Source organism: Haliotis rufescens, unplaced genomic scaffold (assembly GCF_023055435.1).
Source record: "Haliotis rufescens isolate VD_foot unplaced genomic scaffold, xgHalRufe1.0.p SCAF_30, whole genome shotgun sequence".
NCBI lineage: Eukaryota > Metazoa > Mollusca > Gastropoda > Lepetellida > Haliotidae > Haliotis > Haliotis rufescens.
Window position 1 is genome coordinate 663,530 of NW_025964002.1, and position 136,471 is coordinate 800,000.

General features: G+C 40.5%; 3 protein-coding genes across 3 annotated transcripts in view; 2 read left to right on the plus strand and 1 right to left on the minus strand.

The window, feature by feature from the left end:
- The first annotated feature begins 354 nt into the window (after window positions 1-354).
- On the plus strand, window positions 355-8,729 carry LOC124152203 (zinc transporter ZIP10-like). The gene is made up of 2 exons (XM_048380460.1): window positions 355-2,999; window positions 5,267-8,729. Exon 1 carries the CDS (start codon window positions 953-955, stop codon window positions 2,993-2,995), a length of 2,043 nt encoding a protein of 680 aa, XP_048236417.1. The 5' UTR covers window positions 355-952; the 3' UTR covers window positions 2,996-2,999; window positions 5,267-8,729.
- Window positions 8,730-9,107: 378 nt separating this feature from the next.
- LOC124152204 (probable methyltransferase-like protein 24) lies at window positions 9,108-61,103 on the minus strand. The gene is made up of 6 exons (XM_046525043.2): window positions 60,820-61,103; window positions 26,153-26,249; window positions 23,967-24,083; window positions 19,629-19,700; window positions 18,275-18,446; window positions 9,108-11,574 (listed from the first exon to the last, which is right to left on the minus strand). Exons 1-6 carry the CDS (start codon window positions 60,956-60,958, stop codon window positions 11,281-11,283), a joined length of 891 nt encoding a protein of 296 aa, XP_046380999.2. The 5' UTR covers window positions 60,959-61,103; the 3' UTR covers window positions 9,108-11,280.
- Window positions 61,104-89,101: 27,998 nt separating this feature from the next.
- The window catches only part of LOC124152205 (probable methyltransferase-like protein 24), a 48,799-nt gene continuing 1,429 nt past the window's right edge, over window positions 89,102-136,471 (plus strand). Inside the window, exons 1-6 of the mRNA XM_046525045.2 lie at window positions 89,102-89,203; window positions 124,340-124,430; window positions 128,652-128,768; window positions 134,781-134,852; window positions 135,291-135,462; window positions 135,813-136,095. Coding sequence (XP_046381001.1) covers window positions 124,351-124,430; window positions 128,652-128,768; window positions 134,781-134,852; window positions 135,291-135,462; window positions 135,813-136,095 — 724 coding nt within the window. The 5' untranslated portion in view covers window positions 89,102-89,203; window positions 124,340-124,350. The remainder of the gene's footprint in view (window positions 89,204-124,339; window positions 124,431-128,651; window positions 128,769-134,780; window positions 134,853-135,290; window positions 135,463-135,812; window positions 136,096-136,471) is intronic.

Here is a 136,471-nt window from a genome sequence, read left to right on the forward strand (position 1 = left end):
GTGTACTGACTCCGAGCCGACAGTCCTTGTTTTAGCCCCTTAATGCCGAGCACCAGACAGGGTAACGTCTTTTCGTATATGACGCGGCCGGGAATCGAAACCCGGACCTTCCGCTCTCCGGGCGGACGATTTACCACTACACCACGGAGGCGGTCAGATATCAATGAGAATACCGAGAAGTAATACTAACAGATCATCAGTCAGGTCGACATTGTGGGCTTACATCAACACAGATAACGAGATAAAGGTCAAGTGTCAACCCTCTTAACAGCCGATATCTGAACCCACTGATATCCCACTAGTTAGCTGGAGAGTCCTACTACGTAAGAATTGTACGATGGAAGACAGATTCACTCACTCACTCACCCACGTCAGGGTTTGTTGTTCGACCAGCAGATAAGATTACTTACCTACCTACTATTGGAGATTTAACGAGCAGATAATATTTGAACTAACCCTTTATCTATTTGTGACAACACACGAACTATTTCTCTTTACCGATAGCAGGCCGTGATATATCTGGAGTAATGTTCAAAATCGGCGTGAAGGCCATGCCACCCACCTGCCTTTTCCGATAGCGATTACAGATCCACTTTACTAAAGCCTGTGACTGTAGACTGCTTTCTGCCCTATTGCCCAGTGAAGCTTACACCTATTGTATTGCGCCTCTCCTGTCAACATGGCCGGCAGGGCAAAGTGCGTGCCAGTGTCCTCGGTGATAACTTGAGTAGAACTTTGTATACATTGTATAACACTTCTACCTCTCCCTGCTCACATAGATCCAAAACGTGGCTGTTCAGCAGGAAACCGTGACAGTCACCTTGTGACGATGATTGTATCACACTCTATGACGAGAAGAGTGTGTGAGTTGCACCAGATGTTCGTCACATGGTGCTTCTGTAAGTGCTTCTCCTAGGGGCTGGCCTACCTGCTGCACACCTTTGAGAAGGACATGGCAATGTCCGTCAGCATGGCGGCTGTCACAGCGTTAATGTCAGTACTTCTGTTTGGAGGACTCTGTGATGTGGGAGGAGCCAGACGTCACGGGACAGATACAGAGAGTCGGGGACGCCCAGCTGTACACATACACAAGCATAACGGCGGCATCGGACGCAGGAACTCCACTTACATCAAAGAAGAAGGGAAATATTTCCTGACGCAGATATTTGAGAAGTATGGCCGTGGGGAGAAAGAGATTCTCTTGGCTGACTTTGAATTGTTGTTAGAGCGAATTGGCTTCGAACCTGATAGGACTGATGATGCCCGCGAGATGGAAGACCGTGACATTGGTCCTAGTGCGAGCGCCGAACACGGAGAACACAAGGATCACGAGGAGGATGTGAACACACACGCAGCACGTGACGTGAACAACAGTCAAAGTGAACCTGCGAACACTGACTATAATAATAAGGCAAACACTGACTATAATAATAAGGTGAACACTACCCGCGACCATGAGGAAAACAGTGGCCATGGGGCGAAGCACAACAGAGGTCATGGCGACCATGGAGAGAAAGGACGCCATGAGCCAGAGAGTGACCGTGACCGTGACCATGACCGTGACCGTGACCACACAAGACGCACTGGTCACAGTTCTAATAAAGGCCGGAGTCCACGTGTTCGCAGGGATGTGAACTTTCAAACTGGACATAGGACACCATCCAGTGACCCATCAAGGCTTGGCAGTGGTGACGCCCAGTCTGTTGTCATCCACACCCACGACCTGCACACTGAATGCCTGTCTGTACAAGAACTCATCCAAATCTACCATGCTGACGAAAGAGGTAAGATTGGCAAAAAGGATTTTCTATTCATGGCCCCTGCCATTGTGTACCAGCTTGACAATCCCCACTGCCGCCGTCGACACGATGAGCCCCCCCACCACCACGTTGAGCCGGTGCCAACAGCCTCTGCAGCTGCTCGGGTTTGGGGATACAGCACAGCTGCCATCGTCGTCATCAGTCTCGTCGGCTTGTTGGGTGTGGCTGTCATTCCAATTATGCAGAAATTCTTCTTCAACCAACTGTTGCAGTTCCTCGTGGCCATGGCGGTCGGTGCCCTCACCGGGGACGCCATGCTCCATCTGCTACCCCACGCCATTACCGGCGGGGAGACGGCAGCAGGTGCTGACGAGGATCACGACCACGACCATCTGGACAGTGTGTGGAAGGGACTTTGTGGGCTGCTAGGAATCTACTTCTTCTTCATCGTTCAGCGACTGATGGTCATCCTGACCGGGGCGAGGAACAGGAGGATGGCAAGGAAGAAGGCGAAGGCAAAACGTGCATTCAGTGATGAACCAGATCTGTCTGCAGTTGCTGTGAAAATGTCCTCGTACAACGAGTCTGATTCGGAAGAGGACGGTGACATGGTGACAACTGTAAACAGTGAGGCCCAAACGGAACAAGCAGTGCCACTGAAACAGGAAACAACTCAGAAGGTCAGAGGTCAGTCAGCCACTGGTCACTCCCGCTCTGGACACGGGCACTCCCACCATGACGGCCCTCTGTCCGCTTCTGTCTCCGCTGTGGCGTGGATGGTCATCCTGGGGGACGGCGTCCACAACTTCAGCGACGGCCTTGCTATCGGGGCTGCATTTGCTAACAGCATCTCTGGGGGAATCAGCACCGCCATCGCTGTCTTCTGTCACGAACTTCCTCACGAGATCGGGGACTTCGCCGTGCTTCTGAAAGCTGGCATGTCGATCAAGCAAGCGGTTGTCTACAACTGTCTGTCCTCCGTGCTGTGTTTTGTTGGGATGCTGATTGGTGTCGCGCTGGGAAACATTGAGGAAGCTTCCATGTGGATTTTTGCATGTGTTGGTGGAATGTTTATCTACATCTCTTTGGTAACCATGGTACCGGAACTGACGTCAGTGGATACCGAGAATCCTCTCCGCGACCTGTTCCTGCAATGTATGGGCGTGTGTGTTGGTTCAGGAATCATGTTGACCATAGCTGTCTACGAAAAGGACCTACTGAACATTCTGGACTGAACAAGTAAAGGATTTCAACACCATCCATACTTGATGTGATGTATATATTATTTATACAAAATGCTGAAGGTTAGGTCAGACTCTGTCTCTGTCCCCGACCCCGACCCCGACCCCGACCCCGACCCCGACTCCGACCCCGACCCCGACCCTGACCCTGACCCTGACCCCGACCCCGACCCCGACCCCGACCCCGACCGCGACCCTGACCCCGACCCCGACCCCGACCCCGACCCCGACCCCGACCGCGACCCTGACCCTGACCCTGACCCTGACTAGAACCTACATTAAAGAGTTTGACAATGATTATATTTATGTTTCTTGGTCTTTTTTGTTGACACAATAGGAAACATGATAAGGATGATCTTAAGTTAACATCTGTTTACACATTTCGTGATCATATTCAGTTGTCCTTTTCACATATCTATATCCACATATCTGATGTCCCAAATGTTAAGGCTTGACGAGATAACATAATATTACATGTGAACATCCTATCGTGTTACTTGTGTGTGTTTGCCAGGGTCAAGGCAGGTTAGATAAACACTCGTCGGAGCATTGTTAATTTTCGCTTCATTGTGAACGACCATTCTTCCCTAGAGGTCTGTAAAGGAGCTCTGAAGTGATTTATGAATATGTGGGTTAGAATTGAGTGAGTGAGTTAAAAATTAATGTCACATCGGCAATATGTCGGCCATATCGTGACGAGAACAATTTACACACGAATAATACATACATTCAGACTATATAAAACCTGTCAACAAAGGGCAGACAAACACCTAGAGTATCACAGAGTTATATATTACAACTAGCATATAACCATTCAAAGATACCACTAGACATAACAATACAATATAGAAACGGGCTGTAGATCACCAGCAGCCAAAGTAAGGCCACCTTACTTGGGACCATGGGGACTTATTATATCTCTGCTACCTGCATGGACCCCAGCAGGATTTACACCATCTCATCGTCACTGGTGATAATGGACCAGGTGATTAAACCAAACAAATAGTCTTCGATTAAAACACTGGTAGACACAATACTTCGAATGAGGTGGGCTTACATACCCTCTCAGGGGGACAACAATTTTACGCTACTTCAACCCCCATCAAGGGCATAGCAAAAAACAATCTCAGTTAATAATCAGATTCTACCAATTTATTAAATGCGTAACTTTCTATATCAAAATTTAACAATTAATTCAATTTCTTAAAAAAAAAAGAATTAGAGGAATACTTATCTGATTAAAAAAATCCCTGATGGTATAAACTTTGAAATACATGTATTTGTCCCTTGTATTGTAAAAATTAACACAGTCAAGCAGCACATGCTTGACCTTTATTCTGTCATCAGAGATATAAAATGAAGGATCCTTACCTTTCAATAAATATTCATGAGGGTATCTACTATGACTAAGACGACATCGTCGTAAAATGATCTCTTCAAATCTGAACTTACAACCCAAGTAGGTGTAACCGATATGTGGTTTGATTCGTGTAACGTATATATACCTACTTGGATGTCCCACTTCTTCTGTATGAGGTCTCTGATGTAGCATCTGATCACAGGTTTATATTCGCTGCATAGAATTTGAACCGGTGTCACGGGTTTGATGAGTGCTGCTTTAGCAAAATGGAACAGTTATCTGGTAGTCGTTGTGATATAGTCCTGGATCCAATGACAGTGGCGCTGGCAACAGCGTCACCATCCTTGGAACCATCTGTAAATATAGATTTGTAGGTTTTGTATAAGGATCTTAAATGAGTATATTCTTGTTGATGAATTAACCGATTTGTTTCCGATTTCATCAAGTTAGTGAATACTTCTCCAATTTAGCTAAGATCCATGAAGATCCGGGTTAGAATTGGTCTTCAGCAACCCATCCTTGCTGTAACAAGCGACTACGCTCGTAAGAGGCGACTAACGGGATCGGGTGGCCAGGCTCGCTGACTTGGTTGATGCATGTCATTGTATCCCAATTGCGTGGATCGATGCTCATCATGTCAATCACTGGATTGTCTGGACCAGACTCGATTATTTACAGACCGCCGTCATATAGCTGGAATATTGCTGAGTGCGGCATTAAACAACAAACAAACAAACAAACAATTTAGTTTAAGGTTAGGCCAACCTCTGGTTTTACTACCTGCCATGGCGGAGGAGACAAAAGCTGAGTGGGGGCTATATTTTCAAGATTTATTTTAGCTGCAGAAATATGAGATTGTAACCTTCTTCCAAGAGGAGGACTAAGAGATGATTTTTTTATTGTAGAGTTCTTCATAAAGAGGATGAAAAACACAGTCAAAAGCTGGATTTGGATGAAAAATTTAGACGACGTTGCTTAAAGGATGGCTCATCCGACCCCACTTACAGACTATGAACAGGAGATGTTCTGAAAGCTCCAAGGCAAAGCCTCAGGCCTTGGTGATGAATAGTATCTAGTTTCTGTAGATTACTTTAACAGGCACCACCATAGACGACGGAACCGTCATCAAGTTTGCAAGAGTAAATTCTGATCCTCCCCCCCACACACACTTTGAATTAGAAACTTTCAACAAATCAAGTGCCTTCAGCTATTTAGCTTTAAGGTATTTTATACGTGATAAAAAGACTAATTGGCTTTCGAAAATTAGTCCCAAGAACTTGGCCTCCTTTACTACTTTGATAGGGTTGCCATTCATGAAGGTTCAGGGTCATTATATGGCTTAAAAGGTCTGCAGAAATGTATACAGTTAGTTTTTGATTTGCAAAACGTAAACCCGTTTATCCGTTTTCAAGGGACCTTTTAAGAATTTTAATGAGACACATTGTATGCATATTTTTACCACAAGAAATATTAAAATCATCCACGAAAAGTGATCCATCTACTGAAAGGCTATCATTTTTAATACTAAATAAAGTGACAGACAAAATACTGCCTTGCGGGACACCCCGATCCTGATTATAATGATAGGACAGGATGGAACCCACTGGGACTTGAAATTATTTGTCTGATAAAAACTATGATATAAAGTAAGGTAAACGCCAAAATAATGTACATTTTTAGAATAACGTATTTCCAGGTAATACTGTATGCTTTCTCAAGATCGGACAAAACTGTTTGTTTACAATAGCATTTTGACAAAGCATTCTAGTCGTACTAAATGGAAACCACGTTGAATATTTGTAATTAGATTATTGGTTTCCAAACACCACACTAATCAATTATTTACCATTCTTTTCATGGTTTTACAAACGCAACTCCTTAAAGAAATAGGTCGATAATTAGAGGGATCTGTATGATCCCGGCCAGGCTGGTGTCTATATTTGATCAAATTTATCCAAAAGTATCCCATGATTCGGGTAAATGTTTCAAAAGCTGGTAGTGTATGATATCAGCTCCCGTTGCTGTGTCATGAGCTTGCCCAAGGGCAGTATGTAGCCCATGTAATGAAAATACTTCACCATTATCAGAAGTAAAATTTACTTTTCTTCATTTCTGTTGTTTCTGATATTTTTGTTACCTCCGGGACATAATAAGACGTTGAAGATAGTTTTGCTTACGTTTCTCCTAGATTATTGGCAATATCAGTTTTATCAGTTGATAACGTGTCACCTTCCTTAAGATGATATGGGTGTGCGGAAATTTATTTTGGAGACATAGTTCCTCCAAGATTGTTTAAAAGGACGTCGTGCCTTGGCTTTGTAATTCTAACCTTATCAAAATAATGAACTGTAGGATGTTGGCAGAAATATTTTCCCGCCTTTTCCCTACATTTTCGTGCCTGTTTGCCCTGATTGTTAAACCATGGTTTGTGAATATGTGGATCTGCAGAGGAATTGTTTCATCAGTAATTTCATTCAGGATGTCCGAAAACAACTGTATCAGATCTTGAACATGTCTGAAAATGTCAGGTTTTAATCTACCAGTACATAATAACATATATAATGCTCAATCAGCATTTGTAAAAATCCACCTTGTTGGTTGATGGTCAGTGGAGTTAACAGTTTTAAGAATAGTAGGCAAGTGGTCACTTCCACAGAGGTCAGCGTGGACCATTCAAATCCGTTTTAAAGGTTTGAATCTGTGATTGACAGATCAAGTGCTAAAAACGTTCCAGTGACAGGATGTAAATAAGTGTTTGAGTCGTCTTAAAAAGTGCAGAGATTATTGTCAGAAATAAAGTCTTCAAGGCTTTTCCCTTACTGTTTGTATTTGGACTTCCCCCCGTTGGACTTCGCCCATGATGATACAGGGCTTTGGTAGCTGATCCTAGAGAGTCTGAAGATCAGACTGCCGAAGAGTATTCGAAGGAGGAACATACAAGGAGCACAATGTAAGTGCAATGTGCAGTGTAAGGCGGAGAGCAACTGCTTGGAGATTTTTATTGAGGGGAACAGTGCCATGGATGATGCCTTGTTGATGTGATTAGAGTGAGGCGCTATATCAGTCTGTGATTGTTGATGTGACTAGAGTGAGGCGCTATGTCAGTCTGTGATTGTTGATGTGACTAGAGCGATTGGCTATGTCAGTCTGTGACCATTAGACTCGCCACAGATGACCATTAGACTCGCCACAGATGACCATTAAACTCGCCACAGGTGACCATTAGACTCGCCACAGGTCACCATTAGACTCGCCACAGGTGACCATTAGACTCGCCACAGGTGACCATTAGACTCGCCACAGATGACCATTAGACTCGCCACAGATGACCATTAAACTCGCCACAGGTGACCATTAGACTCGCCACAGATGACCATTAGACTCGCCACAGGTGACCATTAGACTCGCCACAGGTCACCATTAGACTCGCCACAGGTGACCATTAGACTCGCCACAGGTGACCATTAGACTCGCCACAGATGACCATTAGACTCGCCACAGGTCACCATTAGACTCGCCACAGATGACCATTAGACTCGCCACAGGTGATCATTAGACTCGCCACAGGTCACCATTAGACTCGCCACAGGTGACCATTAGACTCGCCACAGGTGATCATTAGACTCGCCACAGGTGACCATTAGACTCGCCACAGGTGACCATTAGACTCGCCACAGGTGACCATTAGACTCGCCACAGATGACCATTAGACTCGCCACAGGTGACCATTAGACTCGCCACAGATGACCATTAGACTCGCCACAGGTGACCATTAGACTCGCCACAGGTGACCATTAGACTCGCCACAGGTGACCATTAGACTCGCCACAGGTGACCATTAGACTCGCCACAGATGACCATTAGACTCGCCACAGGTGACCATTAGACTCGCCACAGATGACCATTAGACTCGCCACAGATGACCATTAGACTCGCCACAGGTGACCATTAGACTCGCCACAGGTGACCATTAGACTCGCCACACGCACGCACGCACGCACGCACGCACGCACGCATACCATTTAGAAAATCCTTAATCCGCCTCTGAATGGGCCTGACTTTGCTGTTGGGTTTATACAGTGGCGAAATAACTTGCAATTCGACAGTCATGTGTTTTTTGCGTGCCCAAGGGACGCAACTCTGCACAGCGTATTGCGGGACCTCTGACGACTTGCCGACCGTGCCAAGTGGCGTAGCTACCATGTAGCACAAAAAACAAACAAGTGCTTACACTTTGAAATCTCCAGAAAAAAATAAAATAAAATAAATAACTTTAAAAAAAAGTGTATTAGTGTGTTCTTTTTTCAGTCGTTGGTTATATTTACCTGATCTTTTGTTAATTTACAGGTTGACCCGCCTACCAGTGTCAACATTGTCGTTGGTGAAGTGGTTCGATGTTGTTGTTTCATTGTTACATTTCGCGAACACCTGGTGTCATCACTGTCCTTCAGTGGTCCACTCATATAATGTTCACATCTATTTTGCCCTTTACGTCAAATGGAATCTGTTTCGGTGGACAATCTAGAGTGGTTATTCTCTTGTATTGACAATTTATATTTTATGAGGATAACTAGGTTTGATCACAATAATCAAACTGTTTGATACTTGAAATGTGTTATATACAGAACGTGGTAAGGATATTTCGTAATACCTCTGCTTTTGTTTGTGTTTGATAAGCATTGTGAGTGTTTCAGAAAAATAAGTACTGCAATATGATTGCTCTTGAAATTATAATGATAAAGGATGCAAGATTTCACTTCACCTTTAATATGACATAAATACCTGTTTACATACAAAACAAAAATATTCAAATATAGGGACCGACCCTTAATATTCGGGGGTAGAGGTGGGACCCTAGAAAAGGTTGTCCTATAATGCCTTGAAAAAATACTGTTGTGCTTCAGAGTTTTGAAAAAAAGAATATTCAGGCTCATCAGCTTTAATTAAAAGATGTCTGCTTGATGTAGCTGAAAAAATATCTCTCACACACACACACACACACACACACACACACACACACACACACACACACACACACACACACACTCATCCCCCCACCACCACCCCAATATCAAGTGGCCGGTCCCTTACCACAATGGAATACCACACCCGAACATTGTGCATCACCCACATGAAATCAGTCAGTATAGGACTGGAGAGTTATGCTGAAAAGATGAACATCGCCTGCTCGACGACGACTTGGGAGAGACTAACCAAACATCGACCAACATGCTTCTGACGTAAAACAATATTCAGTTAAAACACGCGCACATTCATTTTCAATCCGCTACCCAAAATGCGTTGGTGAGGCACAGTTTACTGACTGGAAGCAAATAATAGAACAGACACAGTCCATGAAATGTTCCTCACTCCAGTGAATATATCCAGTCATTAACTATTTGTAAATATCTGAGATACAATAATCTGTCTACTACGCGAGTGAACGAGGGGAAAAATGTGAACTCGTTTGGCTACAAGCTAGTTGTATTGGAAAATTGGTTGCTTCAGTTGTCAGCAATATAATTGGCGAATATTTCGAAACAAACAGTTTGTTTTCAGAACCACGTTAAGGTTTTAGGCGTAGTTTTTTTTCTGCCATAATCTTTAAGAGTTACAAAAAACAAAAATGTTTTGTTTATAGGAAGTTTTCTGTCCAAAATTGTTTTCTTGTTATTTAAATGACTTGGACGAATATTTGTCCAAAATTACAGATGATGGCATCGGATCGACATCGAATACATCTTATTCCGTGGGTTTGAAAACATCCTGAGTGAATGTTACTCACAGGATTAATCCCACATAGTTATCAGCAGTCAGTGTGGTCATACAGAATTCCTCTACAATTTGCAAAATGCCATTATTGGCATCAAGCAATACCCGTCATCGAGGTCATTGGTATTACAAAATGAGCACATTATTTCACTACGTGCTATGCCCGTCTACCAACGTCTGCTGGAATCTATGGATGCAATCTCTTACAATTGTCATAAATAGGTGGCGTGGCCGAGTCAGGGGATGTTCTCAGTACACAACATAGTCCCTGAAGCGCCTGTAAAAGATACCCTTAGAAGTGCCCTCTGCAGGGAACACCCCTGTAAGTGGATCTGAATGTGTTTGCGTACAACTGAATTCATCCAAGATAAACTTGGAAGACATCGTTGATTTCAAACGACCAAGGATATTCAGTCAATTACGAATATTTATATTCAACGTAATGTAACAATATGTTACACATAATTACAGCGGGGCAGTGGGGTAGTCATGTGGTTAAAGTGTTCGCTCGTCACGCCGAACACCTGGGTTCGATTCCCGACATGGTTACAATGTGCCAAGCCCATTTCTGGTGTCCCTCGCCGTGATATTGCTGGAATATTGCTAAAAGCGGCGTAAAACCATACTCACTCACTCACATAATCACAGCTATGTTTCAGATTAATCAGTTACCAGCTTGGACGAGAGCTGCATTATGCTGCATTACATCTGCTGTGTGCTGTCCTGTGTGAGCCAGCGATTGTTAGATTGAGACACGATGCTATGTGTTAGATGGATGGATGGATGGATGGATGGATGGATAGATAGGTAGATGTAATTGGTGTGTGTTCAACCAGAGATGTGCGTTCTCCCCGCCCAAATACATTGCTAGCGTCAGTGTTGGGAACATTATGTGCAATATCGCGCGTCTGTTGCGGGAGTCAATCAACACCGACCAGCCCATGTGGTCAGTGTTTCAGTCGCACCGACAACACGGCTGTGTCTAAATGATACATTTCCACACTGAACGCCTACGGGCCAAAAAGTATTAATGGAGTTTTTAAGTGCCTTTGAAGCAATAGCGTGACTGAGTTAAAATAGTGTATACAGAAGCAAGAAATGGCAGTGACAAATCTGTATACAAGGAATTGAAGCAAGTGTGCAACATTCATAAATCTGTATACAACGTATTGACGTAATTTACATCTGCCTGGAGACGCCAGCCTCTTTCTCGGAAGTTCTTTTTGTGGAAATCAGATCTTATAGTGCGAAACCCTGTTTCCTTTATTGCCATGACAGTTTTATAGAAGCCGACGTACTGGTGTTTGCTGGGATAGGCCGAGAACAAGTGCCACTCAATACCAAACTGCCGGACCGCGGAGAGAAGGTCCGATCTCACCACGTCCTTCAGAGCCGGCCATTCACTGGACTCTACGTCCATCTTCAGGTAATCGATGTGCTTCTGGAAGAAAAACATCCACAGCAATTAGAAGTATGCACCCCAGAGCAACAACACATTATTGGTTCCATCACTTTTGTGGCTTTTTACGCCCAATGGAATATGTATTAGAGACTTATTATTCTCCTGTCTTCACCATCCCACGACGCAGCTTTCTCATCCCATGACACAACAGTTTTCCCATCCCATGACGCAACCTTCCCATCCCATGACGCAGCTGTCCTGACGTGTCCTAACAGAGACATCGTTGTTGTGCTCTCTCCTTATTATCTGAGATATAGAGTTCGGCATACATTCTGAATGGACACGCACTAAGAAAACGCACCTGTTTTAATGTGGTACTTTGCCATGGGGCTATGGACCGTTACACTCTTGTCACATTACAGGGGGCGGCGTGGTAGCCTAGTGGATCACACGTTGTCTCCCACGTCCAGGGCACAAACACCCAGGGAACATGCGTACAGGGAATATACATACAGAGAATAAACACCCAGGGCATAAACGTTCAGGGTGTAAACATACAAGGCATAAACATACAGTAAATAAGTGAGTGAGTGAGTGAGTGAGTATGGTTTTACGCCGCTTTTAGCAATATTCAAGCAATATCACGGCGGGGGACACCAGAAATGGGCTTCACACATACAGTAGATTAACATTCAGGGCAAAAACGTATAGGGAATAAACATTCAGGGCATAAACATACAGCTTAAAAACATGCATGGTATAAACATTCAGGTCATAAACCTTCAGGGCATAGACACCTAGGGAATAAACATTCAGGGCATAAACATACATCGCGCATGACACAAACACACACAGACGGTACACAAACAAACAACGCATAAACACTGGACACAAACACGCGACAAGGACACAGGGCACACTCACTCACTCACTCACTCACTCACTCACTCACTCACTCACTCACTCACTCACTCATCTCAGGAGTTGTTTGGTCAAGGTTATAGCATCCATAGCATCAGTAAACCTTTCCAAAATATTTAGTCAACATTTGGAGGACATTTCCAAATTTGACGCACCAGTGACAAAAATGACGTCTGATGCACATCCCTATACAGCAGCATCTAGCACCACTCATCATCTTATTTTTTATGGATTAGAAGGTTGAAGCTACTGTTCGACAGTTTTCAATTTAAGCTACATTTGAATATATTTATATTTCCCAAAGACCGCCTCCGTGGTCTAGTGGTAGAGCGTCCGCCCGGAGAGCGTAAGGTCAGTGGTTCGATCCCCGGCCGCGTCATACCAAAAGACGTTAAAAGATGGTACCTGTTGTTACCCTGTCTGGCGCTCGGCATTAAGTGGCTAAAACAAGGACTGGTCGGCTCGGAGTCAGTGTACTGTGTCTTAGTAGGGTATTTATGTTAAACTGCGGCATGGTATCTCAGTGAGCTAGCACTATAAATCGGCATCAGTCCGGACTAGAACAAGCAGGCACACACACGTACACGCACGTCGCTATATAAGTGCAATAATCTTGGACGCGACGTTAAACCCCATTTCACCTCACCTCATATTTCCCAAGACTGATATCTTACATCTGATATACATATGGAGGCACGGGTGGCCCAGTCGTCTAAGGCACCGCAATTCGCTGTGCAAGGTTGTGTCCCTTGGGCACGCCAGAAACCTATGATTGTGGGTTTGAATCCCGGTTTTCCCGGATTATGTTTCTAGGTTTGTCAGCACCATAACCGTGCTCGTGGGTTTCACCGAGGTGATAAACATCTGAGACCTGCATCACTTCGGGCTTTCCTCCCACATTAAGCTGACACGCCGCGATAAACTGGTATAATGTAAAAAGCGGCGTTAAACACAATCCACTCACGCACACTGATGTACATGTAAGGTGGATATTAGACATTAGATTTGGCTACATGGCAATAGACACGCATTGTAGCAGTTGTTATAGTATATATAGTCTGTAAGTTGCTTCAGTTTCTGTAAGTAAGTACCATATCTGTTTCTGTTGCAATATATTTTTCGACTTTGTATACAGATGATAGATAGCCAATGAAAGGTTCAACATATGTTTTTTATACTTTTAATACTTGATATGTGAATAAGTTTTTTAGCAAGCTGTAATATGTTAGTACGTAATTTCATATTTTTTTAAAAACAAACAGAATGAAAAAAACTGTAATCTGAAACATCTTGAAGGGACTGATTTAATTGTTCCAGATCTCTCCAGAAACCATTTATAACATCACATTCAAAATAAACATGGAATATACTTTCACTTGAGTATTTAAAAAAAGAGCAAATATCATCATCAATAAGTTTCATTTTACACAATTGCTTCTTTGTATAGATAATCTTATGTATAAATTTATACTGAAATTCTATAAATTTATTGTCTCTTGTGCGTTTTCTGAAATATATCCAGACCAAACTGTCTGTTAACTGCCATTTAAAGCATACATGGAGTACATTACCAGTTATAATTAAGATATCATTAAATTATCTTCCTCCTTTATTTTGATTCGATGTTAATAGAAGAGTCAGACATCAGCGTAGACCACCTACTTTGTTGAGGGTCAAATTGTGGGCGTGTTTCCACCTTGTCCTCCATGATGGAAGAATGTTCATCAACAATTTGTTTAACTCTAAAAACGTACCTTCAATGGCATAGTTGTCATTAAACTGCAGGAAATTCATAAAACCATTTTCGTTGCATGTGTTTAAATTGATTTATCTTCTTATTTACCCAACTTTGTATGACAAACTCGGAATCTTTAAAGCCACAGAGGTTCCATAATTATTTTATCCAAATCAAACACATCAGATATTTCATGCTTACTGTTGACCTCTCCATTATGGGTTAACGACATGATAATGCATATTAATTCCGACATAGCACGTGTACCACTCGTGACACTTAAATAAACTAACGGGCGGTGGCTGTCGGGTTTTAGTTGCTAACCAAGCGTGTTTGTTGTCCACGGATGGTATTTGAAATCCACTGTCTTGACCCGGAAACAGAATTTCTGGATAAAAGAACCATTGTATGCTGTGTTTATTTCATTTCACATTTCAACTAGTGTCCGATAGGCGAGGTTTCCAGTTTCCTTCGGTCCGGATACGCGGAGTTCCACTGTACAGTTACAGTATACAATGACGTTTAATATTTAGATCTGTCTCCTGTTCTGTATTCTAGATCTTTGGAACACAAGTAATGACGCCTTTATTGATCGAAGTAGTAAGCGAATTCTTCACATATATAAGTGTCTTTAATACATCTGAAAATCTTTCTTTCTAAACATACTTGAAAACTTCTACAGGGAAGCCATCTATAGCGTGCTCTTATTGTACTTCATGGTAAATTTATCATTTCAATTTCATCCATAATAATTGGTTCGTCTAATATGTGAGCAGTTGCCCCATCTAAAATAGGAGTATCTATGTTATCGAGAATATCTCAACCCATTCCATTATAGTCTTTGTTGGTCGAATATAAGGAAGCATAAAATTTTCTTTGTCCAAGATCAACTGACCTTCTATTAAAATAATGATATTGTCCATGTTTATTCGTAAAGTTCCGATTTTCCAAATGACAAAAATATTGTCTTGCCCTTTCTCCTTCATCGCACCATTTTATTCGATTTCTAACAAATATTCCTTTAATTTCTTCTTCTTTAAGAAATGAAAATTCAATTTTGTTTCGAGAGTTTTCTCAACAATTAATGTTTTGAAAATTATCTCTAATCGTATCCTCGAGGTCATTTATGATACGTTTCAAAGAGTCAACCTTTTTCAATTATGATATAAGTTGCCAAGGAAAAATGTTTTTCTCCTAATTTTCATCAAAAGTGTTTCAGGAAATAGTGTATGACTCGCGGTTAGATCAGTATTTAAACTCTCTATCTTGTTAATATCATTTTCACTGTATTTTGAAACAGCCTATATTCTTAAAGTCTCCTTTAATGTTGAAATAACCATGTTTGCATACTCGGTAAATGTAAACTTCGCGCGATGCAGAGACAAAACATGGTTCAATGTGAATGTGCTGACCTCATTGATATGCGACATCGCCCATTATGTGCCTCGCCCCTGGAATCTTCTTTCATACAGAGCCATATCTTTCTTTTCGTTCCGTGATTTGTTTACATAACCTGAAAATACCCTACCGGCTAGCACACAGCCGGCCACAGCATACGCGAGCAGAACACACCCACCCAGAATACACCCGACCAGAACACACCCAGCCAGAACACAACCGGCCAGAACACACTCGGTCAGAGCACACACGTGCACAGTCAGAACACACTCGGTCAGAGCACACACGTGCACAGTCAGAACACACACGGTCAGAACACACCTACCCAGAACACATCCGGCCAGAACACACCCGGCCAGAACACACCCAGCCAGAACACATCCGGCCAGAACACATCCGGCCAGGACACACCTGACCAGAACACACTAAGCCAGAACACACTCGGTCAGAGCACACACGTGCACAGTCAGAACGCACACGGTCAGAACACACCTACCCAGAACACATCCGGCCAGAACACACCTACCCAGAACACACCTGGCCAGAACACACTCGGTCAGAGCACACACGTGCACAGTCAAAACACACACGGTCAGAACACACCTACCCAGAACACATCCGGCCAGAACACACCCGGCCAGAACACACTAAGCCAGAACATATCCGGTCAGGACACACCTACCCAGAACACACCTGGCCAGAACACACCCGGCCAGAACATACCCGGTCAGAGCACACACGTGAACAGTCAGAACACACACGGTCAGAACATACCCGGTCAGAACACACTTACCTGGCCAGAACACAACCGGCCAGAACACACTCGGTCAGAACATACCCGGTCAGAGCACACACGTGAACAGTCAGAACACACACGGTCAGAACATACACGGTCAGAACACACCTACCCAGAACACACCCAGCCAGAACACATCAATCATACCCGGCCAGAACACACTCGGTCAGAACACACCTGACCAGAACACACCCGAACAGAACACACCCCACCAGAACACATCTACCCAGGACACACCCGGACAAAACATACCCGAAAAGAACACACCCCAACAGAACACACACGGCCAGAACACACCTATTCAGAACACACCTACTCAGAACACACCCGGCCAGAACACACCTATTCAGAACACACCCCGTCAGAACACACTCAGCCAGAACACCCCTGGCCAGAACACAACCGGCCAGAACACCCTCTGCCAGAACACACCAGGTCAGAACACATCTGGCCAGAAGTCACCCGGTGAGAACACGACCGGTCAGAACACACTTACCTGGCCAGAACACAACCGGCCAGAACACACTCGGTCAGAACATACCCGGTCAGAGCACACACGTGAACAGTCAGAACACACACGGTCAGAACATACACGGTCAGAACACACCTACCCAGAACACACCCAGCCAGAACACATCAATCATACCCGGCCAGAACACACTCGGTCAGAACACACCTGACCAGAACACACCCGAACAGAACACACCCCACCAGAACACATCTACCCAGGACACACCCGGACAAAACATACCCGAAAAGAACACACCCCAACAGAACACACACGGCCAGAACACACCTATTCAGAACACACCTACTCAGAACACACCCGGCCAGAACACACCTATTCAGAACACACCCCGTCAGAACACACTCAGCCAGAACACCCCTGGCCAGAACACAACCGGCCAGAACACCCTCTGCCAGAACACACCAGGTCAGAACACATCTGGCCAGAAGTCACCCGGTGAGAACACAACCGGTCAGAACACACCCGGCCAGAACACATCTGGCCAGAACATACCAAGCTAGAACACACTCCGCCAGAACAAAATCGGCCAGAACATACCCGGCCAGAACACACCTGACCAAAACACATCTACCCAGGACACACCTGAACAGAACACACCCCACCAGAACACATCTACCCAGGACACACCCGGACAAAACACACCCGAAAAGAACACACCCCAACAGAACACACCCGATCAGAACACACCCCAACAGAACACACCAGACCAGAACACAACCGGACTGAACATACCCCAACAGAACATACCGGGCCAGGACACACCCGAACAGAACACACACGGCCAAAACGTACCCGGCCAGAACACACCAATCAGAACATACCCCAACAGAACACACTCTGCCAGAACACACCAATCAGACCATACCTGGACAGAATATACCCTGCCAGAACATAACCCATCAGAACACATCCGACCAGGAAATACCCCAACAGAACACATCCCAACAGAACACACAGGGCCAGAACACACCCGGTCAGAACACACCTACTTAGAACACACCCGGCCAGAACACACCCGGTTAGAACATACCTGGCCAGAACATACCCGGTCAGAACATACCTGGCCAGAACATACCCGTCCAGAGCATGCTTGGTCAGAACACCCCCGGCCAGAACATACCCGGCCAGAACACATCCGGTCAGAACACACCTACCCAGAACACACCCGGCCAGAACACACCGGAACAGAGCACACCTGGCCAGAACACACCCGGCCAGAACACACCCGGCCAGAACACACCCGGCCAGAACACACCCGGCCAGGACACAACCGGGCGAAACACACACGAACAGATCACAGACGGGCAGAACACACCTGCACCTTAAAAAAGTGAGACGGGTACAACCCAAGTGAACTCACATCGGCGTGTCCCAGCATCGCCTTGATAGTACCGAGACGTCGGACCTTCCATGTCGTTGTCTTGTTAACGTAGATGTTTTTAGTGGGGACAAACATGTCGTCATCCGTCCCGGAGAGGCCAATATCGTGGAAGTGGACGTTGTCGCTCCTGTTGTGGGACTTCTTTCCAATACTGAAACAACATGTTGTTTATTGTTGTTTATTGAATATAATGACAACGATCAAACCTTGCAAACCCAAACCCCGTAACCGGGTTAGAATTGGTACCCAGCAACCCATGCTAGTCTCCCTGTGAAGATACCGGGTTAGAATTGGTACCCAGCAACCCATGCTAGTCTCCCCGTACAGATACCGGGTTAGAATTGGTACCCAGCAACCCATGCTAGTCTCCCCGTACAGATACCGGGTTAGAATTGGTACCCAACAACCCATGCTAGTCTCCCCGTTAGGATACCGGGTTAGAATTGGTACCCAGCAACCCATGCTAGTCTCCCCGGGAAGATACCGGGTTAGAATTGGTACCCAGCAACCCATGCTAGTCTCCCCGGGAAGATACCGGGTTAGAATTGGTACCCAGCAACCCATGCTGGTCTCTCCGTGCAGATACCGGGTAAGAATGGGTACCCAGCAACCCATGTTAGTCTCCCCGTACAGATACCGGGTAAGAATTGGTACCCAGCAACCCATGCAAGTCTCTCCGTGAAGATACCGGGTTAGAATTGGTACCCAGCAACCCATGCTAGTCTCAACGTGGAGATACCGGGTTAGAATTGGTACCCAGCAACCCATGCTAGTCTCCCCGTACATATACCGGGTTAGAATTGGTACCCAGCAACCCATGCTGGTCTCTCCGTGAAGATACCGGGTTAGAATTGGTACCCAGCAAACCACGCTAGTCTCTCCGTGGAGATACCGGGTTAGAATTGGTACCCAGCAACCCATGATAGTCTCCCTGTGAAGATACCGGGTTAGAATTGGTACCCAGCAACCCATGCTAGTCTCCCTGTGAAGATACCGGGTTAGAATTGGTACCCAGCAACCCATGCTAGTCTCCCTGTGGAGACACCGGGTTAGAATTGGTACCCAGCAACCCATGCTAGTCTCTCCGTTGAGATACCGGGTTAGAATTGGTACCCAGCAACCCATGCTAGTCTCCCTGTGAAGATACCGGGTTAGAATTGGTACCCAGCAACCCATTCCTGTCTCCCCGCGGAGATACCGGATTAGAATTGGTACCCAGCAACCCATCCCTGTCTCCCCCTAGAGATACCGGGTTAGAATTTGTACCCAGCAACCCATGCTAGTTCCCAAGCATTAAATATCATCGTTATATGTCTCAGGTAATCAGTCCTACCTTGGATCAAAAGAGTGAACTTCACAGCCAAGTCTCCCCATCGCGTCATCAAACGAAAAGTCGTTCCAGATACTGTAAAGGTTTCAAAACACAACATGAAACATTTTATTTATATGGTCAGAGGGAAGTTGTTCCTTAACAAAATATGTTTACATTGAATATATGTATCCCACCTGGATGTTAAGGGTTGCCTTGCATTGACAATTTACTTGAACTGGGTCGATATTTCTACTGGTGGACTGAAGTCGCTGTGTTTTATCATAAGCATTTATCTATGTTGAGTCTATCACGAAAGAAATGTTTGGGTCGATACATTAAAACTGCCCTCCACTGTGTTGCAAAACGAATTTCTATACTTATAAGCAGCAGAATCTCTGCCCTTGTACGCAGGAGACGTAATTTCAAGTTTACCTATCGTTTTATTTGTTTCAACAAAGCAGTAAATGCTCTATCGTGGTACAGCTTGTGTATACCAAACACCAGACGTTAGAGGTGGGAGAGAGTTGAGACGGGTCCAGGACGGACGTCTCACACTTACTAGGTCCTTGTATTGACCCTGTCGGTCTGTGACCTTCCTACCAGTGGAATCTTGTGATGTATTCGGCCATGTCGGTCTGTGACATTCCTACCAGTGGAATCTTGTGATGTATTCGGCCATGTCGGTCTTTGACATTCCTACCAGTGGAATCTTGTGATGTATTCGGCCATGTCGGTCTGTGACATTCCTACCAGTGGAATCTTGTGATGTATTCGGCCATGTCGGTCTGTGACATTCCTACCAGTGGAATCTTGTGATGTATTCGGCCATGTCGGTCTGTGACATTCCTACCAGTGGAATCTTGTGATGTATTCGGCCATGTCGGTCTGTGACCTTCCTACCAGTGGAATCGTTTGATGTATTCAACCATGTCGGGCTGTGACATTCCTACCAGTGGAATCTTGTGATGTATTCGGCCATGTCGGTCTGTGACATTCGTACCAGTGGAATCTTGTGATGTATTCAGCCATGTCGGTCTGTGACATTCCTACCAGTGGAATCTTGTGATGTATTCGGCCATGTCGGTCTCTGACATTCCTACCAGTGGAATCGTTTGATGTATTCGGCCATGTCGGTCTGTGACATTCCTACCAGTGGAATCTTGTGATGTATTCGGCCATGTCGGTCTGTGACATTCCTACCAGTGGAATCTTGTGATGTATTCGGCCATGTCGGTCTGTGACATTCGTACCAGTGGAATCTTGTGATGTATTCAGCCATGTCGGTCTGTGACATTCCTACCAGTGGAATCTTGTGATGTATTCGGCCATGTCGGTCTCTGACATTCCTACCAGTGGAATCGTTTGATGTATTCGGCCATGTCGGTCTGTGACATTCCTACCAGTGGAATCTTGTGATGTATTCGGCCATGTCGGTCTGTGACATTCCTACCAGTGGAATCTTGTGATGTATTCGGCCATGTCGGTCTTTGACATTCCTACCAGTGGAATCTTGTGATGTAATCGGCCATGTCGGTCTGTGACATTCCTACCAGTGGAATCTTGTGATGTATTCGGCCATGTCGGTCTGTGACATTCCTACCAGTGGAATCTTGTGATGTATTCGGCCATGTCGGTCTGTGACATTCCTACCAGTGGAATCGTTTGATGTATTCGGCCATGTCGGTCTGTGACATTCCTACCAGTGGAATCTTGTGATGTATTCGGCCATGTCGGTCTGTGACCTTCCTACCAGTGGAATCTTGTGATGTATTCAACCATGTCGGTCTTTGACCTTCCTACCAGTGGAATCGTTAGATGTATTCGGCCATGTCGGTCTGTGACATTCCTACCAGTGGAATCTTGTGATGTATTCGGCCATGTCGGTCTGTGACCTTCCTACCAGTGGATTCTTGTGATGTATTCGGCCATGTCGGTCTGTGACATTCCTACCAGTGGAATCTTGTGATGTATTCGGCCATGTCGGTCTGTGACATTCCTACCAGTGGAATCTTGTGATGTATTCGGCCATGTCGGTCTCTGACATTCCTACCAGTGGAATCTTGTGATGTATTCGGCCATGTCGGTCTGTGACCTTCCTACCAGTTGAATCGTTTGATGTATTCGGCCATGTCGGTCTGTGACCTTCCTACCAGTGGAATCTTGTGATGTATTCGGCCATGTCGGTCTGTGACCTTCCTACCAGTGGAATCTTGTGATGGATTCAACCATGTCGGTCTGTGACATTCCTACCAGTGGAATCTTGTGATGTATTCGGCCATGTCGGTCTGTGACCTTCCTAAGAGTGGAATCGTTTGATGTATTCGGCCATGTCGGTCTGTGACATTCCTACCAGTGGAATCTTGTGATGTTTTCGGCCATGTCGGTCCGTGACATTCCTACCAGTGGAATCTTGTGATGTATTCGGCCAAGTCGGTCTGTGACCTTCCTACCAGTGGAATCTTGTGATGTATTCGGCCATGTCGGTCTGTGACCTTCCTACCAGTGGAATCGTTTGATGTATTCGGCCATGTCGGTCTGTGACATTCCTACCAGTGGAATCTTGTGATGTATTCGGCCATGTCGGTCTCTGACATTCCTACCAGTGGAATCGTTTGATGTATTCGGCCATGTCGGTCTGTGACATTCCTACCAGTGGAATCTTGTGACGTATTCGGCCATGTCGGTCTCTGACATTCCTACCAGTGGAATCTTGTGATGTATTCGGCCATGTCGGTCTGTGACATTCCTACCAGTGGAATCGTTTGATGGATTCGGCCATGTCGGTCTGTGACATTCCTACCAGTGGAATCTTGTGATGTATTCGGCCATGTCGGTCTTTGACATTCCTACCAGTGGAATCTTGTGATGTATTCGGCCATGTCGGTCTTTGACATTCCTACCAGTGGAATCTTGTGATGTCGGTTATTTGTGAGAGACAGGAAAATGGAACTGTGATTTGAGTTAGACTGAAACAATGTGTCATTGGCCAATGGAACTGGATTTGAGTTAGACTGAAACAATGTGTCGTTGGCTAATGGAACTGTGATTTGATTTAGACTGAAACAATGTGTCGTTGGCTAATGGAACTGGATTTGAGTTAGACTGAAACAATGTGTCGTTGGCTAATGGAACTGTGATTTGAGTTAGACTGAAACAATGTGTCGTTGGCTAATGGAACTGGATTTGAGTTAGACTGAAACAATGTGTCGTTGGCTAATGGAACTGTGATTTGAGTTAGACTGAAACAATGTGTCGTTGGCTAATGGAACTGTGATTTGAGTTAGACTGAAACAGTGTGTCGTTGGCTAATGGAACTGTGATTTGAGTTAGACTGAAACAATGTGTCGTTGGCTAATGGAACTGTGATTTGAGTTAGACTGAAACAATGTGTCGTTGGCTAATGGAACTGTGATTTTAGTTAGACTGAAACAATGTGTCGTTGGCTAATGGAACTGTGATTTGATTTAGACTGAAACAATGTGTCGTTGGCTAATGGAACTGTGATTTGAGTTAGACTGAAACAATGTGCCGTTGGCTAATGGAACTGTGATTTGAGTTAGACTGAAACAATGTGTCGTTGGCTAATGGAACTGTGATCGGAATGTTTGTAACCGGAATCCAGACTATGTCCGATTGGTGGAGTTTCTGTATCGAATAGTTGTAGGTTTTGGTAATAATTAAATATTCCTAATGGTGAATGAGTTGGGTCCTTCCTTTTGTTGTTTGAGACACTGTGACGCCCGTAACAGTATAGAAGGAAAGTCAGTGAAAAATGAATGTATAGAGCTTATATTGAGGCTTAAAACATTAAAGAATTGGTTCTCAGGCAATGGGTTTTGAAAATATAGTGTGGGCCGGCGGTGGATGTTTTATTGATGTTCAAGCTAGAATGTAACCAAATTTGGTTTACAATAATTTCGGCGAAATCACGTTGTTCTTAAGTATTGTAGCATTTCACTGCCGTGGTCATGTATTCGGGACGCGGAATATGTGAAGATTTTTATTTTTTTTATAAATGGAAATAAAAACGAAAGGACTTTTTTTTCACACACGCACGCACGCACACACACACACACATACACACGGGCAAACGCATACATACACATACACACATGTACACACAAAAACACATACATACACACACAATTACACACGCAAACGCACACACACAGTCACGCGCACACGAACACATTTACACAAAACACATATACACGCACACACAAACAAACACACATACACTCAATAACGCACATATACACGCATACGCATACACATACACACGCACACATACACAAACACACGCACACACATGCACACATTACGTCCACGGAATATTTGTAAGGATATGCTGTTTCTCACCCAAATGAATACACGAGACAAGGTGGCTTGATATTAAATAGTTTGTCCATGCAGACGTGCCAGTTGCCTTTTTTCACCATCTCCCCACACAGATACTCCGGTGGCTTCTCCCAGTCCCTGCAACAACAACAACAACATCAGCAACAACAACAACAACAACATCAACAACACGGGTGAGCAACACACAGGTAGCCTGTCACTCACATACAAGGGAGCGCCTGTCACTTACATACAAGGGAGCGCCTGTCACTCACATACAAGGGAGCGCCTGTCACTTACATACAAGGGAGCGCCTGTCACTTACATACAAGGGAGCGCCTGTCACTCACATACAAGGGAGCGCCTGTCACTTACATACAAGGGAGCGCCTGTCACTTACATACAAGGGAGCGCCTGTCACTTACATACAAGGGGGCGCCTGTCACTTACATACAAGGGAGCGCCTGTCACTCACATACAAGGGAGCGCCTGTCACTCATATACAAGGGAGCGCCTGTCACTCACATACAAGGGAGCGCCTGTCACTCACATACAAGGGAGCGCCTGTCACTCACATACAAGGGAGCGCCTGTCACTCACATACAAGGGAGCGCCTGTCACTCACATACAAGGGAGCGCCTGTCACTTACATACAAGGGAGCGCCTGTCACTTACATACAAGGGAGCGCCTGTCACTTACATACAAGGGAGCGCCTGTCACTCGCATACAAGGGAGCGCCTGTCACTCACATACAAGGGAGCGCCTGTCACTCGCATACAAGGGAGCGCCTGTCACTCACATACAAGGGAGCGCCTGTCACTTACATACAAGGGAGCGCCTGTCACTCACATACAAGGGAGCGCCTGTCACTCGCATACAAGGGAGCGCCTGTCACTTACATACAAGGGAGCGCCTGTCACTTACATACAAGGGAGCGCCTGTCACTCACATACAAGGGAGCGCCTGTCACTTACATACAAGGGAGCGCCTGTCACTCACATACAAGGGAGCGCCTGTCACTCGCATACAAGGGAGCGCCTGTCACTCGCATACAAGGGAGCGCCTGTCACTCGCGTACTCGGGTTGTAGTCAGGGAGTCATTATTTGAATATGGGTAAATATTTTTAATGAGTGTATATTTTAATAACATGCTTAGGGAGGTTCTGCATCATGGTGATATCTCATATACGAAATAAACGAGTTTATTCTCCTTGCAGTGTTTTATTGTACGACAAACAACGTTCACTCGATGGCTTTTCTCACATAGATGGCCTGTGGTTATATTTGAGGAGATTTGATATTGTTTGGCCCCACAAGAGTTCACGTGTTAATTATGATCTAATTAAGATTAAAAGGATCATCCGACATCCAATATATTACATTCTGACGCTATATATAAAGTTTGACACACATTACGTCATACGCTTATAAAATATAAGTGAAGATAAAAAGAATCAGATTTAGTAGTCAGTAGTGTTTGTTTGTTTGTTTGTTTGCCACCTAATGTCTCACTCTGCACCTATGACTTCAAGAGGGACGAGGCTTGCCACTATTACGCAGCACTGTTGTCTCATTCTATGCATACCGACAGCCTCCGTGGCCTTGTGGTGGAGCGTCCGCCCAGAGAGCCGAAGGTCCGGGGTTCGATACCCGTCCGCGTCATACACGTTAGACGTTAAAAGACGTTAAAAGATGGTACTTACCAGTGAAGATCCGTGGTAGAAAAGGTCTTCAGCAACATATGCTTGTCGTAAAAGGCGACTAACGGGACCAGGTGTTCAGGCTCGCTGACTTGGTTGATGCATGTCATCGTATCCCAATTGCGTGGAACGATGCTCATGTTTTCAATTACTTGATTGTCTGGCCTAGACTCAATTATTTACAGACCGCCGCCATACAGCTGGAATATTGCTGAGTGCGGCGTTAAACAACAAACAAACAAACTAAAAGATGGTACTTAGTATTACCCTGCCTGGCGCCCCGAAATAAGGGGCTAAAACAAAGACTGGTCGGTTCGAGTCAGTATACTGTGTGGGGTATGTTAAACTGCGGCATGGTATCTCAGTGGGCTAGCACTACAAACTCGGCATTAGTCCGGACTAGTACAAGCAGCCACACACAAACACACACACACGTGCATACACATCGCTATATAAGGGCAATAAGCGCAACGTTAAACCCCATTTCGCCTGACCTCTATACCTACCACTTCAAGAGGGACGAGGCTTGCCACCACTCCGTTATCCTTAAGGGATCCTTCCCAGTTTTTCTGTTCTGTTGTCGGTTTTGCAGCTGATTTTCCACTGGAAAACAAGTCATCCGTTCAATAATCACTGATGACTAACTGATATATTGTAATGAAAATTAATGAGTGGTGGGTTCTACCGGTAGAGCAGGACATGCTTACCCGCGAACACCTGGTGTCATCACTGATTTCACAGGCCCATTCATATACTTTTCTTTCAGGTCCTGTGGAATGTTTCAACAGAAAAGTATTATTCTCTGTCGTTGGTGTTTTAAATATCCGTGTTAAAAGGATGACCCTCAGGATTTAGCACCGTAACTTCTCCTGGGGACAAGTGACCAAATATAGAGAGACTTGAACACACCACCTTCGGATTGTTAGGCCGACAAGCTAACCGACTGAGCTGCATCCACACTGTTAAATTGAGTTCAAAATTACTTTCATTTACCCATGTCTTAACGGCTACGGAAATGAACGGACACTTACGGAAGTTACGGGTAACCATGGCGTCTCGTGACTTCAGTTTACGGACACTGATCAGGATGCCCTTTTGGCACAGCCGACCGTTATCAACAGGATCCTGAGTGGAAAGGAATGAGCTGATATGGCCGAAAGGAATACGACTCAGGACTGACAGGGTATTAAATAAATGGCTGGGTGGTTTTGTGACAGAAACGTGTGGGAGGGAAGACTTTGTGGGTAATGTGGATCTTAGTTAGGAAAAAGGATGGCACGGCATTGCTGCTGATACCATGAGGGGGAGTCGGCACATATCTTCTGGTTTGGCTCCATCAAACGTCCATCTGTTCCCACACAGACCCGAATGGTGTGTGTGTCACGTGAACATCCGGGGTTGAATAGGTCTTTAGCAACCCACGCTTGCCGGAAAAGGTGACTGCTTGTGACTAACGGGATCGGGTGGTCAGGCTCGCTGGCTTGGTTGATGCATGTTTTCGTATCCCATGTAGATCGATGCTCATGATGTCAATCACTAGATTGCCTTGTCCAGACACGATTATTAACAGACGGCGGTCATATAGCTAGAATTTTACTGAATGTGGCGTTAACCAACAAACAAACACGAAGACAATCCAAGCCGGAACCCATTTCGACTCGAACGATGAGGTCATAGCTGCTGCTGAGAAGTTTGTGGATAACATCGTGGGCAAAAGTGTATCAGTGGATTATGTGAGGCTTAGAACCTATCTATCAACACTTCGTATCTCTCTGATACGAGCCACCAACACTCCTAGTCTGTTATACAGACCCTGAAACAATTATATCCAATACAGCCCATGTAAGTCGATAATGTTTGCCAAGTCTAGTTTACTGCAGTATCAGGAAGTATCTGAAAAAGAAGAAAGTCTCTGGGCTTCTTTTTATTATCACTATAATTTAACTGTTTTTTTCTGTTAAATATGTTCATTTCAGACACTAGATGTCAGTCTACACCACCCCCTCCTCCCATAACCCGTCAGCCCTCTATTCGCCAGGAACGATCACGAATGGTTTAATCGTAGACCCGCGCGAATGCATTGTACCTCCACACGTGGCGAGGTGCCGGTGCCCCTTCTGTCACAGTGATGAATACAGTTTGTGTTCACTCCCTCTGACATCGACGCCCTGATCTTGCATGGGGTAATGTATCCGTAAGTTTGTTGAAGAATGAACGAATGCTCCTTGTGATAAAGCATGTTCTAAATAACCAGCGAACCTAAACGGGTCAAGCATTTCATCACAGTCGAGTTTCGTTGTCCATCCAGTCTCCAGTCACGCTCTGACCCACGTAAGCAAAACGTGGATCCACAAGAGCTCGTGTCTCTGCACAAGACCAAATAGCGTCCATTCCAATTTGGAATGAACGTTGGAATGCTTTGGAAAGATCGCTCATTCCAAACTTTCCAAAGTTTTATCAGTAATTTGAACAATAAAAAGACTATGAATTAGGGGCTTTAGGGGTTGCTTATATAGTAATTTTGAAATTTTGAGATTTGGAAAGAATGCCAAGAGTGGGTGGGGGACGAACTAAGGGAGCTGTGTGTGTTGGGTGGTTGTTAGATAAGGTAGTTTTGGTTTTATTATTTTATTTGGGGTTTAAATGCGACTAATTAGTCCTGTTTTAATTAGGTATAAACCTAAGGCTTTGAATTTTTCTAATTTATTTTATGGATTTAGGATTGATTCTAGTGTAAGTCCGGTTTTAAGATTTAGGGTGGTCTGTAGTGTTGTTTGGTGTGTTTGGTAGTGTGTGCAGTGAATGAGTACGTGTTCTGGTGTTTCTTGTTGATTGGAATGTGGGCAGTTTCCTGTTGTGTGTAGATTAGCTATTTTACGATGATTATTTAGTTTGGTGCGGCCTGTTTGTAGTTTAGTAATTATTCTGTCGATTATTTTGGATGGGTGTAGTATTTTTGGTTTATTTAGGTTTTTTTTGAGTACTTTCCTGATTTGGCTATTTAAGTTTTGGTATATATTTTGCCATTTTTTTGTTGATTTTTTGTTTAGTGAGACTTTTGATTTCTGATTTTGAGCTGGGTAAGTTTAAGCTTATTTCTGGGAGTTAAAGGGATAATTTTGCTGCTTTATCTGCCTTTTCATTTCCAAAGATTCCTACGTGGGCGGGGGTCCAAATGAACTCTATTTGTTTACCTGCCCTAGTTAAGTTGTTTGAGCTATTAAGTATTTGATTTATTAGTTTGGGGTGGTTTTTAGTGTTTTTATTTTTGAGGGCTTGTAGTCCACTGAGGGAGTCGGTTAGGATGAGGATTTTGTTTTTGTTTTTTAGATTGCTGATTGTGTAGTGCTGAGACAACTACTGACTGATATAGAAGATTTAACGTGCGCTTTCCGACTGCAGCGTATTTCGCACACGGGCCTGGCCGGACCATTTAGTGTATTCCGAAAAGGGTGAAAGTGGTGTGTGCAACCCAAAAGGGGGCTTTTAGGGGTTGCTTATATTGAATTTTTGAGATTTTTAAATTTGGAATAAATGCCGAGGTGGGTGGAGGAGGGAACTAAGGGAGCCGGTTGAGGTGGGTGTTTGTATTTTTATTGGATTTTGGATTGGTAGATTAATTAGTTTTTAGATGCGCTTAATTAGGTCTGTTTTGTTTAGAAATACGCCTAGGGCCTTGAAGTTTTCTTGTTTATTTTGAGGGTTTAGTGGTTCATCTAGAGTAGGAACCTTATTTAGATTGAGGGTGGTTTGTAGAGTGGTTCTGTGTGTTTGGTAGTGGGTGCAGTGGATGAGTGCGTGTTCTGTGGTTTCGGGTTGTTTGCAGTGGGGGCAGTTGCCTGTGGTGTGTCTTTTAAGTTTTTTTAGGTGGTTATTTAGGTTCGTGTGTCCTGTTTGGAGTTTTGTAATTAATCTGTCAATTTTTTTAGAGGGGTGTAGGATTTTAGGTTTGGCTAGTGGTTTTCTGAGCACTTTTTTGATTTGGCTATTTGAGTTTTGATATTGATTATGCCATTTTTTGGTTATTTTTTGTTTGTTTACACTTTTAATTTCTGATTTTGAGATGGGTAGGTTTAGGCTTATTTCTGGTATTTTAAGAGATAATTTAGCTGCTTTATCGGCGCTTTTGTTGCCGTAAATTCCTACGTGGGCGGGGATCTACAAGATGGTTATTTGTTTGCCTGCTTTTGTTAGGTCGTTGGAGCTTTTAAGTATTTGGTTTATTAACTTAGGTCGATTTTGGGTATTTTTGTTTTGGAGGGCTTGTAGTCCACTAAGGGAGTCGGTGAGAATTAGGATTTTATTGTTGTTTTTAGATTGTTGGTTATGCAGGGCTGAGGCCATGCCCATAAGTTCGGCCGTGAATATAGATTGGTTGTTAGGGAGTCGGTAAGATTGTGTGGATATAACTGGTTGTGTGGTATGGACTCCGAAACCTGTGTGGTTGGAGATCGGGTCTGAAGATCCGTCAGTGTATATGTGACACCCATTTGGCCAATTTTCATATATGTATGCAATTGTGGTGGTTTTAGCTATGTTTGGGTCGGTTTGTTTATTTATTTGGTTAGCTAGCGTTGTGTCTATTTTGGGTATTTTGAGTTTAGGGGTGAAGATATTTGATTTTTTGCAGTTTTGTTTAAGATTTTTAATTTGGTGTTCATTGAGGTAGTTAGTTATTCTTTGGGATATTGGGGTGAGGGGTGTTTGCGAGCTAGAGTTTGGTTTCTTGGGCTTATGTTTTGGTTAATTATGAGACAACTAACACTGCAAAAACGAAAACGTCGTTTTTTCCGTATATGGTCATTGGACGGAAAAACGACGTTATTTGGACGCTTTCAAACCATCGTTTTTCCGTCCAAATAACGTCGTTATTTGACATCGGAATTTACTGGGAGAGAACGATATCATCAAGCTCCTCCCTTTCTTGATTGGCATTGTCAATCAAGCAACAGCGTCTACCGGTATTCCTACTTCTCAGATTTCATTGGTATGTTCTCGCGTGTTAGATTACAGGCCCGAGTTTGACGCTGTACTCGAAGCGCTTAGCGGAAGTACTGAAATCAATCGTTCTGCGCATGCGGATTGCTTAATGCCTTGTCCAAATTTTCCGTTCTGGGCATGCGCGATTTCGCGTATTGTTTCCACTATATGTCACCACTATTTAACAGTGATTCATAAACACAGTCTCGTGATGAGTTCGGAATCGTACAATGTCGCTTTAATTTATGGCACGTACTTGATCGGCGCGTATTTCCCATTCACAAATACAATGATAACGGTAATAATTTTAGTCAAAATAATTAGGAAAGCGCAAGGCTCAGGAACGTCTGAGTATAGGAAAAGGATTTATACTTTCGAAAGTTATATACTCGTCAAATACGCAAAAGAATATCAACCTGCTTTTAAAACTTATTTTTGTAGAAGGTGATCTTGGTGTCTATTGCCAGATAGTATATGCATATACATTTTCCAGATATTGCTTATTTTAATGTTTATTAATAGTTTTAAGGTTCGTCTGCCTAATTGACGGGATTCCACTTTCTCATTTGTACATGACACTTAAACAGTGTTCTGTTACTGTAAACAGATTAGTTTCAAATTCCAAACTTGTGATATCTATTCAGACTAATGCTTAGTCTCTAAAACTGTATAGTTTTGAAAGAAACAAGTAACTCCATTTAAATTGAAGAGTCACATGGAAGTGCACCAGAATTATACACTGTATTCCGGACGATTGTGTTCTTTCATCTACTTTTAAATGTTGCCTATACACTAATCTGGACGTACTAGACATTGTTCTATTTATGTCATCCTATTATATATATATATTTATATCAGATATACATTAACGCATGTTACCATTCTAAAGTCATACTCTCATATAACCTTATATTGTTCATAGTATCAAAGTTTATTCAACAACATCAAGAACAGCAATTTAAACTACTGAAACACCCAAACACAAGGCTGTTATCAAGCGCTGGTGCAGACGTGATGCATCGTAAAAAACTGTATCGTGATGTCTTCAGAAATACAATTTCTTGCAACATTTATACTACGAGAAAGTAAGCCTAAAGCTTACTCACCGGTGGAACGTAGACAATATCGCTAATACAGATATCACGTATTTGAATGTTAATACTAAAGACAACACTCATTATTTTTGCAGTGACGATATAACACTTATACATGTTTATTGGTGACTTTCATCAGTTTTGCTATTAATTTTAAAAACTTTGTTTTCACATATACAAGTAGCAATACCCGACTAGCCTGTCATACATACTTATGGGGCAGTTTTCAATCTTGTACTGACTTACTCTGGTGTTCCTGAGGGGAGGTTATTGGCTTGGGTGTTATACCCCGTTTTTCTGGTAATCCTATTATTACTTTATTTTTATCTAATGACACCCTGTTCTCTTGATCACGGCTCCGTGACTATCCATAACAATTAAGATGAACATTCAGATCAAGTACATGAATGAGTTTGTTTTGACGCCACAGTCAATCAAAGACCAATGCTGTGCGGTTTGATTACACACTTCTATCAGGTCGAACATCATGGATCTTTTTCAACCTAAAGAGAATCATAGTTCATATGCTAATCCATCTATTGCCTACGAAAACCGTCCCGCTCAAGATGACCTTACTTGTTGTTAAATCCATTCAAATGCGCTGAAATGTGCGTGTCAAGGACAGCTGATGTCCGATGCTGAAGAACCGTGTTCACAGCTGACCGACTTGGTATTTTTCTGCACTGACAGAAACTGGATGTACTGACACACAGCTGTTATAGATATTTAACTAACCCCTGATCAAATAGATGCCCTTCGTTAATCTCTGTGTGGAGTACCGTATATACCTGTGATAACGATACCGGTGGCGATGCTGATGCTGATGGTGGTGGTGATGATAATGATGGTGACGGCGATGCGGGAACACCGCATGGATGACCTATTCCTGCATAGATATATCTAGATCGGTGACGCTAAGCCGGTGACCCGTACTCAGATCCGGACATACCAGTGAAACAGGTAGGCACTCACTCACTCACTAACTCACTCACTCACTCTGTATCAATCTATCAATCTATCAATCAAACAATCAATCAAAATGGAAATCGAGTGACGGATGCTTGACTCATTGTAAGTCTTTGTACGCCATTGTATCGTTGCTAGTGGTACCAGTGACCGGTTTGGGCTAGACGAAGCATTGACGAAGCAAAGAGTTTAATCAGACGTCTCCTTGAGGGAGACTGGTATCACACCTGTGATCCCTGGCGATAAGAAATATGACATTGCGTACCAGGCCAGCAGTTAGACATATCAACGTATAATTGTAAATTCTCCTCGGCGTAATATATATCTTGCAGGTGTACGTAAACAGGATGTGTTTGGTAACTTGAGCAGGAAGCACAAGTACACGAAGGGATGGTATTTCAGATGACAAATGAAAGAAGACGAAGAAAGAAGAAAGAAAGATTGTGACCCAAATTTAGTGACTGGTGGCCGTGTCGCACACACGAATTATTATTAAATGTATCCTCGAGAGTCAGTAAGAAACTAGAAATAACTGCCTTTGTTCTGTAAATCTCACCAAGTTTCAGCTTTCGTCTCTTCCTTTGTGAATGAGGTTTCACATTTGTAAAATGATCTCTGTTATCTGTCTGTACCATTAACTTAACTGCCCTCACCACCTGCAGTTTTCCCGTCCCATATTACCAAGCAGGTGAACCACAAGGAAGACTCATGAGTTATACTGTGCCTACCACAATAAGTTGTGAATACGTAGCCTTGCTGTGGCCAAACATTTTGTAACAATTTGGCAAACTTTGATATGTAAACAGCACATATAATTCAGTTTTATTTCATCTTAACATATCAGTTGAATCCCACTTGACCTTTGAAGATCCGGTTAAGAATAGATTTACAGCAACCCATGCTTGCCGTTATAGGCGACTATGCTTGTCGTAAGAGGTGACTAAAGGGATCGGGTGGTCAGGCTCGCTGACTTGGTTGATGCATGTCATCGTATCTCAATTGCGTGGATCGGTGGTCGTGATATCAATCACTGGATTGTCTGGTCCAGACTCGATTATTTACAGACAACCCTCATATAACTGGAATATTGCTACGTGCGGCGTTACACAAAGAACAACAAAAACGGAAAAAAACGGATCCTACTTATTTTGTGGATACCATAACAATAAATCAAACCAATAGATCGTTTGAGCTAGCTAAATATAAAAAAATAGTCGCACGGTCTCACGTGAAATGTTCTTCATGAATACTGTAAATCATGAAATTAACGCAATAATAAGTCAGCACATTAATGCGAGTATAGAAGAACCCTGGCCTCAAATGCGTCATGACATTTATGAGAGTAGCCTTGCAAAAATCATTGTAGTCATAAAAACGATTTTTACATATATAAATACATACAGAGGAAATGCTTAGCATTTATCTTTTAAGGAAGAATGTGGGACTTGCTTAATACATATGTATGTGACATATATGTATGTACATTTGGATGAATATAGATATACCTCCTTATAGATAGTGATCGTAGATGATTGTAGAACGTGCACGAAGAAAATGGAATAATTATGTGAGTAATCGGGTAAATACCACGTTTAGCAATATTCAGCCATGTTGTGATATTGGTTTCCAACATACAAGATGGACCATGAAATTATGACTAGAATTTGGACCTGGCTTTCTGGTGTGATGTAACACCCCATAATATAATGTAGAAAAAGAGCTAAAAGCACGAATAAAGATCACGAGATGAAACTTATGTATACATCTGGGCATATATTTGCGTAGTATTACTACGTTAATTCATCAGTATATTTGTATTTTGCACAAAGGATATTGTAGATCGACGCTTACATGCGCATATAACCTATTCACCAGTGCTGTAATATTTAATTCATTTGTCTTTTGATACATATAGATAGGAACATGGAGAGGCTGTCTGAAGAAATATAGACACGCATGGGATCTTTTGGATAGTTGTACTTCACGGTTAGACAAACGCTTAGTCTCTGAAAATACATTATTTTGGTTAAAACGAGAAACTATATTTAAATTTAAAAGGAGCCCAAGTGATATGGAAATTTCAGCCTAAACCCGTTGAACATCTAGGCTTTGTTTCATTTGGGGCTATAGCATTGCAGTAAGGCCTGGGCGGAAGGGAACATAATTTGGTTCAGGGACTGTGAGACAAACTGCATCACGGTCTGTATCGCCGTCATGATCTTTAGAGCTACGAAATTAGAGCCATCTGAGACAGCCACTCGACACCTGTTTGCACCCATCAGATACCAGTCACTACTGTCACTACTCCTCTCTCCAAACGAAAAAAAACCCGAAAAATGTCGGAAGTGTATATTTTTAATCCTTCTAATTTACTATTTAGATACATGATTTAACTTAAAAGTAATTATATAGATATCTGTGATGCTGGTACCGTTTTGTCGCCATTGTGTAGCTATTGTGGAGTTATTATGAATATCAAATACATGTCTTGAAATATTGACTTGTAAAAGAGTTAATCAAAGAACCATATGCAGCCATTTAATTGGCGTGTATGGATATATTATCCATTTACTTATACACACTTATTATGGACATATACAGCATTTCATTGTACCTTATTATTGAAAAAATACCCGTGAAGATCCGGGTTAGAATAGGCCTTCAACAACCCATGCTGGTACTAAGGCGACTAACGTAATCGGGTGGTCAGGCTCGCTGACTTGGTTGATGCATGTCATCGTATTGCGTAGATCGGTGCTCTTGATGTCAATAACTGGATTGGCTGGCCCAGACACGATTATTTACAAACCGCCGTCATATAGCTGGTATATTGTTGCGTGCGGCGTTTAACAACAAACAATCAAACACAAACTACTATTAAGGAAGAGTGCAGGACGACTTGCTTTATACATATATATGTGGACATATATGTATGGACATTTGGATGATATAGATATACCTCCTTAAAGATTGTGTTCGTAGATGACTGTAGAAAATGGAATAATAATCGGGTTAATACCACGTTTAGCAATATTGAGCCATATTGCGATATTGGTTTCCAACATACAAGACGGACCATGAAATTATGACTAGAATTTGGACCTGGCTTTCTGGTGTGATGTAACACCCCATAATCTCCGGTAGAAAAAGAGCTTAAAGCACGAATAAAGATCACGAGATGTTACTGATGTATACATCTTGACAATATATTTGCGTAGTATTACTACGTTAATTCATCAGCATATATGTATTTTGCATAAAAGGATATTGTAGGATCGACGCTGACATGCGCATACCACCTATTCACCAGTGCTGTAATATTTAATTCATTTCTTTTGACACATATCGACACGAGAAACTATATCTAAATTTAAAAGGAGCCCAAGTGGGATGGAAATTTCAGCCTGAACCTGTTGAACATCTAGGCTTGTTTCCTTTTGGGCTATAGCATTGCCGCAAGGCCTGGGCGGAAGGGAACACCTGTTTGCACCCATCAGATACCAATCACAACTTCTCTCTCCAAACGAAAACAAAATACGAAAAATGTCGGAAGTATATCCTTCCAATTTTCTATTTAGATACATGTTTTAACTTTAAAGTAATTATATGGATCTAATGTATTATTGGTATCTGTGATGCTGGTACCGTTTTGTCGCCATTGTGTAGCTTTTGTGGATTTATTATGAATATCAAATACATGTCTTGAAATATGGACTTGTAAAAGAGTTAATCAAAGAACCATATGCAGCCATTTAATTGGCGTGTATGGATATATTATCCATTTACTTATATACACTTATTATGGACATATACATAATTTTATTGTACCTTATCATTAAAAACATTACCCGTGAAGATCCGGGTTAGAATAGGCCTTCAACAACCCATGCTTGTTCGAAGGCGACTAACACGATCGGGTGGTCAGGCTCGCTGACTTGGTTGATGCATGTCATCGTATCCCAATTGCGTAGATCGGTGCTCTTGGTGATGATAACTGGATTGTCTGGTCCAGACTGGATTATTTACGAACCACTGTCATATAGCTGGTATATTGCTGAGTGCGGCGTTTAACAACAAACAAACAAAATCTATTATTAAACACCTTCCAACAATGAGAAATTAAACTTATATTTCTATATATTCTGTTATATTTATAACATAATTTGATTCATAATTTAATTATTGCGTTGCTTTCTTCCCTGTCATTCAATGTACATGTTCAACCCCCTAAACTTTTAATATAAGTTCATTTTTCACAAATGGATACGTTAATGAGTTGCCTAGATCTCTCGTTACCTACTCACACGAACAGATTAAAATAATTTGTTTTACTATCATATTTCTGTTTATCTAATTCATAATACGAAATTGATAATTCATTTATCACAGTATAGGTCATATTCGTTTATATCACTATCTGATGCTAAGGTTTTATTGCAGAAATTATAATTAATTCAAAATGTAGAAAGATACACAATTTGCCATTATTTATTAAACTGTACAAAGTATAATATAAAGATCAGAATGCCTTTAACGGGTAGTATTTAAGAAAGAAATATTTGTCGATAAGTCCCATTTTTCAGATATGCCCTTCAGTAGTATTATTGTATATCTCCAAAGAGAGGTTTACATTGTAGTTATCATTATTTGTGGATAATTCAAAAAGCAACATAGAAAATATATATGCTACCATGACGAAAGAATACAGAGTATACATAACTCGCAATTATCCAAAAGAGATTTCAAATCACAATAACATATCTGATATAAAGAGAGGTGGTAATGATTTAATCTCTACATTGTGCCCTTGTTCGTGAGCCCTTGTTCTATTCAGCAAACAGCCCCAAACCGAAACTCCACAACATATCCGATTACACTGATTCAGGCTGTCCCAGTTCTCCATGCGATACTGACGCCCGTTCGTCTCCCAGACCATAGAGAATAAATTTAAAAGGAATCCAGCTCAAGTCTAGAACGATTTGGCAAGCCTAGATTGCCTAAATTCTATCCATGAAAGTAAGCATTAATAAAAAAAATATTGTTCTTGTCTGCTTCAGATTATATTTTGTAGAGACATATGTTTAACTAGGAAAATTGTACTGACACCGGCGCTGTCCCTATTGAAGCTATTTATAAGAATTTCGAATTGTCGTCCATTGTTCGATGTCAATACATCGATGACAAGTGAGGATATCATAAAGTAATCGTTGATGCCGCGCTACACTATAATAAAAATTATAATCAAGTTGACTGGTGTGTACATTACTACAGTGAACATTTACATGATCATGCCCTTATAATCAAATGCCGTAATGTCAAATACTAATATATTATTGTGTGATGAATTTAACTGCATCAGTGGTAACATGTGATATTAATATTCCATCAATTTCTCTCCTGGTTGGTCCATCCATGTCTACAAAATGAACATAATACAATTAAAATGGAGCCTAGACCAATTCTTAATTTCAGGCTAGGGCTGTGTAAATCTAGACTTTCCCAATCGTTATAGATTTGAGTTGGTCTCGATCTCATTTTTTACATTATTCTCTTGGGTCAACGCAACAGCTCATACCATACACTAACAAGACCAGATTGCCCCCCGCCGGAGCTCCTGGATTTTGGTTATATCAACTAACATGGCAAACTCTGCTCTTAAGTAAACAAGAACCTAATCAGCGAGGGGTCCTTTATCATCCCTATGTGACTGCTTATAAAAATCTGATATCTCTTCCCAAAGACCTGGTTAATAATATATTTTCTGCTGAATATTCGAAACAGAGTGAGTGAGTTGGTACTACATATGTTTACGGTTCTATTTTAAATGACTGCAGCGCCCCATTATGAAAACAAATTGTTTTAACGCCGCTCTCAGCAGTATTCCAGTGATATATTACGGCGGTCTGTTGTATATGAAATAAATGCAAATTGAATCTTGAATCTTGAAAGTTGTAACATTTCCGCTAATAAGTATCACATGCAGTATACAGTATATCAACTGCAATATACTGTATACAACATTCAGTATACAGTGTGTCGGGAGGTCCGCGCTGGGCTGGAGCACACATTTCCTACCCCTCTCCCTTCGGCAAACACCTCATGAGGGTTGCAACGAGGTCACAGGTCAGGCGTGCACTCGTCAGTTGTCTAACGCGGTCAAGAGTAAGATCTTCTGGAAGACCACTCCCGTTTTTTATACACATTTGTGATGGGGCGACAATGCGACAACGAGACATATTTTGACCTTGAAAATGTCGCGTTACGGCATCGTCGCCCTTTTGTAAAATAAAGAAAAGGATTATTCAAAGAGCGACAATGCAAACACGCGACAATGCGACAAATGGCCAATTGTCGCGCTTTTGTTAATTTTGACACGTTTTGCTTGTTTTTGTAAGGGCGTCAATGCGACAATGCGACAATGCGACAACGCGACAATGTCCCTTCCGTGATCCGTGCAAATAAAACTGAGTTATGAAATAGAAGTCTGACATGCCAATTAAAAGATAAAGTGTTGCAGCTTCTGATTTCATAGATCTTCAAGAAGGATTATCAATAATAGGATGGGTGATGAGTTCAACTGCATGCCGATTCTATACGCTGTGATTAACAATAATGCTCCGAGTCAATACATTTTGTCAAAATGTATGACATGTATTACGTGAATGAACATATTGTTTATACTCGTCCATGTTTTTGACGGACAATATAATTTACATGCTCGGTAAAAGTGAGGACGGGCATCACTGTGTGTTTCCGTGCTTTGTTCAGGTGAACAATTGACTTGTCCTTGCATGTGTTTGTGACGGGTGCCACTTGTGTGGCAGGATACGCTCACCTTTTCCCGAACGCCCGTTGGATGGCCTGAACCAATTCGGATTTTAATCCCACATCAGTCTGTACACCGTGATATAACTGAAATACTGTACAGTTGAAAATGGTGTTTAATGCGATTACCGTAGTGTGTTACTTCAACTGTTCAAATGTTGTGCAGTGCTGTTATGTAATATGTAAAAGAAAGCATATTCAATTATCCAATTGATTTGAATAGTGTGTCAGTGTATTTTATTAACGCCCCAAACCGTAATTTAAACATATAATAACAGATCATATACACGCATGGTGCCTTGACTTACTGCTAACTTTAATAGGCCATCCCGGAATAGATGAGGATTACCTCAGTAAGTCAATTACAATGTCAGAGCGTCGTAATACATTTACATCAAGTACAATACGTCAAAATGGCCGACACGATAAACGTGACGGGAGATATTTCCGAAGTTGTTAATTAACCTGTGGCTATTTCAAGCCTTTGTCATCACTTATCTATTAGCCGATCGTTGAAAGGTGATTGTAAAGATGTGTCAAATAGATACTAAGGTAAATTCATAGATTGCTGTTGATTGTCACTACGATAGTTTGGATGTTTTTTTCGTTTGTTTTTTTTCTCTGGGATGGGTTGTAGCGAGGGTATCCTTAAAGGGGCACTGATCTAACGCAATTCCCCGGGACTGGTTGTTGCCTTTGTTATTGTTTTTTCCCAGTGAGTACCCGGATGTATAGCAGAAATCTAGACTAGTTCGCGACCTCTGCTGCGCAATTCGTAAGCGCATCAGTCACTTTTATGGGTAGTAATAAGGGCGTATGGTCACATTGATCAACAAAATGAAATACAGTTTTCGAGATAATAAGGAAATGTAGGTATCTTTGTGGGTAGCATCGGTAATGGTGACGAAGTTTTGATAAGTCACTTGCTTGGTAATTTTGCGATTTTCGTTAACACTATTTTGACTTGCAACACGAAGTAAATATTTCTCCTGAGCATTGCTTTTTTTATAGTGTGTATATTTTTTTACTGTCAAAGTGTGTAACATTTTCAAATTAATTTTAAAGTCTAAATATTCAGTTATTTTACAAAGTGACAGAAAAACATTTCCATCTGTATTATTATGATAACGAATTCCAAACATTTTGATGTTTAATGTCATCACCAAGAGACTGAAAATGTTACGTTGAAAAGTACATGTCTATGTTGTGTGGCTTCTTATCCTACATAATAATCTGTTGTAATGTTTGTAGGCCCTTTTGATCATCTTAATCAATCTGGACAGATTTTTTAGTCAAAATGACTGAAATATTTACACATTTTATAGATTGCCTGAGAGAATCACATTTTACAAATTGACGGTAATATATACACGCTTACAAAGGAAAAGACCTGTGAAAAAAACGTCTATCGCGCATTGAAGAATTTCCCAACCAAGACGTAGAGAAACAAGACCGAATCGGTTCAAATGAAGGAAAACAAAATGCAAATACCATAATTGCAACCTACCAAATTTATGTGTATAAATTTTAGGAGCTTCCTTGTTCGAGGAATGTATCCGTGAATATCCACACAAAGGAACAATATCCCACACGTCTGCAGCTGTACAAAGAAACTTATTTGATGTCACGTGTCTCTGTAACAATCAAATATTTTAAAAGATATATATCGTTTCGGGATATTATAACCCGTATTCGTTTCTCAACTGATCACTCGGATTGTTTCAGGTGTTTCACATAGGTGTCAAGACTCAAGGGTCGGCTGAGAAAGCCCACGTGACAACTATTTTCATAACGCCCACGGTTCCTAAAAATAACAATGAGCAATCAATCAACGAATTATCAGTTAACCCTTTGAACAAAGTATGTTGTTTTCACATCGGCACTTCACGCCATGATATGAGTGTATTCCCTTTGTTTTAGTAAACCTAGACATGTAAACACTCACTTTTGACATATCCACTGTGCAAGATAACAGTGATTAATCAATCAACGTATTTTCTGTTAATCCTTTGATGACTAGGAACGATCTGTTGATTTACAACAAAAAAGTAAATCAACTGATCATTCACCTCTTGCTGGTCTGCCACGTGCATATTACATAACACAACTTTCACCTCACTTCAAACCTGGATTTAGATTGAATAATTACCCCAGACACAATAAATGCCAAATGGGAACCTTTGTCAGGTAATCTAAGTGGTGCTACCACTAATTGTACCTGTAATAAATTCATTAACTGAGCATCAAGTGAATGACGACAAATACACAAGTGTAGGGTTATACGAGAAAACGTGGATGACAACAAGGGATTGGTAATCGTATTATCGACGGAATCCGACTATAACTATAACCATCTGGGGTATTTCCAAATGAGGACATCCGATGAGCTCAGCCGTTCTTTTTGTCTGTTTAGGGTGAAGAAATTAATTAACATGCGCCCTTTGTCGAAATCTTTATAGATCACAGTTAACCAATCAGTGTTTATGCAAACATTCGTAAAACAAATATTGCCTCCAGCCTCCAAGTTTATTTAGCTGTCCTTGCAGACGGTAGCCCAGTCTCCGGTCACGCTCTGTTGCGTTGCGTATCATCCGGGTACTCACGGGGAAAAACCAATAACAAAGGCAACAACCAGTCCCGGGAATTGCGTTAGATCAGTGCTCCTTTAAACGGGCATGCAACCACGCTTCTGTATGAATTCGTACCAGGGAATTCCAAGGGTTTTCCCCAGGAATGTGGAAGTAGTCAGTGTTTACGCCATTTCAAGAATACAGTCACGTGAAGAACGTCATGTGACCGACCTCTCGTCCTAGCCGTATATCTTGTAAACTTCACATTAAATTTTTTGTTATCATTATAACCAAATGAAACACAACCCATAATTCGATAGGGGTAACTGTTCATAGCCGAGGGATATGTTACCACAATAAACTTGGTAACATTGTTTGGTTTGACTTCTTGGCGCGTGCCTGAATTCCATTTACATGTTGCATATCCTAAAACTGGCTTATCAGCAAATCTCGCTGCACTGCGCGCGACAGATACTAGAGCAAGGCATGCCAGAAATACGAAACCTAAAGCTTTCGAAAGGAAGCCTTGGGAATCACGTGCGTCGGGGGACCAGCGCCAGCTGATTGGCCATTAACAGCTGTACAAGGCGGAGCAAAAAGCATCGTTTTTCCGTCCATTTTACGCTTGAAAAACTCGACCATTTTCTGCACACTTTCTAGACGCTCACCAATTAATCAATTTTAATGAATTTTTAGTCGTTTTTCCGTCCAATGACCATATACGGAAAAAAACGACGTTTTCGTGTTTGCAGTGTAAAAGGTCTCAAGATTAAGTATTCGGCTGGATGGCAGCTGCCATTTAATTACAAAACAGACAGTCGTCTAGACGGCTCACATGTAAGTGCGCCGACATGTACCTAAGATCATAAAATGGACAATCTTTGGTAACGGTTATCTCCCAAAACCCCTACATCCCATTTCCCCTACAACCCAGTTCCCCTACAATTAGTTAAAACAACACGCGGCATTTACCTGTCTGGCATTATGAACTCACCTAAAGGAGAGATTAAGGTCTGGAGTAGAGGTAGTAGAAATGAAAGGGGTTGAGCTTTAGGGGATTAGGGGACTTAAAGGAAAGTAAAAAAAAGAAAGAATTAATGTAAGTGTGATGAAAGATGCCTGTATGATGAGAAGACAATTTTTAGAAATTACAAAAATAACAATAGGAAGAAACAATTATTACACTGAGAAACTGAGATGAGACGATTTACAGTTGAGATGAAAAATGAACATTTTGTTATAATGTATTATGAATTTTGAAAAATGAACATTTTATTATAATGTATTATGAATTTTGAATAATATCGTAATCGTAATTAAATATTTATCTCAATCTATTCGAGTTTCTTGGGTTGTTCCATTGTATGAAATAGGTAACAGACTAGGGATTAGCAGTGCCATGGACCGTGAACTTTGTTGTCTTAAGCTGTAGGGGAAATGGGATGTAGGGGTTTTGGGAGGTTACCTTGGTAACATCTAATTTATTGTTGTCTCACGCCAGAGCTGTGAAAAATTCTGTTCATTGACAGAGGAGGAGAATGTAGAAGTGAAAGCACAAAATGTGATAGAAAACAATTTGAAAATAGCAAAGTCCATTGAATTGGAAAAAGTACACAGGTTGGGAAAGAAGAGGAGTGATCAAACTAAACCTAGACCTATTCTAGTTGCCTTCACATCCAAGAGGGACAGGGACGTTGTTAAAAGTCAAGGTCACAAACTTAAGGGCTCATCAGTGGGGATAAATGAACATTTCCCTTATGAAATACAACAAAGGAGAAAACAGCTGTGACACAGATATAAACAAGCTAAGAGTAATGGCCACACAACTTCATTTGTCAGAGATAGACTGTACATTGATGGGAAGAGAATCTACCCTGACTCAACCCCTGACATAGACCCTAATGTGGACTTCCCCGCCCTGCACTCTGACAGAGAGCCCCCCTCATCCCTCACCCCTACCCACAACAGACCAGAGAAGAAAGCCAGGTACAATTCTGACAGACAAACCTCTGACTAGGGAAGTTAAGGAAGTTGTACAAACATGAATACCCTAACATTCTTCTTCATTAATGTTTGTGGACTCTTAAGCAAACTCATAAATCCTGATTTTCATACCTATATCAACAACTATGACTTTATCTTACTTGCAGAGACTAAACTGGATGATGTTGATACTATCGATATACCTGGCTATGATGTGTATGTTAGAAACAGAGACTCTAGAGTCAGATCAGGAGGTATTGCAATTTTAGCTAAGAAATTCTTGAATAAATATATCAAATGTATACACACTAGTACAGAGTGTGTCCTTTGGATAAAAGTTTCCAAAAAGATATACTTCAAACAGATAAAGACTTGCTTATTGGAGCAGTATATATTCCCCCAGAAAAGTCCCCATATTTCAATATCTCCTTATTTGTTGACATTGGTATGATTTAAATAAATATGCAAATGACTGTGAAATTATACTGCTGGGAGACTTCAATGCAAGAACAAGAACTATATTAGATTTTATTGAAATGTCAGAGACGGTTTGTGATTACATTGGAATTCATGATGATGTATTTGATGAAACTGGTGTACTATCTTTGTTCTCTTCACTTGGAATAGACATCAATAGACACTCATCAGATGTGGGTAGGGCAAACAACCATGGCTACAGATTGATTGATATTTGTAGAAATAATAATCTGTTTATCATAAATGGTCGTTTTGGTGATGACAAACACATTGGTAAAGCAACTTGTAAAGGTTGTAGCTTAGTTGATTATAGTATTTGTTCATTGAATTTACTGAAAAGAATATGTGATTTTAGTGTCCTAGATTTTGACCCTATTCTGTCTGATGCCCATTGTGCTTTGACATTGAGTATCAACATGTGTGACGTCAACATGAACTGTCAATCAAGGACAGAAGCTGACAGCAGCACGGACTCCACGTGCACCTACCGACGCTGGGACAAACGAGATGCTTCTCAATTTCATGATGTAATTAATTCTCGCCAGGGTGAAATCGATAACATTGTTTCGGACATTGATAACTGTAACCGAGGACCAAGAAGCTCTAAACAATCTAGTAAACAATATTAACAATGTATTTATTGAAAGTGCCAAATCTGTGTTTGGTTTTAGACAACCTACCAATGCTATGTTTGAACATAAAAGGCGACAGAAAAAGCCTTGGTTTGGTCGTGATTGTAAGATCAGTAGAGGTAAATATCATCAGGCTAAATCAATATTTCAAAAACATAAAAGTGTCCAAAACAAAAGAAGGCTAATCAATGCAAGCAAGGCTTACAAAAACACTTTGGCAAAATATCATAACCTTCATAGATCTGACATACAGGACAAATTATTTAAATTACGTAAAGAGGACTCTAAATCATTTTGGAAACTGTTGCGGAATGATAATAAAGATAAAGATTTACCACCACTCGAGGAAGTTTTTACATATTTTCAGAAATTAAATGATGCACCTGATGAAGAGTCTGATGATCTCACTGATCAATTTGATATAAGCATTGAAGATTGTAACTCTGTTTTGAATGGTGCCATTTCACGTGATGAAATTTTGATTGCCATAGCAAATTTGAAAAATAATAAAGCATGTGGCCCTGATAAAGTTATTAATGAATATATTAAAACCACTCAAGTCATTATGCTACCTGTATATGTAAGGTTACTTAACAAAATTTTAGATGATGGTGTTTATCCAGAGCAGTGGCTCAGTGGTATAATTCGTCCTATTTATAAAGGTAAAGGTGACAAATATGATCCAGAAAATTATAGACCAATCAGTCTTTTAAGTTTTTACAAGCATTATTAGTAATAGAATCCAAAATTTTATAGAAGACCAAAATATTTTATCCGAAGCGCAGACTGGTTTCCGTAAAAGATATTCTACAAGTGGTCACATATTCACCCTTAAATGCCTTGTAGATTTATTTAAATCAAGAAAAAAGAAATTATTTTGTTGTTTTATTGATTTTAAAAAGGCTTTCGATAATGTAAGAAGGACTGCCTTGTGGAGTAAACTGTTCAGCCAAGGTATAGATGGCAAATGTCTCAGAATTTTGAAATCCATGTATAGTGGTATAAAATCGTGTGTAAAGGTACATAGCATTGAATCAGATTTTTTCCCTTGCCTTGTAGGAGTTAGACAAGGAGAAAACTTATCACCTGTTCTATTTTCTTTGTTTCTAAATGACTTAGAAACATTTTTAATGTCCAAAGACTGTCCAGGTCTGTTAATTAACTCAGAAATAACACATTCCATGCTAGATTTATCTATTAAATTGTTTGCTCTTTCATATGCCGATGACACTGTCCTTCTCGCTTCCTCAAAAACGAATCTCCAAAAAGCTATCAAGCATTTTGAATCATATTGCAAAATTTGGAAATTAACTATCAATATTGATAAAACTAAAATTCTAATATTTGGTGGTAATAAAAATGATATGAGTAAAGATATTTATCTCCATGGTGTTCCTTTAGAATATGTCACTGAATACAAATATCTTGGTGTTATATTTGATAAAAAGTGTTCTTTTAAAGCATCCATTGCTAATCTATGTCAACAGGCTACAAAATCCATGTATTTCGTACTACGTAAAAGCCGAAACCTTAATTTATCAATTCAATGCCAATTATATCTTTTTGACACAATGGTAAAACCAATCTTATTATATGGTTGTGAATTATGGGGTTTTGTTAATCTAAAACAAATTGAAAATGAACACATTTGTTTCATGAGAAAATTATTACCTGTTAAAAAGAGTACCCCTTTATGCATGCTTTACGGTGAACTAGGTAGAGTTCCGTTATCTGTTGATGTTAAAACCGGTATGTTAACCTTTTGGTCGAAATTACTTACAGATAAATCCAGCAAAATATCTTCAATCATTTACTCTATTGTATATAACATCCATAATACAGGTGTTTACAACTATGACTGGATTTCCTGTATTCAAAATGTTCTGAACAATATTGGTTTAAGTTATGTATGGTTGTCACAGTCTCCTGTTTCATCTTCCTGGCTCAAAGCAACAGCTCACTCTATTTTAACTGATCATGCTAAACAAACCTGGAGCTCTGAGGTTGAAAATTAAAAAAAAAAGTGTAGTCTATTCTCTCTTGAAACCACAATTTGAATTAGAAAGTTATCTGACGTCCCTACCCCTAAATAAAGCTATCCCTCTACTTTTATTGCGTACTTCATGCCACCACTTACCAATTGAAAAAGGAAGATGGAATGGGATACCTATTTGTGAAAGAAAATGTAAACTGTGTTTTATTGATGATATTGGAGATGAATTTCACTATATTTTTAAATGTCCATATTTTACTAAAGAAAGAATTTTGTATATCCTACCTACATATTCTAAAAGACCTAATATGATTAAATTTCAAAGACTTTTCACTTGTAAAGAGATATCTGTATTAAAAAACCTTAGTAAATTCTGTAAATATGTAATGCAAATTGTAAAATCTTCCGGCTAACCACATATCCGCTATTATAATGTGTATTTTGCTGTCATTTTGTACCTCATATGCCGAGGATCTCGGCCTGAGCGTAATAAAGTTCTGTTCTGTTCTGAACAATTGGAATTCAGGAAGTTATCAATAATTGTTTTACTTAACATAAGATAAGATAAGTTGTTTACAACATAATATTATGATGTCAGGACGTACTGCAGTCAAAACCATATATTTTAGAATCAATTTAATGACAGACTATGATTTCCAAGTCCCGATTAGCAAATCAATGTGGTATCAGTTTCACTACATGTGCACAGACCGCCTATACTTATATATATATTTTTCATAACTATTCTCCAGTTAAAGTCCTATCCTCTTATCAAAAAATCTGTGAGAGTGATCATCATTAACGAAACTCATTCTCATCAAAGAATACAGAACAAATGAAGAATCAGATACATACATTTATTGCCATGCTTCATTCATCACGAAGTAGATTTACATACATTTGTGAATAGCACTTAAACTGTGATAATGAATTTTACCATTGTCCATATTATATTATAAATATTAACCATAATATGGATTTCCGAATATAAAAACGACTCCAAACGTTGATATTTCAGACAAAAACAAAGTCAGCTGTCTTTTAACGTTCAGGGGAAAAGGGTTTGCTTTCACAATTGAACATTTGTTTTCACCAAAGGACAATCAAATCAAGCCAAAAACAGTAAAAATACACATAAACTAGTGTCCAAAAGAAACGATACCAACTTATTTTCAAAATTGTTTTTTACTAAGTGAATTGTCAAGTATGAAAACATGCCAATTCGTATTGCACATCCCAAACACAGCATAGTCGATAAAAAATACCGGGAACACGTGATCACTTCCGCGAAAAAACGTAAATTTCGTGAAAGTGACATTTCCCTCTCTAGCATGTTCTGCACGTGCAGAAAAACTGTATAAAACGGCTGATCAGACACGTTGATATCACAGCAACAAAAAGAACACAAGATATGCCACGTTTGACAGCCATCGAGAGAGAGAGAGCCGTTGAAATGGTCCAACAAGGAGCCAGAAGGTTGGGCTGCGCACGCATCACTATCACCAGGTTGATGCAGCGGTTACGTCAGACAGGTCAGACGTCAGACAGGCCCAGGAGTGGAAGACCACGAGTAACCACGCCCCGTGAAGATCGTTACATCTGGGTATTACACCTGAGGAACCGCACCGTAACAGCGACGTCCACGGCGGCTACAGCACTGGGACACAGGATCAGTCGACAGACCGTCTACAGGAGACTACGGCAGTATGGTATCCGGCCACGTCATCCCTACCGCGGACCGCTCCTGACGCCTCGACACCGGAACAACAGACTGATCTGGGCCAGGCGAGTTCGACGTTGGCAACGGCGGGACTGGGCACGTGTTATGTTCTCTGATGAGAGCAGATTCCTCATCTTCAGAAACGATGGACGGCAGCTTGTATACCGGACATGAATCCCATCGAGCACTAATGGGACCACCTCGATCGGCAAATCCGACGTCGCCGTGTGCCTCCAGTCAACGTCCAGGACTTGGAACGATGTCTCCTCGAGGAATGGCAACGCATCACTCAGTCCGTAGGCGTGTTCTGGCATGTATTGATGCTCACGGTGGACATACCCGCTACTGACTTGACTTTGAGACGTGTGGTGTGACATTTCCCGTTGTTTCTGTGATCAGTGCTCTAACGAAATGTTCATTTTTCGACCCCACCCATCTTTAAAGGCTTGTCATATTGGTTGTACAGATTTTATTGAAATAAAAATTTTGTACAGATGTTGTGAAAGGATTTCTCAAAAGCATAACACCAACCCTAAACTTCTACATTGTTTAGTTTTTCTTTTATGTCGTTGCAAACAGGTGGTATCGTTTCTTTTGGACACTAGTTTATATTGTTAGCGACCGCCTTTATACAGCGAGGGGGGAAATTCGTCTGCTCTAACTGCCTTCACAAAAACATTCCAGCCCTTAATTAACGAGGCGGCTGTGACGTAGTAGCATTACATTCAGTTTATAAATACAAGAGAAGATTTTTTATACATATAAAACTGGTCGAAAATACAGCTGAACAATAGAAAAATAAAAATAGGAGTTGTGAATAGTGACAAATTTGAATTACATCACTGTGTCAATAATTATTGATTGATTCCGTCAAACAACTGTCAAACCATTTATTGCCATGTACGTACATGTACACAGGAAGTCGGCGCTGTCGGAGGCTCCAGGTAAATAAACATCGTGGTTTTATGACGGGCGATCAGACGAACCGTGAACCAGGGGCATGCGACGTAATTACACCTAAAGGTGGTAGAACCAGGGTATTGTCGGTTACAGGCCGGCAAAGCCACATTTCGAAAATAGATAGCCCAAATTGATGTGGCTCTCGCGGCAATGGTTATGGTTGCGTGATTGTATAATGTGGCTCTCGCGGCTATGCTGTCAAAACATGCTTTGTGATTCTAACAGGTTACCGTATATAACAAAACAAGTCTTGTTTTCTCATTTTTTATTCAATAAGGATAACATATTCATCAAAACTTTACATTGATGAATATGAATAGCATATGAATATCATAATGGATTTAATGTCATTACTGCAGATGAAGGAGGTCGCCCACGTGGTCACTCAGGTGTTGGTTCAGGAGCTGGATCTTGAGGGACGCAATACGTGCATCGATTGCCTTGTACTTCTTTCTTCGTGAAGGTTCTGACCACTGGTGAGAGAGTCTCAGGACTGCAACCTCTTTGAGTGACTGCTCTCGCTGAAATAGCTTCACTACCTCCTAGATGTTCGGGTGGCACTTCTTGGCAAGTTTCTTTATCTTGTTGTGCCACACTTCAAGGTGATTGTTGGTACGGTGGCCTTGGTTTTCGAAATGGTTCAAAATCTCTGGCATGAAGGCCCCTCCTTGAACCCAACTGGTTGTCACGTAGTCCATGAAGGCAGTCACTTTAGGGCCAGCAGGAGAGTCAGCAATGGCATCAAGCCACACATCATCCACTTTGTCACGAGGTAGTAGAGGGAGGGCAGCAGCTCTTCTCACCAGCTTCTTCACCTCCTCATCTTCCTTATAGTCCATCACCAGACCTTGTGTGGGCAGTTACCTGTAGTGTGTTTTTTAATTTTTTTTTAGGTGGTTATTTAGGTTGGTGTGTCCTGTTTGGAGTTTAGTGATTACTCTGTCGATTTTTTTTATGGATGGAGAATTTTTGGTTTGGTTAGTGGTTTGCTGAGCACTTTTTTGATTTGGCTATTTGAGTTTAGATATAGGTTATGCCATTTTTGTGATTTTTTGCTTGTTTACACTTTTAATTTCTGATTTTGAGATGGGTAAGTTTAAGCTTATTTCTGGGATTTTGAGGGATAGTTTAGCTGCTTTATCGGCGTTTTCATTACCGTATATTCCTACGTGGGCTGGTATCCACAAGAAGGTTATTTGTTTGCCTGCCTTGAGCTAAGCACACGCTGAAATGCCTCCAAGGCAATGCCTAAATGAACAGGCCTAAAAAACGACACACTGACAAGATCGTCTCATTGCACAAATTGCACTGCGCAATAGATTCACATCTGATGCTGTGTGCAATAGAGTATAATATAACAGAAACAATACCAGGAAGACGAATTTCAACAGCTATCGTTAAAAAAACGGATTTATGCAACCAGCCTGAATGCAAGGCGTCCTTTGAAGGATGTGCCCCAAACAGCTTACCATAGGCGGCAAAGATTGGGGGTGGGGTGGGCTTGGCAACACCAGGGACGGGATTTGCGCCCATGACGTTACAACATGTTTACATACATTCACAGATGGCAGAGCACGTTGTTGGCGACGAAGTGGCGAGCGTTATGCCAGGGCACAATTCTTTAACTTGACCAGTTTGAGGGTGGTTGAGTTATGGTGTGGGGCGGTATCACACATGACAGGCGAAGTGATTTGGTTATTGTGAATAGAAATTTGACAGTCCAGCGATGTGTTGACGAAACGTCCGGTCGTTCCATTCGTTTGAAAAATCGGCAGATATGTTGAACTGCAAGATGACAATGCCAGACCATATCGTGCCAAGGTCGCCATCGATTATCTCAGACGAGAAGGTATACGGACATTGGACTGGCCCGGTAAGTAGCTAAGTCCCAGACATGTCACATCTGAAGATCCGGGGTAGAAATGGTCTTCAGCAACCCATGCTTGCCGAAAAAGGCGACTATGCTTGTCGTAAGAGGCGACTAACGGGATCGGGTGGTCAGGCTCGCTGACTTAGTTGATGCATGTCATCGATCCTAATGGCGTGGATCGATGCTCATGATATTAATCCCTGGATTGTCTGGTCCAGATTCGATTATTTACAGACCGGAATATTGCTGAGTGCGGCGTTAAACAACAAACCAACCAACCACCTCAGCATAGAGCATCTGTGGGACCCGGCAACATGGCCCAGCTTGGGGCAGCTCTCGGCTCAAACCTGGTATGTATATACGTTACCTAACAATATAAATCAGTCCTGTTTGGCAAAAACAGGTGTTTTTTTCTGAGAAATAAGCTTAAATCGTCACTTTGTTTGCTACCTGTCGGCTGGGCGTTTTCAGCTTAAACAATTTTGGGTATCGTTTACGTTTCATGATCACCAACTGCGCAGTTGTATGTTTCATGATAAATGCCTGTTGGTGTCTATGAGTTTATCGTGAGTTTAAGTGTGTATGTTAATGTTATCTCTGGGGATATCACATACCGAAGTCGTTGCACACAAGTAGTTGTGGGAACGTTGCAGCCTCAAGGCATCACATCCGGGCTGTGTATGTGCAGTTGTTTTCGTCAAAGTGTGCACGCATGCGTAATGTCTCTGAATTACATTATAGTTTAAATTGCATAACAAGAAGCTTGAATAACTTTGGGTGAAAGAAACACCCTCTAACTAATGTCCCAGGAAATACATCAGTCACGGCATTGTGAGCTGCACGTTCAAAGTCCAACTAATGTGGGACACTCATTTAAAGGTATCTCTAAAGAACACCACGCTTAATAATTTAAATGTGGGACACTCATATAAAGGTATCGGTAATCGGATTAAGTAATTACCCGCTAGAATAGGTGAAATGCACTCAGCTGAAAATGTGGCTCTACCGGCAATAGCCATTTCTGAAATGTGGCTCTCCCGGCTAGACACCGTATTGTCTCTTGGACTGGCTAATTGACCGTACGTATAATTGGTAAATATATTCGTTTTGACACCCGTGTTTCATGCGCATCCCGGCTCATAAGCAGAATACAGACAAATGAGGCCCCGTGATCAGCGGAGCGTGAACAACATGGATGCCGCCTTTCTGCCGTGCCGAACAGTCAAGCTGCGATCTCGGAACTGAATCCAATTGCAAGCGGAGACAAGATTACTTCCCTTACCCAAAGATGATCGTTGCTCAGAAATGTTCAAATCTATCTTCAGTAAATCATGAAATTAATGCGAGCATGACATTTATGCGAAAAATGCGACTGTCAGTCCCTCTGATTATTTTAATATGTTTCATTTTATCATGATAAAAAAGTGAGTCACTTATAAGGTTACCACGTTGAAAATGGAAACGATCGTTAACAAAACAACAAAATGTATTCTCTCATCACTCAGCCTAACAGTGATATAACGGCAAATTAAACAATCAAGTACGCAAAAGTATTACACATGGTGGGTGGAGGACTAGGGGCACTTTGAGTTTGACAGGTGTCATCAACTGGTCAAGTAACATCACGGTTTGTATATTCACGTTGATCGAACAGTCTAGACTGGCGCCAACTAATCATGACGGCGTCTTCAGAACAGAACAGAACTTTATTTCTCCCAGGTTTAGGCTTACGTGGATAACGGAAAATTTTGTTTAAGTGATAGCACATTTGTAATTCAATCTAATATACTTTCCTTGATTGATTATATGGCTGCGGTCGTAGATCCGGATGTATCTAAATATGCTCAGTATATACACAGGGTTTATTGTTATACTATTAGGATTAATAGATACAATTGAGTATTTATACCCTTGATCATAAAGTTAGTCACTACTTTCACACTTTGATTTGTATGATTTGGGTTATGATTAAATTGACAAAATAAGAAATCATTCCGTGTATATGTGTATTATATATTGTACCCCAATACATAATTAAAATTGTGTATAAATAAGGACACTAGGTTAACTACTGTAATTGATTATTTGATAAACATATTCACATTTAGTTGTGTGATATGTCACAGAGGTAAAGCTAATTCATAACAACAAATTGTCCCATTTATTTGGTTTCTATCTTTTATATGAAACAAATGCTATAACATGGGGTGATAAACTTCATTGGCAATAGACGTAGCATATAATTGTCCACATGAACAGTCTACTCTGTTCCAGATATGTTTATTCATTTTGTCAGCATTTAAATCGTTGCATTCCTGGCTAGATGATTCATTTGACGAAATCTTGTTCCCTGTTTTGAATTACCGTCAGATAGTTCCAGAACAATTATAAAATTTTCAGCCCTATGTGTTGCGCATAATTCCGAGATAATTCGAAGTTCATATTCTTGTACGAACACTTATCAAAATTCATTTATACCTAGTACTATTATGTACATATGTATATTAGTTCAAATTATAATAATGAGGCCCTCTATATCTCGAAACGGTCTTTGTTCTACGACAACCGTAAGGCGGTATGGGAAAACAAAATATTTGTTTAATTGTTCAAAGTTCAAAGTCAATGTCATATAATTATAGACAAGGAAGATAAGAAATTAAATATAAAGAGTAGCCACTTTAAATGACAGAATTTCTTTTAGTTAAATTTGCTCATGATTTGGTCTTTTCGTGGTACATAGTGCCAAAATACTCTTAATTATTTACTTTCATGTCATTACTAATCTCACATAAGGTCAAAAGTTGTACAACTTTTAACAGATATGATTATGACATGTTGTATCCAAACATTTCCAAACATTTCCAAACATTTCCAAACAAATCCAAACAAATCCAAGCTTGGAAATATGACCTTTCCAAATATTGGAATGGTGGTATTTCCAAGTTTTGGATTTTTTGGAAAGGATGATATTTTGTCCAGTGCTGTTTTCAGCTTGTGCCGTTGCCTTTTGGGGCTAACAAAACTGGGATAACCCCAATTGAAGGTGCTTGACCAGTAAGAATGCGATATCCTCCAAACACTAATACAGACTCCAGCAAACTCCATGGTACAGCACACAATTAATCCTCTTTCTCAACATGCTCAAAACACTCTGAACACTAATGTAGAAATTAGACTATAGGATAAATGTAGCAGACGAATCAGATGATATAACAGACACCTCATTCAAAGGCCACACATTCTGTTGCAAAGTTCACAAAGAAGTCACAAACGAAATGCATTTGCAAGTATGACACACTGGTGAGTTGCTTATCCCGTGACGGGGAATTACTTTGGGACTTTCCGTCATATATCTGAGAATAATGTGACAGGTATGGCCTCTGAAAAAGTGACATGGGAAACACACGTTATGATCATACAGTATTATAAGTATTTAGATTTCGGGGAACAGAATGAAAACATGGATAGTCTAAATTACTTACACTAATATATGTGTATGAACGATGGTGCGCTGGGACATCGAATATCTGTACCACGGTATATATGTGTATGAACGGTGGTGCGCTGGGACATCGAATATCTGTACCACGGTATATATGTGTATGAACGGTGGTGCGCTGCTGGGACATCGACTATCTGTACCACGGTATATATGTGTATGAACGGTGGTGCGCTGCTGGGACATCGACTATCTGTACCACGGTATATATGTGTATGAACGGTGGTGCGCTGCTGGGACATCGACTATCTGTACCACGGTATATATGTGTATGAACGGTGGTGCGCTGCTGGGACATCGACTATCTGTACCACGGTATATATGTGTATGAACGGTGGTGCGCTGCTGGGACATCGACTATCTGTACCACGGTATATATGTGTATGAACGGTGGTGCGCTGCTGGGACATCGACTATCTGTACCACGGTATATATGTGTATGAACGGTGGTGCGCTGCTGGGACATCGACTATCTGTACCACGGTATATATGTGTATGAACGGTGGTGCGCTGCTGGGACATCGACTATCTGTACCACGGTATATATGTGTATGAACGGTGGTGCGCTGCTGGGACATCGACTATCTGTACCACGGTATATATGTGTATGAACGGTGGTGCGCTGCTGGGACATCGACTATCTGTACCACGGTATATATGTGTATGAACGGTGGTGCGCTGCTGGGACATCGACTATCTGTACCACGGTATATATGTGTATGAACGGTGGTGCGCTGCTGGGACATCGACTATCTGTACCACGGTATATATGTGTATGAACGGTGGTGCGCTGCTGGGACATCGACTATCTGTACCACGGTATATATGTGTATGAACGGTGGTGCGCTGCTGGGACATCGACTATCTGTACCACGGTATATATGTGTATGAACGGTGGTGCGCTGCTGGGACATCGACTATCTGTACCACGGTATATATGTGTATGAACGGTGGTGCGCTGCTGGGACATCGACTATCTGTACCACGGTATATATGTGTATGAACGGTGGTGCGCTGCTGGGACATCGACTATCTGTACCACGGTATATATGTGTATGAACGGTGGTGCGCTGCTGGGACATCGACTATCTGTACCACGGTATATATGTGTATGAACGGTGGTGCGCTGCTGGGACATCGACTATCTGTACCACGGTATATATGTGTATGAACGGTGGTGCGCTGCTGGGACATCGACTATCTGTACCACGGTATATATGTGTATGAACGGTGGTGCGCTGCTGGGACATCGACTATCTGTACCACGGTATATATGTGTATGAACGGTGGTGCGCTGCTGGGACATCGACTATCTGTACCACGGTATATATGTGTATGAACGGTGGTGCGCTGCTGGGACATCGACTATCTGTACCACGGTATATATGTGTATGAACGGTGGTGCGCTGCTGGGACATCGACTATCTGTACCACGGTATATATGTGTATGAACGGTGGTGCGCTGCTGGGACATCGACTATCTGTACCACGGTATATATGTGTATGAACGGTGGTGCGCTGCTGGGACATCGACTATCTGTACCACGGTATATATGTGTATGAACGGTGGTGCGCTGCTGGGACATCGACTATCTGTACCACGGTAGGGAAACATTCGTTCGATGTCCAGGCACCAGATGTGATTGTGGGATTTTGTATCGAGATTAAATATGTTTCACCTACAGATTCAAAACCAGATATTTTAATCGGTCAAGGCACACTGAGTTTCTACACACACCACAACCTTCACTCGTGCAACAACAACTGCCAGGTACTTCCGACTTCCCTACAAAATGAATAATACTCTGTACGAGCCTTCATAGAGAATTTGGGAATTTTTTTTCTCAAGTTCTATTATGAATAAATCAATTGAATTTTGTTCGAACATGTCCTTGGCATTGCCTTATATTTGGTCACTTACCAATGGGAGCATTTGGGAAATTGTTTACCTCCATAACCTTTGTTCTCATCCTTACCATGGGATTATTTCTTGCCGTGGTGTTTCGGTGATGGCGGTCTTTTAACTCGTTTGCTTTGACAACCAGTGTAGCACCATAACGTTAGATTGTGAAGTGATTGCATGAATGTGTTCTTATTTTGAAGTGTAAGGTATTTCCGATGCTTTGATTGGTTTATTTGCTAATCACATGACCCGTTCATGTTTCAACAATATTCGAAAAGTGACGTCCACAAAGTATAAACTTCACCTTTTGCACGATTTTTGACCGGAACTACTTTTCATGGGGAATCCCCGAGGGGACAAAAATCTATTCTCTGCCCTGCTTACCACGACCGTGAGGATCAGAAATGTTGGACAATAAATCAACGTTCCTTTTTCACTCCAGGTTTCATTCAATTTACACTTGTATTTGACTATGTATGGAGACAAGCTCTCAGTTCATCGCTGAAATAATTCAATCAACTGCCACAGGTTAGTGGCATGTTTGTACATGTATGTGTTCCTATTTAGTGCTTAGAAGGGTTTGTTAAGGTGCATATGTATGGTTTCTTAACTTCTTTTAATAGTACTTATATTGTTAGGTGTGATAAATATATATCATATCAGTCATCATATTCAGGTAAATGAAGTTAGGCTAAATTTGCTTAAATACTTTAAGTATGTAAGTATGTTTATAATAGATAATCTTAATTAGCATTTTCATGTTGATATTACTTAACTTATTGCGTAACTAAGCATAATGAGTACATTTATTGATAGACTGGAGCTATTTACCTTTAAATTAAAGTTCTGCACTCAACTGCACATGTATGTCTGTATGATGAGGTGAGTGATTAGAATATATATTTTAGGGTTTTTGTATGTACCTAAGGATGTAAACATATTGATGTAATTATGTTATATATATATATATATTTATGTTCAGGTGTATCCCGGTAAAGCAAATGATGTCTGATGTTGTGACATCATAGGGCACAGTGCCATACACCTGGTGAGGACATTTATATTTTGTATGTATTTATGGTGATATGTACTGAAATTGTGTGTTATGTATTAATACATTTATCATCATTCTCCCATTATTGATAAGCTATGTTTGTCAATTTATTATATAATAAATCCCCTGTAATATTTAGAGTAAAGTAAGATAAAACTAATTACGATGGATCAGAACAATGTATATGATCATATATAAGATTCTAATATTTGTTAATAAGTTATAATGTAATGATTTATTTGTATGTGTAGGTATTGTGCATATTTTAACTCTGTGTATTTATTTTCACATGGCCTCTGTTATTTATGCTACTGTATTAAACAACTGTCATCAACAAATAAACCTGCGTTTAGTTATTCATTCACCTAAACCATTCCTGTTACACACAAATACTCTTCAAGGTTTTCAATTCCATGGGAAATTCCCTGTCCTGTGATGTCATTTAACCTCATTTTAGGAAAAAAGGAAAATGACTGAAAATGACCTCTGAAAATTAGGAGCATCGTAAATCTCTCCATTTTTGACACATTACTAAATCCCCATTCACAGCGTTATTTAGTGTGTATTCTGCAATCAAAATATTGAATATTTAAAATTTGAATTGAATTTCAAAAAAAGCATTTCGGTGATCTCTCTGAAGTATGTTTTTTTATCAAGTCACTATTGATCATTATCAAACGTCGCCGATGACGTTACAATGTTAGAAAATGTGCAAACACGAACGCCGAAGTAACTATCCGCCATACTGGACAGTGTTGACATAATCACGTCCACGTATTCCGATTATGAGATGCCAATTACGTCACGTATTTTTCAAATTCATCTGCGATAAATACATCCATTAATTCCTCATACGTTTTAGAATCAAATGCTAAATGGTCTTTGTCACCAGAACAAACTGTCCAGATGAACTCAGGCGAAATAAATTAATGTGAAAACGAACGCTGTGCTGGGAAAACTACACGTGTTTGAAATGTAAACAAAACCAAATTCGGATATTACACTGTGTAGCAATGTCTTCTATTTTGAGACATACAATGGCTGTATATTTTTAGAATATGCCTGAGAAGGGGATCGTGAGAAGGGTTATGGAATTAGAAAACAGATACATTTCAATGATTTGGTAAATTCAACAGTAATTGTCAAAGTTTCCGTCCTGTGTGACACAACATCACGTACAGCGACAACAACGTTTTCATATCGGCATTTCCGACTATTTCTCTTGGTTACAATGAAAAAAACCCATAAAAACAAACAAACAAACAAGTAGATTTCAGAACGTTTCTGACTACTTAAGTTGCACATTTATGCATGTAATAAATCAACGAAAGACACCACGTACAATACAATTTTTCATTTTATTTATGGAATTGGAACTACTTTGTTTTGCGTAAGTGTGATGAATATATCCGCTAGTGGGTCACTGCACTCCAATGTAACGGGTATGAATATCACGTGGTGGTTTACTTACGCAAGCTCCGATGTTCATCCAGCTTTGCCCTCACTCGTACAAGTGAAAGTCAATTCTTATAATTTTTTATCACAGTTTTTTGCCTCAAAGGATGTAGGCCAAGATCTAAACTCAATAGTATTTAGTACGTGTGACTTCAAGTTTACACTGACAGCCACTGTATCGCGGAATAAAATAGTTCCTCAAAAAGAGAGGTGACATGAGCGTATGTATACACAACATCTGATACAACACATGTATTCAAATAGCACCATTAGTCGAGAAAGTTTTGTTAAGAGCTACCTCAGCATGTCAGTCACAATGACAGCGCGTCGTAATACATTTACATTAAGTACATGACGTCAAAATAGCCGACACGATAAACGCGACGGGAGAAATTTCCTAACTTGTTAATGAACCTGTTTTAGTTTTCGTCACCATTGATCAATTGGCTGATAATTTAAAGTTGATCATAAAGATGTGACAAATAGACAATAAGGTAAATTCATAGATTGCTGTGGACTGTCACTGTCAGCCCAGACACGGATCGAGTCGATACTAGATAATACTGACCTGTTGGTATCCACCATTGGTATGGGGTATTTATTTGCTCGTGAAGAGATCACCCGTTTAATAAACACACAGCTGTATTACATATTGTGTAATACCAAAGCGCGTGCTTGTGTACTGCGGGAACAAATTTCACTAATACATATAGAAAACTCCCAACATCCCACGGCTTATTCAATGGCATTGCAATGTGTATATGACAGATCGCAGAGAGGAGCGTAGGGACGCGCGATTACCCCCAGAAACCCCATCGCTTGGCTGATGTCATAGGGCATAGGGCATAGGGCATAGGGCATACATTTCTCTCATGAAAAACGACCCCAGCTACCCTAAAGGCCACGTTTATCCCCTGTTATCCCCTGTTATCCCGTGCACCCGCCACAGCTACCTGGCTGTGTTATGTGGCGCTCTATTGCAAGGTTATTGTAAAACACTGCAGGGAGAATAAACCCCTCGGGTCTGATCACACCAATAACCTTTGTTATCATCCTTACCATAGGATTATTTCTTGCCATGTTACAATGTGTAGTGATTGAATAAATAAATGACTCAGTGGGATAACTTGATGTAACTGCCGTGTAAAACCTGGTATGATATTGGTCTTATGTTAAGCAAACATAGTGTTACCTTCTGTTGAAATCATTTGGATGATACTGTCCTTTTGGTATCCAACGTTGGTATAGGGTGTATATCTATCATGAATAACGACCGCTGCCACCACAAAGGCCACGACGAGCACTATCCACTGCTTGGTCCTTGACGCCATGTTTTACCTGGTGCACCCGGCACAGTAACTGACTTGACTGGGCGTGTACGTCTATATGGACCGATGTACCTCCGTGTTGGCCTGACTATTCAGCTCAGTGTTTGACCCAGTTCAGGCGTGGGTGTGTCACCAACCCAGTTCAAACAGCCCTGTCCCTAATCATAAATACTGTAACTGTTGAAGATGAAATACATACTTTGTTCAATTCTGACTTCTATGTCGGACCCAACACAAGCCAAACACTTCTGATAGAGACTATGTTGAGAATGTAGAGGGAAAAGGGCTTCACTTTGAGCCCCTTTTTTCTTTAAGTACAGCGATCTGAGACACTATAAAGTGGTATATAGGTAGATATAATACTAATCTATAGATGTGAATCCATTTGATGAAACATCTGTGAGGTTAAAGTTGATTTTGACAGCCCGGGCCAAGTCGGACCGAACACTTCTGACATAGATTTTCTTAAGAAAATGTAGTAAAAATGCTTGACTTTAACGGACCAGGTTTCTTTAAATGATACACTGTGACATTATAAAGTGGTGTATAGGTAGATATAACACTAATCTATAGATGTAAACACATTTGAAGATACATCTGTATGTTTAAAGTAGATTTTGACCGCCCGGGCCAAGTCGGACCCAACACAAGCCAAACACTTCTGATAGAGAGAACGTAGAGGGGAAAGGGCTTCACTTTGAGCACCGTGTTTGCTACCGCAATATGAGACACTAAAGTGTTATATAGGTAGATATAATACTAGTCTATAGATGTAAAGTATGTGTTGTAATTTTAGAAGCGCTTTGACAGTTATTAACACGTGTCGTGTCAGCCCTATGACATTCGCAAATATCCACTTGCAGAAAACATCGATCCTGTGTTGGTTTAACATGAATTAGTGGGCAATCCCCCCGGTGCTGTATCGCAATACCCACCCAGGACACAGTGTCGCATGACTTGCCGTTAATGTTAAAAGGCATTTCTTCCAGTACATTCCTGCAAGACAGGTCGCTTTCAGTTAAAATAGGGAACAATCGATCGGATCCTATGGCACTGGACAATGGCACGCCACAAGGCAGCATTATAAGCCCAACCCTGTTTAATATCATGATCAATGATCTTTTTGACCATGTCAACTCTCCTACCCAAACTTCTAAGTTCGCTGATGACGGAGCAATATGGGTAAAGCACAGAGATATCTCACAAATCAGAAAAAAACTCCAGTCAGCCCTGGACGGAGTAGATCAATGGTGCAATAAATGGGGATTCACCCTTTCAAGTGAAAAAACTGTTGGAGTTCTATTCAAACGCCGGGGGAAAGATGCTATGATACCCCGTGTCTCCATAAAAGGCAAACCTATCAAATTCGAAAAATCTGCAATATTTCTTGGAGTTATCCTTGATCAACACCTCACTTGGCGCAAGCATATCGAATATGTGGAAAACAGATGTCAAAAAGACCTGAACGTATTACGGGCAATTTCAGGCACATCTTGGGGCACATCGAGGGACACTCAGCTGGACCTCTACAAAGCTCTTATCAGATCAAAAATTGACTATGGTTGTGAGGCTTTTCACTCAGCATCAAATACTGTCTTGAGGCGACTAGACAGAATACAATACAAAGCCCTAATACTGGCCACAGGCGCAGCGACAGGCACCTCACTAGAAGCACTACAAGTAGAAACGGGAGAACTCCCATTGAAACTAAGACGAGAGCAGGCAATATTATCGTTCTGGGGACGAACATCAAACCCTTTGGTTAAAAAGATATGGCAAGACAAAAACGCTCGAGATGAGGCCCTAGCTCGAAAAAATCCCTCACTAAAGCCATCTGGGATATTAGTACGTGAACTCATTCGAAGTCACAATTGCGATGACATTCAGCCTCCAGAAAGTCACTACAAAGGGTTACACCCTCCCTGGACTTTACAAACTCCCAAAGTTGACACTGCTTTAACATCAGAAGTCACTAAAAGAGAAAACCCAACCCTACTACGTTCAGTAGCTATCACTAAAATTCAAACTACCTGGGACAGCTGGGCCCATATATACACTGATGGATCCAAGAATCCTATCAACAACAGTGCTGGTTACGGGATCCATATCCACAGCTCCAAACCCCAAGCACATTCAGTTCGCTTGCCCGATGGTCAGTCAGTATTCACGGCTGAATTGGAGGCAATTCATCATGCACTCAAACTCATACCGGAACTCCCGGAAGCAAAGGCCGTCGTCCTATCAGACTCGCTAAGTGCACTTCAGGCCATCAGTGGAAGAAACTCAAACTCCAGGCCAAACACAGTCAACAATATTCTATACGAATATACAAAACTATCGGACCAAGGGCAACAGGTGGAGCTGTGTTGGATCCCCTCTCACATAGATATTCATGGAAATGAAAAAGCAGACTCACTGGCGAAGCTAGCTCTAGACAAAGCGGATATACAGCCTATTCCCTTTAGTAAACTAGAGATAAAAAGCAAAATCAAAGCCTCCATAGCAAAAAGATGGCAAACCCAATGGGACGCAAGTAAGATCGGCAGATGGCTATACAAAATTCAACCCAAGGTCCAACAAAAGCCAAACTCATACTCAAATGAAAGGAAAATTGAAACTGCTATCTCACGCCTCAGACTTGGTCACAAAAAGCACTATGACAAGGTTTGTTCATCTTGCAATCAGGCTGAAACCATTGACCACCTGTTACTAGAATGTCAAGACCATGCCCCGGCCCGGGCTAGGTTAAAACAAGAATTGCAGTTAGATCCGCTATCTGTCATAGATCTCCTAAAGCCAAGAGATGCAATAGCGAAGGCCAAACTAACTCTATTTCTGAGAGATGGACAGCTGCTCGAACGTATATAAACAGAGCAGCCAAGGATAAAAATGAAATCATATCAATATAAGAAAATAGAAATCATATCAATGCAAAAACAGAAATTATGTGAACACCGAACTCACAATAGATATGTGAACCCTTCTCACACACAGGAGTCCCAAAGAGGGACAGGTCAGCCGAAATTGCCTAGGCAGAAGGCGACCTCTTAAACACCTAATGCAACAACAACTACATTGAACTTAGCTGTCTGGTGACCCAGTGCTCTGTGGTCGGATTCTGAAGCAGCTTTTGTCATAGTTTCACAGTTCCGTGAACAGCTGGTAGATGTAGCTGTAGATGTAACCTGGTGCTTTAGTTCGTGGGCTATGTTTAGATGTTTGTAGTCGCGTTTTGCTTTATTGAAGGCTGATTTACGTTTTCGTCTAGTCTGTTCTATTTCCTCATTCCACCATGGTACCGTCGGTTTGCCTGTCTTAGATGTGTTGAAGGGGATGGAGGTTTTGGCAGCGTTTATTATATAGTCTGTTAGGTTTTTACAATAGGTTTCTGGATCATTATTTTCTATTTCGTTTAAGTTAGCTTCGTTGCAGATATCTTGGAATTGGTCCCAGTAAGCTTTATTGTGATGGAATTTTGGTTTTTGGTTTTCTGTTTGGATTGGTACGTTTGTATTTCCTATGGTTATGTTTATGGGGAAGTGGTCACTACCTAGCGGGACGTCGTGCACTTCCCATTGAGTACTTTGGGCTAGATCTGCGGTGCATATGGTTAGGTCGATAGCCGACATTTTTTGGTTTATCTTATCGTACCTCGTGGGTTGGTTGTTATTTAGGAGTACTAGGTCGTTTGTTTCTATCCATTCGGAGATTAATTTGCCGTGATTATCTATTTTATCATCTATGCTCCATGTAGGATGGTGAGCGTTAAAGTCTCCTAGGAATATAGGCGATTTATCGCTTATTTGGAGTAGTTTGTTTAGATCCTCAGGTTGGACTTTTTGTTCCGCCCAGTGGTATATATTTATGATGTTTATTTTTCGGTTATTTAATGTGATTTTAATGCCGTTGGCTTCTAGGTTTGGCGTGTCTATTTTTATTTCTTCGTAATTTATATCTTCCCTGATAAATATGATTAGTCCTCCTGCGGCTCTTCTTGTTTTTGGTTTAGCTCTGTCAGTTCTGAGTTGTAGTTAGGTAGTGTGAATTTGGATTTTTTTGACAATTTGGTTTCCTGGATACAAACAATGTGAGGGCCTTTATTTAGTTTAAATTTAGTTTTTAGTTCATGGCCGTGGGAGGTGAGTCCGTTGGCGTTCCACTGAAAAATATTTAATCCTTCCATTATTGGGTTCGGGTGATTGGTGATTTAGTTTTTATTTTATTCGGTGACTTCTTTTAAATAGAGTTTAAAGAGGAAGAAGGGAAGATTGGTTAATTTTAGATTGAAAGCTACTTTGTGGAAGGATTTCATGCTAGCTTGTGGTGAGTTTTGACTATGCATGAATGCTAGGAGTAAGGTGAGGTTATTTAGGTTTTGGGTGTTGGCTGGTTGGGGAGTTTTGCGGTTTAGTTTTTTTTTCCTTTTTGGGGCTGAGGGAAGTTTGGTTTGTTTTAGTTGGAGTAGTGTCTATTGTTTCCTCAGTAGTGGAGAAATCTTCGTCATCGGTTAGATTAGGTTTAGCTGTTTGAGTTTCCATAGGGGAGGCATGTGATGTGGAGGGTTGTGGAGGTGTTTGCGGGATGGGTGTAGCTGTGGATTTCTCAGTGTTTGTGTTTTGTTGTTGTGCTTGCTTGTGGGGGAGTGTTGTTGCCATGTGGGCTGTAGGGTGCTTGGATGAGGGTCGTGTTGTGGCGGTCGTTTTGTGGTTTGGTTTTCATGCGGGGGTTGATGTTTTGGCTATGTGAGATGTGGGAGGGTTCGTGGTTTGTTGAGTGGCTGCTTGTGTGTGTGAGGTGGGTGCGGTTTCTCGGTAGGGGCCCCAGACAGAGCTGTCGGTTAAGGGTGTGGTGTTTGTTTGTGGGATGGTGTTTGGGTGTGGTGTAGGGAGGAGTGGTTTGGATGCGGGTGTAGCAAATTTTCGTGTTTGGATTTTGGCCATGTCTATGTTTATGTGTTTGTTGGCCTGCTGGGTGAGTGTGTGTCTGTGTGGGCATTGGTTTGAAAGTGAAGTGCGTTGGATCAAGAATGAACAAAACTTTACAGAAGTGCAGTTACATAACGGTGGCACACTGAGACCAAGGAAGAAGTACCGCCAGCTGGAAGACAAACTAGACAGAGAGAAGAGAGAGCTTGCAGCTGGTGTTAAATCTCCCATCGAGTATGGTGATGCTGTATCTCACCTTGTCGGACTCTAAGTGATTTTGCTGTAGCCAGACATAAATTTTGCAAGCTATATTGTATTAGATTTTCTTAAAATTTGTACATCTGAACATAAATGGAATTTTTAATTAATAATTTATAAAAACCTATTCTACTACATATATTGTTTGTGTTATATCTACCTAGACAGGCTGTAGTCTGGCTATAGTCAGTCAGTGAAAGTGAAACAGTCTGTAGTGTTACTCCCCATTGTTGTAGGGATTATCACGGGCTACTGAGTTTTAAACTAGAACAATAGCTGCTGGCACAGTGAGAACACCCCGACTTGAGTGCCAGTAACATTTTCCCATCCACTCCGCACTTTCCTACTCTGCTCCACAATATAACATTTATATAGGAGTGCATGTTTCGACAAATGTTTTGCTCATCTTCGTATTCTGCCCAGTCGACATTATACCGAGAACGACAGAAGAAAATTACGATGAAATAAAATATTATTTCAAAACATGATCTGTCAATTATATCTTCATTCTAATGCGTACGGTCACTTCATAGACATTACCTGAAACAGACTATAGCCAGCCAGACAAAAGACATGTCAGTTAACAGCTTGGTGACACACTGCTCACATTAAGATGCACCGGACCGATTTTGAGCTTGCTGAGAACGAACCATCATAACAAAACTACAAAGAAGACATTGATCAGTTTACAACATGGTGTAGAGACAGGTATTTGCTGTTGAATGTGAAGACATAATGGTATAATGGACTTGTGACGCAACCCTAACCCTAACCCTAACCCTTGTTCACTGATCTACAGCAATTCCCCGGGACTGGTTGTTGCCTTTGTTATTACCCGGATAGCAAAAATTTAGATTAGTTCGCAACCTGTACTGCGCCATTCGTAAGCGCATTTGTCGCTTATATTGATAGTGTAAGGGCGTTTGGTCAAATTAATCAACAAAATGAATGAAATACAGTTTTGTCTTAGGAATAATAATAAGACACTTGCTTGGTAATTGTGCGATTTTCGTTCACACTATTTTGACTTGAAACACAAAGTAAATATTTCTCCTGAGCATTGCTTAATTTATCATGTGTATATCTTATAGTCAAAATGTGTAAAATGTTCACTTAGGTACTTTATTAAACGCCTAAATATTCAGTTATTTTACAAATTGACTGAAAAATCTGCCCATTTATGTTATTATGATAAGGAATTCCAAACATTTTTATGTTTTAATTTCATCACCCAGTAACTGAAAATGATAGGATTAAAAGAAAACGAAGTACATTTCTCTAGTTTGGGCTTCTTATCCAAGCATAATTAGTCCATTGTGATGTTTTAAGCCCCTTTGAACGTCTTAATCATTTTTAGTCAATCTGTTAAACAAATGGACATTTGTAAAATGACTGAACTATTTACACATTATATAAATTGCCTGAGTGAATCACATTTTATACATTGACTGTAGCATGTACACACTTCCAAAGGAAAAGACTTGTGAAAACAACGTCTATCGCGCATCGAAGAACTTCCCAACCAAGACGTAGAGTGACAAGACTGATTCTGTTCAATGCTACAGCAAATGAATGAGAACAAAATGCAAATATCGTAATTACAACCGACCAAAGTTATATGTATAATTTTAGGCAATTACCTTTTTTGAGAAATGTATCTGTAGATATCAACACAAAGGAAGCTGCACAAGGAAACTTGTTCGATGTCACGTGTCTTTGTAACAATAATATATATACCGTATTCGACGTAATAAGCGCCCAGGGCGCTCTCAAAATTAGAAATAGGGGGCTCTTATTAGAATATTTTTTTGGTGGAAGTTGAAAGATAAATTTCGTGGTTTATGCTGACGGCCTGACTGTTTATATACGACAGATATATTTTTCCAGAATTTAATTGCCCATAATTAAGAGTGCATATAATACACGAGTGCGTATTATAAGCGATAAATAGGTCTTGTGTACATTGATCAATCAGAAGGGGTGCTAACTGGGATTGTTCACTTGCCAATATATCAGCAAATATCGCTGTGGGCGCTTATTAGAGCGGGGCGCTTATTACGTCGAATACGGTATATATATATATATATATGATGTCCACGATACTTGAAATAAATTCCCTGAGTTAGATAACATTGAGCAATCAATCAACGTATTATCGGTTAATCCTTTCAACAAAATATGATGTTATTACATTGGCACTTCACGCCCATGTAAGTATATTCCGTTTGCTTTAGTAAACCTACACATATAAATACTTACTTTTGACATTGCCACTGTGCAAGATAACAGTGATTAATCAATCAACGTAGTTCTGTTGATCCTTTGATGGAGAGGAATTAAGTAAAAAAGTAAATCAACTGATCACTCCTCTTGCTGGGCTGCCACGTGCATTACATAATACACATTTCATCTCACTTCAAACCTGGATTTAGATTGAATAATTACCCCAGATACAAGAAATTCTAAATGGGAACCTTTGTCAGGTATTCGGAGTGGTGCTACCACTAATTATACCTGTAATAAATTCATTAACTGAGCTTCAAGTGAATGACAACAAATACACAAGTGTAGGGTTATCCGATGAGCTTGCATCGTTCTTTTTGTCTGTTTCTTTAGGCTGAGGAAATTAATTAACATGCGCCCTTCATAGATCACGGGTAACCAGTCAGTGTTCAAAAATGCATAAAACAAATATTGCCTCCAAGTTTATTTCGCTGTCCTTGCAGACGGTAGCTCAGTCTCTTGTCAGCTAGTGCGCCCTAGCAGGCGGTGTCAGACAGCCGAGAAGAAGCCAGAGATTAGTGCCCCTTTAATGACCAGAAAGTCGAAAGAGTGACAGAGTACAAGTACTTGGGAACTTTTATTGGCTCAAAAGCTCTACTGGAATTCAATCTCATGGGAAAGCTCCGTTCTTTTAATGTAAACAAGTAGAGATTGCTGCAGAGCATCAATTGTTCCCCGCCATATGATGTCACATGCCGAGGAAGGCAGTGTAAGCTATGGGGGGAGAGGATTGGTGTAAAGTCCAAATTGTTTCTGATAAATGTAGTTATCTTTGGAAAGCACAATAAAAAAACAGTGTCTTTAAATGGTCAGCACAAGGAGATCAAGGCAAGAAAACACATAACTGGGCCTGTCAGGCAGAACTTGCTATATACCCACTATTAGTACCAATAATATCAAACATAATTGATTACAAGTCATATGTAGATAACACAACAAATGTCATTCTTAAACATGCTTTGGCAGCAAATATCTATTTTCTGGTCAAAATGTTGGCTGTGTTAAATAAAACAAAGTTTTGAAATGGTAAACAAAAGAATTATCATACATGTTGTAAAAATAACTCATAGGTCACATTTCTCAAAACTTTGTTTAGGTAATTTACAAACTAAAAATTGAAACTGGAAGATATTTAAAAACACCAACCCTATTGGAGTGAGTGAGTGAGTTATGTTTAACGCCGCTTTTAACAGTATTCCAGTTACATCGCGGCGTGTCAGCTTAATGTGGGAGGAAAGCCTGAAGTGATGCAGGTCTCGGACGTTTACCACTTCGGTGAAACCCACGAGAACGGGTATGGTGCTGACAAACCTAGAAACATAATCGGGGCGAACCGGGATTCGAACCCACAATCATAGGTTTCTGGCGTGCCCAAGGGATGCAACTCTGCACACCGAATCGTGGCGCCTTAGACGACTGGGCCACCCGTGCCCCCTCCAACCCTATTGGATAACCGTCTCTGTGAAACATGTGATGTCTTAGAAGATGAGCAGCGTTGTGCACTGTCTTGTATAAAATACAAACAAGAAAGATAATCACAAATATTCCTCAATCATGATAAAGAATTTGGTACACTCTATTAAAATGAACAATTCTTCATCATTTTTACCAACAGTTATTTAGAAAGAATTTCCAAGATCTGTTATAATATCTACAATTATAAAAGCATTCCTTGTATGTACATCATTACCATATTTTTACTCATTCTCAAAACTGTCAAAACAATAAATCATGCAGAACCGTAAACCGCCGCATGAAACGGTATGTCCCATACAATACATACAAACATAGAGATCCCCTTGGCTATCGTGGTATATCACTACTTTCCATTCCCTGTAAGATATATTCAGATATACTAAACTCTGGTTTCACAAGCTGGCTAGAAGCTAATGACATATTGGCTGAGGAGCAAAATGGATTTCGAAGTAAGCGTAATACTATTGAGCACATATACACTTTGTTTTCAGTAATTAATAACAGGAAATCTTCAAAGTCCTCTACATTTGTCTGTTATATCGATGCCATGAAGGCCTTTGACCGTGTTAATTGAGACTGCTTATGGTACAAACTGATGAAGTTAGGAATAAATGGTAAATTTTATTCTGCTGTAAAGTCTTTATATGACAACAGTGTATCCCGTGTATCGGTAAATGATCGGCTTAGTGAAGGGTTTGATATACAGAGCGGTGTCAGGCAGGGATGTGTCTTGTCCCCATCACTATTCTCAGTATTCATTAATGACCTGGCCCATGAGATAAACAATCTAAAATGCGGTGTAGACATTGGTGGTAGTCTCCTCAGCTTTTTGTTGTATGCTGATGACATAGCATTGCTTCACTGTGTTGCTGAATGGTGTAAGAGATGGCGAATTAAAGTTAATACCAGCAAAACTAAAGTAGTCCATTATCGGCCACCATCTGTGAAACGAACATCATTTGGGTTTCAGTGTGGCAATGACAACATTGACATATGCTCATCATACAAATATCTTGGTTTATGGCTAGAAGAACACTTAAATTTGAATTCTACAGCCAAAGAAATCGCCAAATCCGCGAGTAGAGCTCTTGGTGTAATCATAAGTAAATTTAAACTATTTGGAGGAATGTCATATGACGTATATAATACGCTATTTAATAATCTTGTTCAACCAATGTTATCATATGGCTCAGTTATTTTTGGCAATCGAGAATTCAGTTGCATAAACGCAGTTCAAAATAAAGCTTGCCGTTTCTTTCTCAGGGTGGGTAAATGTACTCCAACTTTAGCTGTCCGGGGCGAGATGGGTTGGCTTGCTCAGCTCACTAAACAGAAAATAGAAGTTTTCCGATTTTGGAGAAAGATAAACTCTGTTCTTCCATCTAGACTTGTTTCACAGATTCGAAATTGGTCCATTACCTTCCGCAAATCATGGGATAAGACAATGTTTATATCACTTCAACTTCCATCTATGGATTTGTTTCATTTCTCTATTAGTGAATTCCATCTAATCACACGCTCTTTGAGATGTAATGACGCCGATTGTTGGTCACGTGATTTATGGAATGACACTGGTCATGAACATGGGAATAAGTTGAGGACTTTCAGACTCTTTAAGAATACTCTAAATACGTCGACCTATGTCCGCTCTGTTTTAGACAGACAGCAATGTAGTACCTTGGCAAAACTACGCTGCAGTTCTCTCCCTTTGGAGGTTGAAGTTGGTCGGTACTCCCGTCCAAAGACACCACTACACTTCCGTTTATGTAGGGTATGTGACCGCCAGTGTGTCGAACACGAAGTACATTTCCTCACAGAATGTGAATACTACTCTGATCTACGATATGACTATTCTCATTTGTTTCCTCCAATACATACTTGTCTAAGAAGTTTAACCCTAGAAGACCAATTTATATATGTTATGCAGAATGACAGTTTAGCTATTCCCCTAGCCGCAGTTGTTACTGCTATGTATAAAAGAAGAAAAGTTCAACTTGCATTGTAAATAGTGCACTTCTGATCCATAAGTAATTGTTATTCTTCCATATAGGATTTAACCACATGTTTATAAAAGTCTAAATGTATTCAGTTTTAATGGTATTCTTCCTTAAAGGATTCCTCAACAGTTACAAAAGATATTAACAATGGGACATTTTCAAATAAGTACTTATAAAATAGTTCTGTTACCACACGTTCGTATATATTTTGCATTTGTATCTAACTAAACGTTACTAGTATAATCTTTTTACATAAAACTGAGTTATTTTTTACTCTCGTGTCTCATAGGCCAACTGGCCGGGTGGTATATTTTATATTTTGTTATGTACTTTGAATGTATGTTTTTTATACTGCGTGACACGCAAATAAAATATCATCTTATCTTATCTTATCTACATAAAGGAAACTACTTGAAACAGTATTCAACAAAGCACCATACATGTGATTATTGAGACAACTAATTACAAAAATCCCATATTAAACCCGTTGTTTAACATGTGTTGTTTTACATGTGTTGTTTATTGAACAAAGTCATTTCGAGGCCAGGTATGTAATCGTCTTGAACCGTCCCATGCTTGACCTGAACTGATCCTGGAACCCTCCCCGCTGGCCGCCTGCATCACATACGATACATTGCAAAGGTGGTGCACAAAAGAGCTATTCAGGTAAGGGAGATAATCACTCACTTTCAGTAATACAGCTTGAATAAGATACGGTGTATAGCATTGCAAGGTCAGTGCGTGATAAAGTTCTATACTACGCCTATAGGTTACACACAACCAAATGTTTTCCCATAGACTTCTATAGTAACGTTATATATTTTTCTTAAATAACTTAACATTCAACAGCTATTACCTGTACGTGTGTGCACAGATTGGCCTTAGAGCAGCAATAAAAAATTAAAAAATGACTAGCTTAGCCAGCTCCTTTTCCGAGTACCGGAAGCTAAACACACCACTCCCAGTATCGCACCAAATGTCATCTACTTGAAAATAGCTGTGGTCACATTCAGCGTAAGTCATCATGTTGAAAAAGACAGTACTAAATATAGAAAAACATGGTCAGTTTTAATAACTGGATGGATGTACATTTGAAAGACATAAAAATCTTACAGAATATCCTCCAATCACAGCCTGCAGATATCTCTCTATATGCACTGAAGGCTCCCTACGAAAACCGCACTGTCCAAACTGGTTCTGATTTGATGTAGTAGAATCTGTAGCTCACTCACTGTTGCCGGATTCTGAAACAGCTTTTGTCATAGTTTCACAGTTCCGTAAACAACACTTCCAGCTGGTAGCTGTAGCTTGTAGCTGTAGCTTGTAGCTGTAGCTGGTAGATGTAGCTTGTAGCTGTAGCTGGTAGATGTAGCTTGTAGCTGTAGCTTGTAGCTGTAGCTGGTAGATGTAGCTTGTAGCTGTAGCTGGTAGATGTAGCTTGTAGCTGTAGCTTGTAGCTGTAGCTGGTAGATGTAGCTTGTAGCTGTAGCTGGTAGATGTAGCTTGTAGCTGTAGCTTGATCATCTCTGTCTGTCTTGTCATCCCTTCATTCAGTAAAGTGGACTGTTCCAACTACCCACATTCCCTAATTATAAAACTCATCCAGGCATGGCATACCCACATCACCTAATTGTATTTGGTACCTTGTGGGGAGAGTTAGGCGATCTGGGAGGACACCAGGTCTGTTTGGATGGGTTCATTGAAGTTTGAACGATTTAAAAGCGCTGGCTAAACTGTGTAAACTCCGAGCTTGCGATCTAGACTATGTATTACATCTTATGGTGTTATGTGTTTTAACACTGTGAAATGAAAATTTTGACCGTCTCTCATAAGTTGCTGAGCGATTGGTCATGGATATTTTGCAATATTTTCAAAAATGTATATTTTATTGTATATGTTTATATATCTGCTGTATCCATGACTCAGACTTAAATGTCTGTCCGTCCGCCTGTCTGTCTGTCTCCTCAGTAACAATGGCATAAGTGAACTTACTTAGTGATTAAAGCATTTTCTAATGTACTCAGTAATTATTGCATTATTTAATGTACTTAGTAATTATTGCATTATTTAATGTACTTAGTAATTATTGCATTATTTAATGTACTTAGTAATTATTGCATTATTTAATGTACTTAGTAATTATTGCATTATTTAATGTACTTAGTAATTATTGCATTATTTAATGTACTTAGTAATTATTGCATTATTTAATGTACTAAGTAATTATTGCAGTAGTGAAGGTACATATGCACTGTAATTATTGCAGACAGAATTTCGTCAGTTAAATATTGAATTACAAGAACAGTCGCGGCAAGGAGGAAGTTAACAGATCATTTTACATTATGTAGGAGGGCAAGCTGATCAAGTGGATACATCAAAGTAAATGCAGAGTTAATTTGCGAAGCATGAACAATTGAAGAGACGTTAAAATTGGCATAGAAGTCAGAATTGAAGTCAAAATCAACTTAAACCTCACAGATGTTTCATCAAATGGATTCACATCTATAGATTAGTATTATATCTACCTATATACCACTTTATAGTGTCTCAGATCGCTGTACTTAAAGAAAAAAGGGGCTCAAAGTGAAGCCCTTTTCCCTCTACATTCTCAACATAGTCTCTATCAAAAGTGTTTGGCTTGTGTTTGGTCCGACATAGAAGTCAGAATTGAACAAAGTATGTATTTCATCCTCAACAGTTACAGTATTTATGATTAGGGACAGGGCTGTTTGAACTGGGTTGGTGACACACCCACGCCTGAACTGGGTCAAACACTGAGCTGAATAGTCAGGCCAACACGGAGGTACATCGGTCCATATAGACGTACACGCCCAGTGAAATCAGTTACTCTGCAGGGTGCACCAGGTAAAACATGGCGTCAAGGACCAAGCAGTGGATAGTGCTCGTCGTGGCCTTTGTGGTGGCAGCGGTCGTTATTCATGATAGATATACACCCTATACCAACGTTGGATCCTTAAAGGACAGTATCATCCAAATGATTTCAACAAAAATAACACCATATTCTGTTCTCGTAAATGTTTGCTTGACATAAAGACCAAGATCATGTTCTGTAAGGAGAATTTGTTTTAGTTTTCGTGTTAAAATAAATTCATGTTCTCGTGTTAACCGCCGAATCACGTCCCTGACAACTTTCTTATCAAAGGAATCTAACTTTAATTTTCTATCCTGTTTGAGATGCCCCCTAAAGGAATGTGCAGGGGAGAATGTGTTTTTATGGGAGTTCAAAATCTTAACTACGGTTTGTTTGGGAAGCTGTAACGCATGAATTGTGACGCAGGGGTAGCATTATGCAAATGGCTGTTACAATGAATGCTCGTTCCAACCGTGACGAACAGGTCTGGATGTTGATGAAATATAGTGATAGCTAAATAGACAGATTTTTTATTCATGCACCGATTGTCTTTAAATGCAATATCCAGTTATGTAGGACTGTTTAATAATCTCATACCAACATTGACTGGAGTAGGTCCGATAGTTTTTCAGATATTGTAGTAAACGTCGGTACCTTAAATTAACTTCCAGACTATACACATGAAGGACTTTGCTTATTTATTATTTTATACATAGTTACAAGTTTGTTGACGTTTCTTCTATACGCTAAAGGCTGCTATCTAGTTTCGTGACACAGGCTGCGACGGGAGGAAATTTAGTTAATCCTGTCACTATACTAGCTGCCTCAAGTTGTAGTACTTCTAATTTATTAACATTCTAAGCGCAACTGTCCCAGACAACTGAGTCATATTCTAAAGTCGGTCTACTTAACTGATGAAACCATTTTTGAAGCACTTGAAAGAATATTATTGATATGATAATTCCATTTCGTGTCTTGTGATAATGTAACACTAAGGTGCGTGTGACAGTCTATCCTTTCTATACATGTGTTGTTTTTAAAAAACCCAACTATTGATGGTCTTTCATATGGGGTGTTATGCGCGAAGAATATATACTTGGTTTTGCTAGGATTGAATTGTACTAACCACGTTTGTGCCCAGTTTTGTTATTTGCATAGATCCTTATTGATGGAGTTTTCAATATGATTAATATCTGGAGATGACGAGTCAATGCTTGTATCATCTGCGAATAAACGTGTCAAATTTCTCATTTCATAACATATATGTCATTGATAAAGATAAAATAATGGACCAAGGACTGACCCCTGAGGGACGCCAGCGTGTAGGATTTGTTCACTGGAGAGACAACCGTTAACATTTACTTTTAGGCGTCTGTTTGTGAGATAGCTCTGGAACCATTAACCTGATTATCACTGATACCATACCAGTTGAACGGTAGTATTGAGATACATGTACCTGTATGTGTCCTGATAAAAATCCTGATTGGTATTTACACAGCAAGTTATGATCTATAAGATTATTATACAATCTCTTGAGACTTCCTGTGACGTCATCATGGTGCTTTCCTCGACACACTCGAAGCTATGTGAAAATCCAACGAATCCGATGGAAACTGAAGGGATTTAATGACCACAGCGACACACATGTAAGCAACAACATGCTACTAAGCAAATATTCTCATTTTATGTGCAAATGAACTATGACCTTGCAGATGTTGACAAATTTGAATTAATGATGTAAAATCGTAAACATAAAAGGCCATGCTCTAAGTTCACAACGAAGTAGAAGATATGTGGTAAAGAGATTACTTATGGAAAACACACCTGTTTCAACTAAACGAAATCGTGACGAAGTGTTCACCTCCCCCGACAGTGACTATAAAAGACAGTGTCAATTGTCGACAAACGTGAGTGACTCCGACTCAGAGTTTTGTGATAGCCATTGTGACACACCATTATCAGATTCCCGACAACACCCCAGTCAAAGCCTAGATCAATAATTGTGATGTTCATCAGCAATGTTACCAAGCGTGCACTACTCGCTAACAGATCTACAAGCCTACATCAACGAGGACCTTACAAAACAAGGGCGTTCCTAGCAAAGCAAGCCAGAGGTTTAGTAACCGACCACAAAATAGAATCAACCTGGGTGACTGGAGGGGTTATTCTAGTCAAACATAAAGATGGGAAACTCATGAAAGTGACAACAAAATCCCACTTGCAGGAAGTGTATGAAAACCAGACTTAGGATATTTATACAGCTGAGCCAAACCCCAACACCTAAAAACCCAAGTGGTGATTGACAATGTGCATATAAACTGAACCTATTCATTCCTAGGATTGAGTAAGACAGTAGCAGGTGGGGACTGTTTTTGTGCTTAAATGTGTACTGGTTACAAATGGTATTATACAATTTAAGTACATGAATTAGTACCTCAATCAAGGGCTGTGTAGATAAATCATGTGGTGATTGACTATCTACTGAATATCTGTGGACACAGGCAGAGCATTCATCCTAAATCCTATCTGTCGATAACTCAATAAAGCGGTTGTGACAAATATGAATGTGTATGAAACTGATGACTCATGCACAGATTGCGAACCTATGATTTTGTAAATTACTTTCATGTGTTCATTGCCTGTGCCCCTAGAATCTGCTGGCACATGTATAAGACAGATTCCTGTATCTGTGACAACAACATTTCACTGGCAGGAAGTGTATGGAAAAACAGACTTAAAGTGCTTATACAGCTAAGCCAAACCCCAACACCTAAGAACCTAAGTGGTGATTGACAAGGTACATACAAACTGCATATATTAATTCCTAGGGGTGTGTACAGCAACATCATGTGATGTGTGACTTTGTGCTTAAAATAGTCTTCACATTCCAGGATTCTGTCAATGAACATGTACTTGTTATCAACGGTATTATCAACTGTTGGTACATGTACTGGTGATCAACGGTATTATGAACTGTTGGTACATGTACAGGTTATCAACGGTATTATGAACTGTTGGTACATGTACTGGTGATAAATGGTATTATTAACTGTTGGTACATGTACTGGTGATCAACGGTATTATGAACTGTTGGTACATGTACAGGTTATCAACGGTATTATGAACTGTTGGTACATGTACTTGTTATCAACGGTATTATTAACTGTAAGTACATGTACTTGTTTTCAACGGTATTATGAACTGTTGGTACATGCACTGGTGATCAACGGTATTATTAACTGTTGGTACATGCACTGGTGATCAACGGTATTATTAACTGTTGGTACATGCACTGGTGATCAACGGTATTATTAACTGTTGGTACATGCACTGGTGATCAACGGTATTATTAACTGTTGGTACATGTACTGGTGATCAACGGTATTATTAACTGTTGGTACATGTACTGGTGATCAACGGTATTATGAACTGTTGGTACATGTACAGGTTATCAACGGTATTATGAACTGTTGGTACATGTACTGGTGATAAATGGTATTATGAACTGTTGGTACATGTACTGGTGATCAACGGTATTATGAACTGTTGGTACATGTACAGGTTATCAACGGTATTATGAACTGGTGGTACATGTACTTGTTATCAACGGTATTATTAACTGTAAGTACATGTACTTGTTTTCAACGGTATTATGAACTGTTGGTACATGCACTGGTGATCAACGGTATTATTAACTGTTGGTACATGCACTGGTGATCAACGGTATTATTAACTGTTGGTACATGCACTGGTGATCAACGGTATTATTAACTGTTGGTACATGTACTGGTGATCAACGGTATTATTAACTGTTGGTACATGTACTGGTGATCAACGGTATTATGAACTGTTGGTACATGTACAGGTTATCAACGGTATTATGAACTGTTGGTACATGTACTGGTGATAAATGGTATTATGAACTGTTGGTACATGTACTGGTGATCAACGGTATTATGAACTGTTGGTACATGTACAGGTTATCAACGGTATTATGAACTGTTGGTACATGTACTTGTTATCAACGGTATTATTAACTGTAAGTACATGTACTTGTTTTCAACGGTATTATGAACTGTTGGTACATGCACTGGTGATCAACGGTATTATTAACTGTTGGTACATGTACTGGTTATCAACGGTATTATTAACTGTTGGTACATGCACTGGTGATCAACGGTATTATTACCTGTTGGTACATGCACTGGTGATCAACGGTATTATTACCTGTTGGTACATGCACTGGTGATCAACGGTATTATTAACTGTTGGTACATGCACTGTTGATCAACGGTATAATTAACTGTTGGTACATGTACTGGTGATCAACGGTATTATTAACTGTTGGTACATGTACTGGTGATCAACGGTATTATGAACTGTTGGTACATGTACTGGTGATCAACGGTATTATGAACTGTTGGTACATGTACAGGTTATCAACGGTATTATGAACTGTTGGTACATGTACTTGTTATCAACGGTATTATTAACTGTAAGTACATGTACTTGTTTTCAACGGTATTATGAACTGTTGGTACATGCACTGGTGATCAACGGTATTATTAACTGTTGGTACATGTACTGGTTATCAACGGTATTATTAACTGTTGGTACATGCACTGGTGATCAACGGTATTATTACCTGTTGGTACATGCACTGGTGATCAACGGTATTATTACCTGTTGGTACATGCACTGGTGATCAACGGTATTATTAACTGTTGGTACATGCACTGGTGATCAACGGTATTATTAACTGTTGGAACATGTACTGGTGATCAACGGTATTATTAACTGTTGGTACATGTACTGGTGATCAACGGTATTATTAACTGTTGGTACATGTACTGGTTATCAACGGTATTATTAACTGTTGGTACATCTACTGGTGATCAACTGTATTATTACCTGTTGGTACATGTACTTGTGATCAACGGTATTATTAACTGTTGGTACATGTACTGGTGATCAACGGTGTTATTAACTGTTGGTACATGTACTGGTACCTCAACCCAAGGACCTTGACAGATAATCCATGTGGTGATTGTCTTCTTAATGAATATCTGTGGACCCATGTATTGTATGCATTCCTAGATCCTATCAGTTGATGATTTAATCATGTGGTATTGACAAATATGAATGTGTTTTTGAAACTATTGGACCATTCATAAATTGCAATCCTATGATTTTGTAAATTACTTTCATGTATTCATTGTTGGTGCACTTAGAATCTGTTGGCATATGCATAAGATAGATTCTTATACACACAAGTGACACTGAGTTACGTTTGAGACGAGCTTGTTTATTGTACATGTAATCCCATTCGATAAATACTGTGAGTATGGCCTGTCAACCAGCGAAACGTAAGCGACACGCACGCACGCACGCACGCGAAAAAAGGGAAATTTGTCTGTTCAAGGAAAAACACCCGTCAGCAAGTTTGGAAACCATCAGTAAGCATTATGGCACTGAATTTGGACATACCATAGGAAAATCGACAATTGGTGACATTTTAAAAGACAAACAGAAGTGGCTTAATCTCCCGGAAAATTCAAATGACTTATCACGATCCCGTGTAGCAAAACACCAGAAGATGGAAGATGCATTATATCTTTAGTTGTGTGACATGACAAGTCGTAATGTCTTCAAAAAAAGAAACTTGACACTGACTTTCCAAATGTAATATAATACGGTTGTTTCAAAATAGGACACAGAAACCATAATTGAAACACTGTTTGAAGATCAATGTACACAATGTTCAAAAAATTAATCGTGTCACCTAGACAGACACACGTACACGATACAGTTAATGTCACAGGGGTAGAGAAAATGTCGGTTGTGCCCACCACGTGTATCAATCACCGCTTGACACCGACGACCCATAGATGCAATCAGGCTGTCAATAACACGCTGTTGGATGTGCTGCCATTCATGCTGAAGTGCACCAAGAAGCGCCGGAAGTGTTTGGGGCGGTGGTTTACTTCTGCGAACGCGTCGATCCAACTCGTCCCACAGACGCTCAATCGGGGACAAATCTGGTGACCGGGCTGGCCAAGGTAATGTCTGGATGTTGTTGTGCTGTAAGAAGTACTGACAAACACGTGCAATATGCGGTCGAGAGTTGTCCTGCTGGAACTGTCCGCCATGCACGTTGACGTGAGGAAGAACGTAAGGCTGTAGGATCAAGTCTCTGCAACGCACACCTGTCAATGCACCTGCCACATGCACGAGAGGCGTCCTACCACCGTCATGAATTCCGGCCCATACCATGACACTCCCGCCGCCAAATGGGACAACCTGCTGCACACAGTTGGGGGCGTAACGTTCACCCCGGCGTCTGTAGACACGTGCGCGCCCATCAGCACGTGTGAGTGGGAAACGGGACTCGTCAGTAAACAGTACATTTCTCCACCTTGCACGTGCCCATCTAACCCTCTGATGGCACCAAAGCAGACGGTCCGCCAGATGACGTGAGGTCAATACATGACGTCGAACAGGTCTTCGTGCAAAAAGTCCAGCCTCCCTCAGTCTGTTGCGTACCGTTTGATCTGATATTCTGCGTACCCCAGGGATCTGTGTGGTTGTAGACGTGGCTGTGGTAGTGCGGTCTCGGAGGTGTCGCAGCCGGATGTATCGATCTTGTGCTTGGGTTGTCACCCTTGGTCTTCCTGACCTTGGTCTGTCGTCAACTTTGTTGGTGTTGTTGTATCGGGTCCACAGTGCGGAGATTGTCTGTTTGGATACGCCAAACTGCCTGGCCACTTCTTGCTGAGTTGCTCCAGCTTGTAATCTCCCAATGGCGTTGTTCCGTTGAGCTGCATTCAGTCTTGGCATTCTGTCACCGCCTCTACTGCCGTTATAAGGACTGTATGAACAGCCGTTGATGTGGATTTTTATACCCATTCAGCAGGGGGGCCTGCATGCCTAAATGCAGGATCCTGTGCTGCACGTTTTTTACAGGCGGTTGCGTTTGGATGAAGCTGTAAAATTGATCCCCAAACGCTACGTTTATGTGCTTTGCATGTGTTTTCGCGAACTATAGACACATGATCTTTCTGTTTGACTTATTTGGCTCTCATTTAATGTAATTATTTTAGATATTTGGCAAAAAGTGGTTCTACATCTATGTCAAGTTTCTTTTTTTGAAGAGTACATATATATATATATATATATATATATATATATATATATGTGTGTGTGTGTGTGTGTGTGTGTGTGTGTGTGTGTGTGTGTGTGTGTGTGTGTGTGTGTGTGTGTGTGCGTGTGTGTGTGTATGTATATGTATATGTATATATATGTATATATGTGTGTATGTGTATGTGTGTGTATGTATGTGTATATATATGTATGTATATTATGTGGAGTTTGCAATGTGGGTATAGATTGTTTTTCACATGCACAATATGTACTTCTGACTGAAAAGGGTTTTTTTTTATTTCAAATTTTGATATCGAATAAGTACAGTCTTAGTACACAAGCATGTGATCACAACAAACATGTCTATAACATATATTCCATTCTACTTTTGACATATATAACGTACTCTCAGGTATTAGATTCAAAGAAGATATGCACTAATAAACTTGAAAACTATGTTTACAAAATTGGAATATGAATATACTGTCCATGTGCTGATCCACATATGATCAAAACATCCAGGATTATACTTTAAGTATTAACTTACACAAACTGATCAAGTCGCAGCTAATCACATACTAAATAACTCAAATAGTAAATACTCTATAAGCATTGCTTAGAATTGCCATCCGAATCCAGGAAGTTTTAGAATTCAATGTCTAAACACTGATGTTGTCCACTTTTCTGCATATGATATGATTGTTGACACATTTATAACCCCCGGCTGATCACTCATTCTGATACAGCGCCATATATTTCCCTCAACCAAACATTATTTAAAACATCTATTGCAAAACTCTCTTAAAATGGTATTCAACAAATACTTACTTTTTGTGTTTTCTTTCTTTATTGTTATGGGTATCCAACGGTATGAAAACAGCCGACAGACTCGCATTGAGGTCGCTTGCGTAAAGCGTGCAGCAGCTTATGTTATGTAACTTAATGAGTCTCCCGTATTACCCCCGTGTGCTGCGCTTACGGCATACAAATATAGTTATCGTAAATTATTGGCCACCTATTCTCTTAAAATGTACATGTACTGGTACCTCAACCCAATGACCTTGTAAGATAAACCATGCGGTGATTGACTCTCTACTACATATTTATTGACACATGCATTGTATGCATTCCTAGATCCTATTAGTTGATGATTTGATCGTGTGGTATTTACAAAAATGAAAGTGTTTTGAAATCGTTGACTCATGCATAGACTGCAATCCTATGATTTTGTAGACTTCTCTCATATGTTCCTTGTTGGTGCACGTAAAATCTGTTGGCATATGCATAAGATAGATTTCTATATCTGGTAACTTTAAAACATATTATGTGGAGTTTGCAATGTGGGCAGAGATTGTTGGTGCATGCACAATAAATACTTCGGACTGACAAGTATGTGATCACAACACACATTTCTAAAACATAATATCCCATTGTTCTTTCGACATATGTAGTTCAAAATTGATATGTACTAATTCAGTTGGAAATTATGTATAAATTTATCAAAATTGGTAAATGAATATATTATTTTTGTGCTGATTATAACTCTTCAATACTGACATTAAATTAAATTCAGTATGTAGAGATGAAGTACAAATATACAATATATATAAAACTGAGGCCTTCAGTTTTGTGCATTTGATACTCTTCAGACAATCCATCATAGAGGCCATTTGAGTTCACTACACACCATCCACTTATCATCAAAACATCAAGGATCAAGATATACTTTAAGTTATAACTTATGTAAATCGAATCAAGTCGCAGCTAATCACATATTAAATAACTCAAATAGTAAATACTCTATAATCATGGTTTAAAATTACCATCCCAATCCAGTAAGTTTTAGAATTCAATGTCTAAACACTGATGTGGTCCACTTTGCTTGCATATATGATTGCTGACTTTTTATAACCCCGGCTGATCACTCATTCTGATACAGCGCCATATATTTCCCTCAAACAAACATTATATAAAACATCTATTCCACAACTCTCTTGAAATTGTATACAACAAATACTTACTTTTTGTTTTTTCTTTCTTTATTGTAACAGGTATCCAACGGCATTTAAACCACTTGCGTAAAGCGTGCAGCCAACTTATGTTATGTAACTAAATCGTGTCTCTCGCCCTAAATGTGTCCATTATTGGAATTTAATTGATGAATCAATAGGCAATGCAGTTGATCTTGATATGTTTACTATTGTTACTGGCGACTTCAATCTAGATATTCTATGCGAAACCACTAAAAAGATTGAACATTTACAAACTATAATTACAGATCCTACAAGAATAACCTCTAATTCTAAAACTTTTATCGATTTAATATTCGTATCCTGTGTAAACAATGTGAGGTCTTCTGGTGTACTTGATCCAATCTGTAGCGATCACTGCCCTATCTTTGTTCATATAAAAGATATACCCAGAAACTACGCGTTTAAGAGAATAATATATAACTATCCCTTGGCAGATGCAGATGGTATAAATCAAGGTATTAATGAGATTGACCTGGAAAGCCTATTCTCATCTGATAATATTAACATTATCACTGAAAATCTGACTTCTAGACTTAAAGACATATTTTATAAATACATTCCAACTAAAACTGTCACAATACGAACAAAGGATCCTCTATGGATAAATACAGAGATACGCGTTCTTATTAGGAAACGTAATCGTATTCACAAAATTGCTAAAAACAGAAATCGACCGTCAGATTTGGTAAAATTTAGGCTTTGCAGGAATAAAGTAATATCATCAGTCAGAATAGCCAAAAGAGCTCATGAATTAAAAATAGATAACATCATAAATACTTCATATGGGACTAAGATCTGGTGGCGACTAGTTGAAAAATATGTCAAAACGCGCACCGAAAATTCGTCGTTTCCGTCAAAAGTATCAAATAATGTTTTATATGATGATATTGAAGATATTTCCAATGTCCTAAATGAATTTTTCACTGATCAAGCAAGAGTAAGAAACTCGAGAATTTACATTTGGACGCATTGAGAACTATTTGTGGGGCGGTTCGGGGTACCAGTCATGTTTATAACGAAACAAACTTTCAGTCCTTAAAAGAACGACACCGCTTCAAATTGATTACATTTTACAAAATGAAAAACAGTATTTCACCTGTACATCTCAACGATCTCATTCCAAGTCCAGTCTCTGATAATAGCAATTATAACCTTAGAAATAGATCTAACATACAAACAATCAAATGTAGAACCCAGACCTAAATCATTTCTTCCGGATACGATTAACCTACGAACACCCTACCCAATGAAGTTACTAATTCTTGCTCATTAAAAGAATTCAAATCCTTAATTAATCGTTCTGATACAATTATTAATAATTTTGACTTAAAATACGGTCATAGATCATGTCAAATTGTCCACTGTCGCCTTAGGCTCGGCTGCAGTGACCTAAATGCTGATAAGTTTAGACGACATGTATCAGACATATGAGACTGCCCTTGTGGGTATCACTTTGAAGACGCAATTCACTTTTTCTATACCTGTCAAAAATACGATAATATCAGAAACACTATGTATTTCTACACACATGGGTATGATTTAAAAACGATATCACATGGCAGTAGTGTAGTTAGCAGTTCTACAAACCGATCCAGATTTCTTTTGAAATAACAATATGTTTAAACCATCTCTTGTGTACGATTCGCTCAAAAATCTTACTTATATATGATAGTAGTGATACAGGTCTATAGTTGGAAGGTGAAGATTGATCCCCTTTATTATATATAGGAATTACATTTGCCAATTTCCACTGTGTGGAAATTCGTTCTCAAGCAAAGACAAATTGAACAATAAAAACAATGGCGTGGCTATTGAATTGTCAATGTGTTTCAATAAGCGTTGATTAATGTTATCTGGACCACGTGCCTTGTTTACTGGAAGTGACTTTATCAAATCGATTATTTCGTTATGTTCAACATGAAAATCTTGTAGTTCAGCATCGCATTTGTTATAAATATCAGGTAACACAGGGTTGCAATTATCGATATTTGCTTACTTACTTACTTACTTATATTGGAGATTTTACGTGCGCTTTCCGACTGCAGCGTATTTCGTACACGGGCCCGGCCAGGCCATTTAATGTGTTTCCGAAAAGGGGAAAAAGTTGTTTGGCAATCCAGTAGGGGTGTTTTAGTGGTTGCTTATATAGAATTTTGGAAATTTTGAGATTTGGAAAAAATGCCAAGAGGGTTTGGGGGGGCGAACTAAGGGACCTGAGTATGGAAGTTTGTTAGTTTGGTTTGGTTAGTTAGTTTGGTTTTGGTAGTTTATTGGGGTTTTAAATGCGATTTATTAGTCCTGTTTTGATTAAACATACGCCTAAGGCTTTGAATTTTTCTATTTTATTTTGTGGGTTTAAGATTGCTTCTAGAGTAAGAGCCTTATTTAGATTTAGGGTGGTTTGTAGTGTAGTTAGGTGTGTTAGGTAGTGGGTGCAGTGTATGAGTGCGTGTTCTGGGGTTTCTTGTTGTTCGCAATGTGGGCAGGTTCCTGTTGCGTTTTTTTTATATTTTGAGGTGGTTATTAAGGTTGGTATGTCATGTTTGGAGTTTAGTGATTACTCTGTCGATTTTTTTGGACGGATGTAGAATTTTTGGTTTGGTTAGGGGTTTTTTTAGAACCTTTTTGATTTGGCTATTTGAGTTTTGAGACTGAATTGAAATATATATTTAATGCTTCAGACTTTTGAAACATCAGTGACCAATGGGGTACAGTTGTTGTAGTACCAGAATCCTTCAGAATAAATCTAAGTAATTTCCAATAGTTGATAAAAACCCATCTAATTTACAATGGAAGAGCTCTCTTGCTTGTTTTCGAAGATTATTAACAGTATTTCTTTGGGTTTTTTGTACCTTAGAAAGTCATTTGGTTTACAGGATAATTTTGGCTTATTTCTGAGTGTTTCTCTAATACGGATTGCTCGTCGAATTTCGCTGTTAAACCAGGGTTTATCCCTTGGCCTTATTATTACTCGTTTGGAAGGTACGCACTCTTTTTTACATATTGACTCAGTGCTAATGTTAAGTCGTCACAGGCTTCGCTGACCGAATTGCAGGAGTCAAACGTTTTTTTCACAATCTGTGGAAACACTAAGCTGATTTAGGCGTGGATAATTATCTCCTAGCTTGTAAAGTAAAACATATCTTACATAAGACTCTGTTAAATTGATACAATTGGAAAGAGTGACAAAAAACCCAGTGGTCACTGTTATCCACGCTAAAGTCTAAAACGCCGGGTTCTATAGTTTCGCCGCCCTGGCTTATAACAATAGAGTCAATCAGAGTAGCCGAGATTGTGTAATACGTGTGGGCTGTTTTAATGAGATTACGTAGATCATAACTCACTATTATATCGTGAAGTGGTCATCTCCCATTAGTTACACGTCCCATTTGTCACACACCTCCATATTCCCAGTTGATACACAACCTGGGAGGAGGCCAGTGGGGGGGGGGGGGGGGGGGGGGGGGGATTAATTAAGGCTGGAGTACATAGAATTACCACAGAGACCAAGTGAAATGTTATGACATGACTAAAGGGCAACTAATCTGTATTGAATGTATGGTTGATGTCTTAGAACATTTCATATGAAACAATGAGATATTCTTTGGAAAATTAATTGTTAATGAATTTAAATTATTTTACAAGAGTCGGGTCTCTACTCTACAGGTACCTGTGTATAAAGAGGCTTGGTTCATAACCATGTCGGGTTGGAAGTTGGTAGAGTATGTAACATCGCAGCGAGGCACACAACTGGTTCTTTTTGAAGGTTACTTGTACAACAAGAGAATGGACCTCTGTGTCAAAACCACAAGCATAGCGAAGACGGTAATAAAACGATCGAGCTCCACCATTATGTCGCTTCAGATACTGTGTTTGTGCCAAAGCGGGGCATCCACTGACAATGTGTCGGACGGTCTCATTAAATTCGTTGCATAATCTACATTTCATTTTTACATTTTGATGCACAATCACACCTTGACGGTTTCGAGTGGGAAGTGACTGCTCCTGAGCAGGAAACAGAAAGCCTTCTGTTTCACTTTTCAGGCCAGCCGACTTCATCCAAGTGAAGTACTCTGCAGGGTTGCTTAACTTATCAACACACTGCACATAAACTCGATGCAGTGGTCGTTCAGATAACCTCTCCTTGAGTCTGGGCCGATCTGATATGGCACTTGCTCACAATATAGTTGGAATCGTACAGTCGCTTTGGGCAGTCAATCCTTATGAATATGGTAAAGGTTTTTGTGGCTTATATTTAGAAATGAGAAAAAACAAACAAAATAAAATGCAATTTTGTATAGTATAAGGTTATCAAACATCAGTTAGTTCCCCGTAATAACTTAATGTGCAATATACACTTGGTGAACATTGTTGCATAAGAAGTGGAACGAAAATACTTTTGAAGCGACTTTTACTCTTTCAGCCCACAACCTTATTAGAATTGTTCTTGCGTGTGTCAACATAAGAAGTTCAAGTGTGTTTCAACATAAGAATTCCAAGTGTGTGTCACCATTAGAAGTTCAAGTGTGTGAAGAAGTTCAAGTGTGTGTCAACATAAGAATTCCAAGTGTGAGTCACCATAAGAATTTCAAGGGTGTGTCAACATAAGAATTCCAAGTGTGAGTCACCATAAGAATTTCAAGTGTGTGTCAACATAAGAAGTTCAAGTGTGTGTCAACATAAGAATTTCAAGTGTGTGTCAACATAAGAATTTCAAGTGTGTGTCAACATAAGAATTTCAAGTGTGTGTCAACATAGGAATTTCAGGAGTGTGGCGGTACCAGTTTCAAACTTCCGACTTCCATTCCAGACTATGCTTTTTAAAGTATATTGAATATGCCATACAGTCCGTAACAGTTGTTTTGTGTTAAGCTTTAGAGGTTGCATGATTAGAAAACAAATTCCGTTAACAATGTAACACAACAATATGAATATTTCATTTTTCATTTTTTATTACGTGTTTGTATCGTCATCTATCGTGTAGTTGTCCAATTTTCGATCACGAAAGTTAATACTACTTATTTCGTTTATCCGTTATACTCGTTAATCCGACATAATCATATGCAACCAACCATGTAGGATTAACGGGAATTGACTATATAAGGCAGGGGTCCGTCAGGCTCTCAGTGGCAACATGGCGTCCTTGAAAGTTCGATCGCTGATAGTGCTCGTCGTGGCCTTTGTGGTAGCAGCCGTCGTCTTCCACGGTAGCCGTTATAGCTGGGCAACAGATGGACTCCACCACCCAAAGTTTTCAAAAGAAGGTATTATCATATTCTGTTCTAGTAAATTATTGTTCTAGTATATAGTTTTATTGTGCCACTTATTCATTCAAGCACTACAAATCACCAGATACTGGAAAGCATAGGTTGCGACTTAAATAGGCGAGTAAGTGGTCAAGTCGAATTACCTTCAAATATCTGTGATAATGTGTATGGGTAAGCTTCTTGGGCGAGTTGAATAACATCTTATATTACACTTGAAATTCTTATGTCGACACACACTTGGAATTCTTATGTTGAAACACACTTGAACTTCTTATGTTGACACCCGCAAGAACAATTCTAATAAGGTTGTGGGCTGAAATAGTAAAAGTTGCTTCAAAAAGTATTTTCGTTCCACTTCTTATGCAACCAAATACCTTTAACATAGTTTAGTAGAACAAATGTTATATTGTGATAAAATAAAATGTTCACCAAGTGTATATTGCACATTAAGCTATTACGGGGAACTAACTGATGTTTGATAACCTTATACTATACAAAATTGCATTTTATTTTGTTTGTTTTTCTGATTTCTAAATATAAGCCACAAAAACCTTTACCATATGCATGTCATAGCTTTCTTCTAACACCAAATTCCTATTAGAAAATATATATCAATCAACCTATATCGGTAAACTAATCTGACTATTCTTAAAGTAAATTCAGTATAGCGAATGCACTAACTGACCGCCGCATACAAGATATTTTATGTTTCACATATGCGGCTAAACTCACGGTCACTCCAGCCTTGAGACAGTGGCTCATTATGCAAGTCTGTCCAGCCAGGCTGACACAAAGGGTCACTCTCTCTGAGAACCAGTGATTAGTGAGGTAACTTCACGTCACAGGGCCGGCACACATGGTCAGTCCGACAGTGATGTAAGGGTCAGTTAGGCAATACAACAACCTACTTGAATAAATCCGTAAATAATGACACACCCACCCATTGTACAGCCGATCAACCGCTGACACCTGGGATGTTGTGATCTTTAGTTATGTAACGTAATGAAGGCCTGAGTTGTATATATACGGCGGTCGGTGGTAGCAAACTTCACTCTGCTTCCACCAATAAACGCCACCAACTCAACAGCCTTCTCTGTCCTTCAAGGTAAGTCACTATTTACTTAACTGTTAACTTATATTGTCAGCTACGATCTTAATACGTTAGATGTAGGTTAGATCTATTTCGACTATATCGTAGCGTTGTGAAAATTATCATTGACTTAATATCCAGACAATACTTCCTCTCGCGAACATATATTAGTATATTAGTATATTAGTATATTAGTATATTAGTATATTAGTATACTAGTTGCACGGCAACATCCCAATATGAGTATGTGTACCAATGTCAATAACTTGTACGTTCCTACATTCAGTGACACATACTCATAGCAATGATTTGCCTGCAACTTAGTAACATTGAAAACTGAGTCGGCCAACATGTATTTATGTTGTCTCTTATAACAGAATATCCACGCATGACTGTTTTTCTACTGTTTTCTACCAGACATATTTTCGCGTAATTAATGCCTTTTAATAACCATCCGTTACACAAATATATTGTACATCTTTACAGTCATGTTATTACCGGTTGTATGCCGATTGTATTATTATGATCGTACGTGTTGTACACGTATTGAATTGTTATAATTACATGTATGCAATTAGATGAATGTGACTCAACCTCTTATATATATTATCGTGCCATTACAATTAAATGTACTTCTGTGTAAACGTCACTCTGCTTCCACCAATAAACGCCACCAACTCAACAGCCTTCTCTGTCCTTCAAGGTGATCGCCAGTCGTGACCGCTGCTACCGACTAATTCCCCCAATTAAGTAGTACACCCAAAAGACAAGCTACGTCACCCAAAAGACGCCCTACGTCAACTGGTGAGAGGATCCTTTCTTGGACCAGGTCAACGACTGGCAGAACACCGAAGAATCACAGAGAAGAGCTGCAAAAGTCAGGTGACAAACAAACCAATCGCCTCAAAACAAGTCAGGCACCAGTCAAACCAAAAGCCTCAAAACAAGTCAGGCACCAGTCAAACCAAACGCCTCAAAACAAGTCAGGCACCAGTCAAATCAAACGCCTCAAAACAAGTCAGGCACCAGTCAAACCAAACGCCTCAAAACAAGTCAGGCACCAGTCACCTCAGTAGTTCCAACAATCGACTCCTGAGCAGGGCCGTGATCTTCTAATATCCATATCGGATGATGTCGCACAGGTCCCAAAATGCTCTGATGTCACCAGGTCAACCTTCTCGCAAGGACCTCAGCCAACCGAACTGCCACGATCAAGCCAATCGTAACCTCATCACCCAGACAGGTAGAAAACGTAACCATAACATTTTCGTAAATCATAAACTTCCATGTCCAACCAATATATCTACGTGAGAATGATGTCAACATTGTGGTGAAATGAAGGGTTAACCAAGGTAACTCAATGATACTGATCCCATCATTGCTTCACTTTCTTACCCTAATTTTCTTTACAGCATTGCCATCTCTATCGTAGGTATGCTTCGAATTTCGTAGGGCCACACAAGCCCTTGTTTCCAAACTTCCTCATCACCAAGTGCTCTTGCCCAACTATTCGGTTTTTATGTTTTTTTCATATCTGTCTTGAACATCGCAACAACAAAAACTATTAATAATAACACATAATAATGATGATAATCCATTTTGTACCAGAAATGATTATGACCATTATCGTTGATGAACTTTAATCAAATGTTATGTCTTTTTTGCAATGTATTATCATCCCTATTATTGCTCTTTCGCTATGTCCATCTTACTGGACCATCAACCCCCCTACTTATATTCACAATCTCAGAGTCACCGATTACTTCTTTCCTAGTCTTTCTCTGGAATGGCCCAACTTCTGCATCAAAAACAACCTTACGGACACCTTCCTTTATCTACTAAATGAAATTCGTTTAAATATTTTTACTGCCAAGAAACTGCGAAATATGCTTAACCAACCTGTCAACACCTATATCCTGTTAATTCATGGAGGATATATTAAGGCTTTGGATGATGATACGATAAAACCAAATAAGGCGCTGTACCCAAATCTTACCATAACGTATTATTACTTCCTACCACCCCAGTGTCAAAGTTGTCTTGAATAATTATTATCTGTATATCCATTCTTACCAATTGTGTCTATACTTTACCATATCTTTTACGACGTATCCTTGCCAATGTCCATTGTCACTTCTAAGGAGACAGACGTATCCTAACATTCGTTTTGATGAACATAAGTGTAATGTCATATATTGTTTTTTGCATTGTATTACCATGTCTATAACACATCTATTGTTTTTTTTAATTGTATTACCACGCCTGTATCACATCTATTGTTTTTTTGCATTGTATCACCATGTCTGTATGTCAATTCTATTTTTTGCTTTTGAGGACAAAAGCTTCCTGTCGCAGAGGGGTATTGTCATAGCTTTCTTCTAACACCAAATTCCTATTAGAAAATATATATCAATCAACCTATATCGGTAAACTAATCTGACTATTCTTAAAGTAAATTCAGTATAGCGAATGCACTAACTGACCGCCGCATACAAGATATTTTATGTTTCACATATGCGGCTAAACTCACGGTCACTCCAGCCTTGAGACAGTGGCTCATTATGCAAGTCTGTCCAGCCAGGCTGACACAAAGGGTCACTCTCTCTGAGAACCAGTGATTAGTGAGGTAACTTCACGTCACAGGGCCGGCACACATGGTCAGTCCGACAGTGATGTAAGGGTCAGTTAGGCAATACAACAACCTACTTGAATAAATCCGTAAATAATGACACACCCACCCATTGTACAGCCGATCAACCGCTGACACCTGGGATGTTGTGATCTTTAGTTATGTAACGTAATGAAGGCCTGAGTTGTATATATACGGCGGTCGGTGGTAGCAAACTTCACTCTGCTTCCACCAATAAACGCCACCAACTCAACAGCCTTCTCTGTCCTTCAAGGTAAGTCACTATTTACTTAACTGTTAACTTATATTGTCAGCTACGATCTTAATACGTTAGATGTAGGTTAGATCTATTTCGACTATATCGTAGCGTTGTGAAAATTATCATTGACTTAATATCCAGACAATACTTCCTCTCGCGAACATATATTAGTATATTAGTATATTAGTATATTAGTATACTAGTTGCACGGCAACATCCCAATATGAGTATGTGTACCAATGTCAATAACTTGTACGTTCCTACATTCAGTGACACATACTCATAGCAATGATTTGCCTGCAACTTAGTAACATTGAAAACTGAGTCGGCCAACATGTATTTATGTTGTCTCTTATAACAGAATATCCACGCATGACTGTTTTTCTACTGTTTTCTACCAGACATATTTTCGCGTAATTAATGCCTTTTAATAACCATCCGTTACACAAATATATTGTACATCTTTACAGTCATGTTATTACCGGTTGTATGCCGATTGTATTATTATGATCGTACGTGTTGTACACGTATTGAATTGTTATAATTACATGTATGCAATTAGATGAATGTGACTCAACCTCTTATATATATTATCGTGCCATTACAATTAAATGTACTTCTGTGTAAACGTCACTCTGCTTCCACCAATAAACGCCACCAACTCAACAGCCTTCTCTGTCCTTCAAGGTGATCGCCAGTCGTGACCACTGCTACCGACTAATTCCCCCAATTAAGTAGTACACCCAAAAGACAAGCTACGTCACCCAAAAGACGCCCTACGTCATGCATAAGGATTGACTGCCCAAAGCGACTGTACGATTCCGACTATATTGTGAGCAAGTGCCATATCAGATCGGCCCAGACTCAAGGAGAGGTTATCTGAACGACCACTGCATCGAGTTTATGTGCAGTGTGTTGATAAGTTAAGCAACCCTGAAGAGTACTTCACTTGGATGAAGTCGGCTGGCCTGAAAAGTGAAACAGAAGGCTTTCTGTTTCCTGCTCAGGAGCAGTCACTTCCCACTCGAAACCGTCAAGGTGTGATTTTGCATCAAAATGTAAAAATGAATGCAGATTATGCAACGAATTAAATGAGACCGTCCAACACATTGTCAGTGGATGCCCACCTTTGGCACAAACACAGTATCTGAAGCGACATAATGGTGGAGCTCGATCGTTTTATTACCGTCTTCGCTATGCTTGTGGTTTTGACACAGAGGTCCATTCTTGGTACGACCCGAAAAATGTAGAGGGCGTCATGGAAAATGATAAATCCTTTGGAATAGGCCCATATACAGCCTCAGACATATCCAGGCCAACAAACCTGATCTTGTCCTTTTTGATAAATCCAATAAAATCATTTACATCATTGAATTTTCTGTACCCTTTGACACAAATGTGATTGACAAGATTCAGAAAAACATAGCAAATATGCGGACCTCGCTTTCGAAATGTTACACTTGCATCCCAAGTGCCAAGTTGTCAGACTCCCCATTGTTCTTGGTGCCTTAGGTTTGGTACCTCCCAATCTGTTGACTGACATTGGGAGAGTACCCGGGTTTGCTACCAGCAGTACAGCCTTTTCTGACAATCTGGGTAATGCAGAAGGCTGCAGTGTTGGGGAGTCTTCACGTTCTCCGAAAAGTTCTGGGTGGGTTTGACTAGGCAGCGCTTCCTGGGAGAAGTCCCATTCGCTGTCTGGGCTGCGTGTAGAGGGGGCAAGGGCTTTGAGGTGATGATGAGCTTAACCAGCCTGACTGTGCCAGGATAACCCAAACCCTCTTTGCTGCATTTTTTTTACTTTTAATATGTAAATAATAATAATGATAATAATATACACTTACATGAATTCTACGCAACTTGTTTACTACATGCCAATTCTACGCTCGCGCCATTAGGGGGATTGTTTACAGCACGTAATTGATCTAAGACAACCCGACTGCCGTATACTGTCAAAATTATTATAAAAATGCATGTTGAAGAGACTGCCTCACGTAGATTTACATTTCGTGCTCAAATATAACCAACAAATACGTAAACGAAACTCTGTAGAATGCAACTTAATAATTTGCCGACTGTCAAACTTATCGTTGTAGGTGGTGACAGTTTGGCCAGAGTCAATATACCGATACTTCGCCTCTGATATTCCTTGCAATTATAAAAGCAGGGAGGCTAATGCTAATTGTATGATATATAGTCATATGGCAGTGTAACAGACTACTACAAAGTATCCCGCACAGTTATGTTTTAACGTATAATTTCAAGTCAGGAAATAGTAGTTACAAGGCCTTATGTCCAATTCAGTTATTGAATATTTGCCTTACATATAAGATACTGGACATACATGGCCTTGGGGAATGTGTACTTCCGTGCTAAAATTTGCCGTTCCTTTTCGCGGACCATTTACATCAGAGTAACACATGCCACCTGCATCTATCAACCGCTTTTAAAATTAAAGAACGCAATGACAACGGCGATAACTGTAGTTAAAATCTTTAGAACACGTACTGACGTAGAAGAAGGTCACAGAATAAGAAATACATACACGAAAATATATATTTGGAATTTCGTATAATCTAGTGAATGGAAAATCATTATCTTCCATATATAATAGATAAATACGCAACGAAATATTACACTTCAACCGAAATATATTACACTTGCAGTCTATTACAAATTATGTTTATAAGATATACAGTGCGTGCAGCCATAGAGGGTCACTCCCACGACGCCAACATAGTAATGAAGTTTATGGGAGGTCGCCTCAGCTTGAGCTGTCCTTCTTTGGAACTATCTATTGGGAGTTTAGAATTGACTTAAACTTTGTGTAGCCATCTGCCGAGTTTATTGGCGTCCCATTGGGTTTGCCAGTGCTGGGCTATGAATGCCTCACCACTGCACCACGGGTTATAAATATGAACAGTTATAATTGATAAGTGACATAGTTGCACCGTTATGGGACGGGAACGCCACATTTCACTTATTGGCTGATGATATGCACTTTAGTTCGTGTGGTAAGGCTCATTTCATGTGTTTAGACCAGAAAGATAGAAAAAAGTGGAAAGCATCTTCTCTATTTAGGCCACACGGACAGATGGGATTATCAATCAGAAATCTGTGAAATAAATGTGATTTTAAATCACTACAACCTAGCCTAAGTCTAGATAAAATCACTTGGCATTGCCGCTGGCCATAACTAGCAAAAGGTGTAAAATTTGAAGTAAGCTTAGTTTCTCTAGAAATTAATTGCTTAAACCGAGATAAGGAATCTACATTTCTAATATTAATATCAAGCGCATTCCAAGCTTGTGTAACAGATGGCAAAAAAGATCGATTATACTGGGATAAGCGTCCTGCACTGGTCTGGAAGTCATTAGAAGTACGAAGGTTATATCCAGTTATGCTGGATGTTTTAGGTGGGACCCATAAAGATAGATATAGGAGTTAGCCCATTGACCATTTTGTAAATTATACATAATTTATGGTAATGCCGTCTGTCGGACTGTGAGTATAAACCCGTTTCCCTATAAAGTTTTTTGTGACTGGTTCCTCGTACTGCTCCACATATTGTTCGTAGAGCATCCAAGTGTAAATTTTCTAATAGTTTTACTTGTTCATTTTTACAATTATCCCAAATATTATCACAATAATCAAAAATAGGTAAAATAAAAGATTTGTACATGGTTTCGAGCGTTCTTCGATTTAGACGGTATTTCAGGCTACGCAAACAATTAATTAATGGGCTCACTTTACGTACAATATAATCAATGTGTTTGTGCCATTTTCCATCTTCCTGGAATACAAGTCCTAGATGTTTATGATCACTTACCTCAGGTATAAGAATATCATTCATTCGCAGAGGTAATTTAGGACTAGGATTAATTTTAGAAGAAAATAACATGGCTTCCGTTTTAAGTGATTGTATATATTTATCTCATTGTCAAACGCATATATATCTATGTATTTATGTGCATGACTGTGATAAGATAATGATATATAAAATGGTAAATAAAAATCAGAAATGCCACAATTTTGTGTTTACAGACAGACAGACAGTTTATTCAGTATGCAAGGCCATATGGCCAAATCACTGATTACTATACTTTTCCAAACAGACAAATTGAGTGAGTTTAAAATAACTGGTATATGCACTGTATATATATGGAGGTGCCATTTGAGAATTTATTGCAAAATGGCAAAACGTTAAGTTCATCCTTAATTCGCGAGGTGGACAGAGTTTAGTGTATGGTGGACATGAGTTCAGAGTCAAGACAAGAAGATGAGACACTGTGCACTGGAGGTGTTGTAAGGCTGGATGTCCTGCAACCATCAACACTGCCAACAATCTCATCACCGCCTACAGGAACATCCATAACCATAGATCTTCCCGATGAAGCCAAGTTGAAAGTCGACGTCTTCCTTGTCTCCATGATAGATACAGTTCAAGTTGACCCTAGGCCGGTGCCTAGTATCTATCTGGAGTTAGAAACTTTGCTGATTATGTCACTGAGCAGTGGGTAGAGGGCGGTGAAAGACTCATGTGGAACCACCATGATACCATCGGCCCTAGAACAACTAACATACAAGGATGGCATTCCAAGAAGTCGAAGCTCGCTGCCTGCCACCCGAACGTATACAAGTTCATCAACATGATCAAGAGTGAACAAAACGCCAAATCCTTTTTACCAGACACAATACACTTATGGAATGCTCTACCAAAGTCCAAAGAGTCAAGTAGTCTGTCAGAGTTTAAATTTAGAAATTACGAAAACCGAAAATAAGACTTATTTTGACCTTAGCTATGGCACTCGATTCTGGCAAATCGTTCACTGCCGCCTCAGACTCGGTTGTAGCGACCTAAACGCCGATAAGTATTATAACAGACATTTAATTGACAGTCCGTGTTGCTCCTGTGGATAACAGAGTGAAAACGCCCTACATTATTTTTTTACTTGCTGTAACTTTACTCAGATAAGACTTAATATGCACTTTAACACTACCGGTTATAACCTGGATACTATTATGAACGGAAACAATGAACTTGCTCACTCTGATAACCAGAAATTAGTTGAATCCGTCCACGATTTCATCATCAAGACAAAACGTTTCAGCTCTTCACAAATTAATAATTAAATTAACCGGACAATAACCTCATGATTGACTATTACTTTTGTTACAAACGACTTGTTAGACACACACAAGCAGTAACTTTCTATTTATGTTCACTTTCTATTTGATGTAATATGTATTAACATATTATTTAAATAATGTCTATATAGATGACGTCACATCCTTCATTTCAATATGTTATATATGTTGTATGGGAGCGGTGTTAACATAAGCTGTAAAGCTTGTTCACCAATCCCAACTCATTTCAATGAATAAAAATATGTTTAAACCACAGGCTGTAGTCTTGCTATAGTCAGTCAGTGAAAGTGAAACAGTCTATAGTGTTACTCCCCATTGTTGTAGGGATTATCACGGGCTACTGAGTTTTAAACTAGAACAATAGCTGCTGGCACAGTGAGAACACCCCTGCTGAAACAAGTTCTGGTTGTAACAAGGATTTTGTGATGTAAGGACTAGCGGCATACAATATTGTACCGCTCAGCCTTTATTTGCCAAAATCTCACGCAGTCAACCAGAATTAACTTACCCGTGTCCAGTCATTGGAAACTCGACTTCGTGTGCATAAACCCTGGTTTTACTTGCCTGGTCCCGGGAGCGCCAAATCTCGTGTTAATGAAATGTGTTCGAACCCATCCAAGTCCCGTGTCAATGAACCGTTGCTGGGTCCCGGGAACGCCACGAGGAGTTTTCCTCCTAAATATCAAATTTGCTTCTCCCGGGTCGACACTAGGCCGACTGACAGTAAAGTACACTACAATGGCGATGAGGATTAACAATGGGGATTAACATCAGGCCTTTGAATGGCATTTAGAAGTGATACACATATGAAGAGAATTTATGGATGTCAACGTCTTTATTATGAGGAAACACAACATTTATGAGTATATACTTACTCCTTCATCAGGTGCATGAATGCTATGAGGCAGAGAACGTATATATGTACAGGTAAGGACAACAATAGTAGTAAGATAACAAAAGGTGGAAACTAACAAGGGATAATTACCGCTGAATGGTGATGAGCAAAAGACAATGAAAGCCAACACTTTACTGTAACTAACGCTGTTGGTTATGGACAACTGGAAGCCAGCCCTTAAATAATCATTGATTGGTAATGGTCAATGGACAGTGGGCAAACGGGAAGCCGGGGGTAATTAGCACTGATATATACCAGATCCCCTGCAACTTTGGCCAGCAGCACATTGGAGAAACCCTCAGACCCCTCAACACCAGACTCAAAGAACATCATACATCTGTCAACAAACTCGACCTGAAACCCGCTATTTTCGAACACATCCAGAAGAACCAAGAACATAACATCATGTGGGAAGCGACCAAAGTCCCGTCTACCAACAACATCTGGCGACAAAGAAAACTACAAGAAGCCATTGACATCAGGAGACATCAGCCAGCTTTGAACCGTAACCAGGACACCATCTGCCGAGTGCTAGGGACTTATTGCGTTGATCTTTGTCGGTGTTAGTTATCTAGCTGGCTTCCGTTTGCCCTCATTGCTATTTCCATCTTTTACCTATCAGTGCTAATTACCCCCGGCTTCCCGTTTGCCCACTGTTGGTCTTGCGGATGGTTTTGGAGACTAGACATCCATAAATCCTCTCCCCTAATGGGGATTAACATCTTAGAAATAAAGGCAATTAAATGTTTCTATGAGAACAAAACTCATTTTATGGATAACGACTTCTTTATTCTTTGTAACGACGTTTCAGTACTTCCTGTGACTTCATCATTCCTGGTCTTCCAACTTCTGAATACCAACCACAGACTTAAGAGATTCTAGACTTTACTTAACGTGACTACATGGTGATTTGCCTTTGGTAAACAGTTTATTAGGTATGCTCCAGAAACGATCGTCCCTACCCTCGTCGACCTGGAAACGCAATATGAAAAAAACCTGTCCAGTCCAGTGCATGTCGAATGAGTATGTAAAGTTTAATGAAGAAATATTGAATGGTGTATGGGGAAAGTACCGGGAAAATGATGGACGGACATTGTCCGCTTCTATATCACCGACAGCATTCCGCAAGCAAGAGCGTGACAAGCAGACAACGCATTAATAATTCCACAAAAGAAGAGAGAAATGCAAACATACATACAAACACAAATAAATCTACTCATCTTTTAACTATAAGCGTATTACTTTGCTGAGATTGTATTGTATTTAAACATGTATCGTCCTTGTTTCGAGCTACAATTTGGGTGTTTATTTTCCATCATATCTGCAATGTTTTTATAAGTAATCATACGAATTATTCTAGCAAGCTTTGCAGTTCTGTATGGTTAGGTCTACTCTCGCCTTCAGGGAAGTTCGCCAACAGTCATATAGATACACCCCTTTGTTAGTAATGGATCAGTCCCAAAATCAGCCGGGTATATTGGTCGCGGTGTTTACAGTACAAGTAATGTGTAATGTGATATAAACTGTAAAGAATGACATATACTCTTCAAAAAAAGAAACTTGACACTGACTTTCACAATGTAATATAATGCGATTGTTTCAAAATAGGACACAGAAACAATAATTGAAACACTGTTTGAAGATCAATGTACACAATGTTCAAAACATTAATCGTGTCACCTAGACAGACACACGTACACGATACAGTTAATGTCACAGGGGTACAGAAATGTCAGTATCGGTTGTGCCCACCACGTGTATCAATCACCGCTTGACACCGACGACCCATAGATGCAATCAGGCTGTCAATAACACGCTGTTGGGTGTGCTGCCATTCATGCTGAAGTGCACCAAGCACCGGAAGTGTTTGGGGCGGTGAATTCCTTCTGCGAACGCGTCGATCCAACTCGTCCCACAGATGCTCAATCGGGGATAAATCTGGTGACCGGGCTGGCCAAGGTAATGTCTGGATGTTGTTGAGGCTGTAAGAAGTCCTGACAAACACGTGCAATATGCGGTCGAGCGTTGTCCTGCTGGAACTGTCCGCCATGAACGTTGACGTGAGGAAGAACGTAAGGCTGTAGGATCAAGTCTCTGTAACGCACACCTGTCAATGCACCTGCCACATGCACGAGAGGCGTCCTACCACCGTGATGAATTCCGGCCCATACCATGACACTCCCGCCGCCAAATGGGACAACCTGCTGCACACAGTTGGGGGCGTAACGTTCACCCCGGCGTCTGTAGACACGTGCGCGCCCATCAGCACGTGTGAGTAGGAAACGGGACTCGTCTGTAAACAGTACATTTCTCCACCTTGCACGTGCCCATCTAACCCTCTGATGGCACCAAAGCAGACGGTCTGCCAGATGACGTGGGGTCAATACCTGACGTCGAACAGGTCTTCGTGCAAAAGGTCCAGCCTCCCTCAGTCTGTTGCGTACTGTTTGATCTGATATTCTGCGTACCCCAGGGATCTGTGTGGTTGTAGACGTGGCTGTGGTAGTGCGGTCTTGGAGGTGTCGCAGCCGGATGTATCGATCTTATGCTTGGGTTGTCACCCTTGGTCTTCCTGACCTTGGTCTGCCGTCAACTCTGTTGGTGTTGTTGTATCGGGTCCACAGTGCGGAGATTGTCTGTCTGGATACGTCAAAGTGCCTGGCCACTTCTTGCTGAGTTGCTCCAGCTTGTAATCTCCCAATTGCGTTGTTCCGTTGAGCTGCATTCAGTCTTGGCATTCTGTCACCGCCTCTACTGCCGTTATAAGGACTGTATGAACAGCCGTTGATGTGGATTTTTATACCCATTCAGCAGGGGGGCCTGCATGCCTACATGCAGGATCCTGTGCTGCACGTTTTTAACAGGCGGTTGCGTTTGGATGTAGCTGTAAAATTGATCCCCAAACGCTACGTTTATGTGCTTTGCATGTGTTTTCGCGAATTATATTTGTTTTATCAGCTTTCTGTTTGACTTATTTGGTTCTCATTTAATGTAATTATTTTAGATATTTGGTAAAAAGTGGGTTTACATCTATGTCAAGTTTTTTTTTTGAAGAGTATATTTTGTCACTTTACGTTGAGCGAAGATTAAGTAAGACAGTTATTGATATTATGATAATAATGAATGTAACTGATCTAAAACAACAACTAGTTATAGGAGATTTATATAAGACACTGCTCTCCTGGGTAGATTGCCGTTAAGTAACACAAGGCCACTGATCATACCAAGCACTAGGATTACCAAAAGCAACAAACAGATTATTTCTTAACACACAATTAATTTCGAGATAACAATTAGAGGGAAATAAGTGTTAAGTCAATGTATAAACCAGGTAGTACCACAATGTATCAACTGGATTTCTATGGATTTATATATGTATGTGAAATTCACTGAAGCTTGATGGAATATGGGACACTATCTTAGCAAGATATAAGACTTTTTTACTTTTATTTACTGCCAGCAAAAATTGTTCTTAAATTGTTGTGTGATCTCCCTTTGCTATGGATGGATACACTGTTATGGATCCACTCCACTATATCTACAGGCATGGGTGAGTCTACCATGTAACTGAAAGGGTAAACTTAAAATGACATACATGACTGGCGCGTACAGTTGTTATTATAACACTGCTGGCAAACTGCACTGACGACGCCCTATGTAAGGTATATTTCATCTTGAAGACAGATTATTACAATTACAAACAATAACAAAGACAATGTTGAGTGGAAGTTACTTACAGACTCAATTGATAATAGTCCTTTCTAATCGCTATAAGCAACATCTCATATTTCTTAAGATTTACTTTCATTTGCTGTTGCAAAAAATAATACACAGCCGTGTGACCGATAGAGCTAGCCGTGCATCTCTTGGTAACATGGTTTTGATTGGCTCCTTGACGCGTGGCTGACTTCCAATCACTGTTTCAATATCCATAAACTGACGGCAAATCTCGCTGCAAGGCGGGGAACAGATATACTGGAGAAAACCCTGCCCCCGCAGCCTGAGAGACAAAACCTCTACTTCCTACAGGGAGGCCAGGGCATCACGTGCGTCAGATGTTATTGGTCGTTAACATTTGTACAAAGTGGAGCAAAAAGCATCGGGGTTTTCTTTGGTCTATTTTCCGCTTGAAAAACTCGACGCTTTTCTGGACGCTCACCAATGAATCAATTTTAATGAAATTTTAGTAGTTTTTCTCCGTCGAATGACCATGTACGGAAAAACGACGTTTTTGTGTTTGCAGTGTGTGTGGTCTCAAACTATCATGAACCCTGTACCCAAGTCGCCATCTGCCGATCCACGGGATCCACTAAGCTAAAGAGGTTTAGCTTTAGCACTGGCTGCATATAAACTTTATATCAGTGAACTAATTGAGCGTTTGACAACCTAGGTGGAGAAGAATGATATTCTTAATGACAACCGAAACGGATTTAGACGAGGAAGCTGCATCAAATTAGTTCTATGACCAGCATCTTACAGTCCCGGCAACTGATGAAGACTACAGTGACATGTTGTATTTCAGAAGGTCTGTGGTCACGTTGACAGATCTATTGGAAGCAGAACAGGACAGTTCTGAGTGGATGGGAAAATGTTACAGTTGTTTCCTCTCACCATTAATATTTAACATGTTCATAAATGACTTGATCAACATGACTAATGCAGTGGGAAGATTGGTCGAGGTAGCTGGAGAAACCATCAATACGTTTGTATATGCAGATGATTTTAGCCGGTCCTGAAGAGGACGTTAATCTTCTCTTGACTATCCGGTGGTGCGGAAACAAGGTGCTTATCAACCAGAAAAATAAAACAATTATTCTTTTGAGAGCGCCCTCAAGAACAAATGTGAATTTTGTATGTGGACAATATGTGTTTGAATTCACACACAGCTACAAGCTTCAAGCTACAGCTAGTAGCTGGGAGTGCTGTTCACTGAACATTTTAACTATGAACTATGGCAAAAGCTGCTTCAGAATCCGCCCGATGGCTATTGGGATACAGCACCGCTATTTGGGGAGCTAAACAATACTCCTGTGTAAATATAAATTGTCCATGCAGGATAATAACCAGCCTAGATTTTCTGCCGAAACAGATTCCACTTGGCGTAAAGGGCAAATAGCTGTGGACATTATATGAACGGACCACAGCAAAATCTGTGATGACACCAGGAGTGTGTCTCACAGAGCTGTCCGATTCTTTCCAGAAGTTGGAAAGTGTGTCCCAAACGTGGACATGAATGGAGAATCAGGATTGCCCCAACCTGTGGTGAGACAATGGTGAGACAATGGTGAGACAATGGTGAGACAATGGTCTTCGGTGTCAAGACACAGGGCAAGGATGGTTAATACCGGAGGTAGACGGCTTAACTAGCAAGTCTAATTGTGGGCTGACAATGTTGCCAACCAGTGCAAAAAGAAATGAAATTTTAGAATCCGTAATCCTTTTAAAAAGCACCATTTTTTCACAGCTGTGCGTTATAAATAGCAATATTGAGAAAAAACATTGAGTTAAAACCGATGAGAATGTATGACAGCTACAAGGAGACCTGGCAAAATGACCTGTTAAAGATATGTCGACGAGTGGTACAGGGAGAAAAAATGTCACGGAAATATTTAAGAGTTGTTATGTCAGAAAACACTATATTACATTTCCTGTACCAAGACGTCATAGAAGGAGGCCCCTGCTAAGTTCAGTGTGTCGTCGCACCCCTACGCATTGAAACTGGCCGATATGAGAATGTCCCATTCCAACTTAGAGCCTGTTTTAGTTGTATAAATGTAATTTATAATCGAGGATGAAATGTATGTTTTAACAGAATGTCCCGTGAGTGATGATGCTAAAGAACAGCTTACAGTGTAAGCTCCATTAAGATACCTGGTTTTTAATAATATGACAAACCAAGAAAAATTGTGTAACTTCTCTACAAGCCTATATTTAACCTTTCATATTACCATGACCTGCCATGACATATTAGATAAACGACGACACAATCATGTTATACAAGTAATGTGCAATGTGCAATGTGCAATGTGCAATGTGCTATGTATTACATCTTATGGTGTTACACTGCAAACACGAAAACGTCGTTTTTTTCCGTATATGGTCATTGGACGGAAAAACGACTAAAAATTCATTAAAATTGATTAATTGGTCAGCGTCTAGAAAGTGTCCAGAAAAGGGTCGAGTTTTTCAAGCGTAAAATGGACGGAAAAACGATGCTTTTTGCTCCGCCTTGTGCAACTGTTAACGGCCAATCAGATGGCGCTGGTCCCCCGACGCACGTGATGTCCAAGGCTTCCTTTCGGAAGCTTTAGGTTTCGTATTTCTGGCATGCCTTGCTCTAGTATCTGTCGCGCGCAGTGCAGCGAGATTTGCTGATAAGCTAGTTTTAGGATATGTTACATGTTAATGGAATTCAGACACGCGCCAAGAAGTCAAACCAAACAATGTTACTAAGTTTATTGTGGTAACGGCTATGTACAGTTACCCCTATCGGACAATGGGTTGTGTTTCATTTGGTTATAACAATAACTAAGTTTTTAATGTGAAGTTTACAAGATATACGACTTGGACGCGAGGTCGGTCACATGACGTTCTTCACGTGACTGTATTCTTGAAAAGGCGTAAACACTGACTACTTGGAATTCCCTGGTACGAATTCATACAGAAGCGTGGTTGCAAGCCCATTTAAGTATACCCTCGCTACAACCCATCCCAGAGAGAAAAAAACACGAAAAAAAATCCAAACTGTCGCAGTGACAATTTACAGAAATCTATGAATTTACCTTAGTATCTATTTGACACATCTTCACAATCACCTTTCAATGATCGGCCAATTGATCAGTGATGCCAAAGGCTTGAAATAGCCACAGGTTAATTAACAACTTTGAAAATATCTCCCGTCACGTTTATTGTGTCGGCCATTTTGACGTATTGTACTTGATGTAAATGTATTACAACGCTGTCATTGTAATTGACTCACTGAGGTAATTCTGTAAAAGATCTTCTCATCTAATGAGTATATTGTTTGGAATATATTTCTTGTAAACATACTAAAACATATGTTCCTCGCTTTGGGGGGAACTATTTTATTCCGGGGTGGCCCATTTAATCTAGTAGTAAGTCAAGGCACCATGCGTGATCTGTTATTTTATGTGTTTAAATTACGATTTGGGGCGTTAATAAAATACACTGACGCAAGTATATTCTATTCAAATCAATTGGATAATTGAATATGCTTTCTTTTACATATTACATAACATCACTGCACAAAATATGAACAGTTGCAGTAACACACTACGGTAATCGCATTAAACATCATTTTCAACTGTACAGTATTTCAGTATTTCAGTTATATCATGGTGTATCAAACTGATGTGGGATAAAAATCCGAAGTGGTTCAGGTCATCCAATGGGTGTTCGGGAAAAGGTGAGCGTATCCTGCCACACAAGTGGCACCCGTCACAAACACATGCAAGGACAATTTAATTGTTCACCTGAACAAAGCACGGAAACACACAATGATGCCCGTCCTCAGTTTTACCGAGCATGTAAATTATTTTGTCCGTCAAAAACATGGACGAGTATAAACAATATGTTCATTCACGTAATACATGTCATACATTTGACAAAATGTATTGACTCGGAGCATTATTGTTAATCACAGCGTATGCAGTTGAACTCATCACCCATCCCATTATTGATAACCCTTCTTGAAGATCTATGAAATCAGAAGCTGCAACACTCTATCTTTTAACTGGCATGTCAGACTTCTATTTCATTACTCAGTTTTATTTGCACGGATTACTATGGAAGGGACATTGTCTCGTTGTCGCATTGTCGCATTGACGCCTTTACAAAAACAAGCAAAAACGTGTCAAAATTAACAAAAGCGCGACAATTGGCCATTTGTCGCATTGTCGCGTGTTCGCATTGTCGCTCTTTGATAATCCTTTTCTTTATTTTACAAAAGGGCGACGATGCCGTAACGCGACATTTTCAAGGTCAAAATATGTCTCGTTGTCGCATTGTCGCCCCATCACAAATGTGTATAAAAGGCGTAAAGTTCAGTTATTGTTACAGTTAGGAAGTTCAACCTGATAAATGTACGTCTTGAAATGAAAACACAAGTCCGTCCGCGAGTCCATAACGTTTTATTGTGAGCTCTTCTCTAAAGGTGCTTAGTGTTCAACTCCCAGTTCCAAACACGTAGTACCTCCTCAATAATCCACATACCTCCAGTGCAGTGGTCTTCCGGAAGATCTTACTCTTGGCCGTATTAGACAACTGACGAGTGCACGCCTGACCTATGACCTCGTTGCAACCCTCGTGATGTGTTTGCCGAAGGGAGAGGTGTAGGAAATGTGTGCTCCAGCCCAGCGCAGAGCTCGCGACACACTGTATACTGATGTATACAGTGTATTGCAGTTGATATACTGTATACTGCATGTGATATTTATTTGCGGAAATGTTACAACTTTCAAGATTCAAGATTCAATTTGCATATATTTCATATACAACAGACCGCCGTCATATATCACTGGAATACTGCTGAGAGCGGCGTTAAAACAAATTGTTTTCATAATGGAGCGCTGCAGTCATTTAAAATAGAACCATATACATATGTACAGAAAATATATTATTAACCAGGTCTTTGGGAAAAGATATCAGATTTTTATAAGCAGCCACATAGGGATGATAAAGGACCCCTCGCTGATTAGGTTCTTGTTTACTTAAGAGCAGAGTTGGCCATGTTAGATGATATAACCAAAATCCGGGAGCTCCGGCGGGGGCAAGCTGGTCTTGTTAGTGTATGGTATGAGCTGTGACGTTGACCCAAGAGAATAATGTAAAACATGAGGCCAACTCAAGTCTATAATGATTGGGAAAGTCTAGATTTCCACAGCTCTAGCCTGAAATTAAGAATTGTTCTATGCTCCATTTTAATTGTATTATTTTCATTTTGTAGACATGGATGGACCAACCAGGAAAGAAATTGATGGACTATTAATATCACATGTTACCACTGATCCAGTTAAATTCATCACACAATAACAAATTAGTATTTGACATTACGGCATTTCATTATCAGGGCATGATCATGTACATGTTCACTGTAGTAATGTACACACCAGTCAACTTGATTATAATTTTTATCAAAGTGTAGCGCGGCATCAACGATTACTTTATGATATCCTCACTTGTCATCGATGTATTGACATCGAACAATGGACGGCAATTCGAAATTCTTATGGATAGCTTCAATAGGGACAGCGCCGGTGTCAGTACAATTTTCCTAGTTAAAATAAGTATCTACAACATATAATCTGAAGCAGACAAGAACAATATTTTTTTATTAATGCTTACTTTCATGGATAGAATTAAGGCAATCTAGGCTTGCCAAATCGTTCTAGACTTGAGCTGTATTCCTTTTAAATTTATTCAGTATGGTCTGGGAGACGAACGGGCGTCAGTATCGCATTGAGAACTGGGACAGCCTTAATCAGTGTAATCGGATATGTTGTGGAGTTTCGGTTTTGGGCTGTTTGCTGAATATATAGAATTGCGAGTTATGTATACTCTGTATTCTTTCGTCATGGTAGCATATATATTTTCTATGTTGCTTTTTGAATTATCCACAAATAATGAGAACTACAATGTAAACCTCTCTCTGGAGATATGCAATACTACTACTGAAGGGCATATCTGAATAATGGGACTTCTCGACAAATATTTCTTTCTTAAATACTACCCGTTACAGGCATTCTGATCATTATATCATACAGTTTAAAAGTCAAATAATGGCAAATTGTGTATCTTTCTACATTTTGAATTAATTATATTTTCTGAAATAAAACCTTAGCATCAGATAGTGATATACACGAATATAATCTATACTATTATAAATGAATTATCAATTTCGTATTATGAATTAGATAAACAGAAATATGATAGTAAAGCAAATTATTTTAATCTATTCTTGTAAATAGGTAACGAGAGATCTAGGCAACGCACTAACGTAGCCATTTATGAAAAATGAAATATTAAAAGTTTAGGGGTTTGAACATGCACATTGAATGACAGGGAAGAAAGCAACGCAATAATTAAATTATGAATCAAATTATGTTATAAATATAACAGAATATTTAGAAAATATCAGTTTAATTTCTCATTGTTGGAAGGTGTTTAATAATTATATAGATTTTGTTTGATTGTTTGTTGTTTAACGCCGCACTCAGCAATATACCAGCTATATGACGGTGGTTCGTAAATAATCCAGTCTGGACCAAACAATTTAGTCATTATCATCAAGAGCACCGATCTACGCATTTGGGATACGATGACATGCATCAACCAAGTCAGCGAGCCAAGTCGCCTTCGTACAAGCATGGGTTGTTGAATGCCTATTCTAACTCGGATCTTCACGGGTATTTTTTTAAATAATAAGGTACAATGAAATTCTGTATATGTCCATAATAAGTGTGTATAAGTAGATGGATAATATGTCCATACACGCCAAGTAAATGGTATATGCATTAATTTAAATGCAAATGATTCAATGATGAGTTCTTTCACAAGTCCATATTTCAAGGCATGTATTTGATATTCATAATAACTCCACAAAAGCTACACAATGGCAACAAAACGGTACCAGCATCACAGATACTAATAATACATGAGATACATATAATTACTTTAAAGTTAAAACATGTATCTAAATAGAAAATTAGAAGGATACACTTCCGACAATTTTTCGTATTTTGTTTTCGTTTGGAGAGAGAAGTTGTGATTGGTATCTGATGGGTGCAAACAGGTGTTCCCTTCAGCCCAGGCTTTGCGGCAATGCTATAGCCCAAAATGAAACAAGCCTTGTTCAACAGGTTCAGACTCAAATTTCTATCCCACTTGGGCTCCTTTTAAATTTAAATATAATTTCTCGTGTCGATATGTGTCAGAAGAAATGAAATATTACAGCACTGGTGAATAGGTTATATGCGCATGTCAGCGTCGATCCTATAATATCCTTTTATGCAAAATACATATATACTGATGAATTAAGGTAGTAATACTACGCAAATATATGTCCAGATGCATACATCAGTATCATCTCGTGATCTTAATTCGTGCTTTGAGCCCATTTTCTACCGGAGATTCTGGGGTGTTACATCACACCAGAAAGCCAGGTCCAAATTCAAGTCATAATTTCATGGTCCGTCTTGTATGTTGGAAATCAATATTGCAATATGGCTAAACATTGCTGAACGTGGTATTAACCCGATTACTCACATAATTATTCCATTTTCTACAGTCATCTACGAACACTGTACTATCTTTAAGGAGGTATATCTGTATCATCCAAATGTCCATACATATATGTCCACATTTATATGTATAAAGCAAGTCGTCCTGCACTCTTCCTTAAAAGATAAATGTTAAGCATTTCCTCTGTGTGGATTTATATAATGTAATATCGTTTTAATGTAATGCTGATGCAGTAAACGTACCACAGACCTGATGCTAGAATAACATCTAATTTCTGAAATGAACATATTTTACAGAAAAAAAACAGTTGTTTAAACAATACTTATAAAATATAAAAACAAGGAGCCAAGAGCCAAATATTGGGCTGTGTTGGACATATTTGTTTCGGGGTCTTATGACAGACAAACCTGATGCCTTTAAGTATAAAGATAAGTAAGTATAGATGTTGTACATATTCAAATATGTTCGTGATTAACCCAACCTTGAAAAATATTGAAAGATGAGTGGTAACTATTTATGCCATTATTTCAAATTAGAATGAGAGCACATCAGGAAAGCATGGTACTTTAATATACGTATCTTGTTAACCCAATATACTTTTTTAAGTAAGAGCAGCATGTATATCGAGAGTATAGGTTTGGTGCGTGACTTATCACACAGTACTTTCAGAAAGTGTGCATATTCTGTTTATCGGCAATAAATAACATAAGACGATTCATACGGGTAAATACGATTTACTTCAGAACTAGTATAGATTATTTAAGGTTAGGGGGAAATGTATGTAATTAACAGAACTTTGGCCGGGTTTGAAGGATTTGGGTCCTGGCTTGGGCTTTGTGTTGGGCGTGTAGACGGCATTTCCAGGTTTGACGTGTCAATGACAAAAATGATGTCAGATGCAATTCTCTGCCTTTTCGGGTGAACTATTGGCTTGCCTTTGGATGTGTTTGTAGCGGGTGCCACTAGTGGATCGGAATGAGCTCGCGTTTTTGCGAGCATCCAATGTCATCATTTATTATGATGAATCATGAAACATGCTCCTGATGTTGTCGCAATGGTGCAGTTGGCGCTACTTTTGGCAAGGATTTCTCATGATAATGGAAATGCTTATGTCGCTTTTGTTGACCGATAAACATGAAAAGATATAATGTTAGTGTATATGGTCATATGGTAATTAAGAAACAAACGACGAGTGGGAGTTGTTTATTGTACGATAAACAACGACCGAGACTCGTTTATTTCTATATGAGATATCAACATTACGAACAGCCTCTTTTAAATTCGGAAAAAATACACGCTTTACAATATTTACCCGTACTTAAATAATGATGATTCCTTGAATAGAATCCGACAGCGGCCATGCTAGATAAATCCATTTTAGGATTTGAGTTTGGTCCCGCATATTCTCACAATTTTCTCGTCAATCATCTGTACCTTTTCTCCCGATACCGATTGTCATATCACTCTCACTTTCGGATTCTCCAGCAACATTTATTGGGAACAACTCACTAGACACATACCTCTCAAAAATAAGGTCAAATTTACAAATTTTACTTTTCAAGTTGCGAGTGCATGTTCGAATCTCAATAAATGACGTCATGATAGAACAATTTTTATCGTGAAATAAATATCGCTTCCTTCTTTGTTCTTTGTTATTTATCGCGTAGCTATCTTATATCATCAAATGCCAATTTCTAATTGCTTTATCATGACGTATCCGTGCCATGTAGCAATAACATACACAAATATTGAATAGTGACGTTGAATAGTGTCATGAAATATGATTATCCTCTTGTGTGCAATATTTCTGGTTGATAAATCTAACATATTCTTACTTTAAGAATAGCGACTATACATTATTATATATCCCTTATCAGGTCTCTGTAACATTTGCAAAATGATACAAATATAAAAATACATCTGAACCTAAATGTAATGTTTTAATATCCTTACGTTGCTGAGTGCAGCATTTAACAACAAACAAACCAAACATAATATCTTTAAGAATTATGTTAACAATTCCGATGCTAAAAATAGTCTCACAATCTCCATACCTCTTTCTCTCTATGAAAACATAATAACTTTTTTTTTAATAATCTGAAGGAATAATAATGGCAATACTATCAAAATTATCATCATTATTTATGTTACTTATCCTCAAGTGAAGTATTCCTCCACATTATACATTCAGTGAAGAAGCCCATGAACATATGAACTATGTAACATACATTCATGGAAATTAGATGAACAGTTGAAGTTAGCAAATGATATTATTCGGTCGAACGTCTATCAGCCATCTATTCTATTCGTGAAGAACATTTCACGTGGGACCAACAGAGGGAATTATGACTATCGACTTGCTAATTATTTTTTATATTCATGCCAGCTCAAACGATCTATTGGCTTGATTTATTGTTATGGCATCCACAAAATAAGTAGGATCCGATTTTTTCCGTTTTTGTTGAAATAAAACTGAATTATATTTGCTGTTTAATATCAAAGTTTGCCAAATTGTTACAAAATGTTTGCCCACAGCAAGGCTACATATCCCCAAAATATTGTGCTAGGAACAGTATCACTGGACTGAGGGAGGGCGGTATTCCTCCTTGTGGGTCACCTGCTTGGCAATATGGGACGGAAAAACTGCAGGGGGTGAGGGCAGTTAAGTTGATGGTACAGACAGATAAGAGAGATCATTTTACAAATGTGAAACCTCAGTCCACAAAGGAAGAGGCGAAAGCTGAAACTTGGTGAGGTTTACAGAACAAAGGCAGTTACTTCTAGTTTCTTACTGACTCTCGAAGTTACTTTCAATAAAACAATTAATGCGTGTGTGTGTGTGTGTGTGTGTGTGTGTGTGTGTGTGTGTGTGTGTGTGTGTGTGTGTGTGTGTGTGTGTGTGTGTGTGTGTGAGTGAGAGAGGTAGAAGAAGAATTGTACACCATAAAAATGGCTACGTATGTAGTTGGGGTAGATATGTTGAATGCCCGGCCAGTATGACCTTTGAGTCACAACAGTTTCAGTCATTAAAATGCGTAAAACAGTATTTGAGTGAAAGAAAACACTATAAGTGAGTGAAACAAAAGACCTCAGTACAGGCACACCCAGTCTCCCAACCCCAAGTCTGCATGTACCAATACTCATACCTGCCACATCCTCAACCACTTAAATTACTCACACATGTACAATCATCTGACAACATGTTCGCCAACCCTCGTATCACAACGCATGCACGCATGCACGCACACGCACACGCACGCACACACACACACACACACACACACACACACACACACATTCTTCTTTCCCCACCATTATGTCTACGTCAGCCATCATGGATCCATGCGCATGCTTTCATACATAATCCATCCTCCCACCATTCCCCAACATCCATCGAACTATAACTATATCCGCACTCATGTATCGGTATTCGTGCTTTCATACATACACACACACCCTAGCCTACCATTCCCCTACATCCATCGCAGTATAACTATGACTATAACCGCCTTCGTGCATCCGCACTTGTGTTCACATTGCATTGCATATGCATCGAATTACACGTTTAAAATATCGTAAATATTTTACAACATGTACATATTATATATCAGCAAACAGAGATTATTATAACGCAATAGATTTCATCCGTCAAAACATCACAGAAAGAGGGGCAGCCTGGAATTTTACAATGGCATCTGAATGCACTAAGACGTTCAACTGGTCAGGAGGTGAGAGTTGCGGAAGATTACGGTAAACTTCAGTTACAGATCTCCATTACGAATATCTAAAGTATGAATAAAGATCACAGCTTGCTATGACGTGTACTTCATGCCTACAGAATTAGCAATGTCCTTAGCTTTAAATTGTATGTCTAAATGCTTATGTAGACAAAGACCCAAATGTATATAGGCATGACCATATTATATTCTACGCAAATATCACCACATTTAAAAACAAAGCTAGATTGAGTCTTTGAAGGGCATTAAGAACTGATACACACAAGGAAAAATATTTATGGATGTCAACGGAGGAACACTGCGTTTCGGAATATATACTTTCTCCTTCATCAGGTGCATATTATTAAATGCTATGAGGCAGAGAACATATATTTGTACCTGTAAGAACAACAAAAGTAAAAAGATAGCAAAGATGGGAACGCAACAAGGGAAGCCAACAGATAACTGGCATGGCGCTGATTACCCCGCCTCCCGTTTGCCCATTGTCCATTTCCCATTACCAATCATTCATAAGTTAAGTTTTGGCTTTAATTTGTCCATTGATAATCAACCATCAACGTCATTTATCTCCACCCTAAAAATATGTAGTTTACTGAGAAAGTGGTATCCAAATATAATGTGTGTTACTGTTGACCACTTTCTTAAAGGCATTGTTGGTTCAAAGCTTTCGGTCATAGAAGCCGTGCCATTTTTCTCTTGTCAGAGTACACAAAGTATACGTCATCTGGACTAACATTTTTGGTTCGGTGGCTGGGTTAGATCGCCAACATTGTGCTCTGGCGATTGGGTGCCTCACTCACAGTGTAGGTTCAAATCCCGGACGGGACTCAACCCAAGAAAGTACGAGAATCTGTACTTTACTCAGAAAGTGTTATCCCAATTATAACATTTGTTGTCAAGAAAACACAATAAATGTATATTCGGCTTTGGATGGGTAATGATATCACAGACATATACGGATATTGATGATGACTTGGAGGAGCTTCGTAACGCACGTCTTCTCAATTCAGGGATTGGTAAATCCAAATATGTGTGTGCGCGTGCGTGCGTGCGTGCGTGCGTGCGTGCGTAAATGTGGGCCTGTTGGATGTTACATAAAATAATTCATCTTGAGCGGGATGGTAGTTCGAGTTGGATTAGCATGTTAACTATATGATCTTCTTTAGGCAGAGAATGCCGCGCATGAATGTATTGATGAAATTCCTAGGTACATGGGACCTTTTCGTCCCCAGGAATACCCACAGTGGAGACTTCAATAGGGATAGGGTGTACACAATGTGCTACCTGATAGATTGTGTGTCATCAGACCGGACAACGTTGGTCTTTGACTGATTGTGGCGTAAAACACACTTATTCATTTACTTATATCGGAAATTGAATGTTCATCTTAATTGTTATTGTTGAACATGTACTTATATCGGAAATTGAATGTTCATCTTAATTGTTATTGTGTGTGTGTGTGTGTGTGTGTGTGTGTGTGTGTGTGTGTGTGTGTGTGTGTGTGTGTGTGTGTGTTTGTGTGTGTGTGTGTTTGTGTGTGTGTGTGTGCGCGTGTGTGTGTGCGTGCGCGTGTGTGTGTTTGCGTGCGTGCGTGGGTGCGTGCGTGTGTGTGGGGGTGTGTGGGGGTGAGATTGGGGGGATAGATGATAGATTTAGCAACAAGTAAGGTCATCTTGAGTGGGAGGGTATTCGCCGATGGATTAGCATATGAACTATGATTCTCTTTAGGCAGAAAATGAGGATCCACGATGCTCGACCTGGTAGAAGTTTGTTATCAAACCTCACAGCATTGGTTTTTTTGACTGACTGTAGCGTCAAAACAAACTCATTCATTTACTTGAACTGAATGTTCATCTTAATTGTTATGGATAGTCACGGAGCCATGATCCAGAGTACAGGGTGTCATTAGATAGAAATAAACTAAGTAATAATAGGATTACCAGAAAAACGGGGTTTTACACACAAGCCAATAAACTGCCCCATAATTATGTATGACATGCTTGTCGGGTATTGCTACATATATATGTGAAAACAAAGTTATTAAAATGAAGAGCAAAAGTGATGAAAGCTAACAATAAACGTGTATACGTGTTATATCGTCACTGCAAAAATAATGATTGTTTGTCTTTAGTATTAACATTCAAATACGTTATATCTGTATTAGCGATATTGTCTTTGTTCCACCGGTGAGTCAGCGTTAGCCGTACTATCTCGTAGTATAATTGTATTTCTGAAGACATCAAGATACAGTTTTTTACGATGCATCACGTCTGCACTAGCGCTTGATAACAGCCTTGTGTTTGGGTGTTTCAGTGGTTTAGATCGCTGCTCTTGATATTGTTGATTAAACTTTGATACTATGAACAATGTAATGTTATGTGAGAGGATGACTTTAGAACGGTAACATACTAATAGTATATAGGATGACATAAACAGAACAATGAGAAGTTCGTCCAGATTAGTGTATAGGCAACATTTAATAATTAAAATAATTACATTCAACAACTCCCCTTTTAAGTCCATTTTCCTGACTTATAAGTAAATGCAAGAGCAATCGGCCGGAATACAATGTATAGTTCTTGTCCACTTCCATATGACTATATAGCACACAATAAGCTATCGGGTCCCGTTTAGATCGGTTTGGGTGGCAGCCTAGATAGCCATAGAATAGTTTCATCTTGGAATCTCCCATATCACTGGGGATACTCTTCAATTTAAATGGAGTTACTCATTACGATTCCGAACCTTCACGTGACTGTGTTTATGAACCATTGTCAAATAGTGGTGACATTAAATCTAGGAAACAATACGCGAAATCGCGCATGCCCAGAACGGAAAATTTGGTCAAGGCATTAAGTAATCCGCATGCGCAGAACGATTGATTTCAGTACTTCCGCTAAGCGCTTCGAGTGCAGCGTCAAACGCGGGCCTGTAATCTAACACGCGGGGACTGACCAATGAAAACTGAGAAGTAGAAATACCGGTAGACGCTGTTGCTTGATTGACAATGTCATTCAAGAAAGGGAGGAGCTTAACGCTATCGTTCTCTCCCAGTAAATTCCGATGTCAAATAACGACGTTATTTGGACGGAAAAACGATGGTTTGAAAACGTCCAAATAACGTCGTTTTTCCGTCCAATGACCATATACGGAAAAAAACGACGTTTTCGTGTTTGCAGTGTTATGTGTTTTAACACCGTGAAATGAAAATTCTGACCGTCTCTCATAAGTCGCTGAGCGATTGGTCATGAGATATTTTACAATATTTTCAAAAATGTATATCTTATTGTATATGTTTATATATGTATATCTGCTGTATCCATGAGTCAGACGTAAATGTCTGTCTGTCTGTCTGTGCATTGGAGTGTTGTTCTGTATATATATGCCTAGTGCTTTAAATGTTTGTAAGTCATTTAGGGGGTTAAGTACCGTTGCTAGTGTCATTTGATTGTTGCAATTTAGTGTGCATTGGAGTGTTGTTCTGTGTTGCTGGTAATGTGTGCAATATAGTATTACGTGTTCAGGCGTTTCTTTAAGTTGCAGTGGGGGCGTTTGCCGGTTTGGTGTTTTTTAATTTGGTGTAGGTGGGGGTTTAACTTAGTTTGGCCTGATTTTAGGCAAGTTATTACTCTGTCAAGATGTACAGAGTGTGGTTCACAAGTATAAATACAAGTAGGAGGCAATGTTTATACAGGAGAGTACATGTTGTTATACGACACCTCTATTTTTAAGAAAGATAACAACGATTTTTGTAGATATATATATGGTTTACTTACATGGTATTTGATGTATTTACATGTCATTTGATGTATGTGATGTATTTACATTGTATTTCCCGTTTTCACAGATAAGTAAATATGTTCATATATATATACAGTTTTGTGGCATGTCCATCGTCAACATCATCATCATCATGCTCTTCACAATATTGGTCCATGTACAACCGAACATTGTGAGAGTACTTGGGTCAGGGAGAGATCTCCATCCTATAGTTGGAGTAGAGGCTAATTTCTAATGTAAACTTGTTTTAACATCTCACAATTATTGGCGTTTGCAAGTTACAATGTAAGTTTAATATCATTTATTTGACCAAGGTAAAAAAAAAATAAGGTGCCGTTTTCGCTGGAGTCGAGGTGCCGTTTTCGCCCGGTGACGTTTTGCTGAGGTGACGTTTTCGCATGTCATTCCTCCAAAATCCATGATTCTGACACTTCAGTGAAAGGCCTAGTCCTGCACCATGACCGTGGAATATATTTATTTTATGAAAAAATAATAATCTAGAAATGCATACAAAAGCAAGTCTAGCCAGCTCAAGCTAGCTCTATTCTGAAATCAGCATAGGGAATTTTTTTATTTTTAGAGTCAAGAAGGATATTGTGTAATATAAGATTTCAGAGACTAAATGTTAGTCTATGAAAGGCCCTGAAATCGCTCAGGGCAATTAGTTTTGTGGATTTTCATGATCCAGAGCAATTCGTCAGCTTTCTTAATGCAGTATTAGGGATCAGATTGGGATTGCGTCAGAGATGTAATGTTCAAGCATGACTTGCTCGGCGGCGAGAGATTACTGATGTTGACATCGAATTAGAGATTCAGATATTCGATGTCCCAGCGCACGACCGTTCATACACATATATTAGTGTAAGTAACTGAGGCTGCCCATGTTTTCATTCTGTTCCCCGAAATCTAAATACTTATAATATGAACATCACGTGTGTTTCCCACTTATTCAGAGAACATACCTGTCACATTCTTCTCAGCTATATGGCGATGGCAGGAAATAGCAATGTTAATAGCCACAAACAGCCCGAGCTAACTTTACACAGTGATGGGCATGGGCATAGCCATATTGACAATCTAACTGCCAAGGTTAGCCATTGATAAATTGCTTTCGTAGTCTGAAATGCCGTTTGAACAGACACATACGCTCTATTGTTCATTCATATTACCCTTGTTTGATTACTGTGACCATATATGGAATAATTGCAACAGGGGTCAAGAATCTAGATGCACTCAGGACAATCAGGACAAGTCATACAACATTATATAACGAAACTGGTCTATCCTCCTTGGCTGAAAGACACTTTCACAAATTATGCATGTTTTATCAAATGAAAAGTGGGACGACGCCAAATCATTTATGTGATATGGTACTTGTAAAAACTTTGGATCGTCCACGTTATGAAACACGTAACGCCAACGAATACTATGAGTCTAACTACCGACTACCTTCCACAGTCTCCGCCTGGAATGTACTAGATTCTACTTTGAGAGAAGCCGCTTCAGTATCTCAGTTAAAAAAAACTGTATAACTGTAGTAAATCAGAAGTGCCTGACATATTTAAAAATATTGGTTCACGCGTAAATCAGATAATCCACAGCAAGTTAAGACTAGGATGCAGAGATATGAACGGTCACACATTTGGAGGATCTATAAGTGATAATGCTGAATGTTTATGTGGTTTTTTTTCAATGAAAGTGCTTTACACTACCTATTTACTTGCCCAAATTATACTGAGATTAGATCTGAAAGCTATTATTATGTTAATGGACATGACCTACGAACCGTCCTGTTTGGTAACGTCAGCCTAGACAAAGGCATACTGCTGAATATCGTTGACTCTGTACATCATTTCTTTTCTTTGAGGAAACGATTTGTCTAAACATGCACTCTTATATGTATCTCACAAACAGCTGATTACCTTTGATGTACCACATGTGACTTAATATCAAGTCTATACTACTGTATAACATATATACTACTGCTGCTTGTTCGAACTTTGATTGGGAGAGATATTTATATAGGCTCTGCCTGTTTATCAGTCCCCTTTCACTGTACCAGGTGGAAATAAATATTGTTTACAACAATATATGGCGATGGCAGGAAATAGCAAAGATATAAAGTAATTCCCCGTCACGAGATAAGCAACTCACCAGTGTGTCATACTTGCAAATTCATTTCGTTTGTGACTTCTTTGTGAACTTTGTAACAGAATGTGTGGACTTTAAATGAGGTGTCTGTTATATCATCTGATTCGTCTGCTACATTTATCCTATAGTCTAATTTCTACATTAGTGTTCAGAGTGTTTTGAGAAAGAGGATTAATTGTGTGCTGTACCATGGAGTTTGCTGGAGTCTGTATTAGTGTTTGGAGGATATCGCATTCTTACTGGTCAAGCACCTTCTAATGGGATTATCCCAGTTTTGTTAGCCCCAAAAGGTAACGACACAAGCTGAAAACAGAGACACGAGCTCTTGACTGTGGATCCACGTTTTGCTTACGTGGGTCAGAGCGTGACTGCAGACTGGATGGACAGCGAAACTCGACTGTGATGAAATGCTTGACCCGGTTAGGTTCGCTGGTTATTTAGAACATGCTTTATCACAAGGAGCATTCGTTCATTCTTCAACAAACTTATGGATGCATTACCCCATGCAAGATCAGGGCGTCGATGTCAGAGGGAGTGAACACAAACTGTATTCATCACTGTGACAGAAGGGGCACCGGCACCTCGCCACGTGTGCATTCCGGCGGGGCTACGATTAAACTATTCGTGATCGGTCCTGGCGAATGAAGGGCTGACAGGTTATGGAAGGAGGGAGTGGCGATGTGTTGTATCAGACAGATACGAGGGTTGAACTAAATCTCTCTTGTCACATAGTCTTGTGGAGTGTGTTTTGTCACTCTGAATCTTATGAATAGATCTAAATAGGAAACATGTAGCGGTCTCACTGGTCTCCTTTATTTCTAGTTCAGGTGGGTAAATCAGTGGAAGGCTAATGTGATAGTTGTTGAACGACATCAGATCACCAATAGTCTTGTCACTCTGAATCATCCACCAATGTCTGTAACATTTAGACCATCATTTAGACTGCCGCGTGGGAAAGGCTTCTGGAAATTTACTAATTCACTTATGAGAAAAAAAAACTTATGTTGAATTAGTAAAATCAGTTACTAAGGAAACGATAGATAAGTATAGATGTACAGAAGGCATTGTCTCAATAAAACATCGAGAAGTGATGATATAAAGGATCAGAGGTAAAACTGTACTCGATTCATCGTATCAGAAAAAATGTGAAAAGTTAGAAAGGGACATACAACATAATTACACAAAAACGTGAGGAACTGGGTGAAACTGATGTCAATGATACCAAACTGACAACATATGTTAGTAGAAAGACTTCAAATTTGAAGCCAGGGAACTAGGGTTCGTTCAAAGGCAACAAGGATGAAACATGGCGAAAAAAAACATTTTTATATTATTTCAATTAAATCTAATATGTAGAAACTACCTCCATAACTCGTATAGAGGATATGCAAGGTTATATTATAGAACAAAATGAGGACACTTTAAATGTTTGTTTGTTGGTTGGTTTGTTGTTTAACGCCGCACTCAGCAATATCCCAGCTATATGACAGCGGTCTGTTAATAATCGAGTCTGGACCAGACAATCCAGTGATTGACATCATGGCCATCGATCTGCTTTAAATGAAGTAAAGAAGTTTCAAGGTAAACTATATTAAAAAAATGACGTCAGAACATTGAAGGCGAACGGATTGATGCTGAGGTCATCGAAGCAATTGAATGTCTGAACAATGGGACAAGTGGAATTGTTAAAGTCCTTCTGGAATGGTATTAGTAATTATCTTATATCATCTCTCAATTTTGCCTACAGAACTATCCATCTCACAAAAACGAGGACTTATTACATGCATTCCATGAAGATAATAAACCATAACACAAATTAGCGTCCAATATCATTATTCTCGGTTTCCTATAAGGTTGCCTCTTTTGCTATACCATAGAGAATAAAGTATATTTGGGATATACGTATTAACGAAGGTCAGAGGGTTTCATCCTGGGCGATACCTTGGGGTATAACAAGATATAATGATCTTATGCAATATATTATGCAAACCCTTAAAAAGTCCGTTTGCTGCAAAATCGTACCGATGAAATGCAAGTTAGATATTAATCCGAAAGCAACAATTCGTTTTAAGTGTCATGAAAGTTATTTGTTTGTCCATACCAACTCGTCACCATAAGTTCAGTTTAGAAAAAGTTGTTTAACATCCTCTCATATAATTGTTGGTGTTTTAAAGCCTGTTGTTACAAGGGGGTCTGCATTATAAACAGTCCTACATTCGCGCATGAAATTCGCCCGTGTTAGGCCAAACTACTACTGTCTTTTCTGTAATGAAATCCTGTCAAATGAAAAGTCTAAATCAGAAGCGTATCTTTCTGTCGTTGTTATGAAACGGAATATACACTGCGAATCTGTAAAAATATTCAGCTGACAGCAACAATCTGACACGTTTAGAAGACACAGTCATGCACATTGCAGTGGTTTCAAGGCGAATATTACATTACATTCTACCTACAAGGTGAGGTGAAATTTGGTTTAACGTCGCGTCCAAGATTATTGCACTTATATAGCGACGTGCATGTACGTGTGTGTGTTTGTGTGGCTGCTTGTACTAGTCCGGACTGATGCCGATTTATAGTGCTAGCACACTGAGATACCATGCCGCAGTTTAACATGTATACCCCACTCAGACACAGTATACTGACTCCGAGCCGACCAGTCCTTGCTTTAGCCCCTTAATGCCGAGCGCCAGACAGGGTAACAACAAGTACCATATTTTAACGTCTTTTGGTATGACGCGGTCGGGGATCGAACCCCGGACCTTCCGCTCTCCGGGCGGACGCTCTACCACAAGACCACGGAGGCGGTCTTCTACCTACAAACTCGCTGTCTAAAATGCAAGCATGGGAGATGAATGTCATTTAACGCAGCTGCGATCAACAAGTAGTTTTGCGTGTCGATTCCTAAATTGAAACAATTGGTTAACCCAGATAACTGTACGTAAAAGGACGAAGTGTGAAACCAACAAACAAACAACAAATGATATACAATCAACAAATATATTACAAACATGCACTAGGTTTACAAAACAATACAAATAACTGCACATCAATTACAATGGCAGTACACAATAGAGTGGCAGTACACTATAGAGTGGCAGTACACAATAGAGTGGTAGTACACAATAGAGTGGTAGTACACAATAGAGTGGTAGTACACAATAGAGTGGTAGTATACAATAGAGTGGTAGTACACAAAAGAGTGGTAGTACACAATAGAGTGGTAGTACACAATAGAGTGGTAGTACACAATAGAGTGGTAGTACACAATAGAGTGGCAGTACACAATAGAGTGGCAGTACACTATAGAGTGGCAGTACACAATAGAGTGGTAGTACACAATAGAGTGGTAGTACACAATAGAGTGGTAGTACACAATAGAGTGGTAGTACACAATAGAGTGGTAGTACACAATAGAGTGGTAGTACACAATAGAGTGGTAGTATACAATAGAGTGGTAGTACACAATAGAGTGGTAGTACACAATAGAGTGGTAGTACACAATAGAGTGGTAGTACACAATAGAGTGGTAGTACACAATAGAGTGGTAGTACACAATAGAGTGGTAGTACACAATAGAGTGGTAGTACACAATAGAGTGGTAGTACACTATTCAATGGTAATATATAATATGATGGCAGTGGACAGTATCAGATACACATACAGTGGTGATAACGAGGGTGCACGAAGGGAGATGGGGGTAACCTAGTGATTAAAGCGTTCACTCGTCATGTCGAAGACGCGGGTTCGATTCCCCACATGGGCGCAATGTGTGAAGCCAATTTCTGTGATATTGCTGCAATATAGCTAAAAGCGGCGTACAACCCTACTCACTCACTCACTCATTACACGAGGGCTACTGAGCCAATGACAAGAAGTGGGTACACATATTGTAGTTGTATTTTGATGAAATATTAGCAACTTGTAAGCTAAAAAAACTAGATTCTGAATGACCATTAAAGGTAGTGATATAGTATAGTTACATTTCTATCTGAAAATGTTCAGGTCAATTTGCCAAAAATAAATCTCATGTCATCTGAATTATACTGACAAAACATTATGTGAAAGAGCTGTCAAAAAGTTTTATGGTAGATCTGTGGAGGACATTTCCAAATTTGAAGCATCAATGACAAATATGATGCAAATCCCTACTTTGACTTGTACCCTATGTTCCCGTGTTTTTTACAGTGGGAACTAACATGCAAAACAGTGACCCAAATGGTGCGAAGGATCCTTTGAAGATAACGGAATGGTGGCAAGCCGCCTCCCTCATTAAGTGGTAGGTGGAGAGTGTGACAGTAATAGCACGTAATGGTGACAAGCCAGTGACTGTGTGTTGTTTATCTGTATGTGTACAGGGACTGGGAGAAGCCAGTGACTGTGTGTTGTTTATCTGTATGTGTACAGGGAGTGGGAGAAGCCAGTGACTGTGTGTTGTTTATCTGTATGTGTACAGGGACTGGGAGAACCCAGTGACTGTGTGTTGTGTATCTGTATGTGTACAGGGAGTGGGAGAAGCCAGTGACTGTGTGTTGTTTATCTGTATGTGTACAGGGACTGGGAGAAGCCAGTGACTGTGTGTTGTTTATCTGTATGTGTACAGGGAGTGGGAGAAGCCAGTGACTGTGTGTTGTTTATCTGTATGTGTACAGGGAGTGGGAGAAGCCAGTGACTGTGTGTTGTTTATCTGTATGTGTACAGGGACTGGGAGAAGCCAGTGACTGTGTGTTGTGTATCTGTATGTGTACAGGGAGTGGGAGAAGCCAGTGACTGTGTGTTGTTTATCTGTATGTGTACAGGGACTGGGAGAAGCCAGTGACTGTGGGTTGTTGATCTGTATGTGTACAGGGAGTGGGAGAAGCCAGTGACTGTGTGTTGTTTATCTGTATGTGTACAGTGACTGGGAGAAGCCAGTGACTGTGACTGTGTTTTATATCTGTATGTGTACAGGGACTGGGAGAAGCCAGTGACTGTGTGTTGTTCATCTGTATGTGTACAGGGACTGGGAGAAGCCAGTGATTGTGTGTTGTTTATCTGTATGTGTACAGGGACTGGGAGAAGCCAGTGACTGTGACTGTGTTTTATATCTGTATGTGTACAGGGAGTGGGAGAAGCCAGTGACTGTGTGTTGTTTATCTGTATGTGTACAGGGACTGGGAGAAGCCAGTGACTGTGTGTTGTTTATATGTATGTGTACAGGGACTTGGAGAAGCCAGTGACTGTGACTGTATTTTATATCTGTATGTGTACAGGGACTGGGAGAAGCCAGTGACTGTGTGTTGTTTATCTGTATGTGTTCAGGGACTAGGAGAAGCCAGTGACTGTGTGTTGTTTATCTGTATGTGTACAGGGAGTGGGAGAAGCCAGTGACTGTGTGTTGTTTATCTGTATGTGTACAGTGACTGGAAGAAGCCAGTGACTGTGTTGTTTATCTGTATGTGTACAGGGACTGGGAGAAGCCAGTGACTGTGTGTTGTTTATCTGTATGTGTACAGGGACTGGGAGAAGTCAGTAATTATTTGTTGTTTATCTGTATGTGTACAGGGACTGGGAGAAGCCAGTGACTGTGTGTTGTTTATCTGTATGTGTACAGGGAGTGGGAGAAGCCAGTGACTGTGTGTTGTTTATCTGTATGTGTACAGGGACTGGGAGAAGCCAGTGACTGTGTGTTGTGTATCTGTATGTGTACAGGGAGTGGGAGAAGCCAGTGACTGTGTGTTGTTTATCTGTATGTGTACAGGGACTGGGAGAAGCCAGTGACTGTGTGTTGTTTATCTGTATGTGTACAGGGACTGGGAGAAGCCAGTGACTGTGACTGTGTTTTATATCTGTATGTGTACAGGGAGTGGGAGAAGCCAGTGACTGTGTGTTGTTTATCTGTATGTGTACAGGGACTGTGAGAAGCCAGTGACTGTGTGTTGTTTATATGTATGTGTACAGGGACTGGGAGAAGCCATTGACTGTGACTGTATTTTATATCTGTATGTGTACAGGGACTGGGAGAAGCCAGTGACTGTGTGTTGTTTATCTGTATGTGTTCAGGGACTAGGAGAAGCCAGTGACTGTGTGTTGTTTATCTGTATGTGTACAGGGAGTGGGAGAAGCCAGTGACTGTGTGTTGTTTATCTGTATGTGTACAGTGACTGGAAGAAGCCAGTGACTGTGTTGTTTATCTGTATGTGTACAGGGACTAGGAGAAGCCAGTGACTGTGTGTTGTTTATCTGTATGTGTACATGGACTGGGAGAAGCCAGTGACTGTGTGTTGTTTATCTGTATGTGTACAGGGACTGGGAGAAGCCAGTGACTGTGTGTTGTTTATCTGTATGTGTACAGGGACTGGGAGAAGTCAGTGATTGTGTGTTGTTTATCTGTATGTGTACAGGGACTGGGAGAAGCCAGTGACTGTGTGTTGTTTATCTGTATGTGTACAGGGAGTGGGAGAAGCCAGTGACTGTGTGTTGTTAATCTGTATGTGTACGGCGACTGGGAGAAGCCAGTGACTGTGTGTTGTTTATCTGTATGTGTACAGGGACTGGGAGAAGCCAGTGACTGTGTGTTGTTTATCTGTATGTGTACAGGGACTGGGAGAAGCCAGTGACTGTGTGTTGTTTATCTGTATGTGTACAGGGACTGGGAGAAGCCAGTGACTGTGTGTTGTGTATCTGTATGTGTACAGGGACTGGGAGAAGCCAGTGACTGTGTGTTGTTTATCTGTATGTGTACAGGGAGTGGGAGAAGCCAGTGACTGTGTGTTGTGTATCTGTATGTGTACAGGGAGTGGGAGAAGCCAGTGACTGTGTGTTGTTTATCTGTATGTGTACAGGGACTGGGAGAAGCCAGTGACTGTGTGTTGTTGATCTGTATGTGTACAGGGAGTGGGAGAAGCCAGTGACTGTGTGTTGTTTATCTGTATGTGTACAGGGACTGGGAGAAGCCAGTGACTGTGACTGTGTTTTATATCTGTATGTGTACAGGGACTGGGAGAAGCCAGTGACTGTGTGTTGTTTATCTGTATGTGTACAGGGACTGGGAGAAGCCAGTGATTGTGTGTTGTTTATCTGTATGTGTACAGGGACTGGGAGAAGCCAGTGACTGTGACTGTGTTTTATATCTGTATGTGTACAGGGAGTGGGAGAAGCCAGTGACTGTGTGTTGTTTATCTGTATGTGTACAGGGACTGTGAGAAGCCAGTGACTGTGTGTTGTTTATATGTATGTGTACAGGGACTGGGAGAAGCCAGTGACTGTGACTGTATTTTATATCTGTATGTGTACAGGGACTGGGAGAAGCCAGTGACTGTGTGTTGTTTATCTGTATGTGTTCAGGGACTAGGAGAAGCCAGTGACTGTGTGTTGTTTATCTGTATGTGTACAGGGAGTGGGAGAAGCCAGTGACTGTGTGTTGTTTATCTGTATGTGTACAGTGACTGGAAGAAGCCAGTGACTGTGTGTTGTTTATCTGTATGTGTACAGGGACTAGGAGAAGCCAGTGACTGTGTGTTGTTTATCTGTATGTGTACAGGGACTGGGAGAAGCCAGTGACTGTGTGTTGTTTATCTGTATGTGTACAGGGACTGGGAGAAGCCAGTGACTGTGTGTTGTTTATCTGTATGTGTACAGGGAGTGGGAGAAGTCAGTGATTGTGTGTTGTTTATCTGTATGTGTACAGGGACTGGGAGAAGCCAGTGACTGTGTGTTGTTTATCTGTATGTGTACAGGGAGTGGGAGAAGCCAGTGACTGTGTGTTGTTTATCTGTATGTGTACGGCGACTGGGAGAAGCCAGTGACTGTGTGTTGTTTATCTGTATGTGTACAGGGACTGGGAGAAGCCAGTGACTGTGTGTTGTTTATCTGTATGTGTACAGGGACTGGGAGAAGCCAGTGACTGTGTGTTGTTTATCTGTATGTGTACAGGGAGTGGGAGAAGCCAGTGACTGTGTGTTGTTTATCTGTATGTGTACAGGGAGTGGGAGAAGCCAGTGACTGTGTGTTGTTTATCTGTATGTGTACAGGGACTAGGAGAAGCCATTGACTGTGTGTTGTTTATCTGTATGTGTACAGGGAGTGGGAGAAGCCAGTGATTGTGTGTTGTTTATCTGTATGTGTACAGGGACTGGGAGAAGCCAGTGACTGTGTGTTGTTTATCTGTATGTGTACAGGGACTGGGAGAAGCCAGTGACTGTGCGTTGTTTAGTTGTATGGGGCACGGGTGGCCCAGTCGTCTAAGGCGCCGCAATTCGCTGTGCAGAGTTGCGTCCCTTGGGCACGCCAGAAACCTATGATTGTGGTTTCGAATCCCGGTTCGCCACGATTATGTTTCTAGGTTTGTCAGCACCATACCCGTTCTCGTGGGTTTCACCGAAGTGGTAAACGTCTGAGACCTGCATCGCTTCGGGCTTTTCTCCCACATTAAGCTGATACGCCGTGATATAACTGTCATTCTGTTAAAAGCGGCGTCAAACCCAATTCACTCACTCACTCGCTATCTCTATGGTTACAGGGACTGGGAGAAACCGGTGGAGTACAAGTGCGGTGAGATTGTGAAGAAGGGAAACCGATATGTCTGTATGGACAGGCAGTTCGAGGTCAAGCCACCGTGCCTGGTCTATTCTTTTGGGTGAGCAAAACATTCATATCAGTCATCTGTGGCAAGTACACTTTTGTAAACTACGAAACGCTTATGGTTCCACTTAGGTAGCATAATTTAATTTTTTTAAATCAAAATCTCTTTTTTAATTATTTGTTTGGTTTTTTTCTCGCTATTACATATATCTTCGTGATTTCAATTATTTTCTCGTTACCTCAAGTTTATTCTCCTTATATATTTTCTTGTTGTTTCGAATATTTTCTTGTTATTTCAAGTTTATTTAAAAACTCGACATTTCGATGTTTTTCTTGTTGATTTGGTTATTTTCTCGTTATTTCTACTGTTTTCTCGTAATTTTAATATATCTTAACCATTCGAAATTTCGATTTTTCGAATAAACTAGAAATAACAAAACATAATCGCAATTACTGGGGAAAAATCAAAGTAATAAGAAAGAACTCAAAACTTCGAGAACATTATTCAAATTACGAAACTATAATCGGAGCAACATGAAAATATCGAAATTTCAAGAAAATATTTGAAATAACGAGAGAAAAAATCTAAATATTGTGGGAGGTTTTAAAACTTGAAATAACGAGAAAATATTATGTCAGTTTTCCACTTTGCGGCTTCATTTGCGTTGAGGTTTAAAAGTCGGGGTGGGGACGATGAAAAATGAAGCGGGTGACAAAATCATTAGGGAGTTTAAAGGGCTTTGAGCTACAAATTATAGTCTTATTTATCACAAAGCTCCGGGGGATATCCGGGAAGAACGCACAGCCAAAGGTATGCAGAAAGTGTATGTCCACATCCATCTCAGGCATGACGTACGAAGAAAAAAATCTTAAAATTCGATCTGTTTATAATAAATTATACACCACAAAACTCGGGGCGGTCGGGTAGCCTAGTGGTGAAAGCGTTCGCCCGTCACGCCGAAGACCCGGGTTCTATTCCCGACATTGGTACAATGATGTGAAGCCCATGTTAGGTTACCCCGTCGTGATAGTGCATGTATTTTCCTAAAAGCGGCGTAAGACCATACTCACTCAACCTGGTACATTCGAGTTAAAGAGCATTGTTTCAGGTTCGCCAGAGTCGAATGAGTCTAACCTCTGGATGGTGGTTGAATTGATAATGATAAATGCTCGTATGTATGCTAGCGTATGGCAACATCCTGATATGAAATTGAACGTTCTTCTGGTTCTAGAGAGCGGCGTAAAACCATACTTACTCACTCACTCACCACAAAACTCACAAATCTGTCATGGACGCCTCGAGATGATAAACGGTATCTTTTGGACGATGACATCACGACCCCTAGGTATTATCTAGTGTCAATTCTCTACTTGCTAGATCAGTTGATCGTGAAAGTTGTGCAGTTTTCCCCTTCTCTCATCTCAGTATTATCAGCTCACCGGGTCCGAAGGACCAGGGCTTGCTTATGGGATACCGTAGCGTCCGTCGTCCGTACGTCAACAATTTATTCAAACGACTTTTCTTCGGAACCACAAATTGGAAATTAACGAAATTTGACTGGAAGCCTCCCCAGGTGGTGGGGATTCAAAATTGTACAAATGGTGGGGCTGACCCCCCAGGGGCTGAGGGGCGGGGCCATATAGGTGTAATTGGGCTATATTGCTTTAAACGACTTCTTCTCTGGAACAAAGAGATAGATATCAACCATATTTGGTTGGAAGCATTCTCCGGTGGTGAGAATTCAAAATTGTACAAATAGAGGGGCTGACCCCCCAAGGGGCTGAGGGGCTGGGCGATATAGGGGTAATTTGGCGTTATTGCTTTAAGCGACTTCCTCTCTGGAACTTAGAGATAGTTATCAACCTTATTTGGTTTGGAAGCATTCTCACTGGATTCCAACTGCAGAAATGGAGGGGCTGAACCCTTTCCCCACCCCTGGGGACTAAGGGGCGGGGCTAAAAAGAGTTTATGATTTGGACACAGTTAAGATCCTCACCGTATAACCATATGTTGATTGGTTGTTTTGTTGTTGAACGCCGCCATCAACGGGATCGGGTGGTCAGGCTCGCTGACTTGATTGATGCATGTCATCGATCCCAATTGCGTGTATCGATGTTATTGATATCAATCACTGGGTTGTCTGATCCAAACTCGATTATTTACAGACCACCGTCATATAGCTGGAATGCGGCGTTAAACAACAAACAAACAAACAAACAAAGCATACGCCCGCATCCCCGCTGTCCGTATGGTACATGTATAGTGACACAATGTCTCGTGCACACACCCCATTTCACGCTGTAGGTTTGGTAGCTGTATAGTGACACAATGTCTCGTGCACACATCCCAATTCACGCTGTAAGTTTGGTAGCTGTATAGTGACACAATGTCTCGTCCACACTTCCCAATTCACGCTGTAAGTTTGGTAGCTGTATAGTGACACAATGTCTCGTCCACACATCCCAATTCACGCTGTAGGTTTGGTAGCTGTATAGTGACACAATGTCTCGTGCACACATCCCAATTCACGCTGTAAGTTTGGTAGCTGTATAGTGACACAGGGTCTCGTCCACACTTCCCAATTCACGCTGTAAGTTTGGTAGCTGTATAGTGACACAGGGTCTCGTGCACACATCCCAATTCACGCTGTAAGTTTGGTAGCTGTATAGTGACACAATGTATCGTGCACACATCCCAATTCACGCTGTAAGTTTGGTAGCTGTATAGTGCCACAATGTCTCGTCCACACATCCCAATTCACGCTGTAAGTTTGGTAGCTGTATAGTGACACAGGGTCTCGTGCACACATCCCAATTCACGCTGTAAGTTTGGTAGCTGTATAGTGACACAGGGTCTCGTGCACACATCCCAATTCACGCTGTAAGTTTGGTAGCTGTATAGTGACACAATGTCTCGTGCACACATCCCAATTCACGCTGTAAGTTTGGTAGCTGTATAGTGACACAATGTCTCGTCCGCACATCCCAATTCACGCTGTAAGTTTGGTAGCTGTATAGTGACACAGGGTCTCGTGCACACATCCCAATTCACGCTGTAAGTTTGGTAGCTGTATAGTGACACAGGGCCTCGTGCACACATCCCAATTCACGCTGTAAGTTTGGTAGCTGTATAGTGACACAATGTCTCGTCCACACATCCCAATTCACGCTGTAAGTTTGGTAGCTGTATAGTGACACAGGGTCTCGTGCACACATCCCAATTCACGCTGTAAGTTTGGTAGCTGTATAGTGACACAGGGTCTCGTCCACACATCCCAATTCACGCTGTAAGTTTGGTAGCTGTATAGTGACACAATGTCTCGTCCACACATCCCAATTCACGCTGTAAGTTTGGTAGCTGTATAGTGACACAGGGTCTCGTGCACACATCCCAATTCACGCTGTAAGTTTGGTAGCTGTATAGTGACACAGGGTCTCGTGCACACATCCCAATTCACGCTGTAAGTTTGGTAGCTGTATAGTGACACAGGGTCTCGTGCACACATCCCAATTCACGCTGTAAGTTTGGTAGCTGTATAGTGACACAGGGTCTCGTGCACACATCCCAATTCACGCTGTAAGTTTGGTAGCTGTATAGTGACACAGGGTCTCGTGCACACATCCCAATTCACGCTGTAAGTTTGGTAGCTGTATAGTGACACAGGGTCTCGTGCACACATCCCAATTCACGCTGTAAGTTTGGTAGCTGTATAGTGACACAGGGTCTCGTGCACACATCCGAGTTCACGCTGTAAGTTTGGTAGCTGTATAGTGACACAGGGTCTCGTGCACACATCCCAATTCACGCTGTAAGTTTGGTAGCTGTATAGTGACACAGGGTCTCGTCCACACATCCCAATTCACGCTGTAAGTTTGGTAGCTGTATAGTGACACAGGGTCTCGTGCACACATCCCAATTCACGCTGTAAGTTTGGTAGCTGTATAGTGACACAGGGTCTCGTGCACACATCCCAATTCACGCTGTAAGTTTGGTAGCTGTATAGTAACACAGGGTCTCGTGCACACATCCCAATTCACGCTGTAAGTTTGGTAGCTGTATAGTGACACAGGGTCTCGTCCACACATCCCAATTCACGCTGTAAGTTTGGTAGCTGTATAGTGACACAGGGTCTCGTCCACACATCCCAATTCACGCTGTAATTTGGTAGATGTATAGTGACACAGTGTCGCGTGCATTCAGCCCCGCCAGAGTATGGTATCATTGTGTTATGACACACTGTAGCTGTTCTCCGTTCATGCTCCTAATTCAGAAACACGTTACGTAGTTGCTCGACTTCTAGAAGAGCGGGCAACTGACAGAGTAACATGGCGTGTAGTGTTGTGGTGACAGCTGACTGTAATTGTACTTCGAGTTGGAGGCTGCCTGAGTTTAGATATTTCGTCAATAGAGATTGTTCAAAAATTGAAGACGAACAGGTCAATACCTGTCTGAAACTCGCCTCTTCCTTTATCCCCTTGCCTTTATCCCCTCTCCACGTGTAATGTGCCTCAAACAAGTTGACATAGGCCTTGATGTCGTCTCCACGGAGCGACCAGGGACACCGACCCCGTCCAGATCCAGCGCCACTGTGTTAGTGTGTGCTCCCTGGAAGTGTGAGTGTGAGAACCTGGTAATGCCAACATTGATGTAGTAACACAGAGAGGGACAGAATTCAGAACAACTTAAAACCACAGGAAAACTACCAGGAGCAGACTACCACCTTCAATGTACTTGTGGACACGGATACATTGGCGACATCACTTGTGGACACGGATACATTGGCGACATCACTTGTGGACACGGATACATTGGCGACATCACTTGTGGACAAGGATACATTGGCGACATCACTTGTGGACACGGATACATTGGCGACATCACTTGTGGACACGGATACATTGGCGACATCACTTGTGGACAAGGAAACATTGGCGACATCACTTGTGGACACGGATACATTGGCGACATCACTTGTGGACACGGATACATTGGCGACATCACTTGTGGACAAGGATACATTGGCGACATCACTTGTGGACACGGATACATTGGCGACATCACTTGTGGACACGGATACATTGGCGACATCACTTGTGGACACGGATACATTGGCGACATCACTTGTGGACAAGGATACATTGGCGACATCACTTGTGGACAAGGATACATTGGCGACATCACTTGTGGACAAGGATACATTGGCGACATCACTTGTGGACACGGATACATTCGCGACATCACTTGTGGACACGGATACATTGGCGACATCACTTGTGGACAAGGATACATTGGCGACATCACTTGTGGACAAGGATACATTGGCGACATCAAGACCCCTGAAAACCCGAATTAAATCACACCAAAGCTCAGTCTCCAAAGCTAACTCTAGGCTGCTCTATCGGACCAGGCCCGTGACACGCCCTGCCACAGCCTCCAATAGGACAACATTGAAGCCTTCAAAGACTTCAAAATCAGAAAACTACAAAAAGCCATCAACATCAAAAGTCTCCAACCATCAATCAAGGTTATTACATATCCCCGGCGTACCATCAACTCATCAAAGACCCCAATCAGTCATCAACCTTTTGTTTATCCCACCGGCTTCAACTTTTAACGTTTACCTTATGTCACCCCTTGTGTGTACATAGAGGCGTCTCCACTCCATTGTTACGACATCCCAATCTACTCAACTGTATAAACATTGCCTCATAAATGTATATTTCTTTTCAACCATACCCTGCACATCACTTGCTTGATAACGGTGTTAGAACCTACTCCGAAACGTCGCTCCTAATTGTAATAAAGAAGTTGTTCATCCATAATGCCTCTCAAAGACGTTTCACATAGGGAGGTCTACAGAAACTCCCACACATGGGCAAGTGTTAACCGCTTAATGAGCAAGCATACATTACATCGATTTATGGAGCTGAGAGGTAGCTCATGTCACGTGACCTAATTTGCATATTTGTGGGATCGTGATACCAGGAATATGCTTTGGTAAAAAAATCGTATCGATAACACCTTCCATTAGACACTAAATAACCAGTATGTAACATTCTGTTGTAGTATCTCGAATGACTGGACTTTTGATGACGCAATGGGGAATGTTGGCTGTGAAGTTCACTCTTTTGACCCAAGGTAAGCCGGACCGATGACAACAAGCACATAAATTATCTCGCTTTGTTCTTTAGACAATCAAGTAGTTGTGCAGTACTGCGTACCACAGGGGGCGGTCGGGTAGCCTAGTGGTTAAAGCGTTCGCTCGGGTTCGATTCCCGACATGGGTAAACTGTGTGAAACCCAGTTGTCCCCCGCCGTGATATTGCTGGAATATTGCTAAAAGCGGCGTAAAACCTCACTCACTCACTCACTCACTCACTCACTCACTCACTCACTCACTCACTCACCCACCCACCCACCCACCCACTCACTCACTCACTCACTCACTCACTCACTCACTCACTCACTCACTCACTCACTCACTCACTCACTCACTCACTCACTCACTCGCTCACTCACTCACTCACTCACTCACTCACTACCACAGCGCTATATATTCCATGACCAATGTTTCAGCATTGGAAAGAAGTCCTTCGACAGGAGCAAGAACATACACTTCCATGATATCGGCCTCGGGGCGCGTGACAATGACACGTTTGTTCCGACCAAGGACATATATGTCAAGAAAGCGACCACGTGGAAGATACGGCGCCTGAAGACATTGATGGAGATGCTGGGACACACGCATGTACGTACCAAGTGTTGGGAACATACATCTTTGCTTCGTGTATTGCTTCTCCTCGCCCGGAGTAGGGGTATGCATGTACAGCATTAGGTCCCGAGGTGGACTAGGTCTCCAGTGATAATTCTTGTCGTCAGAGTGGCACAAATGGATGTTGTCATGGTGACAAGTCACAGACAGAACCATATTGTAGAAAAGGAATAAAACACTAAACCTAACCATATATGGACTCCTTGCAAGGGTCTGTATAAATCAGTGATTGCTCATGGGTATGGACACGGCTAAGATAAATGCTCGTATGTATGCTAGCGTATGGCAACATCCTGATATAAAATTGAACGTTCTTCTGTTTCCAGAGACACCTCGATATTCTGAAGATTGACGTGGAAACAACAGAATGGTCGGCTGTGAAGGACTTTGTGGAATCGGGCATTTTCCCGAAGGTCCGGCAGTTATTTGTAGAATGGCACTTGTTTACAACCTACCCTAGCAAAAGCAACTACGTCGAGTTTTATACCAGTGTCAAGAGGATGCAGGAATTGGGAATGCGCACATTTCAATCCAAGTTTCATACCAAACACTACGACGACAAATGGCGCCTCCAGTCAGATGTGAGCTACGTCAATGTATTATATAAAGGTACATAACCCAACTTCACTCTTGCTTAAACACTGCTTGTTGTAGTAAGGACGTCGAACTAAAGTCCTACTTTAAGTAAATAACACTACTACATTATTACACAGGAGTCGTGCATGTTGTAATTAGGACGTCGAACTGAAGTCCTACTTTAAGTAAATAACACTACTACATTATTACACAGGAGTCGTGTATGCTGTAGTTAGGACGTCGAACTAAAGTCCTACTTTCTGTTAATAACACTACTACATTATTACATAGGAATCGTGCATGCTGTAATTAGGACGTCAAACTAAAGTCCTACTTTCTGTTAATAACACTACTACATTATTACATAGGAGTCGTGCATGCTGTAATTAGGACGTCAAACTAAAGTCCT

Coding starts and splice junctions, on each gene's coding strand:
- LOC124152203 (XM_048380460.1), top strand. CDS start 953: ATGGCAATGTCCGTCAGCATGGCGGCTGTCACAGCGTTAATGTCAGTA.
- LOC124152204 (XM_046525043.2), bottom strand. CDS start 60,958: ATGGCGTCAAGGACCAAGCAGTGGATAGTGCTCGTCGTGGCCTTTGTG. Junction 24,084..26,152: donor GCCTCGTCCCTCTTGAAGTG/GTAGGTATAGAG, acceptor TTGTTGTTGCAG/GGACTGGGAGAAGCCACCGG. Junction 18,447..19,628: donor GTTCACTCTTTTGATCCAAG/GTAGGACTGATT, acceptor ATGTTGTTTCAG/TATTGGAAAGAAGTCCCACA.